Source organism: Phacochoerus africanus, chromosome 11 (genome assembly GCF_016906955.1).
Source record: "Phacochoerus africanus isolate WHEZ1 chromosome 11, ROS_Pafr_v1, whole genome shotgun sequence".
NCBI lineage: Eukaryota > Metazoa > Chordata > Mammalia > Artiodactyla > Suidae > Phacochoerus > Phacochoerus africanus.
The window spans coordinates 4,418,748-4,562,926 of NC_062554.1; the positions used below are offsets into that span (position 1 = coordinate 4,418,748).

The window sequence follows — 144,179 nt, forward strand, 5'->3', positions numbered from 1 at the left end:
GATTACAAAAAATGAAGCACAGCTCACGGCGCACCTTCTCATCTCCTACAGACCACATAAGTCACACCTGCGATTAGATCTTCAAACTATTTAGCAAGTGACGGGGGAGACTTTAAGCTTTGCATTCGCTCCAAAGCAGGAAAGCCTTGCGAAGCAGGTCTTGGCGACAACATATACAGCCAACAGTTTGGACCATACAACCTGGCAGTCTGTATGGTATTAGATTATTTACGGTGGAAAGATACCTTGTGTCATTTATGGTTAACTCTAATAAAAGAATCGCATTGCAGCCCTCTCGAGTTCTAGACAAAAGCCGTGCCGTATGCGGTGGGGTTTTTTTTTTCCACCGTTAAAACGGACCCAAACCAGGGGACTGCTCTCTTGCCTGTGGCGAATGCAGGCTACTGCCTTTCCCTTGTGCGCAATACAGAGTTCGCAAATTCAAAGACAATAATAATACCACCATATTCCTACCTCCCTTAGGCGAAGCTGCTGATGAGAGCCGGGAACAGGAGCGCTTCCATTTCCCGCCAGACGCGCAACACGGGCCTGGGACCGAGAGGTGGAGCCCGGTGCCAGCGCCAGGGATTGGCTACTGGGAACCTTCCTCTGCCCAATGAGGAGGCGGCAGGATGGAGGGCGAGGTGGGGGCAGCCGGGCGGAGCCCGTGTCCCTCCTGCCCCTGTCTCCTACCAGGGTCATGTCGCCACTTCTTCAAGTCACAGCTTGTCTCAGGATGGTTTCTTTTCTTTTCTTTTTCTTTCAATTTTGTGTGTGTGTGCGTGTGTGTGTGTGTGTGTGTGTGTGTGTGTCTTTTTTGGGTTGCACCTGCAGCATATGGACGTTCCCAGGCTACGGGTCCAATGAGAGCCGCAGCCGCCGCCCACGCTCCAGCCAAAGCAACGCGAGATCCGAGATCCAAGCCGCGTCTGGAACCTGCACACAGCTCGCAGCACCGCGGGACCCTTAACCCGCCGAGAGAGGCCGGGGATCCAACTCGCGTCCTCACGGATACTACTCGGGTTTGTGAACCATGGAGCACTACGCGAATTCCCGGGTTGGTTTCCTACAAGCAGCGGAGGGAAAAGAAGACAAGCCAAGCTTGACCTCTGAATAAGTGCGTCAGTGCAACCTTGCAGCCTCTTCTGTTTCAGATCACGCGAGGGTGTCCCTGATAATAATGAAGGGAAGTGCAAGGGCACTTGGAACATCTGGCCAACGCGAACGCACCCACGTGTTACAGCCTCAAATGGTGCACCTGCTCACCCACTGTGTGTTGAAAAAGAAGTGCCCTAAGGTAAGACTATCTCCAGACTCCTGGGAAAGACAGGAGAAACAGTGGAACCTTGGGGAAAGATTTGGGGAAGAGACCTGTGGCTGATCCAAAGCAGGGGACACCAGTCTAAAGATGCCTGCATGTACAATTAATATTTAGCAGAAAGCACTAAGTATGGAAGGAACATGAAACAACCAATTATACAGAATGGCTTGGCCAGCGGCCATAATTTGTTCTCGGTCACCTCCAGTCCTGGAACAGGTGTCAAATGTCTGCAGTAGACTTGGGAACTTTCACATGGGATCAATTCCTTTGGTTCCCACACACCAGTGATTTTGCTGTGGCTGCTGCTGAATGTCCCACCTTCTAGAAACAGAGCCGAAGTGATTCCATCCCTTGAGAAGACTGACCAGGCACTTCCTGGCCTGTTAATTATAGTGGACCTCTTTCATTCTGAAAGGATCAACAATTCATAATTGGAACTGACACAGTCCGTTTTCTCTGTGGTATAACCTTCTCTGCTTGCAGGACCTCAACCAGCAACACCAAGGATTTACAAAGTAATTGATTCACGAGAATGGGATCTTACAAAATACCACAGCAAACAAATTTATGGTAATGGGGGTGCAGCTGTGGGCACCTGGTCATGGCATCTTACATATCACGTGACCTAGAAGCAGTAGCCCTAACTAAGTGATGGAACCGCTTTTGGAGGTGATGCTGACTTGCCAGTTTGGAGATAATACCTGCAAAGACTGGATATCTTTCTCAGAGAGCAAGTGCCCTGAACCGGTGGGTCCACGTCTTCAAGTGCCACCAGATCAGGTAGGAGAGTTTCTTCAGACCATTTACTGAACACATATTTCTTTCCCCATCGTGTGTTCCTGACACTCTTGTTGTCTATCAGTTGCTTATACGTGGGCAGGCTTAATGCTGGGCTCTCTGTTGCATTTGTCTATCTGTCTGATTTGTGCCAGTGACATACTGTAGCTCTGTGTTATTTTTGAAATGAAGAAGTACCATGCTTTGTTCTTGCTCAGATTGCTTTGACTATTGGATGGTTCCATATAAATTCTGGGATTTTTTTTTTTTTCCTATTTCTCTGAAAAGTCCATTGGTATCCGATAAGGATGCATTGACGCTGGAGATCCCTTTGGGTAAGATGGATATTTGAACAGTATTATTTCTTTCATTTTATCAACATGAAATATTTTCCACTTATTTGTGTCCCCTTCACTTTCGTCGTTGCTTTATAATTTTTAATGTACTTATCTTTTCGTCTCCTTGGTTACATGTATTTCTTAGTATTTTATTATTTTTGATGTTACTGTTAATTGGATTGATTTCTTAATTTCTTTTTTGGATAGTTTGTTCATACCTTATAGGAATGTAATTGATTTTTGTATGTTGATTTTACATCCTGTGTCTTTACTGAATTTATTACAGTTTTTTGGTGGTAATCTTTATGGTTTTCTGTATATAGAGTGTCTTGGAGGAGACACAGGAATTGACGAGCAAGTGTGTTGCAATAATGTGTTTCCATGTTAGTGTATATGAACCTCCTGAATATCTGGGGAAGAAAGTTACAGACAAAACAAAAAAACAGAAAATGATCGCAACACAGCAATGGGAGGAAAAATTGTGTATACATGTATGTGTAACTTGGTCTCCATGTTGTACAGTGGAAAAAAATAAATTCAAAAAGAAAATGAAAAGACTGAGGTTGCACATAGCTTGCATTTTTTATTATCTGTAGGAAAGCTGGAGTAAGCAGAAAGACATATGCCTGGGGAGGTCACTTGTAAGAGGTGGGTTCTGAGCCATGAAAGGGGTCCAGAGGATGTGTGTCCCTGCAAGAATTATTAGAATTAGTCTATTGCTTTGAGTAAGATGAGAAACCCAGTCTGTTTGCATGTAAGTAAGGGTCATAGTCTGAACTGTGTTTTCAGAGGACAGTTTTGATTATTTTGATCTTTGGCTGAAGAGGGAGATAATTGAGAAAGGGGGCCATTTATGATACCGTATCAAGCAATGTGAACTAAGTAATATTACAATAAATTCCCCAAATCTCATGAGCTTCCAACAACAACAAAAATAGCATATTTCTCCTTCATTTTTCCTGCTTCGTTTCTTCAGTCTGGAACTTGGTATGAAGGCGATGCCTTTGTATAGAACTACAACAGTTGCGCCGTTGAGAAAAAGAGACTGTGAGACTTAAATTATGCTTTTACATCTTTAGTTCGCATGTGACGCAGTTAAACCTCTGTATGGTGTGGTGGCCTAAGCGAGTCACGCGATGAAGGCTGCCGTCACTAGAGCGAAGAGTAATGGCTTGTTTTAAGAGCAGGTGCACAGGTCCGTGTTTTACTCTCTCACACGTCTCAGAATTTACCTTTGCTAATGGGACATTTAAACTTAGTGTTTTAGTTTTGTTTTCGTGTCACATTATAGTTAATGGAAAATTGCTGTTTTTGCAAAACTGGGTACACACTGCTTTGTGTTACTCTGGGGGTTTTCTCCGTGGCTCCTGTGTTCATTGTATGTTTACTTTTTTATTGATTTTTATGTGTTCCATTATAGTTGGTTTGCAGTGTTCTGTCAATTTTCTATTGTGTGTTACTTATAGAGTCACGTTAAAGAGGCCGCTCACCATTTGCTGGCAACTTAGTGTGAGAGAATCTGTACCTACTGTGAGAGCGTCAGGTGTTTTTCAATATGAAGCCCTTCACGTTCTTTCTAAATTATTTTTTAAAAGTCCTTCTGATTCAGCTTAAATTGTATTATTAGAAAAGCTGTTAAGGTGGTGATTATTGTAAGGTGGTGATTGACGTAGGGAAACGCAAAATCTCTTTGTGTTGTGTGATACTGGCATTGACGAGCTTTGCCCTAAGATTCAGTGTGAATTTTCAGTAACACACCTCTCTCTCTGCCTCATCTCTTCTTCGTTCTGTGTGATTTATTTGGGGCAAAAGCTAAAGGATCTGACATCAGGTAAGAATGTGGTGTATGGCTTTCATACTTTTAAAGGCGCTTTCTTTGTATGCCAGCAGCAAATTGAATGCTCTCTTATTAAGACTTATACAATAAGTGCGTGTAGGAATGGCAAAAAAATTTTTTTTTTAATTCATTACTGGATTTTAAAATATTTTGTAATTGGTGGTGTTTTGCTATTTTGCGTAATTAAATATGTACATATTGCGTAATTAAATATGTACATATTGCGTAATTAAATATGTACATATTGCGTAATTAAATATGTACATATTGCGTAATTAAATATGTACATATTGATTCGAATTAAATATGTACATATTGATTCGAAGCAAGCAATTTTTCCTGCTAAGCCAAAATGTCATCTGTAATCAAATCTGTAGTGATTACACTTGAATGGTGTATTTAGTGTGTATCTGATCCTCCAGTGTTACCCCAAGATGGGATTGCTGTCCCCATTGTATTTGAATCAAAATGAACTGATACTTGTTGGAGTGTGTGTGAACTAATTGCAGCTCTATTAGAGCCTGCTGTTGTAGTGCTGAGTGGTGGTGGGGGTGCGCTGCTGCAAGGAGAGGAGACCCTGGGCATTGTTTTTGCACAGGTGTGTCTGGTGAGGGTTGTTCAGTGCCCGTCTCTTCCCTCCTTCTCGCCTCCTTCCCTTATTGTTGTGGAAAGTAACGTAATGTCTTGTCTATCAAAGGAAATCTTGGTGACTGCATTTTGCTCCTGCTTGGGGCTGAAATACCTTGATGCCACCCCCCCCTCCTCTTTCCCTCTTCTCCCAGTAACAATTTGTTTCAAATTAGCCAACAGGGGAAGAATGTGCGCCCTGACCTGGCCCATGGGGGCGGGGGGGGGGACAGGTACATCCCCTGCCTTAGGATAAAAAGGGAGGGACTTTTCTTCTTTGCAGGCGCTCTTTGAGCATCCACGCCCTTGTGCAGAAGCAAAGCGCCTTGTCGCGATCTCCCCGTGTTCACGTGTCTCATGTTCCGACACTGACCATCCGAGCCATCTCCCCAGCATTGTGGTGCCTTCTGCGATGATGCAGCGGTTCGTAGAGCTTACCGTGAGCTGGCCTTCGGATGGACCAGCAAGCCCCGGGGACCGGAGCTGTTCCCTGGAATTTGTCAGAACAGGATGAGCAGCTGTGTCGTGTGCGTGCGTTGCTCTCGGTTTCCCCGCCGAAGGTGAAAAATGAAAACAGCAGCTTCTCTTTTTTACCATCACCTCTGCCCCTTTCCATTTTGGATGCTCAGCTGAGTTCTCAGAGAAGGGTTTCCCCGCATGGCTCTCTCCCTGGGCGTTGCTGCCTTGCTTCTGCGAGAATTTGGGGAGCAGGTGAGAGGAGTGAAGCCAAGAGTAAATTCGCATTGTTTTTAAGAATGTGCGATCGCGTCTATTGTTTATTGTTTAAGGACTCATTGAATGTTATTACACTGACATGTGTACAGCGGTCATCACAACCCAATTTTACAGCATGTCCGTCCCAGGCCCCCAGCGCATGCCTCCACCCCCGCCCAACCTGTCTCGTTTGGAAACCATGAGTTTTTCAAAGTCTGTGAGTCCGTCTCTGTTCTGCAAAGAAGTTCATCGTGTCCTTTTTTTAGACGCCACATGTAAGCGACAGCACATGATGCTGGTGTCTCGCTGTCTGACTGACTTCACGCAGCAAGATAATCTCTAGGTCCATCCATGTTGCACAGATACCGTCACTTTGAGATGAGATTATTTTTTGCTTCTTTCCCTGTGGCGGTCCTTCCTGCAAATAGTTGACATCCCTAGGAAAATATTTGCTTGTTGAAAAAACACATACAGGTGTGTTTATACCGAAGCGCCTGTTGTATTGCTTACCTCGTCCCCACCCTATGAGGAAGCTTTGTGAGGCCGCCGGTGACAGGGAACTCACAGAAAGCTTTCTTAGCAGGTGAAGGATATTGAGAAGGAACCAGAGCCTGTTGAGGTCATTGGGCTCTTGAGGTGTCTTTGTACAACTGTGGATTCTTGGGGCCCCTCCAATCGTGAAATGGTCCTTGTACTCAGCTCCTGCTCGGACCTGGCTCAGGTAGAGGGCTCTAGGGATGACCAGGCTCCTGCGGGTGGGGGAAGAAGCTTAACCCTGAGATCTAGACGTGTTCCATCTGAACTGAAGGTTATGTGTTTGAGGGGTAAGTCTGGGACTGGTTCTTGGTAGAGATGGTGTCGAGGAGATGCGGGATGGAGATGGGAGATTTCCTGGAGCCTGGTCAGCAAGCTCTGTACCAGGCTGAACTCGAGGAGCTGTCAAGGTATTTGGAATTTCTTCATCGTAAGGAGGAAGGGCTTGCAAGAGGGGCCAGGTAGTCAGGACAGCCGACCAGGAGCATGTCGGCGTTTTCTATATATGTTTTTTTTATCATTATGTTGTGTGTGTTTTCAGCATTATTGGTCAAGATTCCCAAGCACTTTGTATAGTGTCTGTCACTAGTATTCTCTCGTTTTCTGGTCAGCGTGTGTGATCTTTGTGTGTCTTTTGGCCAAGCACATTCTCACTTTCTTGGTCAAAGGCAGATCTAGTTTCTGGTAGAAATATTTTTGTCCCTTGTCTTTCCTCGACAAGGGATAAGATTTGTTGTTTTTGTGAGAAATGGGATGCAGGAAAAAAAAAAAAAAACACCAAACACCAGAAGGCACTCCACTCCTACCCACCCCACCCCACCCCCAGTCCAGTAAGTGAATACCACTTAAGATAGGAGTCTTCGGAGTTCCCTTCGTGGCTCTGTGGTTGATGAATCCGACTAGGAACCATGAGGTTGCAGGTTCGATCCCTGGCCTTGCTCAGTGGGTTAAGGATCCGGCGTTGTCGTGAGCTGTGGTGTAGGTCACAGACGTGGCTTGGATCTGGCCTTGCTGTGGCTGTGGTGTAGGCCAGTGGATACACCCCCAATTAGACCCCTAGCCTGGGAACCCCCATATGCCGCAGGAGCAGACCTAGAAACGGCAAAAAGACCAAAAAAAAAAAAAAAAGACAGGAGTCTTGATGGGGAGAAGCCACCACCTAGAGCTTGTACTGTTACCTTAATGACCTTACCAGCAGTGGGTGGCTTTAAGAATTTTAAACATTTTCAGTCTTTGTTTGCAAACTGGCATTTCAGATTTGTCCAGGTAAACCTCCACCCAGGTCTGTGTGTGTGCTCAGTGTGGCTTCAGGGCCTGTCCCTGGGGCTTAGCATGAGTGGCCCTGAGAGGATGGCGGAAGCCCTGGGAATTAAGTGAGCATCTGGCCCCGTGACAGTGGCCGGACCTCAGAGCAGCTTAAGGCTTGAAGTCCTCTCAGCACTTGTATTTCCACCTTCTCCCCTTGGGGTGAGGAAGTGGGAAGGGTTGGCACAGCCACTCCAGGCTCAGCAGGACGCTAGGTCATTCCAGAGGTTTCAGTCGCCCCCAGGAAGTGCTGCTCCCATCAGGGCTCAGCTAACATCCCAGGCCCAGGATTGGCTCCATTTAAACAGGGTGACCACCCACCGGCCTCCACTGGGGGGGCTGAGCTCCACTGCCCTGAGCCAGGCAGGCAGAGCCGGGTGTTTTCTGCTGCATTGTTATGCAAAACCCACTGGTTAGGGTGCTTTGTTTTAGGCGAGGAAGGGAAACTGTCGCTCAGCGACGGGACCGACCCAGAGATCGACCCTGCTTCCTAAGCCGGTTTTTTTGGAAACTGATGGATGGTGCAGCACATCTGCATGGTTGTTTGTTGCTAAACTTTATACAAGGTGTGGTTTTGATTCAGCTCGAAAAATAGTCTCACATGTAGCAGTACCTTTTAGGTACAGTATATGTAATGTTTGTATTTCTGCTTTGAATCCTTGACATTGCAATAGAGTGCCAACGTTATTAAATGTATTTGACATGCTTGTTATTTCACGCGATTTAAACTTGTTTTGCTTTCTCCCTTTGCTGGTGCGCTTTCTTTTCTGACAGGCCTCTCGAAACAGTTTCTGAGAATGAGCGAGCTTCGTTTGTAACGCAGATGTCCTTAGGGAGTATGCAAAATAATCATTTTAACAAAGGAAATAGATATTTAAAAGGTACTGCTGACTACAGGAAAAGGGTCCATTGTGTAAATAACTTGTATTTTCAGTATTTTCTGCATAATATGGTAAAATGTAGAGCAGTTGTAATGCATCAATAAAATGGGTACATTTTCTGATTCAAAAAAAAGAGATAGCCATTGTTAGAATGGAAAAATATTCATGATATTTCGTAACGTATTTTAAGTGATGTATGCATAAGCCACATGAGATCATCTAAATAGGAAGAGCATGTTTCCTGGTGAGCCTTGAACAATCCTGGTTTGTACTTTTTCCCTAGTGTAATTATTAAAGGCACTCTCAAAATTGTCTTACTTTACTGATAAATTTGGTGCCCCAATCTACATATAAATTAAAAGGTATATAAATAAAAGAGTTATTTTTAAATGGTAGTATTATGACTCTTTTAGTCTTGTTGCATTTTATCCTTTCTCAACAGTGGAACTATTACATGCAAGTATGAAAGAAGAATATATCTGTTTTGCCATTTTAAATGATTCCTCTTGTTAAATTGTTCATTCTCTGGTGCATTTTTCTGTTTCCCTTTTTTCTCTGTGAAGCATAGCCTTGCTTGACCCTTATCAGCCTCCTAAGTTGCTAAAAATATTTCATGCAATTTAACTTAAGTCATGGGTTGACAAAAGGAAAACAGAGACACCCTAAATTTATAAGCAATTTTGTTTTCCAGGTTTGTAGTTTTTAGACACCTTCTGTCTTAATCATAAATCAGAAGCATAGGTGACCTGTGATTTAACATAAATTTAACCTCTTTTGGGGGATGAAATGTTGAGCAGCATGCATCTCATACAGAAAAAAACAAATTCGCTTGGCTGCTTCTTGTTGCCGGAACTCGGCCTCCATCTGCTGGTGCCGAATTGAAACGCAGAGACAGAGTTTTGGGTAAAGGAGGAACAAAATAGCTTTATTGCTTTGCCAGGCCAATGAGGGTCACAGCAGGTAATGCCTTAAAGGCTGTGCTCACCCCCTGCCTTAGAAAGACTTGCAAAGTTTACAGTAAAAAGGAGGAAAAGGTTTTCCGTTAGGAATCAGGCTTGGGGCAAACATGCCTTCTTCTTTCTTTGGGGGAAGCTTCGTCATCAAAGCTGGAGTCGGGAGATGATCTGGAAGGCGTTCTTCTGGGTCGTTGCCTGGAATGAGAGTACTTGCCCAGAGGGCATGTTGATCAGAGATCGGAACCCACGAGGAAAGTTCCCGAAAACACACCCTGCGCCAATAATCTTAAACCCACAGGCAGTTGTGCTCCCAGGGCCTGGTCTTTAGCTTCCAGGTGGGTGTTCAGGGTGCAGTGAAGTCCGGGGAAGGACAAGGAAGGACTCTCAGCTGTTCAGGTTCAAGGTATTTATTTCAAAAGGAAGAGTAAAGGAATATAACTTTCCTCTCAAGGGCGTGAGGCGCCTGCATCATTCTCAGATTGCTTATTTGATTTGTTTACTCTTTTTTTTCATTGAAAAGAGGATTGCAGTGTAGCTGATTTACAGTGTCCTGTCAGCTTCTGCTGCACAGCAGGTGATTCGTTATGCATATACGCATATCCATCGTTTTCAGATTCTTTTTCCATGTAGTCAAAGAATATGGAGTAGGGTTCCCGGTACCACACAGCAGGCCCCTGCGGACCCTCCACTCCCATACACTGGTGTGTCCATGCCAGGCCCAAACGCCCAGTCCATCCCTCTGCTGACCGTTCCTGTTGAGCGACCAGAGGCTTGTTTTTGAAGTCTGTTGAGTCGCCTTCTGATGTGTATCATTCATATTAGATTCCACATATAAGTGACGTGATATGATATTTATCTTTCTCTGACGCACCTTGCTTAGCCTGATAACTTCCAAGTCCATCCATGTTGCTGCGAGCATTGGTTTCTTATATTAGAAAAATAAGAGCGCTATCTAAATAATGTATACTTTCATCTTTACAAAAGGTAGAAAACAGAGACCGAAATAAACAAACAAAAAAAAAAGTAAGGAATGCTGAAAATAGAAGCAGAATTGATAAAAAAAAAAAAAAGTCACTTGAAACCAAAACCGGGATTTTTGATAAAACCTATAACTTTGACTGAAAGAGAGAGAGAGTGAGCGAGAGAGAAAAATCACCAACATCAAGAATGGATGAAGGCATATCAGACTGACCCTCCAGGTAGCAAAATGAGGTAATGGAATACTCTAAGCAATTCTGTGCACCTGCATGTGACAATTTAGATGAAACAGACCAATTTGTTGAAGGAAGAAGTTAACAAAATACACTCACACATACATAAATAATCTGTTTTTTCTTTATATCTTATTGAATTTTGTCAAACATTTAAGGAAGACATAGCACCAGTTGCTTCCAGTATCACTTGGAAACCAGGACAGAGAGAAAACACTTTCACACTCACTTTGGAAGAGGCATAAATTTGCTCATTGTGACAACCAAACTAAGATAATACAAGGAAAGAAGCTGCAGATCAATATTCCTCATGAACATAGATTTTAAAATCTTCAACTATGCACCAGCAAACTGTGTCCTGAAAAATAAAACTGAATAACAAATTACTAAAACTAGGATGTATCTCAGAGATGGAAGGAGGACTGAAGCCTCAACATCAGTCAGTGTCACACAGTAAAAAAGGGAACAAGAAAAAAAATCACGTGATTTCTGATACATGCAAAAATAATTTGAAGATATTTTAATGGCTAGTCATGATAAAAACTTCAGCCAGCTAGAACTAAGGGCAACTTTCTCACGTTGATAAGGAACATCTAGGACAAACCGTTATAAATAATGTTTTAAGATTAAGTTGTGTCTCTATTACCAGGAACAAGCTACAGGTTTTCATTCTTACTGCTTCCATCCAGTATCGTGTTTGAAGTCTTAATAAATGCGTTAAGGACAGAAAAAATAAAAGATATCTAGAGTAGAAAGAAGGAAAACTATCCCTTTTCCAGATGAAATGCTATTTACATAGAACCACCAAGGAAACTAAGAAAATCATCTGAAAACAATGAATGAGTTTATCAAGGTCCATGTAAAAAATTCAATAATATTTTTATTGAACAATTGGAACCAAAATTTTAAAGTAATGTCATGTATGATAGCTCAGATAAGATCAAAGTATGTGCAAAATTTACATGCTCAAAACTACATATCGCTGCTGAAGGACGTTTTAAAAAGACCTAAATAAATAGAGACATAACTGTCATGTTTTAATAATATAGTTATACAAGTTTTCACAAAGGTAATCAATAGATCCAGTGCAGTTTAATATATATATATTTTCTCCCTGTATCTTCCTCCTTCAATTAACAGTGTCTTTAGATGAGCATAAAATCTTAATTTTAACATAGCCCACTTTATTGGTATTTCCCCCAAAGCTATTTTTAAATATTTTGTGTAATACTATGTAAGAAAAAAATTGCTTATCTTAAAATAATGAAATGCATCCCCTCCTATATTTTCTCCTAATGGCTTTATTATCTGGCCTTTCCACTAAAATCTGAAATAAATCTGAACTCTGGTTTTTGTGTGTAGTGTAGTCGTTAGGATTAAGAATTATTTCAGAGTAATGAATGTGAATACCCCCACTTATTAGCATATGTTACAAAGAAAGATGGTTATTCTCCACTGCGCTGTGTGACGCCTTTGTCTCATTCCAATGTCCATTCTAAACCTCCTATTTATTACTTTGGTCATTTTTTAAATCTTCGTATCCATGCCACATTGTCATAATCAATATAAATTTTTGTGTGAACCACAGTGCCGTCTACTAGGAGTAAGAGATGCGTGGTTTTAATTAGTCATATGAGGACCTAAAGCTGGATGACGTTGTAGAGTATGTGCAGCTACATACTCTAAAGTGAGAACACAGGACACTTACTTGGATAAAAATCCGATAAGAGCATCACACAATTTGTATGAGCTCTTGTTAATTGATACAGTTCATCTGGGGATTTTGGGGGGCAGGTCTTATGCAACCTCTTTTTCAGAAGTATAAGGAAAATATGCTTCACATCCAGGATTGAGAAAAAAAATATTTATCCACGGGGATTCCTAGAACACTCTAGATTACGTGATTATCTTGAGTTGGCTTATGTGATTGGTGTAAATTGCATTTCACAGGGATGTTTTGAAAATACAATGTTCTATAGCACTTTGAGCATTGACCAAAGTTGCAGGTTGACCTAAAAATGGGGCTGGCTTAGAGGAAGAGATCAGATGAATGAATCCAGGGAAGGAACATTCCCAGGATGGCCGGAAATGTAGAGATATCCTCAGGTCAAGGCTTTGTTGTGACATACAAGTTAAAGAGATAACTGGACTCCGCGGTTGAAGCTACTGACTCTCCGGGAACAGTAGAAGTGCCGGCTTTATCGTCCCTGGACCAGGAAGAATGCCTCCTGCACAGAACAGCACTGAACGCCAAGGTCTCAAACAGCCTCAGGCTTGCAGCTAACGAAGCTGCTGAAGCGGGAGAGACGGGGCGGGCACAGCGTCCATCACCGTGACTGGGTCGTGGATCCAGACCCAGAAGAGGAGTTTGTGAAAGTTAGGAACTGAAGTAGATCCGTCCTGGTAGAAAGACTCATCTTCCCCACTTACGGACTGTGAAATGGGCCTACCCATGGAAGCAGACAATTCTGAGATGACATGAGTGAACGACAGTGCCATTGAGGCAGATGATGCCAACAGCCCAAACCGAGCCGTGCCACCTGGGTGGCATCGGGTGAGCATACCTGCAGGCCCAGGTACCGAAACAGCAACAGCTTTGGACTGATATCATCATTAACGAGTTTGGACTCTCTCCTGGGAGATGGGACAGGTGAGACATGCCGCCAAATGTCAGACCACAGAGCTCGGTAGCATTGTAGGAAACGGAGCTGAGCTGTGCACTGATTATCTCCTTCTGCCAGAGCTCCAAGTCGTGCAGAATCACCTAGGCACTTCTCTGTCTGTGCCCGCTTCAAGCATGGCATTTTGGTAGAGCAGCCAGATTTCAAGGCCGGGTGCAGCAGCTACGGCGGCAGTGTGAGGTAAGCGACGTGCAAGGATCAGAAAGCGTGACATCAGTGGCGACAGTAGGGACGATGGAAACAGCTGTGCACCCGGACGGAAGCTCCTTTAGCGGTGACAGGTGCACTAGGATAACGGTCTGGCGTGGAACCAGCCTTCTGTGCCGTCACCTAGTAACACATATTGGGAGTGCAGACTCAAAAAACTCCCCAAATGAGCACTCTGACGTGTTTTTAAAGTTCAAGCTAAGAAGACATGAATGATAATTTGTTCTGTAGTTACTGGAATATTACTGTGCTGTAAGACAAAATACCCAAATTCTGGGGTGCAACAGAAGCAGCTATTTCAGATGTACCTAATAGTTTAAAATGCAAATGTTCCAAAAGATAAAATATTGAAAAATGAATAAACGTTCTTATCAAGAAGATAATTACAAAATAAACTCAAATAAATGAAAAAGAAATAATAAAGATGAAATTAGAAATAAAATGAATAAATAGAGCTAATATTAACCTGAGTAGATTTTATTTCATTCTAACTATAGTTTATGAAACAAATGTCTGTAAGTTTGAACACGATGAAGTTCAACCTGTCCCAGAGATCGACCTGTCCCAGTCTCTAGGAAAGAAAAGTATTCTGTACGTGACCGCAAACATTTGACCCATCACTGCTGGGATCCCCGAGGCGGAAGAAAAACCTGTGCCACACGCTTGCGAATTGCCTTGTTTTTTACGCCGTAGACAATAGGGTTGAGTGCAGGTGGCACGAGGCGGTAGACGGTAGACAGAAGGATGTGTGTCGAGGGGACAGCGTGTCCGGCCGATGGCTGAAGAAGGAGAAGAAGGCAAGGGTGTAAAACTCGAGGAACACAGAGATGGGAGCTGCGCCCGTGTGGACTGCTTTGAGCCGCGCCTCCTTTCGGTGTAGACGAGAAACAGCCTGGAGAATAAGGATGTAGGAAACGAGGATAGAAATCCTGCCACATCCTAGAATGGTGAAGCCCGCAGAAAGACCACAGGCTTTACTGATGTGGTGTCCTGTGCAGCCAGCCTGGCCACAGCCATGTGCTCACAGTGCGAGTGGGCGCTGACCGTGGAGTGGAAGCGGCGCAGTCTTGTGATGAGAACGGGCAGCAGGCTGACCAGCGCTGTAGCTCGGATGACCACCCAGGCGACTCAGGATTGACGGCGTGAGGATGGACGTGCGCCTCAGAGGATCGCAGACGGCACCACAGCGGCCAAAGGCCATGGCCAGCAGGATGCCAGACGCCACGCCCTGCAAGGTGTGGATGAGGAAGAGCTGGGCCAAGCAAGCATCGAAGGCCGTGGTACAAGAGCCAAACCAGAAGAGAGCCAACATCTTGGGAGCAGTGGCTGCACAGAGCCCCGGGTCAGCGGCCGCCAACAGGCCCAGGAATATGTACCTGGGCTGGTGCAGGCTGCGTTCTGTGGGGATGGTGATGCGTAACGTGCTGTTTCCCCAAAGAGCCACGAGGCCACAGCAAAGAAGGGAAACCCAGTCCAAAACTGCACCTGCTCTAGTCCAGGGATGCCAGTTAATGTCACTGTTTGGGGGTCCAGATATGACATATTAATGGGTGCCATGCATGTTAGTGATCTTTCTTTTCACAGCTGAATCTCACACCTGCAGAAGAAAATGAGTACGAAATGAACGAGGACACAGAGCTCACTATCCTGCAGACGTACTGAACAATGGAGAGTACGTTCAGGGGTTCCCTTTGTGGCTCAGCAAGTTCAGAACGCAAGGTAGCCTCTGTGAGGATGTGGGTTCCATCCCTGGCCTCCCTCAGGGGGTTAAGAGTCCAGCGTTGCTGTGGGCTAGGACGTAGGTCTCAGCTGTGGCTCGAATCTAGCAGTGCTGTGCGTGGGTCGGCAGCTGCAGCTCACATTCATCCCTTAGCGTGGGAACTTCCGTATGCTGCAGGTGTGTGGCCTTAAAAGGAAAAAATAGGAAATAAGCTCACTACATTCAGTGACAACCAGACCCGGCCAGACCATCCAGAGATTCTGTGCCAGATGACAGGATGGCAGAAGGAAATTGTCCTACGAAAACTACTAGAGCCAACAGGGGAAATTTTCAGCATTTCTCACTTACCATTTGTGTGAACAGAAACCGTGATTCTGATAACACTCATCTTTGGCATTTTTCATGGCCTCAGGCTGGACTGTCTGAAAAACAATCCCGCTCTCCTTCTTTATGTATCTCTCGATGCCTACCTGATTTTGCCATAAATTCAGATTCCCCCTGGGATCCTTAAGGACCCGGAAGGGGCCGTTTCTCTTGCCCATGTGCATTCGTACCCAGCCCTGCTGGGAATCTGACCCTCATCCAGTCCACTCCTGGTCCCGGAGAGCACGTTATGCCTCCCTGAGCCACTGACGTTGGTTCCCAGTTGGGGATTGGTAGGAGTTTAGCTGTCTTATATTCACTTACTCTGTCATCAAGATGCTTATCAGGTTACTCTTTGGCAGGGCATTGAGCATGGCCCTTGGAGATTTGAAGAGAGTGGTCTGTTTTTAAAGGCAGCCAGGGGTGGTTAGTTGTCCAAACTACTTAGGCTTCATTTATGTCTAGAATGGATTTGTTGCGTGGAATAGAGAAGGTGACATATGGAGAATTTTTTACAGAGGGGCTTAGGACATTTAAAAGGGAAACAAATATTTCAGGAAGAGTAACAACTAAAAGTAGGAGAGGATCAAGTCAAAAGCAAAACTAAGCTCATTTGGAGGTAACATACAGCTGGATGTGCATGATGATGCTTTTCCCCCAAAAGGCAGAAGTTGCTGGATCACTCAGGTTGTGTATCCTTCTGCTCTACACAGTGGGGGCCCTACTTTTCTTTGTAATAGCTTTATGCTTTACTAACTGTGCTATTTCTCTCAACTCCGCACTATCCTATGATTCATTAGCTGTGGTTTGAATTTTTAAGTATTTTTGAATATGATGACCAGCTTTTTTATTTTTTTATTGAAGTATAGTTAATTTACAATTTTGTGCCAATTTCAGCTGTGCAGCAAACTGACCCTGAGATAGACAGATAGATATGTATGTATATATATATATATATATTCCTTTTCTTATATTATCTTCCATCATGGTCCATCCCAAGAGATTGGATATAATTCTCTGTTCTATACAGTAGAACCTTGTCAGTTAAACATTCTAAATGTCATTGTTTGCCTCTACTAAACCCAAATTCCCAGTCCCTCCCTTTCTTATTGGCAATCACAAGTCTATTCTCTATATCTGGTACTCTGTTTCTGTGTTGTAGAGAGGTTCATTTGTGCCATATTTGATTTTATTTCTTTTTTTAAAATGATTCTTTTGGCCCATTATAGCTGGTTTACAGTGGTCTGTCAATTCTCTACTATACAGCAAGGTGACCCAGTGACACATACACACAAACATTCCTTTTGCTTACATTGTCATGCTCCATCATAAGTGACTAGATATAGTTCCCAGTGCTGTACAGCAGGATCTCATTGCTTGTCCACTCCAAAGGCAATAGTTTTCACCTATGAACCCCAAATTCCAGTCCATTCCATTCCCTGCCCCTCCCTCTTGGCCACCACAAGTCCGTTCTACATGTCCATGATTTTCTTTTCTGTGGAAAGGTTCATTTGTGCCAGATACCAGTGATATCCTGTGGTATTTGCCTTTCTCTTTCTGACTTACTTCACTTAGTACAAGAGTCTCTAGTTCCATCCATGTTGCTGCAAATGGCATTATTTCATTCTTCTTTATGGCTGAGTAGTATTCCATGGTGTACATATACCACATCTTCTTAATCTATTCATGTGCTGATGGACATTTAGGTGGTTTCCATGTCTTGACTATTGGGAATAGTGCTGCAGTGTGCATGTGTCTTTTTCAAGGAACGTTTTGTCCAGATATATGCCCAAGAGTGGGATTGCTGGGTCATGTGGTAGTTCTATATTTAGTTTTCTAAGGTACCTCCATACTGTGTTTTCCATGGTGGTTGTACCAATTTACATTTCCAGCAGCAGTGCAGAAGTGTTCTCTTTTCTCCACACCCCCTGCAGCATTTGTTCTTTGTGGACTTATTAATGATGGCCATTCTGACTGGTGTGAGATGGTACCTCATAGTAGTTTTGATTTGCATTTCTCTAATATTCAGCGATGTTGAGCCTTTTTTCATGTGCTAGTTGACCTATATCTGTATATCTGACAGAGGAGAAATGTATATCTTCTTTGGAGAAATGTCTTTTCAAGTCTTTGGCCCATTTTTCAATTGGATTATTGGGTCTTTTGTTCTTGAGTTGTATAAGTTGTTTGTATAGTTTAGAGATGAAGCCCATGTTAGCTGCATCATTGAAAACTATTTTTCCCATTCCATAGGTTGTCTTTTTGTTTGTTTGTTTTTTATGATCTCCTTTGCTGTGCAAAACGTCAGTTCGATTAGGTCCCATTGGTTTATTTTTGGTTTTATTTCTGTTGCCTCAGGAAACTGACGTGAGAAAACATTTGTAAGGTTGATGTCAAGAATGTTTTGCCCATGTTCCCTTCTAAGAGTTTGGCGGTATCTTGTCTTACATTTAAGTCTTTAAGCCACTTTGACTTTCTTTCTTTCTTTCTTTATTTTTATTACTCAGTGATTTGTATTACATTTATAGTTGTACAAAGATCATCATAACCAAATTTTATAGCATTTCCATCCCAAACCCCAAGCACCCCCCCCCCAGCCTATCTCATTTGGAAAGCGTAAGTTTTTCAGAGTTGTGCGTGGTGTGAGGGTGTGTTCCAGTTGCACTGATTTACATGTGGCTGTCCAGTTTTTCCAGCAGCACTTGATGAAAAGACTATCTTTTACCCATTTTATATCTGGCCTCCTTCGTCAAAGATTAATTGACCATAGGTATCTGGGTTTAATTCTGAGTTCTCTAGTCTGTTCCATTGGTCTGTATGTCTGTTTTGGTACCAGTCCCACACTGTCTTGATGACTGTGGCTTTGCAGTATTGTCTGAAGTCTGGGAAAGTTACGCCTCCTGCTTGGTTGTTGTTCCTCAGAATTGCTTTGGCAATTCCGGGTCTTTAATGGCTCCATATGAATTTTTGGATTGTTCTAGTTCTGTAGAAAATGTGATGGGTAATTTGATAGGGATTGCACTGAATCTGTCAATTGCTTTGGTTAATATGCACTTGTGCCATATTTTAGATTCTACATGTAAGTGATATCTTATGGTATTTGTCTTTCTCTTTCTGACTTACTTCACTTAGTATGAGAATTTCTAGTTGTATCCATGTTGCTTCAAATGGTATGTTTCATTCCTTTTAAGGCTGAGTAGCATTCCCTTGTATACATGTACAACATGGTAAACTTTTCAGCTGTTTGCAGGCGTTTAGGTTGTTGCCATATCTTGGCTATGGAGAATTGTGCTGCGATGAATGTATCTTTTGGAATTATGCTTTGGCCTGGGTTTGTGCCCATGTGTGGGATGGCTGAATCATATGGTAGTTCTATATTTAATTTTCTGAGGGGCCTCCGTACTGTTCACCATAGGGGTTGCACCAGCTTATATTCGCACGAACGGTGGAGGAGGCTTTCCTGTCCTCCACATCCTCTCCAGCATCTGTTATCTGTAGTCTTATCAACAATGGCCGTGCTGACTCGTGTGAGGCAGTTCCTCTTGTAGTTGTGATTTGCATTTCTCCAGAAATTAGTGATGTTGAGCATTTGTTCATGTGCCTACTGGCCCCATCTGTGTGTCTTCTTTGAAGAAATGTATATTTAGGTCTTTTGCCTGTTTTTGGATTGGGTTGTTTTTGTTATTTTGAGTTGCATGAATTGTTTGTATATTTTGGAGATTAAGCCCTTATGGGTTGCATGGTTTGCAACTATTTTCTCCCATTCTGTAAGTTGTCTTTTTGATGTTTTTTATGATTTCCTTTAAAAAAAAGGGGGAAAAAAGCTATGGGAAAAGTCACAAGGTTGATTAGGTCCTATTTATTTTTATTTTTACTTCTATTGCCTCATTTTCTTCTGCGCTAAGAAAACATTTTTATGGTTGATGTCAGAGAATGTTTGGCTTATATTCTCTTCCAGGAGTTTTATGGTGTCTTGTCTTATTTTGAAGTTTTTAAGCCATTTTGAGTTTATTTTTGTGCATGGTTTGAGGGTGTGTTCTAGTTTCATTGATTTATATGCAGCTGTCTAGTTTTCCCAGCACCACATGCTGAAGAGACTATCTTTTTCCCATTTTATATTCTTGCCTCCTTTGTTATCAGAAGAAGGTATACAGATGGCCAACGTATATATGAAAAGGTGTTCAGCTTCACTCATCATCAGGGGAATTCGAAGCAAAAGCAAAAGCAAAACGAGGTATCACCTCACACCTGTTAGGATGACTAGTATCAAAAAGATAAGTGATATTCTTGCTGTGTCACCCTGGTTTAGAATCTGACTACAGCAGCTTGGGTTGCTGTGGAGACACAGGTTCCATCCCTGGTCCATTGGAGTGGGTTAAGGTATCTGGCATTGCTGCAGCTATCACTTGGATCTAATGCCTGGCCCTGGATCTTCCATATGCCAAGGGTGCAGCCATAGATTTAAAAATGGAGGAGGGGAGGTGGGTGGGGTGGATTGGGAGCTTGGGGTTAGTAGATGCAGACTGTTGCCTTTGGAATGGATTAGCAATGAGATCCTGCTGTGTAGCACTGGGAACTATGTCTAGTCACTTACGATGGAGCATGATCATGTGCGAAAATAGAATGTGTACATGGATGTGTAACTGGGTCACCATGCTGTACAGTAGGAAAAAAATTGTATTGGGGAAATAACAATTTAAAAAAAAAGATTCAGTGGATTATAAGAACTGGAAAAAAAAATAAAAATAAATTACGTAAGTGACAAAAGATAACAAGTATTGGACTGACTGGGAAGAAAAGGGAATCCTTGTGTTTTGTTGGTGAGAATGTGAATTAGTAGAGTCGCAATGGAAAACAGCATGGAGCTTCCTCAGAACCTTAAGACAAAACAAAACAAAACGCAGGCCTACGTATGATTCAGCAGTCCCAGGTGCCTTCGGATATCTATCCACAGGAAATGACGTCACCAGCTCTTCTTTTCGGTTCTTTGATTAATCGGGTTAATCAAAGGAATAACAAATATGTCATCTGCCTCTTTAGTCCCCTTGAGGATTTCCGCTCCTATTAAGCAGTTGACAAACACTGAGAAGTAGCTGCTTTTGGAGCTTAAATCCGAGGAAAGGTGCAGATAAATGACTAGTTCTCACATTATGTAGACAATGAATCATTATCAAGAATACACAATATTCTCCGTCCTGGCTGTGATTCTGTAGGGACAAATGTTATTCTTGCTTATCCTCGGAGACTATTATGTTGAAGTTGCTGCGTATAGAAGCTGTATCTCTGGATTTCTTCTTGGCTCTGAATCAGTTTCTTGTATGAGCTGATTAGCGTTGTTATGGAGGTAGAGAAAAGGGGCCAGCCTGAGTGATGTCAGTACTGTCTTACAAGGCTTGGGACTCCTCCACATACCGCCTTCTTATTTCTCGATGGCCTGAATTCAAAGGAAGAGAAATACATCTTTGACCAGAGGATATAAGCACTTCTTGTTTGCAATGGATGAAATGATGAAAGGACCAGATTTTAGGAGGCGTAGATCTTTTTTAAGGATATCATAGAAATGAGATCCTTTCGAAATTACTTTATACTACATGATTTGTTCCAAGAAACTAAAGATGGATAAAAAGAATATGGACACCTCGTGGCATCTGGGCTCACGTAGAGGTGGTTATTTTCCAGCAGATGTCATTGCAGTGATCATATCATGCGTGCTTGTAGAAAAAAGCCCTTTGGAAGTCAGTGAGTGTATCTGATGGTAGGGGCACTTTTCATCTTTTGCAATGTTCTGTATTGTATTTATGGACCCATCATGTATTTATTGAGCATTTAATAAGTCAAAGACACTGATCTAGACATGAGATTATAAAATTCTCTGTAGGTTATACAACATAGGTATGTGTGTCTCCCCCTTTTCACCCATAGAAGCGCATCTGTTATGTTCTCGTCTTTGAGTTCAAGCTACATAACATTTCAACGCATTGTGTCCTGGTTGCTCTTCCTAATGGAACTCTGTGCTCTTAGCCTTTGGATATCTCTGTGTAATATAGATGACACACACGTGCTGATAGATGTGTGTGTCTACATCTCCTAAATATCTCAGCCCCGGAGACCAGAGGGCAGATGTTCTTTAGATCCCATCCTAGATGCCTCTTACTCCTGCGGTCTTTCCGTCAGTCACAAACCTTGATGAGTCTTTGCTGTTATTTCTATAGACTCATATCCCACTCATGATAATTTGCTGCCATGTAAATTACACCTTTAAGTCTGCTTTATCAGGTAAACCGTTCAAAAAGCCCTGTCTGTGCTAGTCAAGAGTTTTTCCCTAGAGTAAAGCCGAGGTTTAGTAAGTGTAGATTCGTCGAAAACAGTGTCTCAGTTTGTGGCACTTGGACAGTTTGTGTTTATATGATTCTGGGACGCACATGAAAGGGTGAGTATGTACTTTTTTATAAGTGCATATTATATTTATAAGGACTTGTTCGACACATAAGAAAAGCAGATTTTTTCCTCAGGAGCTGATGGCAGTACTACTTAATGTCACCGCCTTGATGGGAGATGCGGGGGAAACAGGAAACTAGTACTGGAGGATTTTTCTACCACCAAATAATTTGTAGTTAAAGCAAAGATGTCCCAACCAAGTACTAACCAGACCCAACCAATTAAAACAGAAAAAAAAAAAGAGAAGAAAAGAAAAAGAAAGAAAAGAAAAGATGTCCTTTTCCCAACCCCTGCCTCTGCACTTACATCCTTTATCTGGGGGACATACCACAGAGACTGAGCCCTCCACTGCAACTTTGAGAAGTGTAAAGAAATGTACTTTATTCAGCAGTTAATATTTTGGATATCATTAGGTCAGTTAACCAATCAAGTGTGAACAACTCAGCGTGTATCAGAATGTGGGGTTCTGGAGCAATAAACAAAGGAGCACAGTAACGGGCTGTCTCGGCAGTGAAATGCCTCAGTCTGAAGCATTAAGTATGGGAAGGTAGCCAGTAGCGTTAAGGTTAGGAAACTTTCATATATATATGCACATATACCCACACATACACGTAAATATACATACATAAATATATGTCCTATGTATTTATATAGTTTATATATTCATATACTTATGTATGCATATGACCCTTTTATATTTTTTTGCAGAAGGACATATACTAATATATTTATATATTTATTATGCATATGATCCTTGTTTATGCTTTTTTCAGAAGAACATATAATAATATCGTTATTTAAAGTGTATATAATAGAAAAACATAGGAAAAAAGTGACCTTGTCATACACGATGCTTTATATTAAACATCTATGCAGCATGGCAAAGAAGATCTGAAAGTCATGAATATTTAATTCTCATCTAATAAGCCATCCTTAGAATTTTGTTATTCTCTCATTTGGGAATATTCCAGCTGATGTCACACTTTTACCACAGGAAGCCCTCTGCATTTTTAGTTGTCCAAATTAATATATAACTCCAGAAGCTGATTGCCTGGATTTTAACATTCTTCCTCTTAAATCAGGAGGTAGAAATGTTTCCTCAGTGACATAGAGCTTGGGTTGCGCAGTAGTCTTTGTGAAGCAAGAATCCTTTAATAGCCCCCAAAGTTTTTACAACATCTCTGCTTGTTACTTACACCATAGAAAGTCTGCCTATTTGAGAGATGTAGTGCCTGAGAGATGAAAGAGAGTATTTTCAAAGTCCTGCTCCCTCTAACATAGTTTCTGATGGTCACTGATATGAAGCAACCTACAGAGAGAAATTAAAACACGCGATGCCTTTGGAGGGCACTTCTTTATTCTGAGGAGGAACACGTGACAGGACTCACCTTGGGGAGTCTGAAGTGTACTCTCCTTCGACTCCAGGATACGGAGAGTCCTAAATCCAGGGTTTAAATATTAACTCTGCAAATCATGTTGGACAGTGGATTTGGCATTTGGAAACGTGTGAATATCTTAGCATATGATTTTCAGAAAGATATCAGTAGGAAGTAGCCGAAAGGAAAAATAAACGCAATAGTATGTAACGAACGGTGCGGAAGGCTTAACATGCATAACAAAAGAAAGTACAGTGAGTCGGGTTGTCGGTGGTAGGTCCGGCCCTATATAATCAACAGGAAATTACATGTGTTTCACCATGTTCCAATGACGGAAGATGAAGCAGAGAATTTTAGAATATTCTCAAGACAATTGTTGAAGCATTTGATGCTTTCTTTAATGAAATAGAGAGGAAAGTAAAGATGAGTTTATTAAGGTGGAGAGATTGTCCTTATTTTCTACCACTTCCTCCCTTGGTTTGTAACCTCCCAAACCGCTGACATTCTTTTCTGGCTCTGTTTGTTCCTTGCTTCACAGCATTTTTTTTTCTTGCTGTTTCCATTCCCAGAATGTATAATATCCTAGCTGAAGAGGGAGTGCCATCATTCAGGCATCAGCTTAAATGTGGCCTTCTCATCACTCCCACGCACCAGTCATTCTTCATTATCCTCTGTTGTTCTTGCAGAGAGTAAGCACCATGAGAAGAATGTCTGATCTGTGCATTGCTCTATTCCCAGGGCCTAGAATGTGGTTTGTTACCCAGCAACTGTTTCATAAACAGTTGTTAAGTTAAGTACAGTGATAAATAGACAGGGAAAACTTTTTACTGGAAACGAATGGTTAAGACTTACATGCTCCTATGATAACATGAAATAATAATGTGGATTACCTTTCTGTATCTTGAAATGGTGTTCGGTATGATACACATTTTGTTACTCTGATTCTAGTGAATTTAAATACACCTGATTACGAATGTGAACTGTTTTTAACAGCAGATTATTAAAGGTCTTCCAGAACCGAATCTCCACGTTATCAGCTTCTGGTTGCGATCATCTTGGCATAACACCCTTATCTTCCGGAGGACCGATGGAGAGCAAAGGAGAAACACAGATCTTTGTTGTATCAGGTATTTTCCATGGCCTGGACACCAAACGAAGAAGATCAGAAGCCCCAGAGGGGACTTGACATCAGAAGTTTTTTGTCGATTGCCATGTCCTCCCCTAAGACGCTGTCTCTTTAGCTGGCCCTTTTCAGCCTTTCCGCCCATAGGAAAACAAGTGGGCAGGCAGCTATTTTCCAGCTCTCTGAATGCCGAGTGTGTTCCAGGCAGAGAAAATAATAAGGCACATGGGTCACAGTATCAGCCCCAGACACTGTTTTGCTTAGTAGGAACTCAGTGCTTCCACTATCAGGTAAGATCAGTTTAGTAGGTGAGAAACTCTTAGGCATGATAGTCTCTGGACGCTGGACATTGGAGGTTTCCTGAAGAAATACATCAACTGTATACGTTACAGAGCTTTTGGTAGAAGAACGATCGTGATGCTTAGACTGGGCTTCACAAATTCTGGTAGAGCCCTTGGACTCATTACAGCAAAATTCTGTATCCTTTTGAGGACAGACAAAACTTGGAAAAGCCTCGCTGCATGCAGCTCATGATAGTGGAGCTATAACATCGTGAATCGTTGGTATTTTAGGATGTAAGACAACAGACTTTATTTTGTCCTTTAAGACGACTTTTCTCAATTTTCTTTCTGGGCTCGGTGGTTTCCTATGAGATTCAATAGGTCTGAAATAGTAAGAACCAAGGGAATTTCAGTGCTCTCTTTCCTCACACAAGAGAGAAATCTGCTCCTCCTCATGAGAAATGCAAATGGATCTCTTAGTCTGAAGTCAGAGAAGAATAAGGGAAACAGAATCCAGTTGTTCTAGAGGTTCGGTACCTTTCCCACAGGAAAAAAATATATTAATAGCACGAGCAGCTTTACAAAAAGCTTAGAAACAAAGACAAGAGAATTAGACATACGCTTTAATCTTGGCGTGCTGCCGTCTATTTCTCAAGGACGACTGTAACGGAATGTATAACCAGCTATTTTGTCTCCATCAACAAGAAAAGAAAAAAATATGAAGAAGATATCTTTTTATTCCATTTCTTAGAGATTCTAAAAGTTTATAAATCTGTAAAAGCAATGCTGAATTAGTGCACTGAAATGCCCTATATTACTCATAGTGGTTTATTGATCTGTTTATCAAACACATCAAGAGAACTTACTTAATATAGATAATGTTCTAAATGCTCTTAAAATAAGGTAGAAACAGAAAATTATGTGACAATCACACACACACACACACACACACACACAAACGCATAATTGGAGATTTTTCTGTTTCTTCTCTCCTGAGTTCAGGTTACTGTCTCTCAAAACTGAGATGCGTAATCCATGGCTAGTTATCATAATTGGTCTGAATCCCTGTACAGATCTTCCTCAATTTACAATGGGTTGCATCCTGATAAACTCACCAGTAAGGTAAAAATAGCAAACGTCAAAAAGGCATTTAATACAGCCAACCTACTGAACACCATCGCGTGGCCTCGCCTACCTTCAATGTTCTCAGAATGATTACATTGGCCTAAAGTTGGGCAAAATCATCTAACACAAAAAGCCCATTTTATAATTGAGTGTCGACTATTTCCTGAAATTTATTGACTACTGTACAGAAAGTGGGAAACAGAATGGTTTTGTGAGTGTGCAGGTGTTGTGAGTGTGCAGGTTGGTTGCCCTTTTTAGTGTAGGTTGACTGGGAGCTACGGCTCAGTGCTGCTGCCCAGAATCAGGAGAGAGTATCTTACCGTATGTGGCTGGCCTGGGAAAAAAGCAAAATTCAAAATTCAAAGCACTATTTCTAGTGAATGTGTGTCACTTTTGCATCCCTGTAAAGTCAAAAAGTTTTAAGTCAAATCACTAGGTTGGGGACAACCTGCATATAAGAGATTAAACTTACTGCATTCATCAGAATACTCTACTTTTTATCCCATGACTGAAGTTACTTTCTAGTTCTATACACTTGCATATTTTAAAATAGCGTTGGGGAGGGGCTGTGGAGAAAAGGGAACCCTCCTACACTGTTGGTGGGAATGTAAACTGGTACAGCCACTATGGAGAACAGTTTGGAGATACCTTAGAAATCTATACATAGAACTTCCATATGACCCCACAATCCCACTCTTGGGCATCTATCCGGACAAAACTCTACTTAAAAGAGACACGTGCACCCGCATGTTCATTGCAGCCCTATTCACAATAGCCAGGACATGGAAACAACCCAAATGTCCATCGACAGATGATTGGATTCGGAAGATGTGGCATATATACACAATGGAATACTACTCAGCCATAAAAAAGAATGACATCATGCCATTTGCAGCAACATGGATGGAGCTAGAGAACCTCATACTGAGTGAAATGAGCCAGAAAGACAAAGACAAATACCATATGATATCACTCATAACTGGAATCTAATATCCAGCACAAATGAACATCTCCTCAGAAAAGAAAATCATGGACTTGGAGAAGAGACTTGTGGCTGCCTGATGGAGGGGGAGGGGGAGGGAGTGGGAGGGATCTGGAGCTTGGGCTTATCAGACACAACTTAGAATAGATTTACAAGGAGATCCTGCTGAATAGCATTGAGAACTTTGTCTAGATACTCATGTTGCAACAGAAGAAAGGCTGGGGGAAAAATGTAATTGTAATGTATACATGTAAGGATAACCTGACCCCCTTGCTGTACAGTGGGAAAAAAAAAAAAACAAAGTCCTTTAAATTAAAATAAAATAAAATAAAATAGCGTTGGGTTCAGAGTAGAGAAGGACACGTAACTCCCTCGGTGTTGGCTCTTAACACAGCCCATTTGGTTTTCACCCAGCCGCCTTTCTCCTCCTTGGAAACCCAGGACAGGAGACGTCCCGCATCTGCCGTCCCACCTGCCTCGTCCTGCTCACCTACCCTTCCCATTCGAGCTGGGAATTGTGTCCTTGAGTTCCTCATCAAGACAGACCCCAGTCTGTGTGACCCCACGTGTCTCTTCCTCTCGTGCTCTTTGTGAATAGCCTGGTATTTACCACTGCCCCATTTCCCAAATTCTCACTTTCTTTGGGTCAAAGACAGATCGGTTTTAAAGCTTACCTTACCTAGATACCATGCATCCACTATGAAACCGCAGAAGGACAGTGAGGATTACCCATGAGAAAGCGCACGGAATGTCCAGAGCACAGCAGTTGGTTTGCAAGACAGGGTAGGATGCATCACACACAGGGAGAAGCTGGCTTTCGTAAGGACCAAGACAGGTCCTTCATAGCAGCAGACAGTCAGCAGTAACGCTTGGCCTCAGAGGCAGGTGGGTGGGCAGACATGTTGATGGGATCCTCTCTGGCTTCTTTTTTGTCAGTGAAATTGGAATCTAGGTTTCGTCTCAGGGTGGGCTTTGGGGAAGAGTGGCAGAGGCTTTCATTGAGAGCACATCTAAATTAATTTTAAGGAAACTGAGACAGGAAGAGACTTTGGAATTATTCGTGATACGAGGGGCTCACTTGATATCGTGAATAGGAATTCCAAGCGAGACCAGCAGCTTGGTCATTGGAGGTCTCTTTGGTAGCACAAGTGCAAGCCTGGAGTGCTCTGTTACGTAAATGAGCCAAAAAATGGCCTCTCTGGCCCAGAAACCATTGGGGTCAGAGCCTGTGAGATTGCTGTCCCCAGGATTATAGAGATGATGCCCTGTGTGGCCGCATGCTGTAGCCATAGCCGTTTAAAAATATTTGCTGATGTGATAAATGAGAAGACAGAAGCATCCGGATTATCTAGACATATAAAGCATAAACGTAATTTAAAAATGAGTGGGAAATGAGAGGACATGGGTGAGAGAAATGGGGAAAGTATTAGAGGGCAAAGCAAAAACATGAAACAGGATCTCGTCAGAGCCCTTTTTTTCCTGCTGTGTAGCAGTAAATGATGCCAAAAGAGTAACAGAGACCAGATTACACAGGGTCCTGTTGTCACATTGGACATGGTCCCCTATAACAGACAGAACATAACACTTTGTAGAAGAAAGCGTATCCACTTTACCTCGGTCATACGCCGCTTTTTTTAAATGTTATTTTAATTTTGTGGCCACACCCACTACATATGGACGTTCCCGGGCTAGGGATTAAATATGAGTCACAGCTTCAGCCTACGCCACAGCTGCAGCAAGGCCACATCCTTGAACCCCATGGTGCTGGATCAGTCAGGGATCACATCTGCCCCTCTGCGGCGAACTGAGCTGCTACAGTCAAATTCTTAACCCATTGCACCACAGCGGGAACTCCTGGACACACTTCATTTTTAAATCTTGGTTAAGTAAATAAAATGTGGAGCCAGAGATATTCAGATTCAGATCGAATGTCACCTTCCATTTGCTATACGATTTCACATAAATCATTTGATCTGCAGTTCCCTTTGTTTCTGCATCTTTTTAGTGGTAAGGTTGTATTTCTAAAGGCTGTTTTGAACATCAGTGAGGGGGATTTTTGAGCACTAAACAGGGCCCTAGAAAATGGTGACCTCTCAGGGGGTATGTACATAATTCTTTTGGGGGGGTTCTGTGTTTTTTTCTAACATTTTTCTGTGTATATTATCATATCAAAGCACTCAGCAGACCTCTGGGAAATGAAAATGTCCTTATTCATTTTCTTAAGGGGTAATTAATGTTAATTACTCTCCCTGCAAGTAATTTAGGTCCTGTAGTTTGGGGAAAGGCCCCATATCCTAGAGGATCACCAAGTCCCCTGCCACCTACACCCTTGAATCCAGTGGGATTGGGTGTTGGGTATAACCCAGCTCACGTTCAGTGAGCATCCTCCTTCGCATCTGCTCCTTATACAAGCTGGCTCCCTGGATGATTCTTAGCTTCTAATTTGGGTGAGTTGATAGAGATAAAGGTCAGGAAAAGAGAGGAGGGGGCTACATTCCAAACATCGGCTTTTAAAATTATGAGATCCTCAAAAAGGTAATTCCCAGCTCTTCAAATAGCCTTAGTACAATTAAAAATAAATAGCACAGACATATAATAGACTAAAAAGATTCAGTGGAGCCTTTCTTCCATTACCGATGTGAATATGTACCTCTTGATTAGCTGAACTCTTAAGGAGCACATGGTCATGGAAACCCCACATGAGAATGAACGTAGCATTAAAGCCGATCGACCTGGACAGGCTTTGAAATCAGAGACAGTTGGGAGCAACAGGCAACCGTTTTCCTCCCACTTAATATTAGATGTTGATCGATCATGGCAAATAGTGTTTGTGGAAGAATATTTAAGAGGAAAGCGAAAAAAATGTGTCTGTTTCTTGCAGTGATCAGTTGGGCAAGAATGGGCCATAAACAACCTCTTCTCTTTCCTCTGTTTTCGTAATATTTCAGACGACTGTATTCTCTCAGCCACATTAGCTGTTATTGTTTTTGATGTAGCTCATCTGCAAACTAGTTAAGCTGTGCAGATAAGCGAGAGCAGAGTGTGGAGAAAGACTTCCAGACTAAAACGTTATAGGACAAAAGTTCTCCTGCGTGGGTTTTCCAGAGGAAGAGTGCTGAAATCTCTGCATCTACTGTTTCTATGCTCAGGCCTCAATTCCTGGCTGGAAGCTTAGAAAGTCTGATCATTCTGGAAAAAAAAAAAAAAAAAAAAGATGGGAGTATGGTCCATGAGGTGTAACAGAATATCTTGCCTGTGCTTTTACATATAAACTTATCTTGAAATATCCATGCATATTTGAGGGTTGTGGTCATATGCTAGGACTCTTCATGTGTATGATATTCAAGCAAATCGACCCCTGTGTATCTGGGTCTCTGGATGTATTATACCGTAATTCACGACAACACATGAGAAAACTTCAGATGTAAAAATTCTGATTGTCTCTTTAGACATATGTAAGTACAGATAGCTCTAAAGGAATATGTTGATTTTTACAGTTTATGAGCCAGGAGGGAAAGAGGAATAGTGTTACGTTTCTATGGAAGGGAGATCCAGGTAATCAGAATCTTCAAGCCATCAGATACAGCGGTAATTGACTCGAAACCCGCTTCTAATTAATTGTTCTCTCTCCATATACCTGCAGTCCTGTCTTGTAATCATGGCAGAACAAAGCAGCAATAAAGATCTACCAAAGAGCAGAGTCTTTTATTTAACTATGAGCAGAAATGGCCGGGACAATTATCTTGTCTTAACTCTGATTTTTAGGTATCTGGTGGAAATATCAATTCATCGTACTTAGGAAAACACTGAGAAACGGCATTGCGCTGTCGTTAAGAATTGTCTTAGGAGTCACACAGACCACGTAGCTACTGTATTCTACTAATTTGCATCATGCAGTGCCAGTCTTTGGGTTGGGTTGTGGTAATATCTAGCTGTGATATAGCTTCTAGATGAGACGATTTTGATCTTACGAGAGAGATAAGTCATAATATATTTATGAATCTTAATCCACAATTTGGTATGGTCTATCAAAAATAATCATAAAAACATGGAAAGATGCAAGGAGAGCAGAAAAAAATTCCGCCAATTTTTGAGGCATTCTAGCAAAGAGTCAGAGATGACTTGTGACATGGTCACTACAGGAAGAACACTGGTTTGCAAAGGGACATTAATCAAAAGGAGGGAGAGGAACGTGGGCGAGTAGAAAGAGTATGTGCAAAAAGGCACGATCTCACAAAGAAGCATGTTGTATTGGGGGGCTGGTTAGAAGTTTGATGTTCCCCTGTGGAGAGCAAGAAAAAGTACTTCCTGTGAAGCCTGAAAGGTGGGTTTACTTTATTATCTGAAGCGCAGATTGTGTTATGCCATGCTTCGATGCGTTCCTGGAGCCACACTACCCGGGGAGTCATTACCAGACCCCAGGACTTGCCTTTTGCTATAGTGCAAATAGTGGGAACTCTGCATGTAGAAGTGTGTTAGGATTCTGTTGCTTCAGCCATTCTTTCTGTAATGCCATTGCACTCCCTCTCTTACTCTATAATACTGCTTTTTTAATTGGTAAAATTGAAAATGATGCTTAGCTTGCATTGCTTTTCTAAGTACAACACAATGTATTTTTCCTGTGAAACTCACCAAGGATTACTTTCCTTCCTTCGTTCATGTAAAAATGATATGAAATAAAATCACATCAATGTATAAATCAAAAGAGGTTCCAGGGATCTCTGTGTTGATGAGTATGTGCAGATAAAAGCAACAAACGTTGAGAACCGGGCACATTGGGGAATACACGGAAGGGCTAAAGTAGAAAATTGGGATTTTTTTTGAAAACTAAGCTTCAGGTAAATAGGTGTGTCAGGTGGGAATGTTTCACTGAAAAGGAGGGAACTTAATGGAGGCATGACTGGTAAACTTCAAATTTCGTGAAGACGTCTGTGCACAGACCCTAGGAAAGGGCAGTACTGACTCTCAGCCCTGAGGACAGGTCCTGTGACAGTACTGGGCGGACATGCAGTGGACTCTGTCTCAAAAATGACTAACCGAGTTGTACTTGAGAGTACGCAGACATTTGCAAGAAAATTGTATTTCAGAATGTTACTAAACAGGAAGTTGGCCTAGACGCTAGACGAGTTCTGAGCTCCTTTCCATTTATAATATCTGATATTTCTATCAAGACATAATTTGGCCTAAAGTTCAAATACATTGCGAATTCTAAAAAAGTAGTATTGAATTTTATTGTACGTAGATGTTAACACATTGGGGGGGGGTATGTGTTTTGTTTTTAACAAATATGTGAGAATCATGACCTGACTTACAATTAGTACTTTGTGTCTGGTTGCAAAATTTTTACATTTAGTCTTACTAAGGTTTTATTTTTCACTCTAAATTATAACCTTGTATGTTTTGTAATGTGATGTTTTGGAATCTTCCAGATTTATGTTTCACTTGTTGCCAGATTTCATTGTGATGATTTTGGCAGAAAGATTTTGCTGTAAAAAGGAAGATTCCATCTGCAAAAGACACAAAGCAGCCGCAGATCAATGGGGCCATCCAATAAATCCCAACCCTCTCCTGTCCCCTTCCTGCTGGTGGGCATCCCGGGACTAGAGCACCTGCACGTCTGGATCGGGATCCCCTTCTGCTCCATGTACGTGGTGGCCGTGGTGGGGAACGTGACCATTCTGGCTGTGGTGCGGGCAGAGCGCAGCCTCCACGAGCCCATGTGCCTCTTTCTGTGCATGCTCTCGGCCACCGACCTGGTCCTCTCCACAGCCACCCTGCCCCGCATGCTCTGTCTCTTCTGGCTCGGAGCCCGCGCCATCGCCTTGGATGCCTGCCTGGCCCAGATGTTCTTCATCCATAGTTTCACTGCTCTGGAATCGGGCTTCTTGTTGGCCATGGCCGTTGACCGTTACGTGGCCATTTGTCACCCACTGCGCCACACGACCGTCCTCACCCCCGCGCGCATCGCTCTCCTGGGGGTGGTTGTGGTGGTTCGAGGCGTGGCCTTCTTTTCCCCCCACCCCGTTCTGCTCAAACAGCTGCCCTACTGTGGGCCTCGCATCATCGCCCACACCTACTGTGAGTTCATGGCTGTCGTGAAGCTGGCGTGTGTGGACACGGGGGCCACCAAGCGTTACAGCCTCAGCGTGGCCTCTGTCATTGGATCCTGCGATGGCTTTTTCATTGCTGTGTCTTATGTCTTCATCCTCCGTGCAGTCTTTCGTCTTCCATCACGGGAAGCAAGTCTTAAGGCTCTGGGCACCTGCGGCTCCCACGTCTGTGTCATCCTTGTCTTCTACTCCACAGCCGTCTTCACCTTCCTTACTCACCGCTTTGGACACAGCGTGCCTCCCCGCATTCATATCCTCATTGCCAATATGTACCTTCTGGTACCGCCTTTTCTCAACCCGATCGTTTATGGTATAAGGACCAAGAAAATTCGAGACCATGTCTTTAGTTCTCTAAGGGTAAAGGCTACTTGATTATGTTGAAAGTATTTGCACAGAAGGTACCAGAATAGGGAAGGAGGAGTCAGATAATGGATGGTTTCTCATGACTGACACGACTTTCTTCCACTGGATTCGGACACTTTAGCAGATTTGAAGGGGGAATAAGGGGCCCACGTAGTCGACTTCCCCTCATTCGAATGCGACTAGTAGGCTTCCTGTATTTTGTGTCCACCTGGATTTTAGGAAATTACTCGGAACCTGATGAGTTGGAAAGGGATCCCTTCTGTTTCTTGCTGCTACTGATCTTCTGTGGTGTGACCGGGTAGTAGTTTATTTTCGAGTAGGGATGGGTTCAAAAAGGGCAGAAGCAAATGAGAATGTCCAAGAATTCCACATAAAGTGTCTATGATTAAAAAATAAATGATTACTATAAATATTCCACTGAAGAGGCCATATATCCAGATTGACATCGTCTGCATACAACAAATAATTGTGTTTTATTCATAATAATTGACACACCGGACAAGTTGTCAAAATTGGAACGTGGAAAAGTTCAGCATTGCCAGTAATCAAGTCCATAGCTCCTTAAACGTTGTGTTGCTCCTAGAATATTCTCTCTCCACCAAGAGTAAGTGGCGTGTCCTATTGTTTTGTTACATGAACTAAAATGGGGTCTCTTTAAACCTCCACCACCATCACGGAGTATCCTGAAAAAAAACAAAAATCACTTTATGCTTGATGTTGCATCCGTGGGCGTTTGCCGAGAGCTCAGGCAGAGCCTCTGAGCTACATTCAAATGTGCTGGTCTTCGGACGTTACCCGTCCTCGCTGAAGGAGGACGTCTGTTATTACAAATCACTCAGTCTAAGAGTTCCCACTGTGGCTCAGTGGAAGTGAACCTGACTAGCACCCATGAGGACGTGGGGTCCATCTCTGGCCTTGCTCAGTGGGTTGGGGAACCGGCATTGCTGTGAGCTGTGGCGCAGTCGCAGACGTGGCTAGGCTGGCAGCTGCAATTCAGATCCAGCTCCTAGCCTGGGAACTTTCCAGATGCCACAACCTAGGCCTTCAAAAATAAATAAATAAATAAATAACTCAACTTAAAATGTTAGTGTGATGCTATTGGTGACATTGAAAATGAAATTACTGAAAAAGAACGTAAATGTTTTACTGGAAAAGACATTCAGGTATTTCCTCCTTCAAACTGTATGACTCATTCCTTCATTTCTCGGCTTATACAAAATGGAAATTACTCTGGAGGTTTAACAGAGCAGGTACTTTTGGGGCCTTCCCAGGACAGACTCCCAGCCCTGCACCCCCCGCGGCCACAGCCTCTGCTTTCCCTCCTCTCTGAAGTACCTGGGTAACAGTATCTAAGGCACATTCCTCGAGTTGTTTTACAGATGCTAAAATCCCCAGCAAATGGAAGAAAGTAACTGCTTGATGGTTGTAGGCACTTAACCCCCAGGCCTGCCAGAGCCTGGAGCCTGCGGTTTGATAATGTTAAGCCCTGTGACGCCTCCCCATCAACCAGAGAAGGTGCCTGAGCCGAGTTTGCACCCTGGGACTCCCCTGCCTCTCCTTGCCTTTAAACGTGCTTTGCTGAAACCCATCTGGGAGGTCAGGATTTTTGGGCACTAGCTGATACCAGAAGGATGGTACCAGAATCTGGGTTCTTATTCAGGGCCGCAAAGAATGAATCCTGCGAACACACAGGCAGCAAGCAGGCAACGTCTTTATTAAGGAAAGCAGACGGCTCCCAGGGCTGCTGGTAGAGGGGAGAAGAGCCCCCTCTCTCCACTGTCCTATAGGGGTTTTGATTCCTTGCGGATGGGAAGGGTACCGACGTGAGGTCCAGAAAGATGGGGTTTTCTCCCATCGGCCTTGCCCGGCTTCCTCTCTCAGTCCCTGTCCAATAGGAGTTTTAGGGGTGGAACTGCCCCCGTAAATTGGGGGACTTCTTTGTCCTTCTCTTCCCTTGGACTAGGTCACCATTCCTCCCGTTCTTTTTCTGTCTGTTGAGGAGTGGGTTAGAGATTATGCTCTGCCTTGGGGAAGGCCCATTTTCTATAGTAAACAAGGCCTGCAGGGAATTACTCTTTTCTATAATAGAACAAGGCTTGTGGGGAATTGCGCTCTGGAGCCCTTAAACCATAAATGCTAATCAATAGCCATATCAAAGAAGGCATCAAAGCCCAGGTCCCTCCACTGACTGTGTGAGTTAACATTCTGCCTCATCGCTGCTCGGGACTCCTTGTCTGGCCCCTTGTGGCACATGCTCCGCTTTCCTTCACCACAGCCCCGTGCGTAGATGGGCTTCACTGGGCATGCTGGGCAGACCCGCTGGTTCTGTGACAGAGGCCCCCAGTAAACACGTGCGGAACTTCAATGAGTTGATATCTTTTTGTGATTTACAGTTTGTGTCCCGGAAGGCTAGGTTCTCATTTTATAGCAGAAGGAATTCAGAAATGAGATGGGATTGAGAAACTAAAGAGGAGTGATTTACGTGAGAAATACACCTCTTAAAGACAGGCAGGCAGGTAGAGGAGGGAGCAGCCGCCCTGTGTTTTCCTGGCACACCTATTAAAGGGAAGTCCAGTGGCATATGGGTGGAGGATTTGCTGGGAAGGGGGACGGGGGGGGGGGGGTGTCTTATTCTTTCATTTTCATTCCAGCTTCACCTTCCCAAAGAGAGGGGGGATTTTTGTCCTTATTCAGCTTTGATCAGAAGTGTCATGGTCTGGGTGCATGATGGGAACTTCTTATCTGCGTAGCTAATTTTGTTATAACTGTGTTGTAATGAGGGCATAATGAGCTACAGGTTACTTTTGGAAGCTGGGGATTCAGGCCCCTTTCCCCCTTTCCTCCAGGGCACTTAACATTCAAAACGTGTGGTTTCCTGTCAGTCTGGAGGGTCAGGCTTTTCTTTGTCGGCCGTGCGCCCCTGCTGTCTGCGTAATATGTGGTTTCCTGCCATCAGGGCCTTTGCCCCCTTCTCTGCTCTAACCTGACTCTGTGGCTAGAACATTTGTAAAGTATTATCTGGTTGTGTTTTTCCTCATTGTTTCCCTTCAGTTTAGTCCAGGAGCTTCCCAGAGGACGCTGTCTGGGCTGTGGATCTCTCCCTTCTTTGACTGGATGAAACACCATGTTTAAGCTTTTCTCATTTCCCAGTTTCGACTGATGTTTCCAAAGCATCAACTTTTAATAACTATGCTCAATGCATTCTCTACATTGATGTCGTAATTATCTTCCTAAAAATTAAAAAACAATTTGACCGCGTCCGACTCGCAGAAGCTCCAGTACAGCAAAACAGAGCTTTGCGAATTACCTTTTGTGCTGTTTCTCTTAGTCTGTGTATGCCTTGCACTCTTTGCTTTACGCATTAAGGGTCCAACCTTCATTTGATCAGTAGGTCCCTTTATATGGTCATGTTTTTGCTTACAATATTTCTCTCTGCCCCAATCCCTTCCTTCCCTGGAAAAAGCTTATCTTGAATTTATCCTTCGAGACACAGCTCCCGTTTAAACTCCTCCACCCTTATCAGAAGGTCTACGTTTATTTCCTTGAGTCAAACTACATGAAAATTTGCCCCACTACTGTTAGAAGAAAATGAAAAGGTGTATTGTAGTTAGCTCTTGATATGCTTTTTGGCAGTTAAAGTCTTAGTGTAGCCAGAGGTTAATGCATTGTCTCTGGAGTAAGGGTGCCTAGATTCATTGTTCATCTCTGCCACCTACTGTCTGTATGTACTCAGGCACTTTGCCCCTTTCTGGGCCTTGGTGTCACAATAAAACGGGCATCCTAGAGTTTTAAGGATTAAATGACTGAAAGCATTTGAGACCTAAAGTAGTACCACAGAGTACGTTTTTAATAAATAAACATTGACGCTGTGGATTATCCTAACAAGTATAATTTTTGTATATTGCCTGCCTGACTTTGTGAGACATATATGTACCGTTTATGTGTAGCTATTTGTAGAATATGTACATTTTACGTATGCACACATACGTATGTACTTTGATTTGTATAATTATCACAGTAATCACCAGAATATTAGTCTGATTTTGAAACTGACAGCGTTAATGAACTTAGCCTAAACCCAGATCAGGACTTAAACCCACAGTTTTAAATTAGAATCACTCCCCGGTGGTGTCTGGACTCACTGAGGTTCATGTTCTTTAAGCCTCTGCGCAGAAGGACTTCAGCAGGAGACAACGTGATAGGCAAGGAATCGATGAAGACAGGAGGCTTGTGAGAGGTGCAAGCGGGCAGGCAAGGACACTCTGCCCCAGGATCAGGGGGGCTACAGTTTTAACATCAAGGGGAGTGGGGGTGGGAAAAGACCGCCTCCTCCTCTTCCTTTGAGTAGTAGCTCCTCCCGGGTATCGGGTAAGAGAGTATTTGACCCTATAAGGTCAAAGTAGGACTGTCCTGGGGCTTATTCAAATCAGCAGAAGGGTGGTCCTCAAACTCCGGTCCTTGGTCTGAAGCCTGAATGTAGGCTTCACCACCCCCCACCCGCCCCAAATGACCTGAGGACTATCTCGTGACTCCACTAGTCAAACAGGCGTGCTTCCTTCTGATGGCTTTCTTGGGCAATTATTAGCTTACGGGGTCTCCCGAAGTCCCCTAGGTCTCCCTCTCTGTCTACAGCCCCTTCCTGGGACTTCTGCAACTACCTGCGCCTCCTCCGTCCCTATCAGTTTCACAAGCGAGGAATTTAGACCTAGATGAAATAATTTCCTCAACATCCCATGTTGATACGGTGGTGCAGTATAGATTTAAAAAGACTGAGAATAGTTGATCCCATGGCTAAAGGTGACCCTTCATTTACTTTTTATCGGTAACACCTTTCAGTGTCCTATGAACATGCATGTCCCATGAGTGCCTCTGAAGGAATGAGTGAAGTTATACGATGTTGAATTCACTTCTCGTATGTTTTAGAACGCCTAGTCGCAGGACAGTCACAATCAAAGTACCCGAGTTAAAACCGTAAGGACAGGTTTTTAATGGTCTTTTTGTGAGATGAGGGAGGAAAAGGACAGGGACACAAGGGGCAGATCTCTCCTAGGCTTTGAGGAGGAAGCTTGCTAGGGAAATTTAATCTTTGAGACAACTCGCCTTTATGGTGGATGTTTCCAGAAGGTAAAACTCCCAAGTCTGGACCTTTAGGCTCTATTAAAAGCAAAGATGCAAACAAAAACCAGGAGTGCAGTGAATCATGGAATCTGATTAAAATATGTTTCCTGACACATATCAGGTTGTTTATATGTTAGGTTTGAAAATACAAACTAAGGAAGCAGCTTTCACAGGTTGTCCACTGAGGGATCTCAAGGTGGACATTTTCAACAACAGCACAACCACACAACTAAATATTCAAACGTCCGCATTAAATTCTGGGCAGTAGAAAGAAGATATGCGGCCTTTTCTATATTCATACAACAAAGTGCATTTATGGAGAGGCTAAACTGTGCCAGATTGTGCTGGATTCTGCGGAGACACGAGCAAAAGAGACCCCCATGTGTCAGAGAGTTTACGTTCTGGTTGAGGAGGTGTGGCTCAAGCAGGCAGTGTTCAGATGCGTGACCACCTTGGACGTTAAGTGCTGTCCAGTAGGAACAGATTTCCACAGGGCGCCTAACATGGGTTTGATCTGGTCTGGGGAATCGAGGGAATTTTCTTTTAAAATGATACTTATTCTGAGTGTTGAATGGGAGCCAACTAGCTGAGAAAAGAAAGAGGAGTCATGCAGTCGGGGTGGTGATGTTTCAGGAAGGGGGGCAGGATGTGTGAACACGCGTGGATCTTTAGGTCTTAAGATGGGCCGGGGCGTCTTACGCTTGAGGAACTGAAGGAAGTTCATTCGTGGCTGGAGTACAGAGATGGAAGGCAGAGTGCTGCCTAGGTGTGGGACAGTAGCCCACAAGGGGTGGGAAGGCCCCCTGAGGAGTCACAATTTTATCCTGAAAACAAGAGGAAGACAATGGAAATTTTACGCAGACAAGTGACATAATCAGGTTTGTGTTGAAAAAGTTCCTTGTTTAAAAAGATCATTTAAAAAGATCATACAACAAAGTGACCCAGGCACCCACACATTTCCCTGTGCTGCACAGGAGGATCTCATATATATCTATATTCCATTCCAAATATGATAATTTCCATGCAAAAAACCCCCAACTGCCCATCCATCCCCCTCCGTCCCCTTTCCCCATGGGGAACCCCAAGTCTGCTCCATAATGGAATCACTTTGCTCTACCCCCGAGACTAACACAATATCATAAATCAGCTATACTTCAATAAAAATAATAAATAAAAGGGTCCTTGTGGCTGCAGTGAAGAAGATGGGTTGGGACAAAGAATGGAAGGGATGGGGGAGAAGACCTGTGAGGAGGTGGTAGCAGTTTTCTGGGACAGTGTCGTGACCCCTTGGTCTGGGCTGGCAGTAGCTGCGATGGAAAGAATTGAGTTGATTTGAGTACCCTGACTGTATTTTACAGTTTGGGCTATGGCTGAATGAAGACTTTGGCAAGTTCATGGGTTTTATGGCTGTGGCTTCCCTTTGGAATATTATTCTAAGCCTAGGGTCTAGAGTGGATGTTTGACAAAGACCCTTTGTGTGTGTGTGTGTGTGTGTGTGTGTGTGTGTGTGTGTGGTGTGCATTTATTCCCATAAAATATTTTAAGACCCACAGTTTGGCAGGCACTGGGGAAACAGTGGACAGTCAGCCCCAGTCACTGTCTCCAGGAAGTTTACATCTGATTACATCCCTCAATAAAATAGTTCTTAGCAGTTTTTCCCTCTTTTATATTTACACTTAAATTGAAGTGTTTACTTCTGCCAAGAGTCTTCTGAAGCTCTGTCTCTCCTAAACCTGGTATTATTCATTTTTTTTTTTCTGGAGCTCATAGCTTGTTTCTGCTTTAATCTTATCTCTCTGTTTTTCCTTTTACGTATCTCATTCACCAAACAGTAGTCTTAATTTAGTCAATTAATATTTTATTTTCTGCACACATTTCTGGCAGCTTTTTGTGGATCCTTGTTGCATCTAGGACATCGAAACTTCTCCTTTCTAGTTTAAGCTTTGTTTATGGAGGTCCCACTGTCCCTGGGAACTAAATATTTTAGTCGTTCTGAAACAAACCATAGCAATTTGTGTATAATTATAGCTGCAGTCTTCTCTGCCTTCTGTTGCTGCAGATGCTCTTTAATTCTCAGTCTGAGTTGTTCTTTCACCATGAAGAGCAGCGTTCCTGAACCATGCCATGTACCACATTCTGAACACACTCGCAGGTCTACGTGCTCCTAGACAGCTGCTCTTATCCATCTGGGCTCCCCTCACGCATGGGTTCTAGGATTTGGTCCCCAGAAGAGCCAAGCTAAGTCGTGTCCCTAGCCTAACAGAGAGTCCCCTGGGGACCCAGGCGGGCCAGGACAAACCAGCATAAATGTGCCTCAAGCTCAGAGATCTTCCCCAAACTCAAGTGGACAGCTCCTTTGCTGGTCACAGTCCTGCTGTGACCAAACCCGCAACCATTTACAGGTACTGTGCTAGAAAAAGGGGGGAAAAGAGGGAGGGAAAGGAGCACACGATCCTAAGATGCAAAAAGTCAGAAAATAAAGAGATTCTCACATCTTTTCGTCTGACGACCGCAGTCAGCAGCACTTGTAAGGTTATGGTCGGGGTCTGTAATTTTTAGAATGCCCAATGACATTTTTTAGAAAATAAGTATTTTTCTAATTTTTATACCTAAATTGATACTCATAGTTAATATTCATAGTTAATATTCATATAGTTGTTGCTGGCCATTGATTCTGATAGCTCAGTCAAAACTATGCCATGTTGCTCAAAACTCTGTAATGAGCTTCTGATGCCACCACCACATAGGGAATTTTTATTTCCAGTATTCTTGATGGATGGTCGTTCAGATTCTACCTGAACACTCCCACTGATAGCAAGCTCATGGTTTTAGAGGGCTGTCTTTTCTGTTTGAGTTTGTGGTAGGATTCTTTCCCTTATGGAACTAAACTATACCTTTCAGTTTTTTTATCCTCCTTTGTTTGGCCAGGAATCTCATGATGCTAAGTGTGTTTTTCTCCGTATACCATGTAATGAATCAAAAAAAAAAGTTGAGAGGAACTATATGCACGACTTTGTAATAACCTTTAAGATAAGATAATCTGAAAAAATAAGTGCATATGTATGTATAACTGAATCACTTTGCCGTACACCTGAAACCAACACAAAACTGTAAATCAACTCTACTTCAATTAAAACAAAAAGACAAGGGAAAAGCTCTTTAATTTTTTTTCCTTAGAAACGCATGTTTCAGTTTTCTCTCTGTAGTGTTAAAACAATCCATACGCGTCCAGAAGAGGGTTTCCAGTAAGCCTGCGTAGAGATATAAAACATACAGTTCTCATTGGGTGCATAGATAGACCCGAACAGATTTCAGAAGAGTTGATCGAGGAGGCCCCTCGGGGGCAGTTCTGGAAAATGTTCAGTGCTGACCTCAGCGGCCACGAACAGAGGGAAAGCCTCCAAATTACCTGCTGTTCTTGGGTGGCGATAAGTTGACCCAGTGCTCGAAGTGAAGAAACTGTGTGTTCTGTTGTCACTGCCAGCTCCTGGATGCTGGCTTTCGAACGCCCCAAGCCTTCATATGAGGTTTCAGTGGATAAGAGACGGATTTCTCAGATTAAGAGCTCATTGCTTTCTTGGAAGGATCCATCGAATACTCATTAAAATGTTATCATTAATGGAAACACACTATGGAAGAAAAATACATAGGTCGAATGTAGGTTTATGGTTCTTCCCACTTTATCTAAAATGCCTTTGTAGAAAGATGGCTTGGAAATGGGATTTTAAGTGCGGCTAAAGTATTTGTACTCTGTTGGAGCTAGTGACAGTACCTATGGTGAAATAGATAATACACGTCTAAGGAAAAAAATGAGAATAAAATTTACAGGGCGATCAAATATTCCTTCATATGGTATCAATTCAAGATTAGTTATTATCCTCCTTGCTGTCCTTTCCAGGAAAAACACAAGAATAACATTTTTTTTTTGCATATTTCACTTAAACTTTGTATTTAGTTGAAAAAGAAGAAAATGTACATTTCTAGAGCACCAAAACATTAAAAGAATTATACCAGGAACATTGCACATTTTTTACAGTGTTGGGATTTCATGATGGACCTAACTCTCACTGCAAGTTTCTCAGGGTAAACCTCATCCCACTTTTGAGATGAGGAAATGAGGCTCAAAGCCTGAAACATGTGGTCCCGTCACATAAAATTAGTGTGAGGACGGAGATTGATTGTATCCATGCCACCTGCCAACTAAAAGACCTGTTATTTTTACTGTACCATTGTCTTCAAGGATACCTGCCTATCTGGGAGTTCTTGTTGTGGCTCAGTGGGTTACGAACCTGACTAGTATCCATGAGGATGTGGGTTCGATCCCTGGCCTCACTCAGTGGGTTAAGGATCTGGCATTGCCACAGGCCGTGGCGTAGGTTGCAGATGCAGTTTAGGTCCAATGTTGCTGTGGCTGTGGTGTAATGAAGCAGGCAGCTCAGTTCTGAGTGTGTGACCTTCCATACCTCACAGGGGCAGCCCTCAAAAGAGAAAAAAAGAAAAAGGAAACCAGCGTTCCTTTTACAGAGGGTGGTTGACATGTGAATGTATGAGATCCTTAGACTGGCGTACCTCAGTGTGTGATGTATAAAGGCTACTGTGGGAGTTCCCGTCGTGGCGCAGTGGTTAATGAGTCCGACTGGGAACCATGAGGTTGCGGGTTCGGTCCCTGCCCTTGCTCAGTGGGTTAAGGATCCGGCGTTGCCGTGAGCTGTGGTGTAGGTTGCAGACGCGGCTCGGATCCTGCGTTGCTGTGGCTCTGGCGTAGGCCGGTGGCTACAACTCCGATTCGACCCCTAGCCTGGGAACCTCCATATGCCACAGGGGCGGCCCAAGAAATAGCAACAACAACAACAACAACAAAAAGACAAAAGACAAAAAAAAAAAAAAGTCTACTGTGTATTGTAGCAAACCTGCCGTTGTATTTGATTATCTTAAATATTTAGAGTAAATTAATCAGCCAAAAGACAAATAATCCTCGTTTGTCAATTAAAACAAAAAAGGACACAATATTAAAGGGACAGGGAATGGGTGGGATGGACGGGGAGTTTGGGGTTTGTAGATGCAAGCTGTTGCCTTTAGAGTGGACAGGCAATGAGGTCTTACTCTACAGCACAGGGAACTATATCCAGTTTTCTTTGGAGTAGAGCTGAGAAGGGGAGTGTGCATATGACTGGGGCACTGCGGTTCACAACAGAAATTGATCCAGCACGGTAAATCAGCTATACTCCAAGGTTAAAAAAAGTTAAAATGGAAATCTTAAATAAAAATACAGGAGTTCCTTTTGTGGCTCAGCGGGTTCAACCCCTGGCCTCGCTCAGTGGGTTGGGGATCCGGTGCTGCTGTGAGCTGTGGTGTAGGTCGCAGATGCGTCTTGGTTCTGGCGTTGCTGTGGCTGCGGCTGTGGTGTAGGCTGGCAGCTACAGCTCCAATTGGACCCCTAGCCTGGGGACTTCCATATGCTGCATGTGCAGCCCTAAAAAAGACAAAAAATATATATATATACACACATATGATTTAAATATATGCCTAAAAAATACTACTGTGGCTATATTTTTAAAGCAACTTTGTGTTATTTTTTCCCATCCCTTTATTTTAAACTTTTATTGGAGTTTCTTTTTTTCTGTGATTGCCTTTTACAAATATTATTGAATTGAATTACTTCTAATAAAATGTGGAATCTAGACCTTAATAGTGAAATTTAGTATGATATACTCTTTAATCTATAGCTGCCGTCAAGTAATTTCTAAATATGTATTTCCATTCAAAATAGTTATGCAGGTAAAAATATTTAACAAATAACAATACTCTGTGTTTTTTTTTTTGGCCTGTTAGGGCTGCTCATGTGGCATATGGAGGTTCCCAGGCTAAGGGTTGAATTGGAGCTACAGCTGCCAGCCTCCACCACAGCAATAGCAGCTCAGGATCTGAGCCGCGTCTGTGCCCTACACCATAGCTCACAGCAACGCCAGATCCTTAACCCACTGAGCAAGGCCAGGGATTGAACCTACAACCTCATGGTTCCTAGTCGGATTTTTTTCCGCTGTGCCACGATGGGAACTCCACAATATTCTGATTTGTATAGAAATATGTGTTACCATTAACCTCTAAATTATACTCCCCATACAAAACCATACAAATACACCTATTTACAAAAGACCATCAATTTACCTTCATCCACTTCCCAGCCACATTTCAGGGACTAATCTAGAAATTTAATACTAAATTCTTATCTATGTAGGCATTGTTTTTGGATTCTACCTTTGTCATTCAAAATATCAGTTATTTCTCCAGAATACATTCATGCTTTTTAGGTATAGGATCAGCAGATTTCCTAGGTTATTTGTCAAAATCAGCAAACATTCCAGAGCAGTAGCCCAGAGCGCCAAGGCCACTCTCAAGAGCAGAGGACCCTGGGATGATGAAATTCACATTCTTCATTTTTTTTTTCTTTTTGCTATTTCTTGGGCCGCTCCCGCGGCATATGGAGGTTCCCAGGCTAGGGGTCGAATCGGAGCTGTAGCCACCGGCCTACGCCAGACCCACATCAACGAGGGATCCGAGCCGCGTCTGCGACCTACACCACAGCTCACGGCAACGCCGGATCGTTAACCCACATGAGCAAGGGCAGGGACCGAACCCGCAACCTCATGGTTCCCAGTCGGATTCGTTAACCACTGCGCCACGACGGGAACTCCACATTCTTCAGTTTGAGTGAAAATTCTGCTTTCCAGATTGTCCACCTCCCCACTCCATGCCTGTAATTTTGAAATTTTGGCTCTCCTGCCGGGTTCTGCTCTCTGGGAAAAAAACCCCACAGGACGGCATACATTGCATATTAAATGGGGTCAGGCCTGAGGGAGCATGTAAACAATGGTATTACATGTCTTTATTGAGCATGTATCCTTGAGACTGCTTCTCCCTCCTGCAGAGAAGGTCGGATATCACCCTCCTCGTCCCCGTTAGCTGCAGCATTCATTTGATCACCAGTTGGTAAAATATGATTGTGACCACAGGCTACTCTAATAGGCAGCATCTTTGCTCCAAAAGATGCCGTGATTTCCAGATGCCCCTCGTTTCTTTCTCCGTAGGAACCAGACCTCGAAGAGCTCAGGTTAGGGATGTCCTCTTGCAACACCTCCATCCCTCAGCCCTTGGTGTTTGTCCTGGCTGGAATTCCTGGCCTGGACTCTTCCCAGGGCTGGTTCTCTGTGCCTTTTTTCTTGGTGTTTGTCATTGCAGTCATTGGCAATGCCACCATCTTGTGCATCGTCCAGATGGAGAAGAGTCTTCAGGAGCCCATGTTTCTCTTGTTGGCCGTGCTGTCGGCTGTTGACCTGTCTCTGGTCACGGTCACGGTGCCCCGCATGCTGGGTATCTTCTGGATGAATGCCAAGGAAATCAGCTTCAGTGCCTGCCTCACGCAGATGTTTTTCATCCCTTTATTTTATGTCATGGAGTCTGGGACCCTCCTGGCTATGGCTTTTGACAGATTTGTGGCTATCTGGCACCCTCTGAGATATACAACCGTCCTTTCTAACAATGTGCTTGTGAAGATAGTCCTGGCCGTCGTAGCCAGGGCAGTGGCGGTGCTGACGCCAGCACCCATCCTGGCAAAAAGACTGGGACGTTTCCAAACTCACGTCGTTGCTTACTCTTATTGCGCCTACATGGCTGTGGTGCAGATAGCCTGCGGAGACGTCTCTGATCACATCGCCTACGGCCTTATGGTTCTTGTAGCATCTGTGGGATTTGATCTGTTTTTCATCATTCTGTCATATGGGCTGATCCTTCGTGCCGTCTGCCGGAGACCCTCTTGGGAGGCACGGGGCAAAGCCCTCAGCACATGTGGCTCTCATCTTTGTGTCATTGCTCTCTTTTATTCTCCTGTTGTCTTTTCTGTCTTGGCCCAGATCTTAGGCTACCGTATGGCTCCCTATCTGCAGATTATCATTGACAATCTCTACTTCTTGGTGCCTCCCATGGTCAACCCTTTAATTTATGGGGCCCGGACCAAGCAAATGCGGGAGTGGGTGCTACGGACCTTTCACTGTCATAGTGAGTGAGGTTGGTACTTGAGGTGGACAGGAGATCTGGGATATGAAGCGGTGAATCATGGTGAGTTGGAGGTAGAGATAATTCCCGCAAGAATGGAGGCTTTGTGGGGAAAGGAATAACTAAGGTAAGCGAGTGGTGCAATGTGGATATTGTAACTGGAGTATGTTATTTCCATCAAGATGTAATTGTTATGAAATTCGCATGCTCAGAACCCTCCCCACATGCTTCTACAATTAATAAAGTGGAAGGGCATTTTGGTGTTAATTTTATTGCTTATCCAACTAATCACATCATATCAGATAAATTGGAAGCACATATTTTCAAGTGAGGTGAAAAGGAATTTAAGCGTGTATCTCAAGCCCTGTGGGCAAACATGATTATCCAAAGATGTTTGTTGCTCTAACGATTTTTCTTCCACATTGATGTTTCAGATATTTCCCCAACACAGAATTCTATATCATTGAAAATATCCCTAATGGGAAGAACCATGTATAAATACTCATGATGTATCAATGAATAAAGAGCTCATTTTGTCTCAGAAGGGTTTTAATAGAGATGAATCATCTTTAGAGTGTTACCTTAGTATCAGAATATGGAACCAATATACAGTAGACTGGACTGGATAGGTAAATGTTTTACAAATGGAACAACAGCAAAAACAACAGAAAGGCAAAAAACCGCTAAACAGCAAAAAAGACTTTTCTGAGGAACCTCCATCTCCACAGCAATTGCACCAGTTTCCATCCCCACCAACCGTGTATGAGGGTTCCCTTTTCTCCGCACCCTTGCCAGCTCTTGTTTTGCTTGTATTTGTGATAGCCATCCTGGTGGGTGTGTGTTGATATCTCACTGTGGTTTTGATTTGCATTTTCCATAAATTAGTGGTGTTGACCATCCTCTCATGTGCCTCTTGGCCATCTGAACGAGAGCCAGCTAGTCTGGGTATCTATACAAAAACAATAATTTAAAAACCATATGCCAGTGTTCCCCTCGTGGCTCAGTGGTAAGGAACCTAACTAGTATCCATGAGGACGTGGGTTTGAGCTCTGGCCCTCCTCCGTGGGGTAAGTGTCCGGGTTTGCTGTGAGCTCCCATGTAGGTCGCAGATGTGGCTTGGATCCCCCGTTGCTGTGGCTCCGGCAGAGGCCAGCAGCTACCGCTCCGATTCGTCCTCATTAGCCTGGGAACCTACATGGGCCTCAGGTATGAACGTAAAAACAAACTAATTAATTAATTAAATAAAAATAAAAAATGGATGCACCCCCTGTTCATCACAGAATTATTTCCAGTAGCCAAGATGCGGAGGCAACTTAAGTGGTCATCAACAAATGAATACAGATGTGATATATATTTATATATATATATATATATATATGCCATTCCGTTCTCTTCAGCCATTGTAAAGGATGAGCTCTGTCTGTGACAACGGAGATGGGCCGTGGGGGAATTATGCCAAGTGAAGTAAGTCAGAAGGAGAGAGACAGGCACCCTGTTACCATATTATTCTACTTACATGAGGAACAGAGATAAATAAATTAATAAATAAAATGAACAAACCAAACCAAACAGAAGCAAATAGAAATGCAGAGAAGAGAGGAGGGGCTCCCGGAAGGTAGAAGGATGGGTGGAGGGCAGAACGGGCGTGGAGTCAGTGTCTGTTGACGGACAGAAACTAAACTGTTGGTGGTGAACGCACTCTATCTTATACAGAAGTTGAAATACGATCGTGTACACATGCCTCTTGTATAATGTTAAAAACTAATTTAAAAAAGACCCAAGGAAGCTATTTTTACTCTAGCTTCACTTTTTTCTTTATCCGACCTCATATGTTTTTACAGATTCAAGACACCAAAATCTGTATCTTAAAACCATGAGTTGTGTCTGGGTTCCAGAAAACATTGCAGCAGCCTGTGAACCATTCTTCATATGCACCATAAACTTAAGTCTTTCCAAATAAACTCCTAATCTCCTTGCCAGCTAGACTGTCCTTCTGTAGCACCCATTTTTGTGCATTGACTCAAGTTAAATTAATTTCAAAGCCTTTCAATTACTTCATGGTATATCCTTCTCTTTATCTAATCAGTGACTGAGATTTCTCTGCGCATTTCTGCTTTTTTCTACCTTATGCTTTCGTCACTTTCAATCGCTGTACTGCAAGCTTTTCGTAACTCACCTTCCCATATTCAGTCTCTCTCATAGTCAAAGTTTTTCTTAACAGGGCAGCTGGAGTGGTCCTTTGTAAACAGCTCTCTCGTTTCACCCACCTCATGTCTTCAACAGCTTGTCCTCAAGATAAAGCCTTAACTGCAGTGGCATGACCTTCAGGTTATTGCATGACTTGACATCCGTCTCCCTTGCAAGATGCTTTGCTTTCACTAAATTACTCAGTAGCATCCGTCTAGCCAAACCTAACTGCTTTATTTGCAAAGAAATTACTTTCTTGGTCCTTTAACTCATTTTCTGTGCTACTTGAGAGGCATATCCCTCTGATTTTTCTCAGTCAACCTTCTCCCACCTCAAAAGACTCTTTCTCCAGTTTGTTTTCTTAATGCCTCCCTCAGATCACACCAACCAGCCTATCTCTGCCGCACACTTCAGGTTTCTTTGACCTCTGCCCACCTACGGTCTGCACTGTATTATTAATCTGCATGCTTTGCCATTATTCTTACATCCGTGTTTCTTTAAGAGCCAAAGCCACTCCCCCAAATTGAACTTCTGACCTCACATAAGCAGGGTTCAACCCTTGGCTTAGTTTTGTTTTGTTTTCAAATGTTATGAAACACCAACTCGTAAACCAAGGGACCGATACGTGTAAAGTACACACATCTTCCCAGCCCCAATGTTCATAATTTGGGGACCCTCGAGGCTGCCTGGACCATCGCACAGGTGGTATTTATTTCACATCAACATTTACAGATGTGCATACGTTTTCCTCTAGACGCATACTTCCAATCATCTAACTTGTCTGTAAGCTTTTCTCTCTGTGATACGATGTCACGCTCACTTTAGACACATCCATGCACCTCACCTGAGACAGGTGCGCATTCCCAGGAACATGGCCACATGCAGACACATCTGATGTTCATTTCAGCTGCATCTATGCAAACCCACTGTTAAACCCTCTCTGAGGATCTACGGTGTGTTCCCGAACATCTTCCCAGTGGTTATTTTCAACGCTCGCACATGAGCTCTCAGGTCTATATAGTCTCCTCTCAATTTCGTGAATCGTTTTTCCCCTCGGAAGAGTCCAAGGGAGCCAGAGACATTTTCACTTATGTATACAGAGATTTATAGGGCCGGATAAGAGCCAGAACACACACCACATCTCTTCCCTTGCAAGACAACATACCTTATTCTGCATGGCAGCCATTTCTTTCCTTCACTTAAGAGGTTAGCTTCTTGTAAGGCCCCTGCTTCGTTGTGAAAAGACTCTCAATCCGTCCCAGGTACTCAACCAGAAGGAGAGGTGAATTGTGCACAGATGTGGAACGCTAAGTCATAGAAGAAGCACTCCTATATTTGCACTAATTAAACGCTCCCCCAAACCATTCATTCATCGGTTTATATTCCCACCTATGGAGAATAACTATAGCATCTGCCAGTGACATTCTTTAGAATGTGGTGTCTTTCCACTCTGTATGCTCTGAACAGATAGTGGCTCTCCTTAGAGGTAATGCAAATAAATTCCTTGCTGACCATTGTTCCTGATGCCTCTGCCTCAACCCAGCCGGTGGTGCTTACAGCTGCCATGTGATTCCCGTACGGAGAGGTAGAGGTGGCGGGTAAATAACCCATGTTTCGAGCCGCCCACTGGGACGACGTGGAAACGTGCTTCTCACGTGTTTTCCAGTAGCCCTAAGCAGAAAAAGCCCTGGTAGTCTATAGCAGGAATCTGCTCAGCTACGAGCACTTTATTGGCACCTTCTCTTCGCCACCTTACTCGCTCACTTCTTCACAAGTTTTTTCTTGGATCAATTCCCAAATATACCGCATACCCTAAAATTCTTGCTTTGGTTTGCTTCTGGGAGAGCCCTTGATAGGACATGCTTATGTCCTACTTATCTGTTTATAGATTGAGGCCATCGGAAGGCAAGCTTTCGTCTTCTCTCCCTACTCTAAAAAATAGTCGAGGTCATTAGCTCCATCATCGGGGGAGGGAGACAACTGCGGTGAATGAAACCCGAGTTGAGATAACTGGTGTCAGTGCGGTGGTAGTGAGAGTGGTGTGTGTCCTCCCCAGCTGTAGACGCCCCGGATGGGAAGGGCTGAGGTGCACACGAGATAAGGATAGATGGCTAAACTTCAGATTCGTGGATTTTCTTCACTAGTGAGCTTGTGAGCTGCTTTTGAGCTAAGAAAAGTAAGAGTGGGAGCAAAGAAGCTGTTTCGCATACGTCACGGAGAACATGCTTGCATTAATGGACAACATCTCAAAATTCGTCAACGTGTCTTCTAATGACTTTTTTGGGGGGAAAAAGTTCATAGTGAGTTGCAGCAGTGCACGGAGAGTAAACTTCTTCCAAGACCGTGACAAGCCATGCTAGTCAGTGGCAACTCTGAAGAGCTGCATTGTCCAGTTTCCAAATACAAGAGCTATTTTTGTGCAGTTAAGTAAAATCCAGTGTCGTATTATTGAGACATTAATACATAATTTCCTATAGCAGAATGATCTATGTATTTTGTAACTGAGGAAGATACAAACGAGCCTGCTTTTCATGAATCCAATACTTAAGGAAGTGAAATTCACGTATATCTGCACATACTCGGTACATCTACACGAGTTATGGTAGCGTTTTAAAACCTCAGAGTTATGGTTAATACCATTCTAGCATCTTAGGTCAATACGTTGTTCAAATCTCGTATTTGTCACGACCTTCTCCATGAGATCTTCTCTGACTCTAAAACTTACATTAGCTGTGGCTCACATGTGAACTTAAATACTGTGTTCTTAACACGGCCTGAATAGAGTTAAATTACATTTATTCTTTTTAAATCACGGCTTTGTCTTTGTCGCTGTAACACATCCAAAGGATAGACTGACTCCTGGTCTGGCAGAAGGACACGGCGGATGTGTACCCAAGGAAGGAGGTGGAAAACAAGGAAGGACTGATGGAAGGCAGGCAGAAGGTAAAGGAAGAAAATAAGAGTGATAGGAAGTTATGAGATACTTTTCATCCGAGTTCACGTCATATTCGGATTGCTCTTGCTTTGGGAACGTGACTCCTTTAGGGGAGAGCATGGTCGTGGGAAACATCTCACCGTGACAGACGTCACATAACGAGTGTCCATCTTAAACAGGTGACTGTATTTTTTTCCTGTGTCATGTTATGTCGCATTACTCCCAGGCCTCATGCTTCAGAACACACATCGAGCAACCCGCCTGCAGACCTCCTTGGTCTTCACCCCATAGACAATGGGGTTAAGGGCAGGGGGCACAAGCAGATAGATGGTAGACAAGAGAATATGGGCACAGGGTGGTACCTGTCCGAAACGGTGGCTGAAGAAGGAAAAAAAGGCAAGGATATAAAATTCCAGAAAGATGACAATATGGGCGGTGCAGGTGTTGAGGGCTTTGAGACGCGCTCTCTTCTGGGGAAGAAGGAAAACAGCGCGTAAAATCAGAATGTAGGAGATGAAGACAAAGATCATGTCCAAACCTAGAATCGCAAAAGCCACAAAGAGCCCGTAGGATTTGTTGACATGGACGTCTTCTGCAGCCAGCTTGACCACAGCCATGTGCTCACAGTAGGAATGGGCAATCACCGCAGACTGGAAAAGCTGCAGTCGCTTGAGCAGAATGGGCAAAACCCCAACAAGCGCCGTGGCTCGGACGGCCACCATCAGTACCATCCGGACTAGGAAGAGAGGCGTGAGGATGGACGTGTGCCTCAGAGGATCACAGATGGCAACGTAGCGGTCAAAGGCCATGGCCAACAGGATGCCAGACTCCACGCCCTGCAAGGCATGGATGAAGAAGAGCTGGGCCAAGCAAGCATCAAAGGCCATGGTACAAGAGCCAAACCAGAAGAGAGCCAACATCTTGGGAGCAATGGCTGCACAGAGACCTAGGTCAGTCACTGCCAAAACTGCCAGGAAAATGTACATGGGCTGGTGAAGACGGGGTTCTATCATAATGATGGTCAATAAGAAGCTATTCCCCAGCAGGGCCACCAGGCACACCCCAAGGAAGGGAAATCCAATCCAAAACTGCACATGCTCCATGCCAGGGATCCCAACCAGCGTCACTGTCTTCGGGTTCAGGTAGGACATGTTAGTGGATCCCATTAGACTAGCAGATCCGTTCCTCACCACTGATCCTGATACCTTTTCAGGGAAAAATCCTGAGTGGGGACGCAGGGAATTCTCTTCACCAGTTCTTCTAGATCGTGGCGTTCCCGTTGTGAGTCAGCAGGTTAAGAACCCGACACGGCGTCTGTAAGGGTATGGATTTGATCCCTGGCCTTCCTCAGTGGGTTACGGATCTAGCGTTGCCATAACCTGTGGAGTAGGTTGCAGATGCTGATTAGACCCCTAGCCGAGGAACTTCTGTATTCCACAGGTGTGGCTCTAAAAAGAGAGAGAAAAAGAATTCTTCTAGATCATGAAAGAAAAAATGGATGGAACGCTGGGCACATGGCATTGAATCTTTGGAAATCAATTTAACTAAGTATCAGAATAGAATTATTGGATATCTCTTCCAGATACTAGTGTGAGTATTTGTGGATGAGGAATATTAAAGCGTGTTTCTCACCTGCATACATAGTCCTGTCTATTTTGGTTAAAGCTCAGAATCTTCAGAGTGGCAGAGCCATTCCCAGTCTTGCCATCTTCTCCAGTTAATGTGTAAAATAACCTCTTCTCAAATCTTAGAATTGACTCTCAGAGGAAGGAGTGAGGAATTGGTTGAGTCGCCCATGTGCAGGCCCTTATACAGGTTCTTGGGAGTTATTTGGAGGAGATATCTTTCTGTCTGTCGTGGCGAAGCATCTTTGACTCAGCTCGTAATTCTGACCCATTAGCTTTCAAAATGATATGTAAACAGAATGGAGTAGAAGGTGATGCAAATCCTGACAGCTCTTAGAGAAGACAGAAAGTTGGGAAGAAAAGAAGCAAGTTGGTTGAATAAAAAGACACCATGAATTAGAATAGGATGGTAACATACAAAAAATGACCTATGGGATAAACCCCGGAGGTTAAATATTTTGATTATAGTAATCAAACTTCTGATGTAAAAAGCCAGGACTGCCTCTGGGCCACTCTGTCTATAGGGCAGCTCAACCCGCCCCAGGTGCTTTCTTTGATTTAACTGATATCAGTCACAGTGAAAATCAATTCTGATACATTTGATTATACTGTCTCAATTCACACTCACCCCGGACTTCTGATATTTTTATAATTTTCTTGCTTTCTCTCTTTAGAAATCACTCTGAAGCTTAAGATCATGTTATATTCTTTTTTTCCTCTTTCATTAATCATTCTGCAAGCTTAAAATCATCCGAAAGTTTAATTTTATCTATGATTTTTGTCATGGGCAAAACCTATGGAGAACTTCTGTAAAGAGGGATGCATTCCTGACCTCTTGTGGAAGTGAAACACAAAAATACAGACAGCAGGCAACGTTCTAAGGAAAGAATTGATTAAAAATGCACGAGACGACGCTTTTTCAGCCTCCCTCAGTTCAACCCGTAAGACTGAGGATTGGCGTTTCTGTGAGCAGGTGCCATGACCATAATTACGATAGAAAAATGACTCCCAGTGATGGGGGGACATCAGTGGAGTCAGTAAATTTCACTATTTAAATCAGTTTGTTCACTTCTCCTGAGAAATAACCAGATCTTCCTTTATAGTCTTACTAGGTAGGTGGAAAACCTGGGAATAGGAAAACCAGCTTTTCAAGAGTTTAAGTTAAAAATGCTTGATATTCTAAGAGTAACAAAAAAAAAAAAAAATAACGTCAAATCTTAAAAAAAAGAATCAATTAGAAATGCTTCCCATGGTGGCTCAGCTTAGCAAACCCATGAGGACTTGGATTTGATCCTTGGCCCCCCTCAGTGGGTTAAGGATCCGGTGGTGCTGTGGGCTGTGGTGTAGACTGCAGACATGGCTCAGGTCTGGCATTGCTGTGGCTGTGGTCTAGGCTGGCAGTTGTAGCTCCGATTCGACCCCCAGCCTGGGAACTTCATATTGCCATGAATGTGGACCCAAAAAAATACATGAATCAATTAAATAAATAAATAAATCAACAAATTCTTCTAAGATAACAAAGGCACACATTTTACCTAATTTATCTCTGTGCTAATCAAACCAGAGATGTTTATGCCTGGTAACTTCGTGAAAGAACAGGAAAATACCCTCAGTGGAGGCAGGTTAAAGTGTAAGAAACAAAAGATAAAAAGTTGAAACTTTAGATCCTCAGATAAAAAGAAGACCGTATGTAAGGGATGAGATATGAGTTGTACTTATAGTGGCAACAAGACCAGACATCAAAGCTATTCAAGGCAGTAGCAGGCTTCCCTGTTTGACCCTCTCCGCACATTTTATAAGCTCTCCTCAAACTGCAGACACACACACACAGAGACAACTTTCCAAACCACAAACTATCTCTTCTTTTTTAATAAACCAGGTAATGTTCTACTACTTTGTAGGTAAAGGCAGTGGAGCCTGACACCTGTTGCCCAGGGACTAGTAACCGGGGCATGTCAGTTCGGAGTTTTCTTCACATCACGTAGTTGAGAAGATGATACTAGGTTACCTCTGCGTGTCCACTGTCTCTAAATGACCCACATCTACTCCATCTCTCCTATTACTGATACATAAACCCGGATCCAAGGGGAAAAGGCGACATGCCCAAGTTCGTTACTGAGAGATGCGGGATGAGTATCGTCTGATTCACCTTCCTTTCCACTACCTTTAAAATGCGCTGCCATTGAAAACAATGAGCCTTGCATAGGTGTGAGTTCATGGAGAAGACACTCACCGAGAGAACCGGGTCGCCAGCTGGGATGTAAAATCGGTGGGACGACTCTTCTGCCAGGATGTGAAGTTGGAAATGTATTCCGATCCATCCTCTTATCCCATGAGAACTGTAACTAGTGAGAATCCCCTGAGAATGTCTGTGTGCTCATCTGAGCGCTTAGAGCTTCTGTGGGGCAGCTGAACGCCAGTAACAGCTGCAGTAACAAGAGACGTTCAAGCTCGGGGGCGTTCCAGGACCTACAGGGATGATGTCAGCTGCAGCAGCAGAACCAGAGGGGAGCATCTGTGCCTGGGCACAAGAGCTCCGTTGGCTACAACTCTGGCACAACTACGCTCTACATTAAAATTTAACCAACGTTCTTTGCTGTCCTTTAGTAAGAGATATTGGGAACACAGACTCATATAAAAATATCCAAACTAAGAGACCCCGACTTGGTGATTGAAAAGTTCGAGGCACAAGGATATGATTCGCACTTTACTATTTTGTTACTGAAATCTGACTGTGTTATGAGACTTGATGAAACCCTGCCTTTAATAATAGCATCGGTCTGGTTGGTTTTTTTCTAAAAGTGATAAAATGATATTTTTCTGTGGTTTGATGCATTAATCCCTTTTAAATGCTCATCATGTACTTGTGGTACCTGATATTACAAACTACTGGGGGCCTGGATGAATTCATTGGGCAAAGCAACGATCGGCTTAGGTTATAGAGAAGGTAGCAATGCTTATTAGATGCTATGAATACTTTTCATCAGATACATGAACTTTTATTGTTATTATTTTTACTTTTAAGATCTTAATCAACGGTCACAGATATATGGAGGAATTTTCCTTAGGTTAACCTTATACATCTAATTAATCTTCTAGAAAACTCTACAGATGGACCCACAAGTGTATTGAAGGCGATATTGGCCATTGTAGGTTTTCTCTACCAAAACCACAGTGAATCCATAGCTGCCACATAATTCTCTCTTTTGGTAGAGCATTTACTTTAAAAACCTTTTAACCAGGAGTTCCCGTCGTGGCGCAGTGGTTAACGAATCCGACTAGGAACCATGAGGTTGCGGGTTCGGTCCCTGCCCTTGCTCAGTGGGTTAACAATCCGGCGTTGCCATGAGCTGTGGTGTAGGTTGCAGACGCGGCTCGGATCCCGCGTTGCTGTGGCTCTGGCGTAGGCCGGTGGCTACAGCTCCGATTCGACCCCTGGCCTGGGAACCTCCATATGCCGCGGGAGCGGCCCAAGAAATAGCAACAACAACAACAACAACCTTTTAACTGTAAATTCTTTTTTCTGCTCCTTTGAGATGTAAGTCATTTAACGGACTCTGAGAGTTTAACAGCATAGAACTGTCTTTCTCAAGGACCTGGGAGCCATCTCTTGGAGATGTATTCCTCAAGGAAGGCAGTGCACCTCTCACCCAGTCTCTGGGGAGGAAGGAGCCTGTGCTCTAAGCTGTGAAACCATCACTTTTCGTGAAGACAGCAGAAAGCTTACTTTCTCTGGTGGGTGCTTAAGCAGCAAAGGTACCTGCAGCCCCCTTGCCCTTGCTCATTAAATTCATTCAGCTTGGATTTCAGTGGGGCTGAGGATTCCCGCTTTCTCACCCTGTTGTTGGTAGTAGCCTCAGAACAGGATGAACTTCTGCTTGCCTGTCTCATCTATGGTATGTGTTTCTTTAACAGATTTTAAAGGGAATGTTTTTGGTCATCTATGCAGATTAAGGCTACAAGTACTACCTACACTCATGGAAGATGGGGCCCTGCTTGCGTGCCGTGTTTTGAGTACAGGTACCCACTGCTTTGTTATTTGCCATACAGGCTGTGCTGGTTAAGAATGGATTATCTATCTGCTCTAAATTCATTTTTTGCCTTCTCGGTGAAAATGTACCTTGGCTCCAGTGCCCCCCCCCACCTTTTTAACCTACAGATGCAATGCTAAACTTTGTCATTGGAGGGCACTAGTGAGGCACTGCAGGAGGAGAGGGTTTCTTTCCTTCCTGATGCCTGTGTACTCACTCCACAGGCTTGTAGTTTGGCTGCCATCTCTAGTCTCCAGCAGGCCCCTGCAGCTCTTGCCTACTGCTTCAGGAGCTCATTTCTGCAGTGCATGAAGTGAGCAGCACTCAGGACCCAGCAGCTTTCTCAGAAACCCATCAGCAGCTTTTCCTGGCACCCTCGGGGGTGGGTGTCTGGCAGACTCCACTGAAACAGTATTGCAGCCACTGTTCTGTTGTTCAGTGATCCAAGTCTTTGCCTTCTCTAATTAGGTCTGGATTTCAGACCAGAGAAGGGGGCCTCCCCCCATGGGCGTCTATTCAACCCTCCCCGCAGGCAGTAGCAGTTTCTTATATCTGCTATTTCTACGTCCTTGAGCGTTCTCTGCACTTCTTACTAGCCAAACCCTCATTACTTCAGTCCCTGAAGTGGATAATTATTTCAGTCCCCAGTTAAAGTGAATAATTATTTAAATTAAACTTTCCCTGGGGGTTCTCTCATGCTTCAGCAGGTTAAGGATCCAGTATTCGCACTGTTGTGGCTCTGGTTACAGCTGTGGTGCCAATTTGCTCATGGGCCTGGGAGTTTGTGCATACTGTAGGCATAGCCAAAAGAAAACTTAAACTTTCCCTATCCAAAGCACCGTATGGTTTCTGTCTTGATTGGATTCAGATTGATACATAGAACAGTTGTGCTGTGAGGAGATGGAATTTGATATATGTGTGCATCTTTGATGGATGTTTTAAATATTTACATAATAGTCTTAAATTATTTCAACGGTTGGATTCAGTTCAAGTTTTTACCACCTGATGTTTGTGATGAATTAAATCCTTCAGACTTGCAAATTCCTCCTCTTTGAGTGTCATCCTGCTCTGTATTTAATAAGTGACTGTGACTTTCTACGTTGATTTCCAGGGTGTTTATGTTTTTATAGTGAAATGTTCAGTATGCTTTTTGGTTAGTGTCTCTGACCCATACCTATGTTACTGCATTGCTCCATCAAAAATTGAAAGATAAAAAGCTGGATCACTTTTTAGTATTAGGTCACTTTTCAGAATTTAAATGCACATCGTCTTAGAAGATCATTGATAATTTCAAGCATATAGCAACAAGGGTTGCAACATTGAAAAGACTTAACAAAGTAATAGCTTCCTTAAGCTGGTTTGGGCTAGGTGGTTATTTTGAGGAATTGGGTTGCCATTAAAATGGCTGTGGGAATGTCCTCTCGGTATTTATCCTCACTTTTTGTTTACTATGTAATTGAATAATCTTTGACGAACATCAATGAAAAGACAAGTCCTTTGATGATGTCGTGGAAAGTGGTGGCGTAAGGAACTCAAAGAATCAGTTGCCCCATTCAAGCAATGATAAACTAACAAGAACTGACAGGATAAACTCTCGCCTTTGGAATGGATAGGCAATGAGACCTTGCTAAGTAGTCCTGGGAAGTGTATCTAGTCACTTACGATGGAACATGATAACGGGAGAAAAAGAATGCATATATGCATGTTGACTGGGTCTCTTTGCTGTACATTAGAAAATTGACCAAACACTGTAAACCAGCTATACTAGAAAAAATAAAAATCATTTGAAGTTGGCAAAGGGATTTAAAAAAAAGAGGTGAACGCTGCCTGTGTCTACGTAGAGTGAAGGACAGGAGGTAGAAAGGCAGCAGACGGTTCCAAAACCCCAAAAGAAGGAGATAAGGAGGACATTTCTGAGGGATATTTGGGCTCACAAGGACTACGGAGGATATCACGAGAATGCCGTGTGTAACACGCATGTGCAGGACTGAATACCTGTTCAGAAGGACCTGAGGGGCCTGGAGGCTTACACAGCTGATGGATCTGTGGGTCCTGTTCAAGCCGGAGTTGAAAGCACAGGCAGAGTTGTAGGTGGCTCGTCTCAGCCTGAGAAGTGACCCAAATCAAGGCCAAGCTGCAGAGCATGGGAGGGCGGTTCTCTCACTCAGAGATCAGGGAGCTTGTCTCATCCTGTGTGGTCGACCTTAGAGTACCAAGGCCAAATGTGAACAGGGAAAAATTTCCAGCCAACATCCTTTGTGAATATACATGCAAAAGGTCTCAACAAAATGCTAACTACCCAACTCTAACAGCATATTAAAAGACCACACACCACGACCGGGGGGATTTATTTCAGGAATGCAAGTATGGTTCAACAAATACAAAATCAGTATACTGTTCCACATTCATGGAAAAAAAAGAAACACCCAGACTTCAAGCAATATCACAAAGCCACAGTCATCAAAACAGTGTGGTACTGGTATCAAAACAGTCAGACAGACCAATGGAACAGAATAGAGAACCCGGAAATAAACCCTGACACCTATGGTCAATTAATCTTTGACAAGGGAGGCAAGAACATAAAATGGGAAAAAGAAAGTCTATTCAGCAAGCATTGCCAGGAAACCTGGACAGCTGCATGCAAAGCAATGAAACTAGAACACACCCTCACACCATGCACAAAAATAAACTCAAAATGGCTGAAAGACTTAAAATATAAGACAGGACACCATCAAACTCCTAGAAAAGAGCATAGGCAAAACACTCTCTGACATCAACATCATGAATATTTTCTCAGGTCAGTCTCCCAAAGCAACAGAAATAAGAGCAAAAATAAACCAATGGGACCTAATCAAACTGAAAAGCTTTTGCACAGCAAAGGAAACCCAAAAGAAAACAAAAAGACAACTGACAGAATGGAAGAAAATAGTTTCAAATGATTCAATGGACAGGGGCTTAATCTCTAGAATATATAAGCAACTTATACAACTCAACAGCAAAAAAGTCAACCAATCAATGGAAAAATGGGCAAAAGACCTGAATAGACTGTTCTCTAAGGAAGATATACAGATGGCCAGCAAACACATGAAAAAATGCTCAACATCGCTGATTATAAGAGAAATGCAAGTCAAAACTACCATGAGATACCACCTCACACCAGTCAGAATGGCCATCATTCATAAGTCCACAGATAATAAGTGCTGGAGGGGCTGTGGAGAAAAGGGAACCCTCCTGCACTGTTGGTGGGAATGTAAACTGGTACAGCCACTATGGAGAACAGTTTGGAGATACCTTAGAAATCTATCCATAGAACTTCCATATGACCCCACAATCCCACTCTTGGGCATCTATCCGGACAAAACTCCACTTAAAAGAGACACGTGCACCCGCATGTTCATTGCAGCACTATTCACAATAGCCAGGACATGGAAACAACCCATATGTCCGTCGACAGATGACTGGATTAGAAAGATGTGGTGTATGTATACACAATAGAATACTACTCAGCTCTAAAAAAGAATGACATAATGCCATTTGCAGCAACATGGATGGAACTAGAGAATCTCATCCTGAGTGAAATGAGCCAGAAGGACAAAGACAAATACCATATGATATCACTCATAACTGGAATCTAATATCCAGCACAAATGAACATCTCCTCAGAAAAGAAAATCATGGACTTGGAAAACAGACTTGTGGCTGCCTGATGGGAGGGGGAGGGAGTGGGAGGGATCGGGAGCTTGGGCTTATCAGACACAACTTAGAATAGATTTACAAGGAGATCCTACTGAGTAGCATTGAGAACTATGTCTGGATACTCATACTGCAACAGTACAAAGGGTGGGGGAAAAATGTATACATGTAAGAATAACTTGATCCCCATGCTGTACAGCGGGGGAAAAAATGTTTAAAAAAAGAAAAAGAAAAAAGGAAAAAAAAGGAAACAATTGAAAAACAAATAAACAAACCAAACCACATGGTCAGCTTAGTTGTTGCAGAAAAGCATTTGAAAAAAAATGTAACACTCTCTCATGATAAAAGCACTCAGAAAACTAGCGGTAGAGGGAACATTCTTCAACGTGCTGAAAACCCGTGGCTGACCCCGTTTATACAGAATGGTACAAGACTGAAAAAATTTCCCTTAAGGTCAGGGTATATGAACAGGTGCTCACCATCACTAATGATTAGAGAAATGAAAATCAAAACTGCAATGAGGAGTTCTCTTGTGGCACAGCAGGTTAAGGACCAGGCATTGTCCCCGATGCAGCGTGGGTCTCTGCTGTGGCATGGGTTCAATCCCTGGCCCTGGAATTTCCACATGCTGCAGGCATGGCCACAAAGAAAAAAGAAAAAAAAACCGCAATGGCACATCACCTCACATCTGTTAGATCGGCTGTTAGCAAAAAGTCGAAAGCCTACAGGTGTTGATAAGGATGTGGAGAAAGGGAAAGCCTCAAGCACAGTTGGTGGGACTGTAAACCGGTATATCCAGCGTGAAAGACAGAGTACCTCAAAAAAATAAAACATAGAACCACCATATAATCCAGTAACCCTACTACTAGGTATGTATCCAAAGGAAATAATATCGCTGTCTCAAAGAGATCCATATTCCCATGTTCATTGTTGCATTACTCAGAGTAGCCAAGATTTGGAAGCAACCTAAGTGTCCACTAAAAGATGAATGAGTAAACAAAGTGTGAGATATGTGTATATATTATTCAGCCTTAAAAAAGATGGAAATCCTGCCATTTGTGATAACTTGAATGAACCTGGAAGATATTATGCTAAATGAAATAAGCCAGACACAGAAAGACACGTTACACGATCTCATTTTTCTGTCGCTTTTTAAAAACAAATGAACAAACACCAAAACCCCCAGACTCATAGACCCATAGTCACAGAGAAAAGAAGGATGGTTACCAGAGGCCGTGGCGTAGAGGAGAGAAGGTGATATTGATCAGTGTGTACAAATCATCAGTTATAAAAGGAAACCGTGAGAGTGTAGAATACGACTGCATGATACAGAGCATAAAACAGAGCCCATAAATATGTGACGACCATAGGAGTTCCCGTCGTGGCGCAGCAGAACGAATCCGACTAGGAACCATGAGGTTGCGGGTTCGATCCCTGGCCTCGCTCAGTGGGTTAAGGATCCGGCGTTGCCGTGAGCTGTGGTGTAGGTCGCAGACATGGCTTGGATCTGGTGTTGCTGTGGCTGTGGTGTAGGCCGGAGCTGAAGCTCCGATTAGACCCCTAGCCTGGGAACCTCCACATGCTGTGGGCGCAGCCCTAAAAAGCAAAAAAAATATATATATATGACAACTATAGTTGATAATAATGTGTTATATACTTGATATTTGCGAAGAGTAGATCCAGTGTTCTCACCACATACACAAAATCTAACTATGTGAGAGAATGGATATATTAGCTCCTTGTGGTAATATTTTCAAAGTATATTATCTAATTTTTTAGATTGCATGTATGTATATATATTTCTATTATATATGCACATGGTTTTTATTTTTCAAAAACAAATTAAAAAATTTTAAAAATTCAGTTGCTTTATAGCTATAAGGATATTCAGAGCCTATATTTCTTAATTTCCAGTTTTTGTAATTTATCACTTTTCAGAATCGTTTGTATTCTGTTTATATTGTTGAATTCATTGTTACTAATTTTTTCACAATATTACATTATTGATGCTTTAATGTGTATGGTATATAGTAATAAGACTTGCTTTCCTTTTGTCAGTGATTTATTTTCTCTCTTTCTCTCCTTCTCTGGATTTTCTCCCATAATTTGCTTCATGTTTTACAGCTGTGTGTTATATCATCATCATTTTCATCTTTCTACTTACTGTTTACTTTGCTCTTATTTTCTTCTTTTCAATAACTATATAATGCACATTCATTTCAAGGATACGCAAAATAGGATTTCAATGGGTCCATAATGAAAGCCTTAAGACATTTAAAATACTTAATATCATAAAGAGCATATTCTTTAAAAAACAATCAAATTAAAGATTAATCTAAAACATTATTCAAGATTTTAAATATTTGGAAATCAAGCAGCACATATCTCAGTATCTCTTGGGATTACACAGAAATCACAATGGAAATGCCTTATTTTTAACTGAATAAGGATGAAAACACAGAATGTCAAAATACATGGTATGCAACAAAAGCAATGGTTAAAATAAATTCATAGTTGAAACCATATATATTCTGAAACAGAAGGTATAAAAACTAACAAAGTTTTCTTATGAAGAATTAAAAAGAACTGAAAACTTAAAAAAGGAAGGGATGATAAAGATTAAATTAGGAGTGAAAGGCATTAGAGATAGCAAATATCAGTGTTGACCCACATACTTTTTATGTCAGCTTAGCTGTAGTCTTGGAAATAAATACCTTTAAGATAGAGCATGACAGATGTGAAACCCCAGCAGTTAACACACAGAGTCCAGACGCTCTTTCTTTCTCTAGGAAATAAAAGTATTCTGTACATGACCGCAAACATTTGACCCATCACTGCTGGGATCCCTGAGGCAGAAGAAAAACCTGTGCCACACGCTTGCGAATTGCCTTGTTTTTTACGCCGTAGACAGTAGTGTTGAGTGCAGGTGGCACGAGGCGGTAGACGGTAGACAGAAGGATGTGTGTTGAGGGGACAGCTTGTCCAGCCGATGGCTGAAGAAGGAGAAGAAGGCAAGGGTGTAAAACTCGAGGAACACAGAGATGTGAGCTGCGCCCGTGTGGACTGCTTTGAGCCGCGCCTCCTTTCGGTGTAGACGAGAAACAGCCTGGAGAATAAGGATGTAGGAAACGAGGATAGAAATCCTGCCACATCCTAGAATGGTGAAGCCCGCAGAAAGACCACAGGCTGTACTGATGTGGTGTCCTGTGCAGCCAGCCTGGCCACAGCCATGTGCTCACAGTGCGAGTGGGCGCTGACCGTGGAGTGGAAGCGGCGCAGTCTTGTGATGAGAACGGGCAGCAGGCTGACCAGCGCTGTAGCTCGGGTGACCACTCAGGTGACTCAGGATTGACGGCGTGAGGATGGACGTGCGCCTCAGAGGATCGCAGACGGCACCACAGCGGCCAAAGGCTATGGCCAGCAGGATGCCAGACGCCACGCCCTGCAAGGTGTGGATGAGGAAGAGCTGGGCCAAGCAAGCATCGAAGGCCGTGGTACAAGAGCCAAACCAGAGAGAGCCAACATCTTGGGAGCAGTGGCTGCACAGAGGCCCGGGTCAGCGGCTGCCAACAGGCCCAGGAATACGTACCTGGGCTGGTGCAGGCTGCGTTCTGTGGGGATGGTGATGCGTAACGTGCTATTTCCCCAAAGAGCCACGAGGCCACAGCAAAGAAGGGAGGGAAACCCAGTCCAAAACTGCACCTGCTCTAGTCCAGGCATGCCAATCAAGATTAATATTCTGGGGTTCAAATATGAGGTGTTAATGGGTGCCACAGCGGTTGCTCTTCTATCTTCTCACCACTGATTCTCATACCTGCGAGGAAAACGTGGATGAGAGGCCAAAAAGTGTCAGCCTTCAATCTCATTCCACTGTACTGAGCATCAGGCAGATAAGTTCGGTGCTTCGATGGCAGATCAGCCAGATTTTTTTGAGGTTTTACAACACATGCCAAAGGGCGGACGCAAACCATCCTGCAGCAGCTTTACCAGAGCTGGAAATTGGGAACGTGTCGCTGTTCTTTGCCCGGCTCGTAGCTCTTGTGAAAACGGAAACCATGAGGTCAAGGGCACCAATGTTTGCCGTCTTCCTGGAGCTCTGGCCTCGTCTGCCTGCAGAGGCAGAATTCAGTGTTCATTCTTCATCTCCTTCCAAATGCCAGCCCATCTTTCACAACCGTCCGTAATCCTTCTGGGGCCTTGATGTTCTAGAAGAAACCCCACTTCTCTGGTCCTGTGAGCATGAGGACATAGTCCTGCGGGAGCCTTCGGAATGAGCCACACTGCTTCTGGTCCCAGCGAGTGAGCTGATTATCCCTGGTGTGCGTTCTCGGTGGGTGTTTGTCAGAACAGATTTCACCTTTCTTCAATTCCTTTATTAAAATACTGAGCAATCTCCTGATTTTAAGGACACTAACTGTGGCTGAGTGGATGCTTGAAGAGGGGGGTCTCTCAGACACAGCCACATGAATTCAGTTCTCTAAGCGAGTTAAGACCCAGTTATGCTTTGAGTTGATCTGTTGAGTGGAGCGGGGGAATAGAGAAAGTGGTTGATTGGTTGGTTTTGATTTTTGTTAGTGTTAGTAGGTGAAGGAGAAGAAAGAAAGGGATCGGTAAGGGAGTGAAGGGAGAAAAACCATGCAGAGGAACCAAATTCAAGAATGGACTCTCTCTCTATGTATATGTATGGCTAGTTTAGACACACTCTGAAGTTAGATTAGCAAAGTATGCTTTTGTTTTCCCAGAGGGTCGAGATCAGTGGATCCCTAGATATCTTGAGCTCTGAGTAAGCTCACATATCCTACTTTGCATAGTGGACTCCCTCCTTTTTCTTTTTTTAAGTCTTAATGCTTTTCTAAGAATGATTAGCTGCAGCTTAAATCCTGAAGATCCTTTGGTACAGCGCCCAGCTCTTAATACTGCTGTTTCCAGATTAGGATTCATACTCTCTTTTGGGGGATTCGGATCTACTGAACAAAAGTTTTCTTTTCTCCCTATAGTCGTAGTTTTATTAATCACTTTTTAAATATTTTAATGCATTTAATATTTTGCTACGTTCTCTCTATACCTAAACACTGACCCCAGTTGCTCCAACAAAGTGATCAACTCAGATCTGGTCACCTTATACAACCTGGAAACAGAGGTTCTTTATGGCTTTTTGGTCAGCCAAAAATGCCAGGAGGAAATAGGCAGGTGACATGTTTATTTGGGATCTAAGAATTATAGTTGGGGTACCAGGTTTCAGCAGCAACCCCAACAGGGTCACACTAGAGAAAAAAAAATGGACGTTTTTAAAGACGAAAGAGATGATATTTGCATAATTTACTTACCACGGATTTTGATGAGTGTTGACGGCAGAAGGCTGATCTTGCTGTGAGTGTCGAGAAAAACATTTTTTTTTTCTTTCATCACGTACTCAGCAAATGGTTAAAATTGGGGTCTTGAAAATCAGAGAGATGACCCATCTGCTGTTCCTGGACACCTCGTTTAGAACTTAGGGACTCTAGCTGAGTACCATACTCATTATTAACTCATTACACATCTGCAAACTAGGCACACTGCGCTCACTCAGGTGGGTGTTGAATGAGAACACACAGGTCAAGTGAAGAAAGTGCAGCGTGAGAGCAGTGAGGTTCAATGCTGTTTGGAGACCTTACTGAAGTTATAGCCTAGGAGACAGCTTCTCAGGTAGCCCTGAGCAAAACGACTCCAAAGAGATAGGGGAGGAGCAAGTATACATATAAATTTTGAGTCTGGCAAATAATTGCAGTCATGCATAGAAAGATTACTGCTACTCGCAAAGAAAACATATCTCAAAGTAATGATCTTAACGCTTTCTGTGTTTGGGAAGATGCGAGAAGCTGGGGTCATCGCATTTTTTCCCTTAGATGTATGTCACCCCTAGTTAGGGGCCCATAGATCCAAAGCACAGAATGCTACATCTTGTTGGGTTTTTTTTTACATTTTTTTTATTACTCAAATGAATTTATCACATCTGTAGTTGTATAATGATCATGACAATCCAATTTCACAGGATTTCCCTCCCACAACCCAAGCACATCCCCCCACCCCCCAAACTGTCTCCTTTGGAGACCAAAAGTTTTTCAATGTCTGTGAGTCAGCATGTGTTCTGCAAAGAAGTTCCGTCTGTCCTTTTTTCAGATTCCACATGTCAGTGAAAGCATTTGCTGTGGGTGTCTCACTGTATGGCTGACTTCACTTCGCATGATAATTTCTAGGTCCATCCTACATCTTTTTTTTTTTTTCCCATCCTGAATGCCCCTTGGGGCACACTCTCCATGAGTATGGTGGGTTGGTTACAACACAGAGAAGACATGGACAGAAATCTTGAGTAAAACAAGATCTGAAAACCCTGTTTGATCACTTTTTCCTGAAGGAAAGCCATCGCACCCACTTATCAGCTCCCAGTTCCCGATCTGTAGGGAGTGAGCTGAGGGCCAGCCTGGCCTGTGAATGGCTTCTCTGCATCAGTTCCTTCCCAGCAACATTTCCAGCACCTGTTAGGGATGAGTGCCTGGGTACTCCCGAATATCAGTTAATCCCAGACCATCCTCCTCCCCCGATGGCCCTGGAGCCTCAGTATTCTTGTCCTCCGAGTCTGCTTCCCTAAGGCACATCCGCATCAGACTTGGAACGTAGGGTCACGAAGGGCTCTGGTTTCTAAAGAGGAAGGCGTCTCTCAGGAATGAGAGCTGGTCCTGGTTACACGTGGAGCAAGCTGATTTTGAGCTCGTTGGGACTGAAATCGAGGGAAGGTGAGATGGTGATGGAAAGAGGAGGATTGATCTCTTCTGAACCACTTATAATCTGACGAGATTCAGAACCACATGTACACAAACACACGTACAGCTGGCATCAAATGTGTGATTTTACTCTTTCTCCCAGCTCACCTTAAAAGGATTTCTGACCTTTTACCAGACTGAATGGAGGAAAGGAAACATCAGGCTATAAAGTCGCTCCCCTCTTCCTCCTCTTCGTGACATATTTATTTTAAATGTTAGATTTGGAGTTTCCTCTGGGGCACAATGGGATCGAAGGTGTCTTGGAAGTGCTGGGACCCAGGTTTGACTCCCGGCCTAGCCCAGTGGGTTAAGGATCCAGCATTGCTGCAGCTGTGGCTTAGGTCACAACTGTGGCTCAGATCTGATCCCTGGCCTGGGAAATCCATATGCCATGGGAGAGCCAAAATAAAATAAAATAAAATTTTAGATTTACCATCAAGCCTTAATGGTGGTGCTAATATTTAAATTCTCCTGGGATGTGTTATTATTCATGACAATATCTTAACTGGCTTGAGAACTTACTGAGGCTTCAGCTTATTCCTTATAACATAATAACCCTTCCCTAAAGAAACCAAAGCCTAGGGCAAAGGTATTATATGCTATGACCTTACTGGAGACTCTGATTTTAAAGACAGCGACTGATGGACAAATGGGAGCTCCTTGATTATGACGCCTTATGGAACTTCCCACTGCCGAGTGTGACCACAATGCTTCCATCTCGTGAGACTGTTCCTTAGGAATTGTGTCTCATGATTGATACTATAGGAGAGGCAATGGTACTTGATTTACTCACTAGCTCCCCATCATTCATAAAAGGATCACCCCCAATTACATTTTCTGGTTCCTAGTATTGATAGCTTTGACTCTGGGAATGGGGTTTGGAGCATGGCATGAGGTGAAGCACTCAAAGTTTGTGCCTGAGTGAATTTATTCAGAGTCCACCAAGAATTCCTCTTGTCAGAACATGAGACGAGAGACGTATGGAACAAGAGACACTGAGGGTCTGGAGGATGCTTAAGAAGCACCTAACAGAGCTTTATTTTCTAGGTTTTTAAAAATCCTGTACTTTTAATAAATTGATGTATTATTTTGCTTTCCCAACTTAAGTTCTGAGTACCTTAGATAGAGACACTTGACTCTCAAGAATTGGCTGTTTTGTGTTTGAACTTATATATGAGAATATGTAGAAAATTTAAGCCATTTTGAGTTTTATTTTGTATATAATGTCAGGGCCTGTTCTAGTTTCATTGATGTGCATGCAGCTGTCCAGGTTTCCCACCACCACTTGCTAAAGAGACTTTTTCCCATTTTATGTTCTTGCCTCCTTTGTTGATGATTAATTGAGCATAGGTGTCAGGGTTTGTTTCTGGGTTCTCTCTTCTGTTCCATTGGTCTCTCTGTCTGTTTTGGTACCAGTACCACACTGTCTTGATGACTTTAGCTTTGTAGTAGTGTTTGAAGTCTGGGAGAGTTATGCCTCCTGCTCCCCTCCCCCCCACGCCCTAAGGATTACTTTGGCAATTCTGGCTCAATTGTGGTTCCATGTACATTTTTGGATTGTTTCTTCTAGTTCTGTGAAAAATGTCATGGGTAATTTGATAGGGATCACACTGAATCTGTAGATTGCTTTGGGTAATACGGTGCTTTCAGCAATATTAATTCTTCCAGTGCAAAAGCATGGAACATCTTTGCATTTCTTTGAATCCTCTTTAATTTCCTTGATTAATGTGTTATAGTTCTCAGCAAATAGGCATAAAGCTCCTAGAAGAGAACATAAGCAAAATATTCTCTGACATCAACTGTACAAATGTTTTCTTAGGTCAGTCTCCCAAGGCAACAGAATTAAACACAAAAATAAACCAATGGGACCTAATCAAACTCAAAAGCTTTCGCACAGTAAAAGAAACCGTTAAAAAAGAAAAAAAGACAACTTACACAGTGGGAGAAAATAGTTTCAAATGATGCAACCAACAGGGGCTTTATCTCTAAAATATACAAACTGCTTACACAACTCAACAGCAAAAACCCAACAACCCAACTGAACAATGGGCAGCAGATAGAAATTTATTCAAAAAAAGATATACACATGGCCAACAGGCACATGAAAAAGTGCTCAACATCACTAATTATTAGGGAAATGCAAATTAAAACTGCAATGAGATACCCCCTTATACTGGTCAGAATGTCCATTAACAAGTCAACAAATAACAAATGCTGGAGAGGGTGTGGAGAAAAGGGCACTGTCCTTCACTGTTGTTGGGAATGTAAGCTGGTACAACTGCTATGGAAAATAGTATAGAGGTACCTCAGAAAACTAAATATGGAAGTACCATATGACCCAGCAGTCCCACTCCTGGGCATCTATCCAGACAAAACTCTCATTGAAAAAGATACACGCACCCATATGTTTATTGCAGCACTATTTACAAGAGCCAAGACATGGAAACAAATGTCCATTGGCAGATGAATGAGTGATGAAGATGTGCTATATATGCACAATGGAATACTACTCAGCCATAAAAAAGAATAAAATAATGCTGCTTGCAGCAACATGGATGGAACTGGAGACTCTCATGCTAAGTGAAGTCAGTCAGAAAGAGAAAGACAAATACCATATGATATCACTTACATCTGGAATCTAATATAAGGCACAAATGAACCTATCTACAGAAAAACAAACAGCTCATGGACATGGAGAACAGACTTATGGTTGCCAAGGGGGAGGGGAAGGGAATGGGATGGACTTGGAGTTTGGGGTTAGTAGGTCAAACAATTGCATTTTGAATGGATAAGCAATGAGATCCTGCTGTATAGCACAGGGAACTATATCTAGCCATTTGTGGTAGAGCATGATGGAGGATAGTGTGAGAAAAAGAATGTATATACATATGACTGGGTCACTTTGCTGCACAGCAGAAATTGACAGAACATGGTAAATCAAGTATAATATTTTTTTAAAAAAGAAAACGTATAAAGAAATTACGCAAGCATTTACCTTTAGAGAAACTTAAAAAATGTATTATAGTGATAATAACAATACTATTTACAGGTAACAATAGTTGTAATAGTTGTAACATGTATCATACATTTGAGACTTGAAGTAAAGATCTGGTCCACTCGGTAGTTGTGGAAGGAATTAAAAATGAGTCATTAATGGAGTTCCCGTTGTGGCACAGTGGTTAACGAATCTGACTAGGAACCATGAGGTTGCGGGTTCGGTCCCTGGCCTTGCTCAGTGGGTTAACGATCCGGCGTTGCCGTGAGCTGTGGTGTAGGTTGCAGACGCGGCTCGGATCCCGCGTTGCTGTGGCTCTGGCGTAGGCCGGTGGCTACAGCTCCGATTCCACCCCTAGCCTGGGAACCTCCATATGCCGCGGGAGCGGCCCAAGACCAAGAAATAGCAAAAAGACCGAAAAAAAAAAAAAAAAGAGTCATTAATGAATAGAGCCAAAATCCATGGGACAAGCCAAAAACCCTTTTCTGTATATGCAGCTTTATGATCATATGTAAAAAGTGCGTACATCTTTGCCGGATAGCAAAGTTAGCCGTGAGGGAGGCAAAAACTTTGTGAAAGGATATGTGGTTCTTACGAGTTTACATATCAAATGCCATCGTCTAAGTTACTGTTTTCCTGGTGAAACTATTCTCACTCATAAATGCTGGAGAGTATTATTTTATATGGAAAAAATAATGATTCAGTCCATTGAAGAAACATTTTTTCATTCAACAAATATGGAATACTTTTCTTATAATAAATTAGACATTACAATAGTTGCTAGTGATATAAACAGGAACAAAACAAACTTGAACCACATTATACCAGGATTTGGTAAAGCTGATGAAATGAACTGTATGAAGTTTATGTGACTCGCATCGGTAAGGACTTTGGTCCAAAGAAATAGAAAAAGTTATAGTACAGATATGATCTTACACGCACTTAAATTATTTTAACTGTACTGAACACTTGAAAGATAAGTATACACTTTACATTGTATATGGCCATATACCATATACTAAAATGAGAGTTATTCTTAATTTTTTTAGTGTTTATATACTCTAAGTAAGAGGGTATAAGACACTCTTGCGATATCTTAGATCCATCCTTCTGGCCAGTGACACGCCGACAGTAATCATGAATCTGATCATGTCGAGGCCGTGGTTCTCTTTCCATGACACGGGAGGACAGCATCATTCCTCCACCCTGTGAGCCCCTGGCTCTGCCAGTATAGACGCGGGAGGTTCCGTAAGGCTGATGCGTTTAGATGTCCTTCTCAGAACATCGCTCCTCCTCTTGTGTTTGGACGTCCGTGTCCTCACGTAACACGTGTGACGTCTTCAGATGAATGCACGTTGACCTGCCCTTTTTTTTTTTTTTAAGGTCTCGTGCTTTTAACAGTTCTTTCTTGTGGTCTTGAGAAAATTAAAATGTACGGCACGGTACACCGTTTCAGGAGGAGTATCCTGTATGCTGCAGGTGGCTTAGGAAGAGAAACTAGTTCTGACTCCACAGCCAAGGGTTTAAATAACTCACCTGTATTGCATGGTCAGATTCATACAGTGTCGGAGGTGTATTGGCCTTAGTAATTGTATGCTTTAACAGATAGTTGGGACAGAAAAATAATATTAGCTATTATTTCAGGTTTTCGTGAGCTTGATTAGAAGAGTTAGTTGAAACTACTCTTTTTTAAAGACATGTTTTTTCTTTACTGTTTTATTAATTTGTGCTGTATATTTGTGTATTTTGTATGTTTTTTTTAACCTCAGAACAATGTTCTTGAAGGATTATTTTCACCCATACTCTGTATGATTTGCTCTTATATTGTTTTCTGTGTTATCACATTTTTATAGAATCTACATGGCTGAGAGCTGAGTTCGTAAGTATGAGGCAGTGTTACAGTACCTTTTCAATACTGTTCTACTGGGTCGTTTTTGTCTGTGTCTTGAATGCAAATGAAATCAAAATGGAATCTAGAGATGGCCATATATTCTGTAATTAGGCCAATACACATCTTTAGAACAAGAGCTCCACTTTTTCTTGAGGTGTTATTTGTAAAAAGTTTTATAGATAGAGATGAAATTTACAAGCGTACCAGGAGGCAGGTACAGAAGTTTCTCACTCATGAGAATACTTTGGGAGATTGTACCGCAGTAAACTATGAAGATAAATTTAAAAACTGAAATACATCAACAATGTGAAGAATTATCCAGTCTTACATGTGCTTTACCCTCACATGTTACTATAAATTCATTCTACTCAAAGTGAAATCCACATGACAAAGAACTGAATATTCATTCCACACTTAGGTAAACACATTGAAAAATGCATGAAATGACTTTGTCCAGGTGTTTGGGAAGACTCGAGAGCTTTGGAGCTTTGCCATCCCTGAGGAAGTTGGAAGTTAAAGATCTCCCACACTTACGTCCAGCACTATATTTTCAGATAACATCTTCTTATTTTTTATTCCAATTAATGGGTGAACTACATTCACGCTGCAGGGGTGAAAATCACACTGCATCTGTCGGTTCCACCCACTTGGCGCTTTAACATGTGTTGTTTCCTAAACTGGGTTCAAAGCCAAACGTGGACACATCCATCCCCGTGACAGTTAGTTTAGGACATCCGTTATCTCGCAGCTGCACTGTTACCTGAAGAGCAGTGTCCCAGAGAAGCAAAACCAACTGACTCTTCTTCACCGACGTCAGTGGCAAAGAAGGGGATTCTGCTAACCCTAAACTCTGCCAAAAAACCCCGCAGATGTCAGACTCCCGAAGTTAAGACGTGGGCTCTGTGGAGGCTGCACAGACGACTGCCAAAAGTTAAGATCACTGCAGCCGTTAATTCTGTGTTTCAATCTGTAAAACCAGGTTTCCTTTCTTTAGAACACACATTGCATTCTCAAGGATCCTCATTTAGTTTACATTCACCTGGGAATGGATTGATAGTCAACACTTAAATTATTTAAATCATCCTTTTTTTTTTTTAAGGGGGAAGTGTTGATTAGTTTTGCCATCTTTTTGAAATGTTTCCTTAATATTATCTTCAGGAGGTAAGACAGAGGCAGTATCATGGAGAAGGTTCCTTGAGAGATGAAACAGGGAAAATACAGAAGTGACCCTTGAAAAGAATATTATAGGACTATGCTGTACTCTAAAATGTATCTGAATGTTCACAATAGAGTATTGGAATAGGCTTAGACCAGTAGTAAATTCACAGAGAATTCTATTTCACAGCAAATTTAATCAGAGGAACTCCCAGAGATTGAATTCTAGGGACCTATTTGGTCTCTTTTCCTTGAATGTAATAAACTACCATAGTCAGAGGCTGCCCATCAGTAAAACTAAAAAGAATTTACCAAGAGCCTTAAAATGGGAAGTATTTCAAAAGGCTTGGATTATCTGATCAGGGCGCGTCATTTTGGGGCTCCCGTTACTGTTCGGCTCAGGTGGGAAAATAAACTGGCATCTTCTTTTCGAATATTAATGTGGAGGTGGTGTCCATATCGTTGCTATATGCAGACTTTCACACCTAAAGATCACCGAATGTAATGTTCCTTACTTGCCAGTCAACACTCGAATCACGCACCCTCTGATTTGCTTGGTCCTTACCCCATAGATGACAGGGTTGAGGGCAGGTGGAAGTACCACATAGACGTTGGCAACAAGAATGTGGATATAAGGGGGTATTTTTTGACCAAATCGATGAGTGAGGAACGAGAAGAGAGAGGGTATGTAGAAAACCAGCATGACTGCAGCATGGGAGCCACAAATGCTCAGTGTCTTGTGACGTGCATCTTGGGATTTGAGGTGGAAAACGGTATGAAGGATGTAGCCATAGGAGATTCCAACCAGTATGAGGACAAAGACAAGGAAGGAAGCAGCAAAGAGACCATAGATGGCATTGATTCGAATGTTGGCACAAGCCAACTTGGCAATGCCCATGTGCTCACAGTAGGTGTGGGCAATAATACGGGCATCGCAGAAGGGCAGACGGTAAACGAGGTACACCACGGGTAGTGTGAGCGTGACTGTGCCCAATACAACACCAAGTGCAAGCCCCAACAGGACCCAGACGGTCAGGATGGTGGTGTAGTGGAGCGGTGCACAGATGGCCACGTAGCGGTCAAAGGCCATGGCCAGCAGGACTGCAGACTCCATTCCTGTGAAGGTGTGTATGAAAAACATCTGGGCCACACAGACTCCAAAGCCAATTTCATGAGCATCAAACCAGAAGATACCCAACATACGTGGCACTGAGGTTGTGGAAAGGGCCAGATCTGTGACTGATAGAATGGCCAAGAAGAAGAACATGGGATCCCAGAGAGTCTTCTCTGTCCATATGACTGTCAAAATTGTGACATTTCCAATAAGAACCATTAAGTAAAAACAAAAGAAGGGCAGGGAAATCCAGGCATGGACAGTCTCAAGCCCTGGGATTCCCAAAAGAAAAAATGTGGATGGATGGAGTATGGTTATATTCTGATGGGACATTCTGGATGTGGCTGGAATAGGAGAAGTTATGGTCCATTCTTACAAAGAAAAGAAGGGGGCAGAGTACACAAGAACAGTTTCAAATGATTAGTTTTTCTCTTATTACAGTGCAAAGAAGCAGCGATACTGTTTCCTGTCTGTTTTATTTTACTGACGGAACCAAAAGGAAGGTGCCTGATTGACACACTTGATTCCAAGGGGCAGACCACTTATGACCATTAATAGTGTAAGCAGTGCTGAGAGGTGATATAATATCCTCTCCACTTCTGCACCAAAATATTCTGTACTTGGTACTTTTTTTGTGTGCAAGGACTGGTATCTGGATTAATATGAGAGGCAAGGACTTTGCAAATTGAGGATGTTGAGGATGTAACAAATGTAACAAATCACTGAGACAAAATGTATAGATGCACAGCCATGCTGGTGTAAAGCAACAGATATAAAAGCCATGCACATAATAATAGATTATATCCCAAATGCCTTCAGTATTTTTCATTTAATACAAATTTTCACATGAATTCAAATTCAAAAAGTCACCTATCAAACCAACAGGTGTTCCTCACTAAAGCATTTGATAACCCTTGTAGATAAATAGCATCAAACCTTAAGCCAAGACAGGTACAGACATTGAACAAGCAGCGACCAAGTTAAGACCCCAAACATTTCTCATTAAAGCATCGTGAATCCCTTTGTCCTTCTATCATAGTGGAACATACGGCAAACATGAGAACTTGAGGTTTTGACCTGTTCTTGTATGCAAGGATGACATTCAAGAGAGACGGAGCAGAGATGTTAAAATAAAGAGGTTGGAGGGAAAGGCTAATCTTGGACCTCGCTCTCTCAGGTCAGGGATGATGAGCCAAGTTTACCCTTTACCCTGAGAAATATGCAGAGGGTCCTACCCCATCTTCTGAGAATTACATTTCAACCCAGAGAAGCAGACGAAGAAAGCAAAGAAAAGGAAGTTTAGGAAGCAGTAGGCGTGAGGAAAGAGAAGGAAGAGGAAAGAAACAGTAGGTTGGATGGAAAAGAAGAAGAAGAGAATGATGGAAAGAATGATTAAAAAATCTCTGCCGCTCGCTACGTTTAGGGTGAGAATGGAGACTATCCAAGTCCCCCCATTGTGACAAATGTATTTTCTTCAGCATCTTAAGAACACTGGCAAGCTGGCTAATCAGAGGTGCTCTGGCCGTTGGTAAGAAGATACCTAACTTCTCTTTCAGGACTCTCCATTCTCTGCTGCCTCCCTTGGTGTCTCTTTTTTCAGCCTACTTTCAGAAAAGTTTCTTCCTAACTTGGATTTTTCTACTGCCATGAAATGCTATTATATTCACAGTCCTGCATTTTTCAGACAGAATAGGAATTGTTAAATATTAAATCAATCTCCACATTGCCTATCACTGACTAACAGGTAGTGACTATGTCAGAAATAGCCATTGAAGACCCCGCTCTTGGTTGGTGGTCTGTAGAGCAGCGTCATGGGGGCTGCCCTGTACTCCTGTGAGAAAATCATTTCAACTTCTCCCTTACCTCTGCGCAGAGATTCTGCCTAAGGCTCCCCTAGATTCCTTGGTCAACATATAACCCGTCTGCAGCAGGGATGGGAACGAGAGCGTCTCTGTTATAGCTACCCCTGCGAATAGAGTCTGTACCTTCTGGCCCACAGTCTCCGAAGGGACCATTCTGAAGATAGGTCCATGTTCCCATGGGCCGTAAGTTTTAAGACTATGATCTCAAAGTCTTTCTGGAACGGGTTGGAGTTCTGCTGCAGAAAACAGGAAGTGGGAGAGAAGCAGACATATGGGAAGCAAAAGGCAGGAGAGATAGACATTACTACCAAATATAAATACAGAATACGCACACCAAATGTATGCAGGGCAGTCAAATGAGTGCAATTCTGTAGGGTGGTCTTCTTAGATACTATTCTATAAAACCAGGCTAAGGTATTTCTGATGCATGTGTTTCCCTTTCATATACTCATGCCCAGAGGTGAAAAATAGAAATAAATCAAGATACTCTCCCTCATAGATCCAAGGACAGTTAATCATAAAAGTACCCTGAAAGTTCATGAGACAGCATCTCATTTGGTGGAATATAGACTATTACGTACTTTTTTTAAAAATCATCTTTGTGTAGTAAAAGAAACCTGATTTCCCAACTTATTAAATCTTTGTTATTGTTCTTAAAAAATTCTCTTGCCTTGTTTGCCCACTTCTTCTATTTGCACTTCCAAGGTCTTAGATGGTTTAACGTACTTTCTGGGTCATGATATTTTCAAAACATCCTGTCCCTTCCCTGAGATCACCATCCACGTCAAAGCACTTTTTGGATTTCCCGCATCTACTTGCTGCTTCACAACATGTTTCTGTGAATGATATGTCTTCTTTTCTTTTTTGTAGTTATTTCTCAATTTTAACTTTTGCATTTTCCTATTGGTATCTTCTCCTTTCTTTTTTTGTATTTTTATTTTTTAATTATTTTTTAGTAGTTATTTCCCCAATACAATTTTTTTTTCTATTGTACGGCATGGTGACCCAGTTACAGACACATGTACACATTCTCTTTTCACACATTATCAGGCTCCTTCATAAGTGACTGGACATGGTTCCCAGTGCTAGATCTCACTGCTGATCCATTCCAAAGACAATAGTTTGTATCTATTAACCCCAAGCTCCCCAACCATCCCACTCCCTCCCTCTTCCCTTGACAACCACAAGTCTATTTTGTAAGTCCATGATTTTCTTTTCTGTGGAAAGGTTCATCTGTGCCTTATATTAGATTCCAGATATAAGTGATATCATCTGGTATTTGTCTTTCTCTTTCTGACGTAGTTCACTCAGCATGAGAGTCTCTAGTTCCATCCATGTTGCTGCAGATGGCATTATTTCATTCTTCTTTATAGCTGAGTAGTATTGCATTGTGTATACATACCACCATCTTCCTAATCCAGTCATCTGTTGATGGACATTTAGGTTGTTTCCATGTCTCAGCTATTGTGAATAGTGCTGCAATGAACATGCAGGTGCATGTGTCTTTTTTAAGGAAAGTTTTGTCCGAATATATGCCCAGGAGTGGGATGGCAGGGTCGTATGGAAGTTCTATATATAGTTTTCTAAGGTACCTCCATACTGTTCTCCATAGTGGTTGTACCAGTTTACATTCCCACCAACAGTGCAGGAGGGTTCCCTTTTCTCCACATCCTCTCCAGTATTTGTTCTTTGTGGACTTATTAACGATGGCCATTCTGACTGGTGTGAGGTGGTATCTTATGGTAGTTTTGATTTGCGTTTCTCTAATAATTAGGGATGTTGAGCATTTTTTCATGTGCTTGTTGGCCATCTGTACATCTTCCTTGGAAAAATGTCTGTTCAGGTCTTTCGCTCATTTTTCCATTGGGTGGTTGGCTTTTTTGCTGTTGAGTTGTGTAAGTTGCTTATATGTTCTAGTGATTAAGCCCTTGTCAGTTGGCATCATTTGAAACTATTTTCTCCCATTCTGTCAGTTGTCTTTTTGTTTTCTTTTTGGTTTCCTTTGCTGTGCAAACACTTGTCAGTTTGATTAGGTCCCATCGGGGTTTTTTTGCTCTTATTTCTGTTGCTTTGGGAGAGATACTTCTTCATTCCAGATATTTCACACCAACTACATACATTTGTTAAACTCCTAGTCTTTTCAGGCTGTTTAGTTTTCACAGTAAAATAAACATAGCACCAAGCTTAGCATTTTAACCACTTTTAAATGCATAGTTACTGGCTCTAAATATATAACAATTATTGTCCAATCATCACCACCATCTGTCTCCAAGGGTTTTTTTTCCCATGGTCCTAAACTGAAATTCTGTACCTATCTTTCTGTCCCTGTAGCCCCCAGCCGCCATCATTGTATTTACTGTCTCTATGAATTTGACTAAGTTATGCATAATATGTGGAATCATAAAATATTTGTCCTTTTGTGATGAGCTTATTTCACTTAACATGTTGTAATATGTGTCAGAATTCCTCTCTAAGGTCGAATAATGTTCCACTGAAGGTGTAGAGTCGCATTTTGTTTAACCGCCCATTCATTCATGGATGGGCCCCTGGTGTGCTCCCACCTTTGGGGTTTTGCTATGGAGAAAGATTTACCTGTATTTGTTCTAGACCCTACTTTCAATTGTTTGAGTCTAAACCCAGAAGTGGAATTGCTAGGTCATATGGTAACTCCTTTTTGTGTGTGTGTGTGTTTTTGTCTTTTCTTGGGCCGCTCCCGCGGCATATGGAGGTTCCCAGGCTAGGGGTCCAATCGGAGCTGTAGCCACCAGCCTACACCACAGCCACAGCAATGCGGGATCCGAGCCACATCTGCAACCTACACCATAGCTCACAGCAGCGCCGGATCCTTAACCCATTGAGCAAGCCAGGGATCGAACCTGCAACATCATGGTTCCTAGTCAGATGCATTAACCACGGAGCCATGATGGGAACTCTGGTCATATGGTAATTCTATGTTTAATTTTTGAGCAACTGCCACGCTGTTGCCATAACAGCTGAATAATTTTATTTTGCCATTAGCAGTCCATAGGGTTCCAAATTTTCCAGTTCTTACTCAACATTTGCCCTACCCCCCATTTTTTCTTTTATTGGCTGCACCCTGGGCCAGGGAGCAAACCAGTGCTGCATTTGCAGCCTGCAGCAACACCAGATCCTTAACCTGCTGTGCCACAAGGGAACTTCCTCTTGTGCTTTTCCTGTTGTTCATAAAAATTTGTTTTTTGCTTTCTATTCTTTTTAAATTTTCTTTTTCCTCTCCTCCCTTTCTTTTTTTATAATAGCCAGTGTAGTGGGTGTGCAGTCGTATCTCACTGTGATTTTGATTTCTGCTTCTCTAATGATTAAGAATGCTGAGCGTTTTTTAATGCGGTCATCCTGTTATATCTTCGGGTTACACCTTCCTGTTCGGCCCGGTTGTCCTCCTGCCAGCCAAGAGGGCTCTTCCCCCTGCTGAGGACACAGAAGGAGCCACCCAATCTGTGACTCTCACTGCTCACCCCCTTGGCAGCTGTCTACCTTGCAGCTATTCTCCCCTCTCTGTGTCTCTTCCCAGGGACGTAGGTCCTGGCCTGATGGCTTTTCTTCTTCTCCTGCGCAGTTACTTGCAGCTCTTTCTTACAGCCTTGGTTGTACAGGAGTCCTGCCAGGTTCCAGTTGGTTTTCAGTGAGCATTGTTCCGCGTGTCGATGTATTTTTGACGTGTTTGTTCAGGGAAGTGAACCCCACGTCCTCTTACTCTGCCGATTGAGTCCATCTCTGGATCCTGTTGCTTAAATCCATTCTGCTGCTCATGTGCTTTGACTGAGGAGTTTAAAACAGTAGCATTTGTCATGGACTTGGAGAACAGACGTGTGGTTGCCAGGGGGGAGGGGGAGGGAGTGGGATGGATGGGGAGTTTGGGGTTAATAGATGCAGACTCTTGCCTTTGGAATGGATTAGCAAGAGATCCTGCTGTGTAGCACTGGGAACCATGTCTAGTCACTTGTGATGGAGCATGATCATGTGAGGAAACAGAATGTATACATGTATGTGCAACTGGGTCACCATGCTGTACAGTAGGAAAAAAAATAATAAAATTAAATGAAACATTAACATTCAGGGTAACCTGTTCATGGAGAAGGACTTACGGCCATTTTTGCTTTTTGTGTTTCTTGCCACTGTCTTGTCCCTATTTCCTCCCTTTCTCCCGCCTTTGTGTTTAGCTGATGTTGAAAGTGACACCTTTTGATTCCTCATCATCTCCTTCTCTTTCCTTTTTTTCTTTCTTATTCTGTTTTGGCCTCCCCCTGACATATGGAGTTCCTGGGCTAGGGATTCAAGCTGAGCTGCAGTCGCAGTCTGAGCCACAGCTGCAGCAAAGCTGGATCCCTAACCCACCGTGTTGGGCCCGGGGTTGAACTCACGTCCCAGTGCTCCCAAGATGCTGCCAATTCTTCCAGGCCACAGTGGGAACTCCCACAAATTACATCTTTATATACTGTGTAGCCTGTAAGGTAGATTTATCATTATGTTTATGCTTTTGGCTTTTAAATCCTTTCAAATCATAAAATTAAAGCTATAAACTAGAGTGGTGATGCTACTGGTTTTTGTGTTTGTGTATTTATTTATCTTTACTGAAGAATTTTTTGCTTTTTATAGGTTTCAGTTATTTGCCAGTTTCCTCTCATTTGAACATAAAGGATGTTTCTAATAGAGCAGGTCCAGTGGTAATGAGCTTCTTCAGCTTTTGTTTTTCTAAGAATATCTTCATTTTTTCCTCATTTTTTGAAAGATAGTTTTGCCAGATATAGAATTCTCTATTTTGTTTTTTCACTCAGCTTTAAATATATCATCCCACTCTGTTCTAGCCTGCAAAATTTATGTTTCAAATTGACCTTGGAACAAAGCTGCTATATTTAATGAATATAGACTATGCTCTGAATTTTTTCCATTTCTCTCAGGACTGATCCTATTAAGTGGTTGATAATTATGTTAAAATACTGAGGGATGGCTACATCTACCCCTATAACCTAAGGGAGTACACAGATAAATTGCTGCCCCTGAAATTAGGAAGATTATCTATCCTCATCAACAATACAAACATTCTGCCTTCTCCTACTGATTCCCCAAGGACCTGTTTGTGTCGGAGGTCGTTTCTGCATATCCGCTGAGATTACTATGCTCAAAGTGCTACATATAGAAGGTGTGTGTTGAGGTTGCTTCTTGGCCCCGAGTCAGCTTCTTCATGAAGTAGTTAAGGGAATAGAGAAAGAGACAGTCCAGTCTCAGTGATCGTCGGAAAACTTTAAAAAACACAGGACTTCGTCAAACAGCATCTTGTTATTTTCCAAAGGACCTCGATCCAAGGGAGCAGGTAGCCTTTGAGTCAGAGGGAATGCACGTTTTTCATTCTCTATGGATGAAATGAATAAAAAGGTAGATTCGAGGAAGCACAGGGTTTTTTAAGGACGGTGTAGGAGGGAGGGATCTCTCTCATTTTCATATTCCTGTGACATGAATCTGTTGAAGGGTCAACGCAATGGACACCTCATGGACTTTGCACTCAACAACAGGTGGGCGTTTTGGAGGGAAATGATATCACTGAGATAGTACTGTGTGTACAAAAAAAAGCACTTTGAAGACTAGCGTGTGTATTTGGGAGTCTGTGCATTTTCCAGTTCTGCTCTTCAGTGCTCTGTATTGTATGATACCTGCAATATTTACTGTTGAGCACCCAGGGGGCGATTGCCATTGGTCTAGAGATCGGATTATAAAATTTCCTCTTTGTCTTGTGAATGAATGTGTGGGGACCCTCATTTATTCATAGACTCGCATCTCACTTGCATCTCTTCTCTAATCTTTGATTCCAGCCACTCTGGTCACTGCGTCATTGTCGTTAACTCCCTACGTCACTGTCCTTCCTGATGGAACTTTGTGCTCCTTTCCTTTGTCCACGTGTGTGCATGTAACGTAGAGAGTTGGATGGATAATCTATGCATTATCTATGTCTGTGCCTACATATTTGTATTTCGTTCCTGTGGGTTCAAATCGTATATTCTTCACATTCCAACCTAAGTGTCGTTTACTCGAGAAGACGTTTCTTGTCTCACTAAACTTCATTGGATTCCTTGCTATCATTTTTACCTTTCCCCTGGTATAATTTTTGACACATAAATCACTCCTTTAAAGCTAAATAATAAAAGCCATATTTGCATTTTCACGTGTTTTTCACTGTAATAAAGCTCAAGACATGTAAATGTAAAAACCTAGAAAATATGTCTTTAGGTAATGATATTGGAAGAACTAAGTGTATTGCATGATCCTGGAAAGTATATGCAAGAGGTAACTCTGTTAGTTCTCCTTGGCACTTAGTATATTTACATGAATTTGTGTGAGGCAGGGCAAGTAGATTCTCCTTAAGAGCTGATGATGGTACCACCAAGTACCAGTTACTCTTTGCTGGGAAATGGGAAAAAAAGAAAGGAACTCCCGGTTTTCTCTGAAACGCTTTGTGGTGACTAAGAGTCCTTTTCTTCTTTCACCCTCTCACCCTCTGCCTGGTGCGCAAGCACTTTATCCCAGGGATTCTCTGTCGAGGATGTTTGACTGTCCATTGGAACCGTGGAAAGGAGTAGGAGGAAACACGCTTTGGTCAGCAGCTGATACTTCAGACGTGATTCGGTCTGTTTACCCGTCCAGTAAGAAAGCCGCTGAGTGCTTTAGCCTGTGGGCTTCTGGATCATCACAGTTAGGGTCCATCTGTAAACTGAAATCATCTAAATCTTAGAACAAGTGAGGACGACAAGGGAGTGACTGGGGTTAATGTTAAGAAACACGTTATCCTTAACTATAGATTGTTTCTAAAGAACATAGCATGTGCTTCCTTAAAGGGTATATCCTAGAAGGAAATAAACGATAGGAAAACTTCAAAATATCTTTGGTTAGGTTAGTCACACATGCACAGTGGCAAATGAAAGGCTGGAGCTATAAACTGACTTAAACCTATTCCAAAAGCTATGCCCAAGGCTTCAATATCATGCCAGACAGTGAGGGCAGAGAGCATTTAGTCTATCCTTCAATTAAGAATTGAATTGTAAATAACTCCCTGAATTTTCCATATGGCCTCTGCTTGATCACTTTCAGTTATCAAAAACTCAGGCATATGAGAAGACTACTGAAAGAGCTCGAAGAAACACACAACTGCTCAGCAAATATTTGTTCAATTAAGTACAGATATGACTACATATGAAAATGTTACTGAAAACAAAGGGACAAAGTGATCTATAGGTCCTTGAAATAATATGAAATGATATAAATATTACCTTTCTGTACCTCTAAACACAATAATTTTGTATGTGCTTATTAATTTTATGTATCCAATTCTAGTGAATTTAAACATGCTTGATTATAAATTTCAACTATTTTTATTTTTAAAAAAATTTTTTTTATTACTCAAATGAATTTACCACATTTGTAGTTGTATAATGATCATAACAATCTGATTCCACAGGATTTCCATCCCACAGCCCAAGCACCCCCCCCCCAACTGTCTCCTCCGGAGACCATAAGTTTTTCAATGTCTGTGAGTCAGCATGTGTTCTGCAAAGAAGTTCAGTCTGTCCTTTTTTCAGATTCCACATGTCAGTGAAAGCATTTGATATTGGTGTCTCATTGTATGGCTGACTTCACTTAGCATGATAGTTTCTAAGTCCATCCATGTTGCTAAAAATGCCGGTATTTCGTTCTTTTTAATGGCTGAGTAATATTCCATTGTGTATATGTACCCCATCTTCTTGATCCACTCCTCTGTCGATGGACATTTAGGTTATTTCCATGTCTTGGCTATCGCAGATAGTGCTGCAATGAAGATTGGAGTACATGTGTCTTTGCGAGTCGTGGTTTTCTCTGGATGGATGCCCAGGAGTGGGATTGCTGGATCAAATGGTAGTTCTATGTTTAGTTTTCTGAGGAATCTCCATACTGCTTTCCACAGTGGTTGCACCAATTTACAATCCCACTAAGAGTGTGCTAGGGTTCCTTTTTCTCCACACCCTCTCAAGCACTTATTGTTGGTAGACTTTTGGATGATGGCCATTCTGGCTGGTGTAAGGTGGTACCTCAGAGTGGTTTTGATGTGCATTTCTCTAATAATGAGTGATGTTGAACATCCTTTCATGTGTTCCTCGGCCATCCATATGTCTTCTTTGGAGAACTGTCTGTTTAGATCTTCTGCCCATTCTTTGACGGGGTTGTTTGTTTTTTTGGTGTGGAGTTGCAGAAGGTGTTTTTAATAAATTTCAACTGTTTTTAACAGCAGATCACTAGGGGTCTTCCTGAACCGAATCTCCACGTTATCAGCTTCTGGTTGGGGTCATCTTGGCATAACACCCTTATCTTCCGAAGGACCGATGGAGAGCAAAGGAGAAACCATGATGCCTCCTCTCAACACTTCGTGTCCCTCTCCTGTCCCCTTCCTGCTGGTGGGCATCCCGGGACTAGAGCACCTGCACGTCTGGATCGGGATCCCCTTCTGCTCCATGTACGTGGTGGCCGTGGTGGGGAACGTGACCATTCTGGCTGTGGTGCGGGCAGAGCGCAGCCTCCACGAGCCCATGTGCCTCTTTCTGTGCATGCTCTCGGCCACCGACCTGGTCCTCTCCACAGCCACCCTGCCCCGCATGCTCTGTCTCTTCTGGCTCGGAGCCCGCGCCATCGCCTTGGATGCCTGCCTGGCCCAGATGTTCTTCATCCATAGTTTCACTGCTCTGGAATCGGGCTTCTTGTTGGCCATGGCCGTTGACCGTTACGTGGCCATTTGTCACCCACTGCGCCACACGACCGTCCTCACCCCCGCGCGCATCGCTCTCCTGGGGGTGGTTGTGGTGGTTCGAGGCGTGGCCTTCTTTTCCCCACACCCCGTTCTGCTCAAACAGCTGCCCTACTGTGGGCCTCGCATCATCGCCCACACCTACTGTGAGTTCATGGCTGTCGTGAAGCTGGCGTGTGTGGACACGGGGGCCACCAAGCGTTACAGCCTCAGCGTGGCTACTATCATTGGCTCATGCGATGCGGTTCTCATTGCTGTATCCTATGTCTTCATCCTCCGCTCTGTGTTCCACCTGCCATCCCGAGAAGCTCGCTCTAAGGCGTTGGGTACCTGCGGCTCCCATGTCTGTGTCATCCTTGTCTTCTACTCCACAGCTGGCTTTTCCATTTTCACCCACCGTTTTGGGAAAAATATACCTGCACATATCCATATTTTTATTGCAAATATGTACCTTTTGGTGCCTCCTTTTCTCAACCCCATTGTTTATGGAGTAAGGACCAAGAAAATACGGGAGCTTGTTCTGAAGACATTAATGGTCAAAGGTGTCTGATTGTAGTTCAGCCAGTGAAAGAGATAGTTCAGGAAGAAAGGGAAGTAAAAGAGAGAACGTAAGAAAAGAACTCACAGTCCCTGCTCCCACAACTGAATTACATGTGCTGCTTGAAATTTCCTTTATTTACTAGGTGTCTGTAAATTCCAAAAATTCCAATTCAAAAATCGTTTTTGCTTTATCACTTATTAAAACTGGAAACCAGATTAATCTCTTCCTGTGTTTTTTGGAGCGTAATTACAAATAGTGAACCGTAAAGAAAGGGAACAAAGATAATGTCCAATTTATATATTAAAGATTTTTCTTGCGAACTAAATGATGGAAAATATGTACCTGGTAACCTCAAACAATTTGATCCATGTATGAGACTGAGATTTCATAGAATCGATGTTGAATGCTCTACCTGTTCTTTAATGGAATCCAATGGAAGAATTACTGTTTATTCAGATAAGAGTAGGACTAATAATATATAAATATTAAAAATAGTATTAAGTGAATTAGTATTCACTTAGTGAATAATTAAACACTATTATTAAAATATTATTAAAAATTAGTATTAAGTGAATCTCTCTGGAAAAAGAAACATGAATTTTTGTTAAAGTAAGAATTTTATTATTTTAAATTTTATGGCTTATTTTAATGTTATTTGAATGTTACAGCTACTCCATTTTCTAGAGAAATTTTGACAGAGGTGTAGTGTCTTTCAAAAAAATGCAGTATTCTTAAGTCTACTGACTGTTAAAAATTGAGGTCATTAATTCCCATTTTCAGTTAGTAGTCAGTGCTGCTACGTTACCAAGCTCCCATGTGCAAGACTCAGCCTCATACATTTGGGTGATGGAGCCCAGTATCAGGACATAAGATCTGAAATTTCTTATTAGCAATAGTGTTTAAATAATCCTATTTATTGCCTCAGAACCAAGGACTTAACTTTCCTTTTTAGTTTACTGTTACGGCTTTCCAAACCCTGCCATCCATTTCTCATTTTTTAAATATATATACATACATATATATACACACGCACATGTGCGCACACGCACACACACACACACATGCATATATATATAATCTAAGATCTGTGGGACATTTTTATGCTTTGGATCTTGCTCTGAAATTTTTTACCTCTCTTTTTGCTTATTGGCGGTCAGTTAACACACAAAGGCTAACATCTCTGGGTTCACCAGTACGAAGTTTATAATTGAAATATGGGGAAAGTATCAAGTTTAAGTTTTCCACCTAAAATTATTTGGTTTTTTTTTTTTTTTGCTTTTTAGGGCCACACCCGCAGCACATGGAAGTTCCCAGGGTAGGGGTTGAGTCAGAGCTGCAGTTCCAGACCTACACCACAGCTCACAGCAACATCGGATCCTTAACCCACTGAGCAAGGCCAGGGATTGAACCTGCATCCTCATGGATACCAGCTGGGTTCATAACCCACTGAGCCACAACGGAGACTCCCTGGTTATCTTTCTCTTGACTTCACAATAGATGCCCAAACTGGACATTTTTCTTACTTTGGTAGAATTTAGACTTAATGACATTTTTCCGGTGGGTCCGATCACTTACTGGTTAAGGATCAGGCGAGCTCTAGGCTTTGAGGTTAGAAAGCCAAGGTTCGGGTTTAGTATCTTGGGCCTGGCTAATTCTACTGCGGTTTTACTCCTCTTTACCTCAGTTTCCTCAGTTCATCCAAAGGAATAACGATAGACCCTTCCTCATGTAATTGTGTGACGATTAACTAGACGTGTACAGGAGGTCGCTTCAGTGGCGCCGAGGAAACACACTGAGCGCCATTTATTCCTCCGCAGTTAAAATTTCCTGTGTTCTTCTCCTTTTGTTTAAAATGCTTTAGTAAATACATATTATGTCTTACGTAATAGCTCTATAACTGTGTAATATTTGTGTTTTTGATATTTATGTAATGAATATACTTGATTCTGTTCCCTTTTAGCTACCTATTTGCTGGATCTGCCAACATCTTAAGAAAAAACATGTTTTTCCTTTTTCTGTAGAGTATGTCAGTTATTATTATATCATACATAGCTGAATTTATGGAAGCTCCTGGAAAATAATATAATGTTATTGGAATGCAATAGAATAGTTTTAAGAATGTAGAAGTCAACTTTCATTTCTTCTGTTGGTACAATCATTTAATCATCCATTTATTCATGTGTAATGTGTATTCAATTTTTAAATTGGATTAGATTGATTTGAAGTAATTTTAATAACCCTCAAATGTAGTCTTCCATTATTATTAATTCTTTTTTCTCTCTTTAAAGAAATGTGCATGAAAAACCCATAATTACTTAGCATCCTTTGGTACCAGGTGTACCTGCCAGACTGCACTCCCTTCTGTGGGTCCCTGTGGCTTTTCTCTTGTTTAACACGCGAATTCGGGTGAGGGGATCACCTTAGGATTCGATGGACTAAATCGTAACGACAATAGGCTGTATCACGTTTGGTGGCTCTCGCCTGTTACCATGTACGCTATTCTTTCCTGCTCAAATACCTTTCCTGTCATACATCACTGTTTAACCGTCTCACTCCTATTTATGGAACAGCTCAGTGTACAACTGAAAGAAGCCTGCTGATGTTGTTGTTGTTGCTGTTAATTTATATTTATATGTTAATTACAAGGAAATTATGTAAATATTGATCTCTTTACTATATAGATCACCACTCATGTTTTTAGCCTTTGGATGGACTGAACTAAAGGGCAATCCACTGGTAGCTTGTGTGTGTCTGTATATGTTAAAATGTACATAAAATACAATGCATCATTTTAACTATTTTCAGGTGTAGCGTTCAGTGGAACTGAATGTTCCTATTGGTGTGTATCCACCTCCATCCTCCTAGTCTGGAGCGTTTTTTACCTTCCCCACCCCCAACCCCTTCAGACTCCACATCCCTGAACGTTAAGTCCCCGTTCCCCTTCCCCACATTCTCTGACAGCTGTCATTCTGCAACTGTCGCTATGAATTTGGCTCTTCTCCCTACCTTATAAAGTGGAGCCATTCAGTGTTTGTTTGTCCTTTTGTGCCTGGCTCTTGCACTTACTAACATGCTGTCTCCAAGGTTTGCCTGGGCGTAGCATGTGTTTGAATTTCCTTCCTTTTTAATGTGAGATATAGTTTATCCCTTCCTTCCTTCCTCTGTGAGTGGACACTTGGGTTCCTTCCATACTTTTGGCTATTTTGAATAATGCTGCTATGAACACGTGTGTGTAGATGTATGTTTGAGACCTTGTTTTCACTTCCTTGGGGTATAGACTCAGAAGTGGGAATGTGGAGGCACTGGATCATATGGCAGTTCTGCTGCCACCCCTCTTCCCATAGCAGGTGCATCACTTTCCGTCTCTTCGAGATGGTACAGGATTTCCACTTTTCTACATCCACACCAGTGGTTATCTCCTTTCCTTTCTTCTTTCTTTCCTCCCTCCCTTCCTCCCTTCTCGCTTTACAGTCTTCCTTCCTTCCTTATTTTATGTTTTACTCTTTCTTTTTTATAATAGCCATCTTAATGGATGTGAAGTAGTATCTCATTATGGTTCTCACTTGCATTTCCCTAATAATTAGTGATTTTTTGCATATCTTTTTATGTGCTTATTGACCATTTGAAAATATTCTTTGGACGATGTCTATTCAAGTCTTTGTCCATTTTTAACATAGTTATTTTTTGTGGTTGAGTTTTAAGAGTTCTCTCTCTGTTTTGGAAATTAATTGTTTATCAGAGAGATGGTTTGTAGGTATTTTCTCTGATTTTTTGGTTGCCTCTTTCCTCCAGTGATAATTTCCTCTGATGCATAATTTTGAAAAAATTTTTGGTGAGGACAAGTTTCTTTATTTTCACTTCTGTTGCTTTTGTTTTGGTGCCATATCCAAGAAATCATTGTCAGGTCCAGAGATATGAGTCTCCTGGTGGAAGCTAAGATCATGGACGTTCCCTTCTGGTAGAATCTGGAGCCACAGAGTAGATGCAGTTGAGGAAGGTGAGAAATAGGTAGAAATATTTTGTCTTTCCCTTCCTGTTCCCTAATATTTTCCTGCTAGTGAACCCGTTGAACAAACTTAGAATACATGTGGATGATCTGTGATCCTGGGAAACGTAGCCGGTAAAGTCCACCCCTCGTGAAATACAGAGCAGAAAGGAAGGATGCAGAGGAGCATATCCGGGAAACATTTGTGTAACATCCCAGACCAAACACAAATAGTGATGATAGACGTGGAGATAATGGACCCTTTACTTGATCAACCAAGTAAGTTCAGGAGGATATACAGGAATAGAGTCACGACTAAGTAATGTCCTGGAGCTTTCACTGTTTTTCAGAAGTACATCTGATTCAGGAGAATTGCTGAAGAATATCTGGAGTCATGTGGGGATATTAGTGGGATGACTCAAATGCATTCATAAAATTGCTCCTCCGTGATATCCTGCACTTCTCCTAGCTCTTGTTGCATACAGGTTGTAGGAAAGCATTTAGTTCACCGCACTTGCATGTGCTTCAGGAACAGTAAATTAGGTATCTCACTTGACCGGTAGCAGAGACCGCCTTCCACTGATTTCAGAGTTCAGAGTTTGGGCGCCATGGAAACCACAAGCCCGAGTCCCTCTTAGAGACCAAATTGTGCTAGTCCTGGGAGAGATGAGTGAAACTGCCCGCTACCGACAGCATTCTCATGAGAGGCTCTACGTTGGGTAGTCCTTGAGCCTCTGCTCCCCCAAGATAGGAAGTACGATGGTGCCTGCTGTAAACATAGTCAATATTATGCTGAGACTCGGACTGAGAAGTGAGACTGTCTCTGTTGTAGAGGTAAGATACTCAGGTTATAGGCTGGAGAGCTGTAGCTGAGACGGGAAGTGTGAGTTTAGTGTTTCTACCCACACAGAGTGCTGGAACCTAGGATGAAGGTTCTAGGTCCAGTCCTAAGCAGTGAAGACTTAGCCCATGTGATTGTTTGAAAGATGGCCCAACCTCTTACTGACAAAAAATAGTGGAGAAGGAGATTAACTTAAATATTTAAGCTGAGATAATTTTTGTTAACCTAGCCCTAGAATTTAGTCCTGAACTCTATTGGTCAAAACCTTATTTTTTTAAGTGAAACTTCCTTTTTTCCCCCTTTTTTGGGGGGGCCACACCTACAGCACATGCAAGTTCCCAGGCTAGGGTCGAATTGGAGCTGCAGCTGCCAACCTACACCACAGCCACAGGAACGCCAGATCTGAGCCGCGTCTGTGATCTACACCGCAGCTCATGGCAATGCCGGATCCTTAACCCACTGAGCAAGGCCAGGGAATGAATCCACATCCTCATGGATACTAGTTGGGTTCATAATGGGAACTCTCTTAATGAAATTTTCTTTTATTCAGACTAAACAGGTGTACCATATTATATGAGTTTACCATAAACTTCTATTTGAACAGAAATAATGATTTATCAGTTTAAAATTCAATATTGTTAGAATACTCTTCCAAGATAACTGTTTAAGCTTCCAAGAGGCATGCTTTCTGGTAAGCTGGTATCTGGAAACCCAAATTTGCTTTTGAAAGTTTATTTATTCAGGAAGCCACATTAGCATCAGATGTATTGTATGATGGAAGAATATATTATCCACCTTCTGGAAGAGTTTGATTTGATCACTTACAGTAGAGCACAACTAGGTAGTAATCCGAACACCCGTGTTTTCCGGACTGAGTCGTCTTATCTTTTGGCTTATCTTTGCAAAATGATTTCTCATCATTCAGTTTGGAAGATTTCATGAAGATGAGAGTCCTTTCTTTATTAACTCAGTGACTCACCTTTCATATAAGATGAGTTTTATTCACACTTCTTCATTTCTCCAGTTGTTCTTTAGTATTTCTGGAGTCTCCTTTTCTTTATATCTGTAAGCCTCCTCACTGGGAATGGGGCAAGAGGAGTTAAATATACAAATGGCTGATCTCGTCCATGATGGTTGGACTTTTTTAGCTGTTTCAGAAGATATAAAATGATATACTCATATTTAGCAGTTTATCAACTACTGTCTCTGTAATGCTACATTACTAAAATATATCTAGCCAACTGGACAGTGCTTCCTAGAAAAAAAGGCAAGGTGAGAGGGGAAAGGTAAAGAGAGAGAATACTTTTGTACATTTTTTTCCTCACCCAGTAAAGCATCGTCCCATGTATCTGACAAATTGAAAGGCTGTCTTACCGAGGAGGTCATTCGATAGCCAGTTGGGTGTTACTGGATGTCAGCATCTTTCCCACGCGCACATATGTTTGTAACCTCTGTGATGTTTAATTTGGATAGGACCATGGAACATCCATTGTTTGGATAATGCTCGGCTACAACAGGACCCATCTTCAGCTTGCCACCTTCCTACTGCTTGGCATTCCAGGATTGGAGGCTGCCCACGTATGGATTTCCATTCCTTTCTGTCTGGTCTACCTACTGTCACTGATGGGAAATGTTGCCCTTTTGTTGATTGTCAAGACAGATCACAAACTGCATGAACCCATGTACCTCTTGCTATGCATGCTTTCAGTTGCCGATCTGATGCTTACTTCTGCCACACTTCCCAAGATACTCAGTCTCTTCTGGTTCAATGACAGAGAGATCTACTTTGAAGCCTGCCTTACGCAAATGTATTTTATCCATTCTCTCTCTACTATGGAGTCTGGATTTATCTTGGCCATGGCTTTTGACCGCTATGTGGCCATCTGCCACCCACTGAGACATTCCACTATCTTAACACCTGCCGTGCTTGTAGGCTTGGGGTTGCTCATCGTCTTCAGAGGAGCTGTTCTTCTCAGCCCACATCCCTTCCTACTGAGGTGGCTTTCCTACTGCAAAACTAATGTCATTTCCCACACTTACTGCGAGTTTATGGCCCTGATAAAGCTGGTTTGCACTGAGACCAAGGTTCGTAGAGCCTACAGCCTCATTGTGGCATTCTTGACCGGGGGACTGGACTTCATACTGATCATCTGTTCCTATGTCCTTATTCTTCTCACTGTTTTCAATCTCCCATCCAAAGCTGCCCGTCTCAAGACCTTAAGTACCTGTGTCTCCCATGTATGGGTCATCTTGGTGTTTTATACCCCAGCTTTTTTCTCTTTTCTCACGCATAGGTTTGGTCACCACATCGCTCCGCATATCCACATCTTTATAGCCAATATATACCTTCTCCTTCCACCGATGATGAACCCTATTATTTATGGTGTCAAAACCAAAAGAATCAGGGAGAGAGTCCTTAAATTTATAACAATGAAAGGGGTTTGACTTTGCAAGGCTTGTGAGGCCCCAGATCATCAACAAAGATAAGGGTTTATTTAACAGGGAATGTTGACGATGAATTAGAATTACCTTGAAGTGGAAAACTTTTCAGCTCAGTCGTGGAATCCTGTAGGCTAGACATGGTAAAGAATATTGGTTTCAGTGAATGGTGACACATACAGGAGATACATAGGAAGTAGGAAAAAACACAGCAAAACTTTTAATTCTTATTGTCTATCTTTCTAAGCTAGGATTCAGTGTAGTCTTTGGGACGTTCTAAGCCATAAGTAAATTTATATCGAAATAATTTTAATGTTAGTGAATCTAATTTATCTTGTGTGCCTGTGTGTGTGTATTGATCAGGCTTTTTGTGTGTCCTATCTAAGAAATGTATTGCCAAACTTTGGGTTATGAAGATTTTCTCCTATAAATTTTTCTAAAATCGTATGTTGTCTGAAGGTATGAGTTTTAAGTTGAGGTTCATCTGTGATACAGGGATAATAATCCGTAATTCATGATTGTGAATTTCAGTTTCACATCAAATAATGTACGTCACTACATTAATAATTTTGAACATAATCGAATCTAATTTTTCCTTTATGTAACAGAGTTTTCTAATGTCTACTTTACCGTTCTGATTCAAATATACTAAGGTTTTTTAAAAACAACATAATACCCAAATAGTAATACATACATAAAATAGCAACATACATACTTACGTGTAAAAATACTAGATGACACAATAGTTAGATCCTGTACCTATGCATAGAGTAACTTTGAATATGCAAGTTATAAATAACAATGCATCCTGGTATATTCTTTTGATTTCTTAAATTGCATGAGAAATATCATTGTTGCTGTTGTAAAGTAATTTTCAAAAATGTTGAATAATTTCAGGTAAGAGTCTTAACACGATGTAAATATTCTCTTGAACAGTTCCATTTCCAAAATATCCAGTGCATGCTTGCATGTTAAAACCAGACATAAATAATTTCTGATTATTAGTAATGCAGATTGAAAAATCTATACTCAGAACGGCATATATAAAGCAAGGTGAAATTTTACATTCAAAACATCATAGTTGGTTTTCTTTTTAATTACACAATATCCAGTTTCATATCTGAAATTCCTCTTATACACAGAGCATTTTGTGGGAGGTTTCTTTCTGGTGTATCGTCAGTAAACCCACAACAAAAACAAAACAAGAAACTTCCAAAATGCCCTTTAAAGGTCCGCATTACCTCCGCTGAGCATCGCTGATTGAATTATAGCATGAATCATGTCTTACTCATAGTAAACACATCGTAAGTGTTGGCTGCTCGCATTGTTTTCGTGATGATTAAAATTCAGGGGGCAGAGTGTAATAAGAGATGGCCAAATGCCACGCGTTTCTGCTATCTTGTTTACTATTAGCCTTGCCGTAAAACATTCTCTCTTTTTAAATAACGGGGGGAAAATCCACATCCTCTAACACGCCGTCCTCATGTAGGGAGCTTATGATGTGACGGAAAACGCGACGGATTAAATTTCACATGTGACTCGGAATCATTCAGCCGCCAACTGAAGAATAAACTCGCGGGACTGGCTGACTCGGTTGAAATGCCATGTTCTCTGTGCTGCCAGACACTTGGCTTCTCTCCGCTCCTGCCTGTTTTCATGCTTCTGTGGTTAGCTGTCTTCAGGGCTTGAGAAGAGCAGGGGTTTGGGGGGTGTAATTATTCATAAAGCACATTAGACTGAGACGAAAAGGGATCTTAGACACCACATCCCCCTGTTTGCATAGGCGAGAGTTAAATTTCCTAACTGCCCCATTCCTGTGTGTAATCAAAAACCTTTGAGACTCAGGCACAAAAGGTCAGAACTACTTCTAGAACGGTCCATATGCCATTCTAGTCAGAGATACAGTTTTCCTTTGTTAAAAGTAAAACAAAACCAAGAGTTCCCACTGTGGCTCAGTGGAAATGAACCCGACTTGTATCCATGAGGATGCAGGTCCGATCCCTGGCCTCACTCAGAGGGTTGACAATCCAATGTTGCCCTGAGCTGTGGTGTGGGTCACAGACACAGCTCGGATCCCGTGTTGCTGTGGCTGTGGTATAGGCCAGTAGCTGCAGGTTCAGTTCAACCTGGAAACTTCCACATGCTGTACGTGCAGTGCCCCCCCGCCATCCCTGCAAAAAAAGGGAAACAAAACCAAAAGTGGAAGCTAAAAACAAAAAAGTAACAAGCAGAAATCCCAGCTGTACTGAATTTTCATTCTTCCGGCTGAACACGTCAGTTAACTGTCATCCTTCCCCAAGAGCTAAGAGTGTTATAGGACCCCCACTAACCATCGCCATTAACCCCCACCACCACTTACCAGCAGAGTTCGTAAGTTCCTCGTTTTCTTTAAGTGATAACCATGTGAGTTTGTTGCATATAGACATTGTAATATATGTACTATTAATATCCCTATTTTAGAGTTTGGAGTTTAGGAACTGCCAGATTTTAAAGATTAAATTATATTTTAAAAGTGGCGCTATCAATAAGTAACAGAGCCAAGCCTGAAACCTCCTCCACAGTATGAGTTTCATCATATACCTAAGGATTCTCTTGCCACAGTTCACAGCAAAAGGAAAAAAAAATTTCTGTCCATTTAGAAATTTTAGCCATTGGGTTTCCCCCTCAGGGCAACAGAAGAAGATGCAGCGTTTTTTGTGGTTTTGTTTTTTAGATTTTTTTAAACTTTTTTTAATTTTTTATTATGATTGATTTACAGTGTTCTGTCAATTTCTGTTGTACAGCAAAGCGACCCAGCTGTATATATTATATATACATTCTATATACACATTCTTTTTCTCATATTCTCCTCCATCATGTTCTGTCACGAGCGGTTAGATGGATAGTTCGCGGTGCTGTGCAGCAGGATCTCATTGCCCTCTGCGCCAGATGCAAGAGTTTGCATCTATAGAACATTCCAGGTTGTTGTAGTGACCTCAGAAGTTTATCAATATATGTGTGCCTATCTATCTACCTATCAACGTATCTATTATTTATATGTTTAGAACAGAAGAAAAGTAACAGGATATGGAATTTCCGATACTTAATATATTTGTCTTAGAATTTGCCTTCCATGGATCAAACTCCTGACGTCAATAAGACTACACTTTACACATCACGTAAGGGCCATTTAAATTATAACTGAGGAGAAGCAAACGAGGGCATTTGTCTTTGAGAAGGAAAGTCAGATCCTGGGATAAAATATATTATGTAGCTTTGTTGATTTTTCTTTTCTGCCATTCAGCTAGACATGCTAAACCCCTCGATTCCTAAATGTTGTATTTGGAGACAGCCTCAGTTACCCTTTGTTTGATTTGGGCAAATCACTTAGCCGTCAGCATTAGTGAAGATACATTGATGGGTTCATGTTGCCAGCACGTGCTAAACACGGGATACGTTGAAGGTCCGGGAAAGTCTGTCGCTGGAGATTGGTCAGAAAACACCAGGGACAGGGTGTGTGCAGAAAGGAGAAGAAAGGCTTCCGTATACTCTCTGTCCTTCCTGCTGTGACTCACGTCCCTTAGAGCATCTCCTTCGTTGCTCAGCAGTGATTGTCGGTGCTAATTTCACAGATTCTTTCCAAGGCTCTCAATTAATTAAAGAGGAATAGGGGATTTAATTACTCTGCCTGGCTTTGCATTTTAATCCTTTGTGTCTGTTTGGAAATGGGAATCCCAGGCATGCATTTGAAAGGCAATAGTTACATAATAAACATAATGCTAAATATAAAATCACTTTTAAAACTTGACGCATAGAGTGTGGGAGATTTTATTCTCCATTTTATTAATTTTAATATTGTAAAATTCCTGAAGAGGATATGATTCCACTCCTTTTTGAGATAAGGAAGTAACATCAGATAAACTGGTGCAGTTTAGGCAATACCTGGAAATGCAAGATTTTAGGGACTATCTGGGGAAATGGGATTCAGGTGATCCTGAGGCAAGGATTGCATGGGTAGTATTTTCTTAGAATTGCTGTAAACCTTACTAGCACATAATTCTAGTGTTGAAGAATGGGGAGCTAGGAAAATGTAATCGGCTTCAACTAGGAAGACACGTGTTTTCCCTGAATAATCTGTGGGTTTAGCCCCACAGACGTGCAACTAAACAATAACCGTTACGATCCCATCAGCCACAGGCTCTGTAATTATTCGTTCCTAGGGTTAGTCCTCTAGTGACAGCAAAACTTTCTGGATGACATCATCTGCTCCTGGGAATCCTCTAGAGGATAGAGAGGCTCTCCTTCAGGATCCCTGACAGCCATTCGCAGGAGGCATCACTTTGTATGACCCTCCTGAAGCACCTGCGGCAGCAGCACAGGAAGTAGGAGGCAGCTAGTTGGGCTTCGAGCCTTCTCGATGAAGGGTGCAGCACAGGCAAAAAAAGACCAGGCCGATGAGGAGGTAGGACGGTGGGGGTAGGGGCATTTCCACTGGAGAGGAAAGCAGGAGAGGAATTAAAAATGTGAACAATCTGTGTAGCACACAGAGAGTGAGCAGCAAAAGGACTCGAGAATTTCGGCTGCAGCAGGGCCAGGAAAGAAATTTAAATTTAAAAAATTTGAACAATATGCATAAGATAAAAGGAAAAAATAAGTGTAAATCTGGTGTACTGACAAAACACAAACAGAAACAAAACACAGTAAGCATTTCGTTAGTCTTCCTTTCATGAAACGCTGTGGTTTGGAGTATCTGTGAATTATCTAATTTCCCATAATGGGAGCATTCCATGCTTACTTTTAAGGTAGACCTTTGCATCCTTTTCACTCTCTTCCACCATTCCATGTGTGTCCTTAAAATTTTCACTCCAGTCACCCAGTGTGACCAAATTGTCTATCCTCTTATACTTTGCATCACTTTCCAAACTGTAGTTGAAAGAAAATATTAGGATAAAGAGGATATAGGTGGTTTTAAAAATTGCGGGAAACGGAATATGCGTTTAAACGACTTGACTATTCTAACTTACTTTTCAAACTTGACTTTATGACTTTGAATAAATGTTAAGGAAATGCCAGTGTAAACACCCAACCTTCATGATTTCCACAAAATAATCCTTGATATGGAAATACCAGAACTTACTCAACTCATTGTCTGTTCTTAGGCATTAAACTTATGTATCATTTTGTTTCCATTTACCATCTATTTATAAACCTACCTAAACCCTATTGTTTAGGACAGTTTTAGGTATTAGCAAAATTGATAGGAAGGTACAGAGAATTCCATTTTCCCATATATGACCCCACATATGCACAGCCTCCCCTGTTATCAGCATCCCATAGGAAGATGATCTGTTTGTTACAGTAAATTAACCTGCATATCACTATCACTCAAAATCCATCGTTTACATTAGGATTAATAACTCGATATTTTTTACATTCTGTAGTTTTGAAAAAATATATGATATGTATCCATCATTATAATATCACAGAAAATCATTTCATTGCTGTAAAAAAGGATTCCATTTATTCATCTTTCTCTCCCCCCAGCTCCTGAAACTGCTTCTATTTTTACAGTCTCTGTAGTTTTGCCTTTGCAAAAATATCAATGATTTGGAAGCATAGAGCATGTGGCCTTTTCAGATTGGCTTCTTTCACTTGCTGATGTGCATTTAAGATTCCTCTATGTCTTTGCAAGGCTGGATAGCTCACTCATTTTGAGAGCTGAGTACAGTTTTATTATCTGGATGTAGCACAGTCTATTTATCTAGTAACCTACTGAAGGACATCTTGGTTGCCTCAATATTTTGACAATTAGGAATAAAATTTCTAAAAACACCCATGTGCAGGTTTTTGTGGGAGCATAAATTTTCAAACCTTTTGGGCAAATACCAAGGAATTCAATTCCTAGATCGTATAATAAGAGGAAGGTACAAATTGAGGTGCACGTTTTTGCATGTGATTACCCAGTTGTTCCAAATGTATCCATTCTTCATTGAATCACTTCAGCATTTTCTTGAAAACCAGTGAATCATATTTATTTGTGTGGAGTATATTTGTGCTTCTTCTCCTGGGACCTTGATTAATTCGAGTATTTTATGCCCTAGCACACTGTGATATAAATCCTCCAAATGTGTTAGGTTTGTTCTGAAGTTATTTTGCTTATTCTAGTTTCTTTACATTTCATATAAATTTAGCGTTAGCTCCTCAGTTTCTACAATAAAAAGGTCACAAGAATTTTGATTGTAGTATGGCATGTATATGTGTTCCTAAATATTTTATATATACTTAAGCAATTTAAAACATTTTTACTTTAATTTCTAATAGGACGCCACTAGTTTAAGAACGCCAGCTATTCGCATAGTGACCCTGTATCTTCTAAACTTGCTAAATTCATATATTAGTTCTAATAGCTTTTTCTAGGGTTACACAAGATTTTTCTGCAGCGATAATCCATGTCATCAGTAAGTATAGTATAATTTTGTCTTTCACATATCAGTGATTTTTATTTGCCTTTGCTTACCTGGTGCATTGGGTCGAATCACCAGTACAGAAGTGAATATGTGATAAGAGCAGAGACCCTTTCATTTTTCTGGCCATAGAGACATACATTCAGCCTTTCTTCATGCTGTGGAAGAGTTCCTTTGTCTTCCCAGTTTTCGGAAGTTCTTAACAGGAGTTCATGATGGATTTTCAGAACTATGTTTCTATATTTAGTAACATGCGCATATGTTATTTCTGTTGTTTGAAAGCATGGTGAAATATGTTGATGGATGTTCAGATGCAAAAAATATCCTTGTGTTTTTGAGATGAGGTCAATACAGTCATTTTAAAATACATACATGTAAATAAATTATATAATTGAGTTCAAATTTTATAATTTTTGTTAACTTTTACAACTGAGTTTGTGAAAGAATTTGTTAACTAATTTTATTTTCATAAATGCCTTTCTTTGGTTTTAGCGTCATTGCAGAGCTGCTGAAAAAGAGCGAGTTGGACACTATTGGAGACAGAATTGAATGATAGATAACACACAGATTACCCTTTGAGTGGAATTAAGATGTGTCATCTAGATGCAGGTAATCCTGGCAGACAAGGAGGTTGTTGAAGGACAGATTCAAAAATATTGATGCTAGAGCCGAAATTTGAAACATTACCTGTCATCAGAATTTTCATTTTTATCACGTCTGTACATAAATTTTCCTGTTGGCCTGGAGAACAACATTGTCCTCACATATTCGAGAGTTTAATTACATTCTTTTCTTGGTCCCACAGTTGTCCCTCACCTTCACTGAAAAAAGGATACTTCATGGAAAGTCAGGGTGAACATTGCATAAAGGGACCACTCAGTGTGAGCTTAGGAGACTAATTATGGCCCAGCACATGCCTTGGCGGCCTCTACATAATCACAACTTGGGGCCCAATGAAAGACGTACTAGCTGAAGGATAGCCTGCAAGAGTTTCTCAACTTCTGAATGTACTGGGTCCCTCTTTCTTGACAAATATTCTCACAACGCGGTCACGGATTTGCTTTGTCCTGACCCCGTAAATGACTGGGTTTAAACCGGGAGGAACAACCACGTAGAGACTGGCCAGGAGGATGTGAACGTAGCGAGGAATGTTCCCACCAAACCGGTGGGTCATAAAGGAGAAAAACGCTGGGGTGTAAAAGGCTAAGAGGACACAGACATGGGAACCACACGTGCTAAGGGCTTTGCGCCTGGCGTCTTTGGAAGGAAGGTGGAAGACAGCTCGTAGGATGCGAACGTAGGAGAGGGCGATAAGGATCAAATCAAAGACCAGGGTCGCGATGGTAAACAAGCCGTAGGTGATGTTGACTCTTATGTTCGCACAGGCGAGCCGGGCAATGCCCATGTGCTCACAGTACGTGTGCGGAATAATATGGTGTCCACAGAAGGGCAGTCTTTTGAGAAGAGGGCAGAATAGGATGGCAAGGAAGACTGGCTTCCCTACTGAAACAGAGGCCATGACGGCTACCGCTCTGTTGGTGAGAACAGTGGGATATCTCAGTGGATAACAGATGGCAACGAAGCGGTCAATCGCCATGGCCGTGAGTACATCAGATTCCATACCGGTGCAGGAGTGAATAAAGAACATTTGGGTGAGACAGCCTTCAAAGCTTATCTCCCGAATGTTGAACCAAAAGATGGCCAGCATTTTGGGTATGGTAGAAGTGGAGAGACCTAGATCAATAAAGGAGAGAAGAGCCAGAAAGTAGAACATGGGTTGATGAAGACTCTGCTCAGTCCTGACCACAAACAGGATTGTGATGTTCCCCACAAGGGCCACCAGATAAACCACACAGAAAGGGAAGGCCACCCAGATATGGAGAGCTTGCAGACCAGGAATACCCAGCAGGAGGAAGGCAGGAGGATGTGAGGCCGTGTCGTTGACAGAGGACATTCTGCTGAGGACTTTTGGAGGGTGCTCTTCTGTCTTCTTTGGTATTTCTGGGGAGACAGGAGGGAACATGTGGTGGGTGGATGTCACTGTATCTATATATATAGTAGAACAACCATACAATTCTTGGAATGTAACGGAAGAGGTAATTCACTGAAAAGAGGGGAATTATTTCTTCCAGTAATACTGGTACAAATGAATATACTTATGAAAAAAATCCTTATTTCCAATTTCAGTATATATACGTGTGTGTGTGTGTGTGTGTGTGTGTATACACAATTTAATAATACTTCTAAAATAGACTGAGATGGTTTTTCAAAAGCTCAAATTCTAACTTCTGTAGAATAAAAGTAAGAATATCTTTGCAACCCAGTAGGATGTAATGGGATTTCTAAGACAGGACACAAAAAGCATTAAGCATAAGAAATATATTGTTATATGTTGTGAAATTTTATAAGTTACTGTTAAGAAAATGTATTTGGAGGGTAAGACTGGAAAAAAAATATTCACAGACTAATCTTTCTGAAGATAAATTTGTTTTTTTATTAATGATTTTTATTTTTTCCATTATAGCTGGTTTACAGTGTTCTGTCAATTTTCTGCTATATAGCAAAGTGACCCAGTCACACACATACATACATTCTATTTTCTCACATTATCATACTCCGTCATAAGTGACTAGATATAGTTCCCAGTGCTATACAGCAGTGAAAACAAATTTGTATGAAAACATATAAACTACTTACAACTAAAAAACAAGAAAAACAAGCAATGGAAAATTACGGAATCTAAACTGACACTTGGCAAAGAAAAATATAAAATAATATTAAAATATCAAAAACCTTTAGCCATCAGGGACTGTACATTAATGCCGTAATGACAGATTTTGAATAGTCAAAATTAAAATGCATGACAACACCAAGTTCTAGCAGAATCTCCTAAATTACCTACAAAAATTGAACTGAACAACTGAACTCCTAGGTGCTTACTCAAGAGAAACGAAAGCATATGTTTACATAAGGACTTGTACAAGAATGTTCACAGCAGCTTTATCCATGATTACCCCAAAGTGGAAACATCACAACTATTCATCGTCAGGTCAGTAGACAGATCAGTTTTGGCATGTTTACATAATGAAATTCTATTCAGCAACAAAGACGGATTGACTACTTCTCTAACAGCATAGATAAACCTAAAATTATCATTGAGTTACCAATTACTGCTAAAGAGTACTAGCTAAATAAATTCATTTCTATGAAGTTCTAGAGCATACAAAGAAAACAAGTGCTGAAAAGATCCATTCCTTTGTTCCATGGGGTTGAGAGCGGTCAAGGACAGTATCGTATGGGAAGGAATAGCAGAAGAGTTTTGAGGTCATAGATCTTTATAGAGGTGTAGGATATGAATGCATACACATTTGTCAGAAATATGCAGGTGAAGCTTGTACATGTAAACATGTAAATTTTTTAAAAAAAATCAAATTCAGCTCTGCAGAAAATAAAATGTGTACAGTTCTTGAAATTGGGTGAGAAAACCTGTCTATTGTTTACATATATTCGAAATGACATAATTAAAAGGTATAAAATATAAATCTCAAAATTAAGTGCATCTTTAATCTTTTATAGTGTAAAGTACAATATAATTTGATTTAATAAAATATTTAATTTTGGAGCTTATTTTAAAGATAGAATCATTTACCTCATTCAGTCACTACTGAAAGCTAAAAATCCTAAAAGCTAACAAAAGTATTTCACAATCACGTTCAGACAACATAAAATAAGATAAACAACCTATGTTAAGTGTAAATGTTCTATCATGGTTTCTGTTTTGAATGGATTTTAGCTTTATTTGGGATATTTTCTTTCTAATTCATATGCATTGGTTGTAGGTTACATACTAACTACGGTATAGACTTCATGACTGTTGGCAACAAATTACTGATGATCAAAATTGCTCTGAATAGTGACAAATTTGATGGGAACTACAGTCATAAAACATGCTACCATTCTGTCCTGGGATGTGCTCTACAATTCTCTTTGAGATTTCTCAATTTTTTTTAAGTACAAGAGTATTTTATACCCTACTAAAATTTCTCAAGCGTATTCTACAGCACATTCAACCTGATTTCATATGATTCTATAATTAGCATTTAAAACACCTTGGGAATCCAGGGGCCTAATCAACTGGGAAAGAACCAGTTGTGGCCTTCAGGATGGATATGTTTCTCCAGTTCATGTGTGTAATGGCAGCTTTTCTGCTTTTTTGCCTGACTCTGATAGAAAAGAAAAAAATATTTATCAAGCACTGTACTAAAGACTTTACAAATATTCTCACTTACATTGCAAAAGACTCCATGAGCTACATGCTGTTGTCATCCCAAGTTTACATGCAAACAAAGCTAAGATTAAGAGAGTCTAAGGAATGTGTCTCAGGAATATAAATTATATGATCAGAATAGATTAGATTTTGGAAAGATATATATGTGCTCTTCAAGAATAAGACATCTATACAGTTTATATCATAACTCATCTCATCTGGAATTGTTAGGGGTCTGTGTATGGTCATAGAACCAGAAAAATGTGACATAGGAAAAAGAAAAAAAAAACCCTGAGGATTTGAGTGGATCTTGTCAATTAGCAGGATGAAAACATGCTAACTTTTGGGGAGTACACAAAGTAAAAGGAAGTGACTTTCAGGGAGCAAATTTGGCTAGGAAAATGTCCTGGAATTAAAATGTAGAAAATATAGCCTGACATTCTCTAAGATCATATCTCTACTCCGTTTCCTGTTGTGCTAATAAGACTATCTCACAAGTAGATCTCAGTAGAAACGCACAGTCACTCTTATGCGTGTAAAAGGGAATTTCAGTGACTTAAAATTTAATCAAAGAGTGTTAAAAGTTGTGAAAGTATGCTGTGATTTGAAGTCCTCACGATTTACATGGTTTCAGATTTTGACCAGCGTGTGTCTCCTCTTCCTTGCCTATTCTTGCCAACTGGTGTTTACGTGGTGTCAGAGTCACTCATGGGCTCTTTCTGTCCGCATAAGTAACCATCTGCCTGTTGTGGCTGATTAAGAATCGGTTTGGTGTTCAGGGAAATTCCTTCTTTGCTTCACAAAACAGTTTTATGTCTTCACCCTCCCACATTCTAATGACCGTAAGAAAATCATCCCCTGATTTTATTATTTACCTGTAGAGTTTGAGATAATCGTGTATCAACTACATATGGCTGTAGGCCTATTAAAATAGAACGTGCATATGTGGTACCTAAACATGCTTTAACACTGGGTCCTCGGAGTTCCCGTCGCGGCACAGTGGTTAACGAATGCGACTAAGAACCATGAGGTTGCGGGTTCGATCCCTGGCCTTGCTCAGTGGGTTAATGATCTGGTGTGACCATGAGCTGTGGTGTAGGTTGCAGACGTGGCTCGGATCCCGCGTTGCTGTGGCTGTGGTGTAGGCTGGTGGCTACAGCTCCGATTCAACCCTTCGCCTGGGAACCTCCATACGCCGCGGGAGCGGCCCAAGAAATGGCAAAAAGACAAAAAAGAAAAACAAAAAACACTGGGTCCTTAGTGACATTAGGTGGAATAGTTCATCATTATTGTTATTATCCACAGATATGACCCTTGGTGCTAATGTTTACTTTCTAATAAAACATAATAGCTTACAAATAGTATAAACCATGGCACCTTCAGAGGGACTGTGTTAACTCAGCCCCGCCAGTCCTTTTCAGCTGAAAGTTAACTCTCTGAGCTAAGCAGGTTAGGAGCTGTGTTTCATTTAGTTTTAGTTTTAGTTTTAAAATTTATTTATCTATTTATTTTGCTTTCTAGGCCCACGCCCGTGGCATATGGAGGTTCCCAGGCTAGGGGTTGAATCAGGGCTGTAGCTGCCACCCTACACCACAGCTCACAGCAATGCTGGATCCTTAACCTGCTGAGCAAGGCCAGGAATCGAACCCGAAACCTCATGGTTCCTAGTCAGGTTTCTTTGACCCCCGAGTCACGATAGGAACTCCAAGTAGATTAGGAGCTGTGTTTTAAAGCATCTTAGTTACGAAACAAATTGAAAAAATTTTAGGACTCCTTCATTGACACTCATTTTTGGAAGACTCTCTTCTTAGAATAAATTTATAAATAATTGATTCTCATTTTGAAACATGGAATATGTCAGTTAGGTTTGACTCCGTCAGAACAAAACGGGACTCCGTAACCCAACTTTGATTTTTTTATCAAACTGCGAAAAACACTGTCAGCTTTACCGAATCTGATTTTGATTCCTGGACGCAGGTTAGTGCGCAGAGAGAGCACGTATTTACATCCGTGTTTTGCAGCTCAGAGTGCAAAGGTCATGCCCAAGGCCTCACAGCCCCTAAGGTATAGCAGCTGTTGCAAAGAGGTCACTGTGCTGACAGCCGCTTTGATTTCCGTGGTTCGGGACTCGGGCCGCTCTCCCCGGCCCCTGTGTGCAGTGAACGTGCACGCTCCAGGGTCTGGGGGCTCCCTTTCTGTAGAGTTAGCTGCAATAAAGGGAGTCTGGCGTTTCATCTGGGATATACCTGCAAGCGGTACCACCTGATGTGGCTTCCAGAAACTGCCCTCCGTGTCCGCTGTGCTGAGCTGCCCCAGCCGTCTGAGACTTTTCATGGGAGGCTCCCCACCACGTGTAAATTAGGACCTGGGCCGCCTTCCCAAGGACGGCACTCTGCCTCTTCTTGCCTGCCCAGGATCTCTTAAAAGGCACATTTTATGCAAAGGTTGTTATCGCCCCCTGAGAAGGACACCCTGGGCCGATCTCTGTAGGGACTGAAAGCCACCTGAGAGTTGACTCAGGCACTGAGACTGAAGCTTCTTGATTCCACCTGCACCTAGGGAGCCAGGAATCCCTTTTATATTTTGTCTCTTAGGGATAACATCTTTTCATGTAGTTTAATCTTCATTTCTATATTTTATTTTGATTAATTTTCTCTAATTAATCATCATCTCTTTATATTTATAAAAGATTCCCTTATTTAAGACTTAAGAGCTATGCTCATTATTTTATACATATTAAATTAAATTAACTATATTTAATATATTAAATATTATATTTTATATACTCAATACATTATTTATATAATTTCATTTTAAGTTGTATAACATGTTGACATCTAAATATTTTCTTAACCTTTGTTTGTCTGTTTTCACAGTCTGTTTCTATGTTAAACTATGTAGAAGAGTAAGGAAACTACACTGAAACTAAGGCATTTAAAGTTTTGTTACATAATAGGTGTGTAAGTCACTTAACTTCTGCATCTTTACTTATTAAAGATATAAACTACATAAAGAATCACATGTAGTTCCTAGAACATTATAAAGTGTCAGGAAATATTAGACATTACCTCTTGTTTCAAAGTGTTTCTATACTTCTTAAATCATGAAATTGTGGGCTGCTTTTTCCTGCATGTATCCTATATAAGAAGCCAATTATTCTTACTAGTGGTGTCTTGTAACCTATTTACATATAAAATCTATATACTTATTTTTTCTCTAGTTCTTGAATATGTTCATGTTACATATATGTATATTTTACGCACATGTATTTTACACACACACACATATATATATAGTTAGCTGAGAAATAAAGCAGTTTCTATTCTAACAGTATTGTACTCAGGCAATTGCCACTTGCCTCAATATAATTAATCAAATACAATATTATTATTGCATATGCTCTTTTCCTGGAAACTTGTTGAATGACTTGTCCATAGACCAATTCTACCAACTGATAGATCTATAATATCATGTGGTTGCTTTCACTTTTATAGATTCATTGAATATTTTGATGAAAACATTAGTAAGGAAAAGTCTAAGGGGGGTTCTCTTGTAGTGCTTTGGGTTAAAAATCTGGTGTGTATTGCAACAGAACAAAGGGTGGGGGAAAAATGTATACATATAAGAGAAACTTGGTCCCCATGCTGTACAGCGGAAAAAAATTAAAAAAAAAAAATCTGGTGTGGTCACTGCAGCAGCTTGGGTCACTGCCGAGGCGCAGGTTTGATCCCCAGCCCAAGAATTTCTAGTTGCTGTGTGCAAAGGACCCCTGTGGGAAAAAAAAAAAAAAAAAAAAAGGAAAAGAAAAATCTTAGGGCATATATGCTTTTTGTTTGGTAAGTACATAAATATTTTGCTTAATATTATGTTACGTTTCATTAGCTGAAAACTAGCTTTATGAGTGTTTCACTGTCCCTACCACTGTTTAAAACACAGCCACTTTCCCATGCTGAAATGTCTGTCTCTTCAGATGGATGAATTTCTCCTGTGACCTCCTTAAATACTTTTTCATACCATGTTGTTACCCCAGTTTTCTGGGCTATAGAAAAGGAAAAATAAGAACTGGCTACTTCTTTTTGTAGTTATAAGAATTCAACAAGTTAAAACTTAAAAAGTTATGAAAACTGTTTGGCTCATCGTATGTGTTTATAAATGAGTATTATATTAGTTTTTATCAACTTTGTGCATTTTTTATATAGATGTTATTTTTTTTATCATGTTGCTGACATTCATGATATGTGGGTAGACATACACATATTAAATATTTATTATTGTCTCTTATGGATTCTTGTTTCTAAGATGAATGACTTTCTGAATCTACCCATCATAGAATATAATCTTCCCCAGACATTTATGTAATGTTCAATCTTGGGAGGAGAGAAGAGGTTGCATTTTCGCTTACTCAAGCCTCTTAATCTCTGAAGACCAAATTTCATAATTTATTTCTGAAAATTCTGATTACCCTTTCTCTTATCTGCTTGGTCCTGATCCCGTAAATAGCAGGGTTGAGAGCAGGTGGGATGACAACGTAGATGTTGGCAAGGAGAGTGTGGGTGTATTGAGGAATGTTTTGGCCGAAACGGTGGGTCATGAAGGAGAAAAATGCCGGGTGTAGAAAGCCAACATGACACAGACGTGGGAGCCACATGTACTGAGTGCCTTTAGCCGGGCATCCCTGGACGGTAGGCAGTAGACAGCACGGAGGATCTGGACATAGGAGGTGACGATGGCTATGATGTCAAAACCAAATCAGAGATGGCGCATGAGCCATAGACGATGTTGGCCCTGATGCTGGCACAGGGCAGACGGGCGATGCCCATGTGCTCCCAGTAAGTGTGAGCGATAATTCGGGGTCCACAGAAGGGTAACCTTAGGATGAGTGGAACAAAGGGGATTACAGAGGACAAAGGTCTAAGGAGGATGGTCAGTGCCATGGCTGATAGCACCTTGTCTGTCAGCACCCGTGTGTGGTGAAGACGGTGACAGATGGCCACGTGGCAGTCATAGGCCGTGGCCACGGGCTCAGCCGACTCCATGCCCGTGCAGAGGGGGATGCAGACCATCGGGGTGAGGCAGCCCCCAAAGGAGCTTTCTCTCAGATGGAGCCAGAAGATGCCAAGCCTCTTGGGGATGGTGGATGTGGCCAGGCCCAGGTCCATAGACGACAGAATGGCCAGGAAGGAAACATGGGCTGATGGGGGTTACGTTCTGCCTGAACCACAGAAAGAACTGCGACATTTCCCAGTAAGGCAGTCACATACACAACACACCATGGAAAAGCAACCCACAGGTGCACAGCTTCTAGCCCTGGAATTCCCAACAGGAGAAAAAAGCGCTGGAACTGTGTCCCATTAGAAGGGGACAGGCTTCTGTGGCACTTCTACAGCCATACATGTCATAGACCAGGTGCTTCATTCCCTGAGAGGCTGCAGCTCTTCTTGTCCAGTTGTATTGATTTCCTACAGGATTATACAAAAATATGCATAATCTTTTCTAATCATCATTCCCATCATGACATAACTATGTGACTTTTATAAAAACTGAAGTACATGCCATTCTTGTTTAATTTCCATCAAGCTAATCAGACTCATTCTACTTATTTCCATTTGTTCATTTAATATAATTAAATCAAACTTTTATCAAGGACCTAATGGTTGCCTGATTATCAGGCAAATAGTCAGATAATGGGTTTGTAGAGATAAAATGTTTTACTGCTCTTAGGGAAATTCCATTATAGCTTAAGATTTAAAATAAGAATAAAATGTTTTTTTCTGGATTTTAACAGGTACTTTTTTCTTTATATCTTAGGGATCCACCATCTCATAGTCAATTGCCATGTCCTGTGATGGTAGAATTTGCCCAAAATCCTTTTAAGACTACTAAACCCAGTGGAGAAAGCCACTCAATCAATTCCTGGACCTCTTTCATCAGAAACATAATTACAATTAGGGTTAAACTGTGTTAAATGCAGGAAATCCAGCCTCATGGTGGATGCGGTTGATATAGTTGAGAGTTTACAATTGACTGTTGCAAATTGCAGAAGAGGGAACACTGACATTCTAAGAGTCTGGCTCATGGTAGCATGCTGCTTCCTAAATACTTAAATTTATTCAAAAGGACACGTAAGAAATAGTCTGGAAAATGTAACAGTAGGACGTATGAAATCCACTTGGAGAAAGAGTCAAGGTGATAGAATTACGAGTACAGGAGAGGGAAGGCCCGGATATTGAAGACTCATGGTTGGGAAGAGCAAACACACTTTTCTGGGTTACATGGAAATCCAGATTTCTGTTTTCTTCAGCCTTTCCCTCCTCTTTCATACCCATATTTTACCTCATTTCTCTGTCAGATTGTGACCATCCTTCAAAAATACCTGTCACATTTCATTGGCCCACAGCTCGATCCTCCTTGTCACGTTTTCTAGCAGATATTGTCTTAGCACTGTGCTTGGAAATTGAGAAGAGGAGACCTCGAGGAGGTGTTGTCTCCTCCTGCTTGGCTGCATGCTGCCAGGCAGTTATTTGTGCAGTCGAGCTGCTCCTTAAAGCTCTCGCGAGTTCACGAAGTCAGGACGTGAACCAGAGGCCTCCACGTGGTTCCTATAAAGACACTCTGAGCGGTTTTACAGCAGTGGAGTGAAGCCTTTTAAAAAAAACTATGTGACAGTATCTTTGAAACTTTAAGGGTTCTTTTTTTATATAGTGATTTTTATTTTTTTTTCCATTATAGCTGGTTTACAGTGTTCTGTCAATTTTCTACTGTACCGCATGGTGACCCAGTGACACATACATGTATACATTCTTTTTTCTCACATTATCATGCTCCATCATAAGTGATTAAAGCGGTCTTGATACGGTATTTTTTACTACCGTGTGACGCAAAGCCATGAATTGTGAACTATTTGTCTTGAGAGCTGAATGGAGGACAGAAGGGTACACAGAGTTAACTTCTGTAAGATACAGAATGGTGACAGCTAAGAAAAGGCAAGAGAGTCAAGATTGTAAGTTAAGGTACAACCAAACAGGCAAAGGAAACAGTGAGGCAAATGATAAATAGACACTCAGAGAAAGACAGACAATTCAGAAAGTTATAAAGGTATTTGCATATGCATACGCACACATCACTTATCCACATATGTTAAAATGAGACTTAAAGTCTTTGTTGGAGCACTTGCCTGAATTTATGTAAATTATCATCTTGTTACAGTCTGGGCTCACGGATACCTTCCCTAGTCAGTTCGCTTTTTTGTTTGTTTGTTTTACATCGCTGTCATTATTTTATCACTTCAACCTAAATCTCAATAACATAGCCACGTGAAAATGTTTTCTGCCTTCGTGGATCCTTTCTGGCCCCACAGCCAGACTCAGCAGCGTTCGGAGGTAAGGAGCTCAGCTGCCCCAGGACGTTTCCACGGCAGGCCCTCCGACCACAGTGGGAGGTTTATACGGTGAACTCGGTCCTTAAAAGGAAGAGTCTCAGACAGCGGTGCCCTCTGGAGAACAGAGGTGTCCAGAGGCACCGAACCACATGCATCATCAGTGTGAGGCAAACCATCACTGGTGGTTTCTTTTCTAAAAGTCCCGAGTCCGGATGCTGAGTCCCAGGCTTGGGGCAACTACGGATGCCTGAGCTCTCGGGAGGGGAGGCTGTGAGGAGGGCTCACCTTCCACTCTGTCTCCTCAAGATTCCTCTAGTTCTAGATACGCTTTCTTGGGCTCCTCGTACGAGTCCAGGTCACAGAAACTCAGAAGTGATTTGATAGAAGGGTTTGGCACGTCATTCTGGCTTCATGTAACTTTCTTGTTTTGCGCCATATTTTTTACCTTGCTTTTGGTCTGGTCAGTTTTTCTAAAACTGATCTGTCTCTCACATCCGAGTCCTAAACACAATTCAACCTTAAATTCTATTTTGAAAAAAACTGAAGCCCAACTAGGATCCATCACTCCATAGAGTGGAATGTTTGCTAGAAGTTAGCTGAGGGAGATAATATAAACAAACAATGACAAGTTGTTTTGAACACAAATCCTCTTTTTTTTATTATTCTTATTAACATTAAAATAAGACAGGGTTAAATTTAATTATAAAAAGCCAGAGGTCTAAGGGGAAGCAATACGAGATATAGAAGATTGACTAAATGGTTGGAATTCGAGTCAGATTGTATGGATTTGAAGCATCTCTCCAACATAACGGACATTTGAGTTTGGGCAAGAAATTTAAACTCTGTGTCTCCAACTTTTCCTCTATAATGAGCAGAATAATAACCAGTACAAAGTATTCTTGCGATAATTTTTTTCTTTTTCTTCTTTTAATTTTTTTGTTTTATTTATTTTTTAATTTTGTTGTTATGGAGATTTAAAAAGCTAATCTTGTATGGCTCCTAAAACATTTCCTGCTATGTCATAAGAAATTTGTAACTGTGTGCTGATAACAATCTGAGCTCCTTAGCTAATACTTAACCCTCTAAGGCTGTGATGGTCTGTGGAAGCTCATATTGATTAGAGTTGCCATGAAGACGTCTCCTGGAATTTTTCCTGGAGTTATTGGGGTGTCGATAAATGACACCATCTTCCTTGCCTAAATTTATTGCTGTGGTGAACAACACACAAATCAAACAAATAGCTTCCAGAACATCAGCATTCATACTGAGTAAAACCTGTGTGTTGTTTCTTGGCTTAGTTATGCATCGAAACAGGTAAAATCGCCTTTCTAACACGTTTTGCTTCAAAGCTTCAGGTTGTTGGTTGCAGGAGCAGAGACTTGTTAGGCAATTTCTTGAAATTCATGGATTTTGGTGTGTGACTTTGGAATCTGCAATATCAGCGCTATTACCGTACGACAGAAAAATCTGTGTGTTTCTAGGTTCTCTATTCAGTACATTCATCTTTTTTACTTATTCCTTCATCAGTTCTCTTCTCTCGTAACTTCAGCAGCATATTAAAATTATTTCTATCTCATGAATCGTGCCTTCTGTTTCTCTCTCCTTTATTTTTTAAATAAAGCTTTAAAAAGTTTAAAAAATAGAACACCTGTAGATTTAAGAAAAATGCAGATGTAGTAAAGAGAGTGCTCCTATGGCTCATGCATAATTTCCCCCATCGTTGTGCAGTAGTGTGGTCATTTGTTACAGGTCATAAATCAATGTTAATATTCCTCTCTTATTGCAGTTCATCTGTTATTCCGATCCCCTTAGTTGACCTGATGTTCATTTTCTCCATAGGATCCCATCCGGGACACCAAATGACATTCACTGATTATGTGCACTTAGATCTCTTCTCTTGGCTATGACAGTTTCTCAGACTTTTCTTGGTTTTGATGACTTGATAGGGTTTTAGGAGTCCTGGTCGGGTTTTTAAAAGATGTTTGTTGAATGAAATCAGTCAGATTATTTTCCCCATGATTAGACTGAGTTATGTATTTGGGGAGGGAGTTCCGTGAGGTAAAATACCATTTATATTGAAACAATCAAAGGTACCTGCTGTCCAAATGGCTTTATTACCTGGCTGAGAGAAGGCTGTCAGGACCCTCCGTCTTCCCCATTTCCAGGTTTACTCTCTGGAAGTACGCTGTGATGTTCAGCCCCCAAGTTAAACTGTTGGATGTCGTGCCCACTCCCTTAAGGGTGGAGCATCCTCATAAATGGTTTGGAATTTTTTTTGCAGGAGCGATATATCTACCGCCCGCATTTGCTTATGAATCCAGTTGTTTATTTATGTCAGTATAGACTCATAAGCATTTATTTTATACTCTAGATTACAATCCAGTATTACTTTATTTTGTCACCTTTTCCAGCCTTGGCTATTGGGAGCTCTTTCGTTGGCTCCTATGTCCCTTTGACAGACCTTCATCATTGGATGTTTTTATTTCGGATGGCGGGTAGCTTCCTTACTTTCTAGTACTACAAGGCGAATCCTGCATATGACCTGCCCCAGGCTTGGAATGTGCTATTTCTAAGAGTCATTGGTTTCTTTAATTGGATCATGGTATTAGAAGCAAAGTTCTCGGTGCTGAGTGAGATTTTCTCTTGGGGTGTCATTGCTTTAAGGCCATCTCCGCTTTCAGAGCAAAGGCATATATGTGTGCATACTAACCTGTGTATATGTATATAACCTATCAATCAGTCATCTGTGTAAAGACGTCACTGCGAGGTCTCTGACTCTGATCCATTAGCAATGACTTGTTCTTGTACCCTCTTATGCTTATCTGTAAAATACCACTCCAACAGTGAGAAACCTGGCCCCCCACCCTTTGCCATCCATCTAAATAATTGCTTAATAGCAGTATGCGAGTAAATGTAGCTGTATTGAATTGTTAACCTATATGGGGGGAAAACGTATCTGCTAGAGTACAGTGCTCATGTGTATAGTTATTTTTGCCTTTATTCTCACAGCCTCTACTCATACCCAGAGTTACATAGCTTGGTACATTTTCCCCTGCCAACTTGAGTGAAGTGTTTTCCACTTGTTGTACATTATATTTGTCAGGTTTTGAACTTTATCCTGGGATCTCCTGAACTCACATGCATTTAAGTCACCTTTTGTGTTGTAAAATTTTATGGGCTTTGTCAAATGTGTAGTATCATACATCTACCACCGCAGTATCATATAGGATAATTCCTTAACTTAAAACTTCCATGTTCTTCAAATAGTCAGCGTCTCCCACTCTTCCTCCCCTGGCAGCCATGGATGGTTGACTTCTCTATAGTTTTTTTAATTGCTTTGTAATTATTTTTTATTGCTTTTTTATTACTCCAATGAGTTTATCACATCTGCAGTTGTATAATGACCATATCCAGGATGTTGTTTCTCTAGAGTCACGCCATAGCAAACTTTCTCAGATTAGCTTCTTTCACTTAGGAATATGTGCTTAAAATAATCTGTGTCTTTTTATGACTTGATATCTCAATTTGTATTAATACTCGATAATATCAGTTGTAATTGTGTACAATGGATGCACCAAAGTTTGGATATTCATTTATGTATTAAAAGGTATCTCGACTGCTTCTAATTCTTGGCAGTTAGGAATAAGGTTGGTGTAAATATCTATGTGTAGGTTTTCTTTGGACATAGTTTTCAAACCATTTGGGTAAATTCCTTGGCATATAATTGATGGACCATATGGCCAAACTATGTTTACCTTGTAAGAAAGTTCCAAACTTTTTTCCAAGAACTGTGCTATTTTTCTCATTCCCACCAAAAATGAAAGCGCCCATTGATAGATGAATGGATAAAGAAGATGCAGTGTATGTATACAAAGGAATGCTATTTGGTCATTAAAAAGTTAAAATTTTGCCATTTGTGATAACAGAGATGTACCTTGAGGGTATTATGTTAAGGGAAATAGGCAGATGGAGAAAGACAATCGCCCATGTGATTTCACTTATATGTGAAATATTAAAAAAAATAATAATAAAATAAAATAAATAAAAAAAACAAGCCAAACAAAAACAAACATGTACATACAGAGAACAGAGCGGTGGTTCCAGGGGATGTGTGTGGGGGTAAAATGGGTGAATGGGAATCAAATGTATGGTGATGGATGGAAATAAAGTTTTGGTGGTGAGCACACTGTAGAGTATACAGAGTAGAAACACAGTGTTTTACATATGGGGAAAAAATGAATGAAAGGTGTTATTGCCTTGTACTTTACCTGCCCTTGGTATTGCTCTCTTAATTTTTAAATTTTAGCAGTTTTTGAGGTGTATAATGGAATCGTTTTTTTCCTTTTTAGAGCCACAGCTATGGCATATGTCTGTTCCCAGGTTAGGGGTTGAGTCAGAGCTGCAGGTGCCAGCCTACACCACCCAGCCACAGCAATGTGGGATCCAAGCCACCTCTGCGACCTATGCCATAGCTTGTGGCAACACCAGATCCTTAACCTACTGAGCGAGGCCAGGGATCAAATCTGCATCCTCGTGGATACTAGAAGGGTTCTTAACCTGCTGAACCACAATGGAAACTCCATGTAGTAGAATCTTACTGCATTTCTTAATTTGTTCAATTTCATTATTTTTATGTGCAGGTCAATTTCTGCTAACATCAATTTCAATAATAATAATAACAATAGAACACATTTGATACCTAGGAGTCATGCTGGAGATATGAAATTATAAGATTACCCAAAATATTTTAATAAGAATATCTAGGAAATTCCTGTGAAAGTTGCTGACTTTGAAAAAGTATTTTCTACCTTGTCTGAAATTTACCTATCTTGGCAAAGCATCAAATCCCAAAGAATGTGTATTTATTGCATTTCACAAATGAAGATGCCTTTGAAGAGGAAGAAGTGGTCCATATAGACAGTAGCTTGTCTAAATATATTTAACCTGTGTCAATACACACACAGTCACCCATGACTCAGAATTCCACTGTTAGAATTCTGTATATCAAAGCTTATTTTATAAAGAAGATTTTCATTCTTTAGCACAAATACTGATTTAAATACTATCATTCCATGCATCTCCAGAAAGGAAGGTGGTTGCAAAGTTAGGGTAGTGTCTGTAGGTTTTCATGAGCAGTAAGGAAAAAGGTGCTAAAATCAAAGGGAAGGATTGTAAATGTTTTAAAAACTTTACTCAGTTACCTAGTAATGTCCTCAGAAAATCAAGTAGATTAAAATTTATCATTCAGAAATCAATCAAGATCGTTCATATTTTAAGTTCAAATTTAGTCCTCTTTTAAGAGAAAACATGGCAATTTATGTAGACGAATGATGCCCAGCTGGAATATTGTCCTATTTTTAAATACAGAGGCATGGAAGCTTGCTAAATTTCCATAGTTAAAAACGAAAGGACTTCCAGCAGGATGCTTTCCCTACTGCAGTGGAACCCTACAGTCAATAAAAATAAATACTCAACATCAACATGGAAAGGAGATGCTGGAATTTAAGACCAGGAGACCCTCCTTTAGGATCTGCAGGACCTTTTGATATGAGAACTATTTTCAGATGATCTAGAGTAGAGGTAAAGTTGACTGCTGAACTCTTAAGTTTAACACGCCCCCAGGAACTACCCTACTTTGACGTGAAAACACGGATCACATGCTCTCGAATCTGCTTTGTCCTAACGCCATAGATGATGGGATTCAGAGCAGGTGGGATGACCACATAGAGACTGGCAACAAGAATGTGGACATAGCGGGGAATTCTTTGGCCAAACCGATGGGTGAGAAAAGAGAATAGAGAGGGTATATAGAAAACACACATGACGCCTACATGTGACCCACAGGTGCTCAGAGCTTTGAGACGAGCATCTTGAGATGGGAGGCGGAAAACTGCTCGAAGGATATGGGCATAAGAGATTCCAACCAGTGCCACATCCAAAATGAGAAAAGAAGCCACAAAGAGACCGTAAATAGCATTAATCCGAATGCTGGCACAGGCCAACTTGGCAATGCCCATGTGCTCACAGTAGGAGTGGGCAATAATGTGAGCCCCACAGAAGGGCAGACGATGGGTTAGGTAAAGAATGGGCAACATGAGCAGAACCGGGCGCATTATAATACCAACACCAATGCCTGCTAGCACACGGGGTGTCAGGATGGTGGTGTAGCGGAGCGGTGCACAGATGGCCACATAGCGGTCAAAGGCCATGGCCAGCAGGACAGCAGACTCCATTCCTGTGAAGGTGTGAATCAGGAACATCTGGGCCACACAGGCTGAGAAACCAATTTCATGTGCATCAAACCAGAATATCCCCAGCATCCGGGGCACTGAGGATGTGGAGAGGGCCAAATCTATCATGGATAAGATAGCTAAAAAGGAGAACATGGGATCCCGCAGTGTGCGGTCAAACCAGATAATCAGCAAGATGGTAGCGTTGCCCAGGAGAGCCATTAGGTAAATGGAGCAAAAAGGCAGGGAGATCCAGACGTGGGCATCCTCAAGCCCTGGGATCCCCATCAGAGAGAAGGTGTCTGGGTGGAAAGCGGAAGCGTTGGTGCGAGGCATGTTGCCATTGATGAGAAGACACACAGATGACCACCTCTAGAAGGGAAAATAAGAAGCATAGAAGCTTATCTCTAGCTTTCTCCTATAGGCTTAATTTTCTGTCGGTAGTTTCTTTATTATGAAAGCTGATGCTAAAACCTGAGTTCAGAGGCAGATGTAGGCACAGACAGAGCGCGCTTCAGGTAGAAGGAACCCTAACTTTATGAATGGTCTCCCTCTGGAGGGTCAGACACTAATGACCCAAAACAAAACCAGGGGTGAATTAAAAAAACAGGAAGGGTTTTATGTTTATATTGAGACCTGAGTCTACCTTGGAGACAAAGTACACCCAACTTAAACATATCAACATGAAATAACAAAACAGCAAGTACAGAATCCTGCACATGGAACTTGACAAAACATATAAAAACATAGATGCACCTAGACATATAGAGTGATAGGATTTCAGCAGGATTTCTCAGACCGGTTTGTTCAATCCCACTTGTTCTAATGGCACAGATTTCAAAAATCAGGTCCGAAAGGAAGAGCTCTGCTTCCTTACTGCATCATTTTACATTTATTCGTATATCCCCATAGAAACGTTGTACTATTTCTCAGATGCAGAGAGTTCCACAAAGCTGGGCATATTATACTGTGCATCAGATATAAAAATAGAGTTATATTCAGAGTTGGGAATATTATAGTTGGAGACCTTCAAGAGAGAAAGCTCTCCCTTTGCTCATAGTATTTTGATGGAAATTATAAAAATGCTTTAAACTTTCTACTGGTTGCCAAATTCCCCAAAATATCCCAATATACCCAATATATCATTCCTTGTGTTGGGAGTGTTTAATTTGAGGGGGTGGGAGAATGAAAAAAAAATATGTTGAAAGAAGATTTGAGAGAGTAAAGACATGTTTCCCAGTGTCTTTATTGACCATCCATTGATGGTCAACACAGGTTGAAAAAACCCACAATTCTGATTTACACACTGATGTTATGGTTTAGACTGAGCTTCCTTCTTTCCTTCCCTCCTTTCTTCTTTGCGTCCTTCCACCCTCCTCCTGTCTCTCCCTGCTCGCTTGCTTTCTCCTTCTTCTTTCTTTCTTTCTTGCTAACAAAAAAAAGAGATAAGACAATATTATGGGGCAAATAATGGAGAAACAGAGGCATATAGGAGGAGAGGAAAGGGAGGAATGAAAAGACAAACAGAAGAAAGGAAAGAAAAAGAAGAAAACAAAAAGAAAGGGAGACTAGAAGGCAGAAAGGAAAGAAAGCCTCAGCTGTACCTATGAGAAGCATGATGGCAATAAGTCTAAATTTTGTGAAGTATTTTATTAATGGCTTTAAACAATAGGTTCCCCAGCCAATAAGCTCCTGCAAGACTGTGTGTAGTGTCTATCTGCAGGCTTTTTAATTCTTTGATTCTCACATGGTAAACAACTCGATAAACCAGCGCATCGGGCCTCTGATGACCTTTTTAAGATTATTCTTACGAAAGACTTGCTTTCATACATAGTTATCACTAGGAGAGAAAATCATCATTTACACACAACTTTTAGTTGCCGCTATTGATAGTTAATTTAAAAATCTGTCTCAGCATGATCTAGGAAATACCCTTTTTATCAGGAAGTCTTCCTGCAGTAGTCAGCTGTACACTAGTTTAATAAGTTCAGTGGTAGCCTGTTCCTTAACTTTTAGAGAATAATCCCTGGTCACTACCTGTCTCCAACCCACACTTAGTAGGAAACTCACCTCCAGCAGGAGTAGCGTTGGAAAGCTCTGGAGTGTCTACTAAGGAGAATAAAGTCTTATACTACCTCTGCTTAGACTCCTGGGGGGCCTGTCTGAAAACAAAGCCACCTCAAATCCCCTACGGGAACCAGGACTAACACCTCAGAGTCTGCCGAGAAAGATCCCATTGTCTGCACTTGGGGCTGAGGGGCTGATGCGGAGGCAGACATGCCCCCCGACACCCACCACCCAACACACATTTGTATGGTCAGTAGGAGTCAGAGATACAAAACTAATATGAAGTGAGCAGCATCTCCTATTGGGTGAAGTTTGTGTCCTGATGTTATTAGATATAAAAATGCAATTTAGGACATTGGTCACCAATATGTGCATCTTCTCTTCCACAGTCATGTCTTAGCACTCATCAATTATTTATTAACATATCATTATCATCATATAAGACAAAGCCTCTGATTTTTTTCCCATGCAGTGCTAGTCTTACTGGATATATATATAGAGATATATAGCTGTTTATCTATATATATGCACATACACACACATATGTAGATATATACACATATATATATATAAAATTTAAATAAACATAAAAATTAAAAGAAGTATATTTAGGTATATGAAATAAATGGAAATCAAAGAAAGATGTGTTATCCTAATATTCCCAAATCACAAATCAAAATGTATCTTTTAACGTAATGAATAAAACATAGAAGTAAAATTATAATATTTAATCATAGAAAAATTCACTAGCACAGCTGGACATTCTGTCATGAAGGAAGACTTCATTATTTCTGTTGAGAGATTTTTTTTTTTCTTTTTAGCTCTTAAAGGGCTGCAGAGGGAGTTCCCAACATGGCTCAGTGGAAATGAACCCTGCTAGTATCCATGAAGATGCGGGTTGGATTCCTGGCCCCACTCAGTGGGTTAAGGGTCCGGCATTGCCATGAGCTGTGGTGTTTGTCACAGACATGGCTCGGTTCTGGCTTGGCTGTAGCTGTGGTGTAGCCACACCTATGGCCCTTAAAAAAAAAAAAGAAAAAGGGAAAGTGCTGTAGAGAAACTGAAACTGTTATTACATTTGGGGCAATTGAGACAATCAACTTTGGATCCTGTCTTTCTGAGCTTATTTGTTATATGAAATAATACATTTTATCATACCGAAGTATATTTTATACTATGGTTTTCTTTTATTTGCCACCTGAGACATCCTAACCAGGATGATAATTGTGAACATGTTTAAGGCTGTTATTATGCAATGCTAAAAATCGCTTGTCACAAGTAATTTTTTGATTTATATTCCACTTTTCATGAATAAATTAAGTGGGTTGGAAAGACATGTTCACCCACTCACTCACTCGCTATTTTTAAAATTAAGTCATTTACTTCCTTCTCAGTACGGGATGCCTTCCTTTCAGACTGTTTCAATACAATTTTTGGCGTGATAACTTACACTAATATGTGCTGTTGAACATCAAGTTTCTAGTATTAGACTATGACTAATGAGCTCAGGAGTTCTTTCATTCTTTTTTTTTTGTCTTTTGTCTTTTGTCGTCTTAGGGCCACAACCACAGCATATGCAGGTTCCCAGACTAAGGGTCGAATCAGAGCTGTAGCCGCTGGCCTACACCACAGCCACGGCAATGCCAGATCTGAGCCACGTCTGCAACCTACACCACAGCTCATGGCAACACCGGGTCCTTAACCCACCAAGCGGGTCCAGGGATCGAACATGCAATCTCATGGTTCCTAGTCAGATCCGTTTCTGCTGAGCCACAACGGGAACCCTGAGTCCTTTCATTCTTTATTGATTGATTCATTAAGCAGACATTTATTGAATAGCTTGCAAATCCCACTGTAAGTCACTGAAAAGAAATGCATCACATCAAATTCCTTATGGTCTGGCGGGGGAGAGAGGAATGGAAGACAGTCAGTGCAAGTTATTATACTATGAAGTTGTAAAACAACTGTGAATAAATGAACAGTAAACAAAGAAAAGTAAGCCTTGTTCTACTTTCAGTGGTGTGAGGCAAATTGCCCTAAAATTTGCCGACTTATAGAAATTCACTCCCATGTGAATTAGTGTTTTTCTTTTACTATAATAAGGTTTTAGTTGAGTCAAAACATTGTTGTCAAAGGTGAGAATAAATAACAAAACATGGTAATACAAACAATAATAATATTAATGGCTAGCAATTCTTTTGTATTTATTATGAACAATATATAGGGCACTATACTGATTTCTTTCTCCCTTTTTTTGTCTTTTTTTTTTTTTGTCTTTTTAGGGCCGCACCTGTGGCATATGGAGGTTCCCATGCTAGGGGTGGAATCGGAACTGCAGCTGCCAGCTTATACCACAGCAACGCCTGATCCGAGCCATGTCTGCCACCTATACCACAGCTCACGGCAACACTGGATCCTTAACCCACTGAGCAAGGCCAGGGATCGAACCCACAACCTCATGGTTCCTAATCGGATTTGTTAACCACTGAGCCACAATGGGAACTCCATATACTGATGTCTTTAGAGACATTATATAATTTTCTTCATGCTGAATCTTTTAAATAAAACTATAATTGTAAAATAGGGATCATTGAAATATATGTTAAAGACAGAACTAAGACAAAACATAAGTTCTGTTTGTTAAAGACAAAGAAAACAACAACTGCAAAATTAGTCTAAGAACAAGTGTGCAAACAAATAGAACCAGGAATGTCAAAGCAGGCAGCCTCCCTAGGCTCTAAGTGGTTTCTTTATTTACATTTTTGCCATCGTTTGATTTATGGGACCTAAATGTATTTGAGACCAACTCCACCTGGAAATTTATAATGCAGCTTTTTATAATCCCATTAATTCCCTTACTTCCATTTCATGTACGAAATCAGTACCTAATCTATTTGGGTAAATATTGAAAACATTTGGATGTTTATAATATTTATGGTGAAATCACAAGATATCATATCATAGTCCTTATACTGGAAGGAAGATGATTGCTTTCTGAAGATAGAGGGAAAAAAAGGAAAAATGCTGAAGAGATAAAAGGAAGATGCAGTGTAGGGAGAGAGAAATAGATACAGGAAGGCTTAGAGATGAAAAGGGAGTGAGAATCATCAAAAAAAATCCACATGAAACATATAGTGTAAAAAATGTGTATTCTATAAATTCTGCTTTGAATCCACCAATAGTAGTGAGCAAAAATCACATTATTATAAAGACTGTGATGGGCCGTGACTTACCATATGAATTGGATTTTAAAAAAAAGCTTAGATGTTTCACTCTCTGAACTCATTAAAATAGGTACAGAAGGGAACCAAAATAAATAAATATTCTTGTCAACCACACTTAAATGTACACAATTTAATATAACAAGGTGTTTCTCTGCTCAGAAATTCTGTGTCATACTTAGTAGATGTTCCTTTTCAGTTCCTTATTTTTGTAATAATATTTTCTTCACACGATCAAAGATCTGCTTGGTTCTGACTCCGTATATGACAGGGTTGAGCATCGGTGGCACGACAACGTAAAGATTGGCCAGGAGGATGTGAATATAACGGGGAACATTGGGTCCAAGGCGATGGGTCATGAAGGAAAAGAGGGCTGGTGTGTAGAAGGCGACGATCACAAAAACGTGAGAACCACAGGTGCTGAGGGACTTGAGTCGGGCTTCACGGGAAGGAAGACGAAAAGCCGCCCGGAGTATCTGAACGTAAGAAAGGGCAACGGCTGTGACGTCGAACACCAGGTTACAAATTGCACATAAGCCATAAATAACGTTGACCTTGATGCTGGCACAAGACAGGCGAGCAAGCCCCATGTGTTCACAGTAGGTGTGAGGGATGACGTGATTCCCACAGAAGGGGAGCCGTAAAATGAGAAACACAAACGGAAGCACAAAACCAAGTGCCCTCACTGACACACCAAGACCCATCACCGCGACAGCCGTGTTGGTGAGGATGGCCGTGGAGCGCAGTGGGTGGCAGATGGCCACGCAGCGGTCATGAGCCATGGCCAGGAGGACTGCTGACTCCATCAGTGTGAAGCTGTGGATGGAGAACGTCTGGGTGAGGCAGGCTTCAAAGCCGATCTCTCGGGGACCAAACCCGAAGATCCCCAGCATCTTCGGGAGGGTGGCTGTGGAAAGACCCAGGTCGATGGACGCCAACATGGCCAGGAAGTAGAACATGGGCTGGTGCAGGCTGCTCTCCGCCTGGATCCCAAGCAGGATAGTGACGTTCCCTATGAGGGCAGTCACATACACAGCACAGAAGGGGAAGCCAATCCCGACGTGGCGCGTTTCTAGTCCCGGGATTCCCAGCAACAAGAAGGAGGAGGGATGTAACCGGGTATCATTGAGAAGGGACATCCTGCTTGGCGATGCATAAATCCATGTCCCTTAGGAAATTGTGTTCTTCACTTTGCAGGGTACCAGGCAAGCTCTGCCATGCATTCAACCTAAGGAAGAATAAGAACACCATATAATTATGTACACTCTCTTCCTCAGTTGATTCCCGTTGTGGCGCAGTGGTTAACGAATCCAACTAGGAACCATGAGGTTGCGGGTTTGGTCCCTGGCCTTGCTTAGTGGGTTAAGGATCTGGCATTGCCATGAACTATGGTGTAGTTTGCAGACACGGCTCAGATCCCGCATTGCTGTGGCTGTGGCGTTGGCCGGTGGTTACAGCTCCGATTAGACCCCTAGCCTGGGCACCTCCATATGCCGTGGGAGCGGCCCTAGAAAAGGCAAAAAGACAAAAAAAAAAAAAGAAAAGAAAAGAAAAAGAAATGTAGTACATAAAGAGCAATGTGACAGAGTGAATTCTCCAGGAGGCTTTAGGAGTTATGCAGTGGATTGCAATACAGAATTCTGCATAACACGTTTGTATTTGTCAGCCTCTTTCTTCTCTGCTAATTTGCAATGGTTTCATCTTTGGTATTATGCTAAGATTTTGTGTTAATACCTACTTCATTGGTTACTTTCTCTCACCATCATCAACATAATTTATTTTCAATTTTGGCATATGTGGGGCTTTGCCAGCCTCTAAAGTTGTGTCTGTGGTTTCATTTGATTGGATGGTAACACATGGTTGTTAATACATAAAATTTGTAATAAAGTGTTAATGAACACATATTCTTTAAGTTGTAATCTAAAAGAAAAAATAATTCTAAAGGATTAAAATCATCCCATTTTAAAATGTTTATTCATTGTTATTACAAAATAAGTAAATGTAATTAAAATGGCAGCATCAGTCACCATTCGCTAAGATACTTGCATGCTGGTTTCAGTCCTATAGAACTTGTGCAAATAACTTTCTAATCTTTATAAATACACAGAGCAGAATTGTTTCACCCTACTTTTACATGTGGATCTGAACCTCAAATAGTTTAAAAGAATTCCAAGTGCTGGCAATGCTTATAGCTATAGAGCTGTAGAAAGAAAATAGAGGAGAAATTAGTAAATTGCGGTGGAAAGAGGATGGTAGTAAGAAAAGACAGTTCACCCACATTGTGCACACCCAGCTCCCTCTCCTCCACATGCACCCACACAAACACATCATCTCTTTTAAACCCATGTCCAGCTGAACACCAGGTGTCAGTGTCTTCACTACAGGTCTAAGAGGATCATAATTCTAAATTTAGGATACGTGGCAAATACATTGACGAGAATCTAGACAGAAAGCACATCCGGAGAAAACGGAATCTATCATTTTCAAAATTACCAACGCTGCTCTTACACATTTGAACTACTTTACTTACAGTACTTGCGAGATGCATATTTTCAAAGAATTTGATCATTTATGACTTACAACTGTTTTATAGTCAGTGTCTTTTCATCATTTTGTGTTATTGGAAGATGTCAGAAGAGCAGTGGAAGTTATGCTCCTGGTTTCACTAGGACAAGCAGGTGTCATCTAGACTTTCATACATGGGAGGCAAAGCCAAGCAGAGTGTGGCATCCTTGCTAAAAAGGTCATAGAAGGAGCAGTCGTAAAACACAAGGGAAGAATCAGGGGACTCCTAGGGAGAAATGGTAAACTCCTAGGAAGAATTTGAAACGAAGGGAAACTAAAAGCAGTGGATGCTCTGTGTAGGCGACACTGTGAATATTCTTATGAATAAAGTCTTCTTCTCTCGTGTTCTGGCCTCCTAACAGAAAAGCTGTGCTATGAACAGCGCAAGGAGTCAAAGTAGGATGTACTACGGAAGCAAATTTTTCTGTGATTTATTAGCAAAAGTTAACGACAGATTCTCTTGTTAAGTATTTTCCTGTATTTCGAAATAGTACCTCTGAAGATCAAGAATGTAGGCAGTAGTCTCAGAAAGTTATTAAAACTCTTTTTTCCTTTTCCTTACACCATGTGCAGTAGATTCTCACTAAATGAGAAAATCACTTTAGCTAAGAGGTAGATCGCCATTAAAAAAAAGACACTACATTTCTGGGTTTTGTTGCTGTTAGAGGGAGAGATGGTATATTCTGGGTTTAAATACAAAATAATAGGGAAATGACATGGCTGAACGCAGATAATTATACCCTGCAATGGGGCCTCAGTAGTTGGTTCAATGGTCAGGGATATGAATACCCAAGCAGAAATGACTGAAAGACAGGTACAGAAGAACACAATTTTATCCTTGTGTGTTTTAAGGTCGTTACCACCCTGTGGACTGGATAGGTCCCAGATCCGATTGTCACCATGCATGGCGATGAGTGTTGCCTTTCTTATCGTGGTGATCATTTCTCAATATATACATTACGTTGTACACCTGAAACAAACATAACATGTGTGCCAATTGCACTGAAAATTTTTTTAAAAAGAAAAAAGAAAAATAGCTGAGTCTCATCCTCCTTTCCCCTCACACGTTAAAAAAATACACCTAATTTTACTTCTCCGGCATCTTTATAACCAGTACATTTATCGTCATCCTAATGGGACTAGTTAAAATCATCATCATTTCTTGGGGTTATTACCACACAGTAGTTTACAGTCCTCAAAAGCATGAGCTCTGCAGTCAGTTGTGTTGAAACCCAGCCGAGTAACTTATTTCCTCTGTAATCAAAGGAACATCAACAAGCGTTTTTATCTATAAAAGATAATACAGATAAAAGCATTAACTATGTTGTTCGACCTTGAACACTTTGAGCCTATTCCGGAGATGCTGTGTTATCCGTAACTCTTTAGATATTAGGAGAGTGATCTTTCCAAAATGGCTGAAATCCGCATGTTTATTCTAGGATTATACGGCCCTTCCTAAATGTGATCTTACTCGTTCTCTAAGCTTTCGTCTTAGCCTTCTTTCTCTCCAACTGATCTGGTATCTCCCGTCCTCCTCTTCTGTTCCTCTTCTTTCCCCGTTTCCCTCCGCTGTGTCCTGTGGATGCCCTGGGAGCTGGGAGAGGGGGAAGACTCACCAGACGGAGCGCCGGGATGGACCCTGTCTCTCTTTTGTCTCCATCTCTTGGTCTTTATGCGGGTGCTGCTCTTTGCTGGGAGATGCTTTCAGTAGAAATCCCCCAGAGCCAGTTTTGTGAAAGACAAAAGGTCTCTGAGGGTCCTTGTTTCTAATCTGGTTCTGAGTCAAAAAGAGAGAGAGAGCCCCTGGGGAGCCGTGGCTTCTAAGCAAAAGAAAGTGAAAAAAATGAGTGTTTTGGAGTTCCCATCATGGTGCAGCAGAAACGAATCTGACTAGGAACGTGAGGTTGCGGGTTTGATCCCTGGCCTCGCTCAGTGGGTTAAGGATCCCGTGTGGCTGTGGCTGTGGTGTAGGCTGGTGGCTACAGCTCTGATTAGACCCCTAGCCTGGGAACCTCCACATGCCATGGGTGCAGCCCTAAAAAACAAAAAAATGAAGTTTACGTTAGTAAGGTGACAGAATAGGAAGTTCTGATACTCTTCCCCCACCATTAGTGGATAAAAATACGTTTATAAGAGTTCCCAGATCTAAATGGGAAGTTACAGGACCCTGGTGGAGCACAGAACAAGAAAAGGCAGATTGCAAGGAATACAAAGAAAAATTTCACCCTTCCCACATCACCCCTCTCCCCGACTGGCACTGCTCTGCACCCATAGACTCCTTCAGCCCATGAGGAAGGATAAGAGAGCAAGCCCGCCCCTGGACATGTGTGTCTGTGTGTGTGTGTCTGTGTGCACACCTGTGAGTACACACACATATCGTATATATCACACATGTAGTCCATTCTCATTCTTCTCAGTATTATTTTCTATAGAGTCAGCATGGACCCCATGGGATTTGAAAATATGGAACTACTGTTCCTATGGAAAGCACAGAGGTTAGGTTCCTACAAGCCTCTTGGCATAACATTTTCATCAGTTGATGAAGAGTTGGTCAACAAATAACCTTATTTGATGTATTTCGATTTAAGGACACAATTTTTAATACATGGTTCTCACTAGCAATTAACTGCATAATCTTTAAGTAATTAAAAGCCAGAAGCTTGGGGAGGCCACTTGTTTTCTATACATTCATACGCCAACATCCTTATACTAAGCCAGTCTCAACAGTGTTAAAAACTCGTTCTTCCAAATAATCACTTTCCTGTACACGTAGCAGACATTTAAAAATTCTTCTGTAGCTTCCTGATGAGCAGAACCTGCGTCCGCTGTAAGATCAATACCGTTCATGCCTCTTTGCTTTTTGAAACATACAAGCCAGCCAGCACCTAATCAAGAAGCGTTTGACATTTTTTTTCAGCCTGGGTGAGCTGATTCATTTTTTTGTCCTCACAACAGTATTGGAGGACAAACAATTAGTTGTCGTCTCATCAATCCAACAATTTAGTATCTCCTCCATCTTTTCCCCCTCTTCATTACACACTGTAGGTGTCACTGGTACTTTTCAGATGGCTTCGTATACAGGTAGGCGAATTTCCTCTTCCTTTGTCTGGATGTGCTATGTTTTGGACCCACAGCCAATAGTTAGCACAATACTTGACGGTAACCAAGTCATCTTCTCCATAAGACACATCACAACGTTCCTGCACTTAGGAACACTAGATAAAGATTATTCTGTGCTTGTGTACTTCATAAATAAATTTAAAAATTTTTATTTATTGTAGTGCACTCCAGCACTACACTTGGCAGCTGTTACAAACAATGAGGTCATCAACAGAAATCAGCAAAATAAGAAAAATATGGCACTGAGTATAATGCAAAATGACTCTTGTTTACAATGTGAGAACTGAAATTTAACGTCAGCGTCTCAGGTTGTGCAGCCTCAGCTGGGAATGTGCATGTCAGGCAACTTCATTTGTCCCAGCTCGCTGCGTGTCTTCAGGTGACTGGGAAAGTGTAATAATATTTATTTGGAGCTACAAATAAATTTTTGAGAGAAGGCAAATTTGCAAGTATAGAATCTCCAAATAATGGGGGTGTAATATATGTATGTCATTTATATGACGCATGCTGAAGACAAACATAAAATAATAACTAAATTTAAAATTCAGTGATAAAATTCCAAGGTGTACAATTGAAAAAAATAGTGATTTTGACATAGAAAAAGATTCAAGAGATTGTTTAGAGGTCTTAAAGAAGCCTGGACTACATCCTGGTAAAGTCAAGCCGTAAACCTCAACGGCTGAGAACTGCCTGTTCAAAGATGTCAGTTTCCACAGTGTTGTTTACATGCAATTCCGTTTTCTTTTTTCTTTTTAAATTTATTATTATTATTATTATTATTATTATTATTATTATTAAAGTATAGTTGATTTACGATGTTCTGTCAAGTTCTGTTGTACAACAAAGGGATGCGGTTCAATTTTCAACAAAGTTGCATTTTTACGTTTCATATAATTGAGTGAGTTTTCTGTGTTAGAAACAGCAGAGGAAAGGAGTTGCCAAGGGCGGTATTAGGGGAAGAAACGGGAAGAGGTTGGTAAAAGGGTACAAACTTTCAACCGTAGGATGAATAAAGTCTGAGGATTTAGCCTGTGACATGGGCACTATAGTTAATAACCCTCTGTTATCGAATCAAAGTTTGCTAAAGAGCAGAACTTAAATGTTCTCTTCCTCTCTTTCTCTCTCTCTCTCTCTCTCTCCCTCTCTCTCACATGTTCTCACACACAGACAAATATGTGAGTTGACAGATGTGTTAATTAACCAGATGAAGGGGTCGTACTTCGGCACCGTGTGTACATATAAAACTACTCTGACATGCATTGAAAAAAATTCAGCGGACTTTATTCTGATTCATTACGAAAGGAAAAAGTAGATCTCATGACTTGAAATGGGTTATGGTATAAAATGTTAAAGTCTACTATGACTTAAATACTTAAAATCATATGAATATGAACATTATGACATAAAAGTAAACCAAATATCAATCAAGTTGACATTAGGATGGATGCTAGTTTTTTCTTTATGTTTTCTTCTAGTAAAAATAGAAGGCATTGTTTAAAACCAAGGGACTAAATACTATCTTTCCTTTTTAAATTTATATATATGGTAGTATTCAAAACAAACTATTCGAAGATTTCAGCCATCCTGCCGAAAGGCCGGCTCCGGACAACTGAGGAAGACTCAGCTCCTTCCCTCTCCCTTTTCTTGGATTTTCCTGTTATTAACCTGTCAGCTCTAAAGACTGAGAACCTGAGTTCTGAACTCAATTCTTTAACTCCCAAATGTTTCTTTCACTCACGCTGTAGGGTGACCCTTCCCCACCAGGGCCCATGGGAGCCTCCGAAACGGGCAAACGTGTTTATAACTGAGCTCACTGGGAAGAGGTGGAAGCCGTGGAGCTTCTCTCAAGCGAGACAGGTGCTCTTCCTCACCTCCCAGAAGCACTTGTGAGGTAAGGCTGCGCAGCTGCCCTCATTTCTGTCGTGGGCTAAGTGGGCAGGAGCCAGATGGGAGGTTTTTCAGAGCTCGTGTCAGAGCCAAGAGGCTCTGAAAAACATGCTTGGATGAGATTTCTTGGGGCACCTGAGCCCATGTAGGTTTGTGGCCCCTGATGAGATGGCCTCAATTTTACTCAGTTGATGTGGCTTCCACTTTCCTGGAGAATAAATGTGTGCATGGGCGTCTCTGCTTCGTTCAGTCCTTCGGAGAAGAAAGCCAACAAGGGAAAGGATGGGACTGCAGCCCTATGTTCTGAACAAACCTTAGAAATCAGTGATAGTTGAGCCGTGTTTCTTGCTGCCCAACTCTGTCCTAAATGCATTATGCCATTTTCCTTTTATAAAATCCTTGCCTCAAGAGCCCTTGCCTCCTAGTGGTTCATGTAAACTTTGTAGAGCCTTACATAACTGTGGTGTAAGTAATATAAAAATGGTATAAATAGTATACACTGCTCATGCACTATAGTGTTTGGGGATTAGTGTTGACACTAATCAATTTATGGTGATTCCGTGGCTCATCTTAAATTTACATAGAACTCATTTACCAGAAAAATGATAATACTCCCTTACCTTGACCTTTGCTCATTTTCTTCATTCCATTTCCTAGAACAAAAAGCAAATACGTGAAAGGATATGATCTCTGCCAAGTAACAATTTGTAATGTAATAAAAGGGAATGATGTAGAAAAATAAAAATATAACATCTCAAAACTACCACTTGTAATTTGGCATATGCCCAAAGTATTATAACTAAAATCTAAAAAAAGTATATTTTTTCTTCAAAATCTTCTATCATCCTACATCTTTTACTCTATTTTGTACTTTAAAATAGCACTTTTGTTACTGAGTTATTCAAACCAATGTCTCTTACATACTCTTCGGCTTTTAATTGATAGTCCTTTCTTATCAGTGGAGGATTTTAGATTTCTATGTACTTCACTCCAACTTTCGATACCTAGATATGTTCCCTTATTTAGCATCTATAGAATAACCACATTGCAAATTACATCTCTGAAATAGTATTTCACACGCCAGCAGATGATAAAATAATTTCCGTCTAAATATTTACAGACTTTGCCTTGATTCCATGGGCTGCAGTCCCCTGTGTTCTGGCTTAACTTCTCAGAGGCTTCAAAATGTATGTTATTTGTTTGCTTCAGAGGAAAATCCATGAAGGAAAAATTAAAACACCCGATGCTGGGTATGCCAGCATACAATAAGACGGATGTCCATCCGTCCACCTTCATTCTCATTGGCATTCCTGGCTTGGAGGCTGCCCATATCTGGATCTCCATCCCCTTTTGTGTGGGCTACCTTTTGGCCCTCCTGGGAAACTGCTCTCTCCTCTTTATCATCAAGACAGACTCCAGCCTCCACGAGCCAATGTACCTCTTCCTCTGCATGCTGGCTGTGGCTGACCTTACTGTGCGCACCACCGCCGTGCCCAAACTTCTCAGTATCTTCTGGTTCCATGACAGAGAGATTCGCTTTGAAGCCTGCCTCACCCAAGTGTTCCTGATTCACTCCTGCTCCACCATGGAGTCTGGCTTCTTCCTGGCCCTGGCCTTTGACCGCTGTGTAGCCATTTGTAATCCGCTAAGACCCTCCGCTCTTCTGACCCGCGCTGGGACTTGGGGGGTGGGTCTCGCTGTTGTGCTCCGGGGCACAGCCCTCCTTGGTCCTCACCCCTTCCTGCTGCGGTGGCTGCCCTGCTGCAGAGCCAAGGTCCTTTCCCACACCTACTGTGAGGTTATGACCCTCGTCAGGATCGCCTGTGCGGAGACGGGAGTCCTCAGCGCCTACAGCCTCGCTGCTGCCTTCCTTACAGGAGGAGTGGACTTCCTGCTCATCATTTGTTCCTATGTGCTCATCCTCCACGCTGGCTTCCACCTCCCGTCCAAGGATGCCCGTCTCAAGACCCTGGGCACCTGTGGCTCCCATGTGTGTGTGATCTCAGTGTCCTATACCCCAGCCTTCTTCTCTTTTCTCACCCACAGGTTTGGGCACCACGTGGCAGCCCATGTCCACATATTTGTGGCCAACATCTACCTTCTGGTCCCCCCCATGGTGAACCCTGTCATCTATGGGGTGAGGACCAAGAAGATCCGGGACAGGTTCCTTAAATTTTTCAGTTCTTCAAAACCTCTGAACTAAATCATTTATTTTTGGTTGAGTAATATCTAAACGAAAGTTATATTATCTATCTTTGAATGTGTGGTTTTTCATCAAGATTTTCTTTTAATTGTTCAAGAGTTAAGGTTTTTCTATGGAAAGTAACTTATCCAAAAAGAGTTATCAGTTATTATCTCTATGTTGTAATAATGATTAAATTAAGGAAGATATATTAATTACCAAGTAAGACCCTTTGTCAATAAAATAATGGTCCAAAAATGGAGATGTATCTGAGGCTAAAAACAAGAGAAATTTAAAATCGGCATGATATGTAAACATATACTTGTGGTTTATGGTATAAAACTTACTGTCAGATTTTCTATCAGAGCCTTACTATCAGAAATTTCCCTCCTTTTTTGCTATAGTTCTTCCTTCTTGACTAAATGGTCTTCTTTCTCAAACACATACTTTAAAACTTTCTTTTTTTAATCATTTATTTATATATATATATATTTTTATACTGAACAGCATGGTGACCCAGTTACACAAATATGTACACATTCTTTTTCTCTCATTATGTGCTCCATCATAAGTGACTAGACAGAGTTCCCAGTGCTACACAGCAGGATCCCATTGCTAATCCATACCGAAGGCAACTTTCTGCATCTATTTACCCCAAGTTCCCAGTCCATCCACTCCTTCCCCTTCCCCCTTGGCAACCACAAGTCTATTCACCATTTTCTTTTCTGTGGAAAGGTTCATTTGTGCCCTATATTAGATTCCAGATATAAGTGATATCATATGGTATTTGTCTTACTCTTTCTGACTTACTTCACTCAGGATGAGAATCTCTAGTTCCATCCATGTTGCTGCAAATGGCAATATTTTGTTCTTTTTGTGGCTGAGTAGTATTCCGTTGTGTATATACAGCACATCTTCCTAATCCAGTCATCTGTCAGTGGACATTTGGGTTGATTCCATGTCTTGGCTATTGTGAATAGTGCTGCAATGAGCATGCAGGTGCATGTGTCTTTTTTTTTTTTTGTCTTTTTGTCTTTTCTATGGCTGTACCTGTGGCATGTGGAGATTCTTAGGCTGGGGGTCTAATTGGAGTTGTAGCTGCTGGCCGACACCAGAGCCATAGCAATGCCAGATCCAAGCCACGTCTGCAACCTACACCACAGCTCATGGCAATGCTGGATCCTTCAGCCACTGAGCAACGCCAGGGAATGAAGCCGCAACCTCATGGTTCTTAGTCAGATTCATTAACCACTGAACCATGATGGGAACGCTGCATGTGTTTTTTTTAAGTAGATATTTATTTATTTATTGTCTTTTCGAGGGTCGCACCCGTGGCATATGGAGGTTCCCTGGCTAGGGGTCTAATCAAAGCTATAGCCGCTGGCCTATGCCACAACCACAGCAACACCAGATCTGAGCTGCATCTGCGACCTACACCATAGCTCACGGCAATGCCGGATCCTATATAACTTCTCTGTTACATATTCATGTAAAGTTTTCTCCATTTCACCCTCCTCTTGAATGGTACTTTTCTGCACAATCCCATTCTCCAGTTGCTAACATTTCAGTATCCTTTTGAAGTCATTATTCTACAGTCTTACGGAATCTCTTATGACTTTGCAGAGGTTCGTTGTTGACCAAATTGTCGTTAACGTGTTGTCCTTATGCTTTGTCGTTGAATCCTTTTGCTCTCTTGGATGTTGCACGTGTTCACGTGGGTGAATCTCATAGGCATCATGCCGACTGATGAAAGTCAGACGCATGAGATGACACACTCTTACTATTCTGTTTAGATGAAACTTTATAGAAGCAAAAACTATAGAAGTAGTGTCTAGGCATCCAGGTGTTAAAATTCTAAAGGTTAGTCTTAGATTTGGCTAAAGTTGAGCTGCAGTTGTGCAAACTGAAGTGCTGAGAAATTAGTAGACCAATGGGAAAATGTTTTTTTTTAGTCGAGTGTACTTCACCTCTCAGGCCAAAACTGTGAAGAGAATCAGCATTTATTAAACGTATGTTAGATCCCAAAGCACATCATTATGTTTTGTTTATTTGTTTGTTTTGGTTTGGGGTTTTTTTTTGGTCTTTTTGTCTTTTTAGGGCCGAACCCCACAGCCTTTGGAGGTTTCCAGGCTAGGGGTCTAATCAGAGCTGCAGCCACTGGCTTATGCCACAGCGACAGCAATGCAGGATCCGAACAGCATCTGCAACCTACACCATAGCTCACGGCAACGCCAGATCCTTAACCCACTGAGCGAGGCCACTGATCAAACCCGTGTCCTCATGGATACTAGCTGGGTTCGCTAACCGCTGAGCCACGACGGGAATGCCTCATTATGTATTTTATAGACATAATTACTTAACCCTCACAGTATTACCTGGAGTTAATTATAAATTTCCACATGATAAATAGCTCATCAAAACTCATATTCAATGGGCTGGTGAGTAGGGGAGCTGGGACTTGAAGTCTGTCTGGCTCTAAAACCCTAATTTCTCTCCAGTCTCACAATGCTTCCATATATAGGTTTAAATTCTTAACCACTACACTGATCTATAAGTGTGACAAGTGCTATGGTAGAAGTACAGAATAGAAAATTAACCAAGGCTATAGAGCTTTGAAAGCCAGAAAACTATTCTAGAAGACAGTACATCAGGAACAAAAAGTAGATAATTAAAGCCCCCTGTGAGTTAGGTTAAGTCAGGGGTGTGTGTGTGTGTGTGTGTGTGTGTGTGTCTGTTTGGGATGGGAGAGTGGTATCCAATTTTAGTTAACCAATTCTACATTCAACCATCACACTTCCTAAAGTCTATCCTATTTTCTGCACGAACCATTGAACCATTTTGATTAATAATCAAGTTTCAACTTTCCAAATAATAGTTCTCAATATTTAGAAGGCTTCAAGTCTCTTAAAAATACAGATTTCTCAGATCTACTCTAAAACTATTGAGATTCGGAACTTCTGTGGAACATAAAATCACATTTTTAAAATTTTATTGGAGTATAGTTGACTCACAAAGTTGTATTAGCTTCAGGAGTACAACAAAGCAAATCAGTTATACATATACATATATCCATCCCTTTTCAGATTATTCCCCATATAAGCTATTACACAGTATTGGGTTGATTTCCCTGTGCTATACAGTAGGTCCTTGTTACCTATTTTATCAATAGTAGAGTGTATCTGTAAATCCCAACCCCCTAACTTATCCCCCCCCACATTCCCCTTTTTAATAATCATGAGTTTGGTTTTGAATTCTTCGAATCCGTTTCTATTTTGCAAGTTCTTTTGTGTCATTTTTAAATTAGATTCCACATTAAATGATCTTACATGGTATTTGTCCTTCTTTGTCTGACTTACTCCACTCAGTATGATAATGTCTAGGTCCATTCACATTGCTGCAAATGGCACCATTGCATTCCTTTTCTTGGCTGAGTAATACTCTATTGTATATATTTACCATATCTTCTTTATCTGATCCTCTGTTGACAGACATTTAGGTTTCTTTCATGTTTTAGCTCTAGTGCTGCAATGAACATTGGGATGCTTGTATCTTCAAATTATGTTTTTGGTTTTCCAGACAGATACCCAGAAGTAGCATTATTGGATCATATTATAGTTCTATTTTTAGTTTTTTAAGAAGCCTCCATACTGTTCTCCATAGTGGTTGCACCAACTTACGTTCCCACCGACAGTCTAATAAGGTTCCCTTTTCTCCACACCCTCTCCAGCATTTACTGTTTCTAGACTTTTTGATGATGGCCATTCTGACTGGTGTGAGCTGATACTTCATTACACTTTTTCTTTGCATTTCCCTAATAATTAGTGATATTAAGCACTTTCTTGTGTGCCTTCTGGCCATATGTCTGTCTTCCCTTGGTGATAAGTCTGCTTAGGTATTCTTTTCATAAATGATCCTGAACAGTTATGATTGTGTAGTTCACAGTCCATGCTTTGAGAAATACAGTTGTAGGAAGCTGAGAATGGACAGATAAATATGTCCTTCCACTTAGAAGATACAACATGATTAAAAATTCCTACCTGGAATTAGTTTTTAATTATAAGATAGAAATTTGGAAAGGATGTTCACTCAAAACTTTATGAAAAAATTCAAAATTCACAATTTTATTGAAAATATCAAATAGTTGAAATCAGAGCAACTAATTAACCCAAAATCTAAGGAAAGACAGGCAGCTCCAAAGAGAGACAAAACACGATCCCAGGCTTACCAGGGCCAGATACCAAATGCCATACAAGCCTGTAAGAATAACTGGATGAAATTTTCAAATTTCTCACAGCTAAGTGTGGACACATGTGAGAATATGGAATGGCTGGGAGTCATCTGTGTAGGACACACATGGGAACTGACATTCACTCAGGTTTTCCTCCCTAGCCCTCAGCCAGGTATTCATGGAAAGTCCGAAGGCAGGACTAGCAGCCTAAGAAGGCCTTCCTCACGGAACAGACTTGTTAGAGGGAATAGCATCTCATTGCAGGGATGGCAACGACACCTCACCAATTCTTCTCCCCTAAGGAACAAGGGAAAACCCGCTGTCCCCGAGGAAGAGGAGCAAGGAACAAACCCTATAACCCAGGCTGAAGCAGGTTCATCACAAGTCTCCTACAGTTCTAGGAGAGGGGCAGAATCACAGCGAAGTCTCACCTGCCTTGGACTGAGGCCGAGTGGGAGCAGTCAGTGAGGATGACACCCTCCAGCTCCTGCCACCAGGCTAGAGGGGTTTAAGTAACAAGGAACCACACTCTCCTGAGAGAGGGGCCAGAATGTGGAACATGTCTTCTCTGTGGCACAGGAACTAAAGAATGGTCTAAAACGGATACGAGGGTGGACATTGGAAAAGCCTGACTAGAGGTCCCATCAGGATGACCTCACGTAATGCCACCCTATTCCATCCCTGCTCTTTCCTCCTCCTGGGATACCTGGCCTGGAACACATGTGTATCTGGATTGGTTTTCCTTTCTCTACTGTATACCTGACGGCTGGACCTGGGATTTTCAGCATCCTTTCTGTGGTTCAGGCAGAACGTAACCCCCATCAGCCCGTGTTTCCTTCCTGGCCATTCTGTCGTCTATGGACCTGGGCCTGTCCACGTCCACCATCCCCAAGAGGCTTGGCATCTTCTGGTTCCATCTGAGAGAAAGCTCCTTTGGGGGCTGCCTCCCCAGATGGCCTGCATCCCCCTCTGCACGGGCATGGAGTCGGCTGAGCCCGTGGCCACGGCCTATGACTGCCACGTGGCCATCTGTCACCGTCTTCACCACACACGGGTGCTGACAGACAAGGTGCCATCAGCCATGGCACTGACCATCCTCCTTAGACCTTTGTCCTCTGCAATCCCCTTTGTTCCACTCATCCTAAGGTTCCCCTTCTGTGGACCCCGAATTATCGCTCACACTTACTGGGAGCACGTGGGCATCGCCCGTCTGTCCTGTGCCAGCATCAGGGCCAACATCGTCTATGGCTCAGGCGCCATCTCTAATTTGGTGTTTGACGTCATAGCCATCGTCACCTCCTATGTCCAGATCCTCCGTGCTGTCTTTTGACTCCCTTGTCATGATGCCCGGCTCAAAGCCCTCAGCACCTGTGGCTCTCATGTGTATCATGTTGGCTTTCTACATCCCCCCATTTTTTTCTTGTTGGGTTGTGTTTACTGGGTTGTAACTGGTGAGGGATAATTTCTGAATAGTTTAAGGTGAATTCAGTTGTGTTTCTCCCTCTATGTCTCTGGATAGGGGCATTGTTCCATCCTTTAAATTAGGTTAGAAAGGATTAAAGGTGAGATAACAGTGAGAAAGAGAAACATGAAGGGAAAGAGCTTCAAAGGATCAGTAAACAGACAGGGTTCAGGTCAGCAAAGAGCTCTAGTGCACAGAAAGAATGGCAAAGCTGTCGAATATATATGAGCTGCACATAGAGGTTGTCTAAAAATGCATTAGAAAAATACACTAAGAAGGCAAGAATTGCTCAAGTGTTTATAAGAGATTATACCAACACATTTTTACAGTCCATTTAGGTTTTCATTGCCTCCCCCTATCCTGTCACCTACCACTTTTTTCCTTCTGCTCAGCTGACCCCAGGAATAAAAGATCTGCTCTTCTAAGCCCTAACTTACCAGCAGGGACTTCTGGAGAAGTTAGCCCATCTCCCCTGGCATCCTACTGTCTCCATTGGCTTAGGTGGGAGGTTTATGGTACTGTGGTCACAGCCTCCTGGGTGAGAACTTTGATTGTCGTGGAAAATCCTGGGGCAGGAGGGAGCAACAAACCTCGGAGATCTGAATCAACTCCTTTTCCAGTGAAATAGAATGTCAGGAGGCATAGATAGCCTGTGTCTTTCATTTTTTTTTTAATTTAAAGAATTTTATGGCTATGTCTGCAGTATGTGGAAATTCCCATGCCAGGTATTGAACCTATGCCACGGCAGAGACCCAGGCTGCTACAGTGACAATGCTGGATCCTTAACCCACTGCACCATGGGATCTCAAGATTCTGGATCCAGACTTTTCAAATATAGGATTAGTTTCTTTCCAAAGGAAAACTATTATATGTTTAATCTTGTAAAATCCTTAAACAGTTTCCACAGCAGGGTTCTTGGGATTGGATCTAGGCTCTTAATCCTCAGCGCTTCAAAATGGGTAGAGCTGATCCAGGTCTCATAATATGTAAAGTAATGACTGTATAGAGTGTGAGTATATCTTCTTAGTATTGTACAACTATTATATTGACTCAATAATTGGTATAGTTGAAGAGTTAAAAATAAATGCATTATGATTTCATCACAACAGCTCAATATTTAGCATTATCAGCTATGCTAAAGTGAAGAAATGTATGCAGTTCTATATCATAAAGAAATCTATCATGTATTTCTGGGAGAAGCTTCCTGTCAGTAATGCAAAGCAGAGGTAAAAATTCAAAGAAGAGAAACTAGTCATTTTGCTTGTTGTCATCACTCTCCCACTGACTACTTATATGAAACCATTAATATTTATAAATATAAAACCATAATATTTATAAATGTAAAGCCATACTTAATATAACTGTGGTTCCGTACCCAATTCCACCATAGAAGGGAAGGGGTTCCCCGAACGCACATATACACACAACACACATCACCCAGCAATGCTCCGAACACCAGCTGTGCGGTCTACAATTTACCTTAATGTTGACACTGTCTACCTGGAGATAGTGTCCAGTCACGCAGGTCAAGGGTTCTGTCCCTCAAGACTCTTCCCTACCTCGCTTCAGATACTAGTTGCAAACCCAGTTATCATCCGTGCCTTTGACGGACCAGACTGTGTGTTGACTGTAGGCTCCAAACTTACTCCTTGGATCTCAGTGGCCAGTTGCAAGTCCAGGCTGTCATCTCTACTTTGGACAGCCTGGCTGTGCATCAGAGGTTGCCACGACCCTCTCCTTGGGTTTAATTAATTTGCTAGAGCAGCTCACAGAATTCAGAGAAACATTTTACTTACTAGATTACTGCTTTATTAGAAATGGATAGAACTCAGGAACAGCCAGGTGAGAGAGATGTACAGGGCAAGATGTGAGGGAAAAGGGCATGGCACTCCCATGCTCTCTTCAGGGACACCACTCTTCCCCAAGTGCCAAGTCTTCACCATCCCAGAAGCCCTCCAAACCCCATCCTTTTCATTTTTTATGGAGTGCTGCGACCAGCTCAGCAGGATGGGGCTGAAGAACAGGTGCTGTGAAACTTAAGGAAAAAGTTAACATAAAACAAGACACAGAGACCTTTATCTCAATTAAAGGTGGGAACCGGGGGCCTCAGGTCTCAGGGACCAAGAGCCCTGCCTCAAGAAACCACACTGCTTTTATTGTGCTCTTGAGGATGACGCCAAGTGAGGAGGGGGTTGTAGGTGCAGGATATAGGTTTTTTAAAGTTATTTTGAAAGTCACATAGCTGGTTGCTGATTAAGATTTTATTCTGACCTTTAGGCATTTAACAGTCATTAGCATTGAGGAAGCTTGATGTGAGCTATCTATGCATAGCATTCTAGAGAATCACCATTGTGCTTCTGCAAAGGGAATGCCTCTCTGCAACAACCCAGCGTGGTGCCTAGGTTTGCACCTAGGTTCCCCTTGCTAATGCATATCCTGCTAATGACCCCTCATAAACCCCTTGGGGCCGTGAGGCTCATCTTCCTCTTATTCTTTAGAGGACAGAGCATGCTGTGCAAATGGTATGCCTATCTGCACAGGTCCGGCATGCCTAGACCAAGGCATTATGTCCTCATTCAGCCGACCCTATGAATAACTTATGCCTTTAGGTCTTTGTTCTTAAGCTTAAGTCATTGACCAGCACTGAGACTGTTTTTCAAGCAGGAAGATGGGGTCAAGTAAAGCAGGACAAGGGGGAGTTTTCAGCATAGAAAATAGAAGCAAAGAGGCTAAGAAAAGATGGTAGAAACATGTCTTGCAACAATGGAGGTTTTATTACACAGGTATGATGGATTAAATTATTGGTCATCAGGGATTGAAGTTAATCTCTAGCCCTTCTCCACTCCAGGAGGTCAGAGAGTTGGGACTGAAAGTTACCACCCTCTAATTATATTATGGCCCCACCAGCAGCCGGCTCCCATCTTCAATGAGGTCCAAAAGTCACTTTCTTAATTTAACAAAAGACACCTTTTTGTCTCCCATCACTTAGAAAATGCCAAGGGTTTTAGGAGCTTTAAGCCAGAAACAGGGACTAAAACCAAATAGTAATGTCTTATTATAAATCATAGTATCACAACCCATGTACAAATTGCCTTATCCCCTCAATCTCAATTTATTTGGAGATATAATTGACCTGTGCCATTGTGTTGGTTTACAATGTGGAATCTGATTCAATACTCTTACATAGTGCAATTTAATTACTACCTTAATGTTAGTAATAAATCCGTCATATCTCATAATTATCAAATTTTGTGGTGAGAACATTTATGAACTAAGCTCCTGGCAATTTAAACATATATAATATAATACTTTGGGCTAACATCACTAAGTACATTACATCCCCAGTTTTTTCACCTTCTAACTGCAAGTTTGGACCCTTGGATCAACATCTCCCCAATTCTCCCACCCTCAGCCCCTGGTCACCACCGTTCCACGTTCTGTTTCTATGATTTCATCTATTTTAGGTTCCGCTTATAAGTGGTATCACATTACATGTATTTTGCTGTCTGCTTTTCACAAATGGCAAGTCTTCCTTCTTCCTTACACCTGAATGATATTCCACCATGTATATCTATGACATCTTTTTTATCCATTCATCAGTTGACAGATACTTAGGTTTTTTTTGTCTTATCCATGTTTTATATCCATCGCTCAGCTATTGTGAATATATTGCTTTAAACATGGGAGTGCAAATATCTTTTCAGTATCTTGCTTTGATTTCCTTTGGACATGAACTCAGATAAAAATTTTCAAATAAAAGAAGGGTCAGTAGTTTCACAGACAATTGAGAGCTGTAGTGTAATAAGGGCAGGGGCGTTTGGTTGGGTTTGATCACCTGGACCAGAGCTGTTTCAGCTTTAGCAGGGGGTGGGGTAGGATGCCAGATGAAAGTGAGATGGGGTGAGGGAAGGAAGGACAGATTTACACAGTCTTGGCGCTCATGCAGTTCTTTTCACATGTTTTGGGATAATTCTAAATACTCGATAATCCTTACAGAGTAATATCGTCTCCTCACTTGTTTCAGGTCTTGTAAACAGACATTTGTACCTGCAGTTTAATTACTACCTTAATGTTAGTAATAAATCCATCATATCCCAGAATTAGCACATTTTGTGGAAGAGCTTCTAAGCTCTAGGCCTGCAACGCTCACCCAGGCATCTCCACTTGCTTCATGGTGTTATAAGGTCCCAGTCTAAGTGCTAATATGGAAGGTTTAGGCTCTTCACTTCCACTCCACGGAGCGCTCACGTCTTGGCAGGAAGATCTGTCTGCCAGTGCAGTTAGGGAGCTGCCGTCGTGTTAGAGCCCGGTCCTTCTGAGTTGAAGTTTAAAATGCTGGTGAATCTCTGATCGTCTTCCTTCTCCTTCTTAATACCTTCTGGGATTGAACAACTGACTAAGCGAGTGCTCTGGCTGCAGAGATTCTCAGAACCCTCCCCATTCCTTCCTTTGTGTTCAGCAAGGGCTTTCCCTCCACCACCTCTCCCACTTGGGTTTCTTCTCGGTTTTTTGTGTATATGTGTGTGTGTGAAACACAAAAATGAGAAGCCAGCATGTTGTTCACATAAAACTCAGAGGAATTTGCAGGAGAGAACGCATGTATTTCTCATATAAATCTGGAAAACCTGTCCAGAAAAAAATAGTCTGAGATGGAGGAGCCATTTTTAGCTGATGGCCATTGATTTAATTCCTCGTCTGTGATGGACAGTCACCAGAGTAGAGCAAGCAGAGCAAGTTAATGAAAGGTCCACGGAGACCAAACGAGGAGTCAAGAAACTCCCCTTTTTTTTTTTTTTTTTTTTTTCTGTCTTTATTTCCTTAGAAAGCCTGGCTTTCTCTGCATGACTCAGGGCCAGATTAGAAACTGGAATCCTCAGAGACCTTGTGCCCTTTACAAAATTGGCTCTGGGCAATTTCTACTGAAATCTCCTCCCAGGCAAAGAGCCGTGTCCTCATAAAGACTGAACAGGCTGAGACAAAACAGACATGATGCCACCCTGGCACATGGCCTGGTGAGTACTCCTTGTCCCCCAGGTGACAATGCATCTATAGGACACAGGGATGGACTAAGGGAAAGCAGAGGAATGCAAGAGAAAGGGAAGACGTGGAGTAAGTTTGTGGGGGAAAAAAACAACTAATGATGAAGCTTAAGGAAGGAATAGTATCACGTTTAGGAAGGGCCATATAAACTTGCTGAAAGCTTTTGAATTTTGACCTGAATCCATGCCGTGTGCATTTCAGGAAAAAAAAAAAATTGCCGGACATCTAAAGAATGTCAGCTAACTAGTAATCTTTGGAAAGTGGTTCAAAGTGTTTTAGAAGCATTATCTGCTCTAAAATGAAGGGTTTAATTTTAAGGGTTTGTTTACACTTCTTGTTTCTATTTTCTACATGAAGAAACTAAAGTTTTAACAGAGATGTGAAACAGAGATGTGAAAGTTCTCGTGCCAGCTCACACGGTCCATGAGTATGTCGTGAAACTAGGCTTCATCACAATTTAGTCTGACTGCAGAGCTCCTGATCTTATGTGCTAGAAAGTACTGTGCTATAAAAAACAAAAGCAAAAGCAAACAACTTGATTGTTTAAAACATTCCAGTTAGAGACAAGCACACTAATTGAAATGACATTTTTAGAAGTAGAATCAATAGTAAGTTTTTTTAATGGTTGAAGAAGGAAAAACAACGGTCCATGTGTTTCTGAATTGGTCAAATCACTGAATAGTAGGGACATTTATTGAGACAGATAACAGCACAATGAAGAACTTAGGGTTGGAATTTGGTAGAAGCAGAACTAA

At 41.7% G+C, this 144,179-nt stretch overlaps 10 protein-coding genes and 4 pseudogenes across 10 annotated transcripts; 6 read left to right on the forward strand and 8 right to left on the reverse strand.

Annotated features, from left to right (window-relative positions):
* Positions 1-14,006: 14,006 nt before the first annotated feature.
* On the reverse strand, positions 14,007-14,946 carry LOC125111994 (olfactory receptor 52A1-like; annotated as a pseudogene).
* Positions 14,947-32,331: 17,385 nt separating this feature from the next.
* On the forward strand, positions 32,332-33,953 carry LOC125111951 (putative olfactory receptor 52P1). The gene has a single exon (XM_047754140.1). It carries the CDS (start codon positions 32,332-32,334, stop codon positions 33,274-33,276), a length of 945 nt encoding a protein of 314 aa, XP_047610096.1. The 3' UTR covers positions 33,277-33,953.
* An 11,550-nt stretch (positions 33,954-45,503) lies between these two features.
* On the forward strand, positions 45,504-46,519 carry LOC125110585 (olfactory receptor 52B2-like). Its single transcript, XM_047751939.1, has one exon. It carries the CDS (start codon positions 45,504-45,506, stop codon positions 46,446-46,448), a length of 945 nt encoding a protein of 314 aa, XP_047607895.1. The 3' UTR covers positions 46,449-46,519.
* A 5,276-nt stretch (positions 46,520-51,795) lies between these two features.
* Positions 51,796-52,655, reverse strand: LOC125111434 (olfactory receptor 52A5-like; annotated as a pseudogene).
* An 11,084-nt stretch (positions 52,656-63,739) lies between these two features.
* On the reverse strand, positions 63,740-67,543 carry LOC125111435 (olfactory receptor 52A1-like; annotated as a pseudogene).
* A 6,701-nt stretch (positions 67,544-74,244) lies between these two features.
* Positions 74,245-75,249, reverse strand: LOC125111546 (olfactory receptor 52J3-like). Its single transcript, XM_047753506.1, has one exon. It carries the CDS (start codon positions 75,194-75,196, stop codon positions 74,261-74,263), a length of 936 nt encoding a protein of 311 aa, XP_047609462.1. The 5' UTR covers positions 75,197-75,249; the 3' UTR covers positions 74,245-74,260.
* A 9,802-nt stretch (positions 75,250-85,051) lies between these two features.
* LOC125111436 (olfactory receptor 52D1-like) lies at positions 85,052-86,078 on the forward strand. Its single transcript, XM_047753376.1, has one exon. It carries the CDS (start codon positions 85,110-85,112, stop codon positions 86,076-86,078), a length of 969 nt encoding a protein of 322 aa, XP_047609332.1. The 5' UTR covers positions 85,052-85,109.
* A 6,297-nt stretch (positions 86,079-92,375) lies between these two features.
* Positions 92,376-93,340, forward strand: LOC125111437 (olfactory receptor 52D1-like). The gene has a single exon (XM_047753377.1). It carries the CDS (start codon positions 92,396-92,398, stop codon positions 93,338-93,340), a length of 945 nt encoding a protein of 314 aa, XP_047609333.1. The 5' UTR covers positions 92,376-92,395.
* A 7,416-nt stretch (positions 93,341-100,756) lies between these two features.
* On the reverse strand, positions 100,757-101,780 carry LOC125111328 (olfactory receptor 52E4-like). Its single transcript, XM_047753269.1, has one exon. It carries the CDS (start codon positions 101,729-101,731, stop codon positions 100,772-100,774), a length of 960 nt encoding a protein of 319 aa, XP_047609225.1. The 5' UTR covers positions 101,732-101,780; the 3' UTR covers positions 100,757-100,771.
* A 6,696-nt stretch (positions 101,781-108,476) lies between these two features.
* LOC125111439 (olfactory receptor 52E1-like) lies at positions 108,477-113,581 on the reverse strand. Its single transcript, XM_047753378.1, is given in 6 exon segments — positions 108,477-108,655; positions 108,658-108,793; positions 108,796-109,226; positions 109,229-109,385; positions 110,440-110,593; positions 113,541-113,581. Coding segments are annotated over 6 exon segments (1,098 nt in total).
* A 3,415-nt stretch (positions 113,582-116,996) lies between these two features.
* Positions 116,997-118,038, reverse strand: LOC125111475 (olfactory receptor 52J3-like). The gene has a single exon (XM_047753424.1). It carries the CDS (start codon positions 117,986-117,988, stop codon positions 117,053-117,055), a length of 936 nt encoding a protein of 311 aa, XP_047609380.1. The 5' UTR covers positions 117,989-118,038; the 3' UTR covers positions 116,997-117,052.
* A 5,105-nt stretch (positions 118,039-123,143) lies between these two features.
* LOC125111625 (olfactory receptor 52E2-like) lies at positions 123,144-124,178 on the reverse strand. The gene has a single exon (XM_047753629.1). The coding sequence runs from the start codon at positions 124,077-124,079 to the stop codon at positions 123,144-123,146; it is 936 nt and encodes a 311-aa protein (XP_047609585.1). The 5' UTR covers positions 124,080-124,178.
* Positions 124,179-131,731: 7,553 nt separating this feature from the next.
* On the forward strand, positions 131,732-132,715 carry LOC125111440 (olfactory receptor 52D1-like). Its single transcript, XM_047753379.1, has one exon. The coding sequence runs from the start codon at positions 131,732-131,734 to the stop codon at positions 132,713-132,715; it is 984 nt and encodes a 327-aa protein (XP_047609335.1).
* Positions 132,716-137,571: 4,856 nt separating this feature from the next.
* On the forward strand, positions 137,572-138,370 carry LOC125111441 (olfactory receptor 52E1-like; annotated as a pseudogene).
* The last annotated feature ends 5,809 nt before the right edge of the window (positions 138,371-144,179 follow it).

Excerpts from the sequence above, each read along its gene's own strand:
- LOC125111951 (XM_047754140.1), top strand. The coding sequence starts at position 32,332 with ATGGGGCCATCCAATAAATCCCAACCCTCTCCTGTCCCCTTCCTGCTG.
- LOC125110585 (XM_047751939.1), top strand. The coding sequence starts at position 45,504 with ATGTCCTCTTGCAACACCTCCATCCCTCAGCCCTTGGTGTTTGTCCTG.
- LOC125111546 (XM_047753506.1), bottom strand. The coding sequence starts at position 75,196 with ATGTCCCATCAGAATATAACCATACTCCATCCATCCACATTTTTTCTT.
- LOC125111436 (XM_047753376.1), top strand. The coding sequence starts at position 85,110 with ATGGAGAGCAAAGGAGAAACCATGATGCCTCCTCTCAACACTTCGTGT.
- LOC125111437 (XM_047753377.1), top strand. The coding sequence starts at position 92,396 with ATGCTCGGCTACAACAGGACCCATCTTCAGCTTGCCACCTTCCTACTG.
- LOC125111328 (XM_047753269.1), bottom strand. The coding sequence starts at position 101,731 with ATGTCCTCTGTCAACGACACGGCCTCACATCCTCCTGCCTTCCTCCTG.
- LOC125111475 (XM_047753424.1), bottom strand. The coding sequence starts at position 117,988 with ATGCCTCGCACCAACGCTTCCGCTTTCCACCCAGACACCTTCTCTCTG.
- LOC125111625 (XM_047753629.1), bottom strand. The coding sequence starts at position 124,079 with ATGTCCCTTCTCAATGATACCCGGTTACATCCCTCCTCCTTCTTGTTG.
- LOC125111440 (XM_047753379.1), top strand. The coding sequence starts at position 131,732 with ATGAAGGAAAAATTAAAACACCCGATGCTGGGTATGCCAGCATACAAT.